This window comes from Silene latifolia, chromosome 7, assembly GCF_048544455.1.
Source record: "Silene latifolia isolate original U9 population chromosome 7, ASM4854445v1, whole genome shotgun sequence".
Lineage (NCBI taxonomy): Eukaryota > Viridiplantae > Streptophyta > Magnoliopsida > Caryophyllales > Caryophyllaceae > Silene > Silene latifolia.
Window position 1 is genome coordinate 70,532,267 of NC_133532.1, and position 144,179 is coordinate 70,676,445.

At 40.1% G+C, this 144,179-nt stretch overlaps 1 protein-coding gene across 1 annotated transcript; it reads right to left on the reverse strand.

The window, feature by feature from the left end:
* Positions 1-50,022: 50,022 nt before the first annotated feature.
* LOC141590216 (uncharacterized) lies at positions 50,023-51,330 on the reverse strand. The gene has a single exon (XM_074410823.1). The coding sequence runs from the start codon at positions 51,328-51,330 to the stop codon at positions 50,023-50,025; it is 1,308 nt and encodes a 435-aa protein (XP_074266924.1).
* Between the last annotated feature and the right edge of the window lie 92,849 nt (positions 51,331-144,179).

Below are 144,179 nucleotides of genomic sequence, written 5' to 3' on the forward strand. Positions count from 1 at the left end.
CTATCAAAGCTACTAGACTTCGTCGACACGGCGGAAGACTACTAAGCGCCACGTGATGACTCATCCCGGCTATCCCATACGCGTCATACCACACCGCTCAATAAGCGCTCACCACCCCCGAATGGATCACCACGATTTTTAAAACATTTAAACGGGGTCATTACTAATCACACAATTCAATACATATATCAACAATAAGATAAACAGACAATTTTGAACTGTCACACACACAGAACACCAACAACTCACATCGTCTCAATATCGATCCTTTGGACCCGGACTACCGATGGGGGACCGCAGCCGTTCCCACCTAAGCCCCGCTCATCGTACGAGCGATAACCCTGTCCCATTAATGTGCACATCCCCTTTCGTGGCGGGTTCCACGAAGGGCGAAACTAGGGCGTGAGATCACTCCCGCAAGTGACCCCACTCAGCCGAGAACGCATCTCGAGAGCCATAGAAACCAATCACAATCACAATCACAATCACAATTATCATATCAAACAACTAACTACAGCACATCACCAATATCCCATTATGGGACTAATACTGAGTAGGAAATCCTACCTGGAAAGCACAACACGCAGACGGTATCTACAGCTGTATCAAAACGGCTCCTCTACGAATTCTCCTCCTATCATACAAACACATAAAGACTACACATCACAAACTACACACCAAAACCCCCAATTCCTAAATTAGGGTTTAACCAATCTTAACAAAACATTATAAAAACTATATTAAAAGCTTACCATCGACGCAAGGAATCCAACGACACGAAAAACGACAAGAACCGACCGTCTGAACTCCGGGAATTGCTAAGAATGCGATTAGGAAGATGAAGTGGCTGCTTTCTCTCTTAAACAGGGTTTTAGGTTTTGTAAAAGTGAATTAAAACAATGACGAATATGTTTAAATACCTTAATCGCATAATTAACAAAACCCGAGAAAACTCCCCGTAAAACCGGACACTCGATCGAGTACCCAAGGTACTCGATCGAGTACCCCTTACTCGATCGAGTACCCCTTACTCGATCGAGTACCCAACAGTCGAAACTATTTTAAAACGCAACTTACCCTTACTCGACAGAGTAAGGCCTACTCGATAGAGTACCCAAAGACTCATAAATACGGAGTATTACAGTCTTCCCTCCTTAAAAAGAACTTCGTCCCCGAAGTTCAACCCATACATAAAAAAAACAACCATACTGACTCGACTAAGACACAACAACTTAGCTAAGGACTCAAGAACTCGACCGAACATAGAACATGAACTCTTAACACCCACTCCACCAACTACGTTTACTTCCACAACATGACTCACTATACCGTATCTACCACATATATATCTCTCACGATACCAACTCCATACATAACCAACTACCATCCTCTAATGCTGCTAGCTCCATAATATCATCAATTATCAAATCCAATACCAAGACACTCATAGACATCAAACGGGATGTTACATTCTACCACCCTTAAAAGGAACTTCGTCCTCGAAGTTTACTCACACTCGTAACCTCATCATCCAACTGTCAACACTAGCGAAATATTCTCACACTCCTAAACATCACGCTACTACAAGCACGGTCATGACCTTTAATAAAATCACCCACAACACGAATCGATCTTTTATTCTACATCAAGACTCAACTTCCGAATATATTACCATATGTACAACCATCAAAATCTGTTTTATCGCATCCTACTCCTCTTAAGACAAATGTTACGTCCTCGTAACTCACTAATACCAAACCATATCTATATCTCATTACCCTCTGTACCACCACATGTCAAAGATAACCGTCTATAAACCAAACACTCACCATTCTTATATCCAAGGCTCCCATACATAAACATTTCCCATTCCTCAACTCATTCGGGCAAAACAAGCACCTAACCTATACTATAAACTCGTAGCAAATCACCATAACCACTCTTCATTATTACTGCCAAACAACATATCTCTCTACGTAAGGCACTTATCTCCCAGAAGTATAACTCACGATGCGCACTCGTTACGTACACGCACACTAGATCCTCAAGTTCTTTCTTTCATTACCGCAAAATTCATACACAACTTAACATGACACTAATTTCCCCAACACCCTACACTCACTGTCTCAACAAAAGATTATGAACTACCTGCCGCTTTCAGCTCATTACAACACATGTTCCACGAATCATTTTCCATTACCATGTCTACCGATGTCTCATTTGAAAACAAGATCAAAATTACCGTAACAACCTCTCACAACCGTGTCCCATCAACAGATTATCACTATCCCATGACAACAACGAAACATATACAACTTTATTTCACATCATACTCTACCTCATTCCCAACTTAACCTGGTAAAGAAAACATGAATAAGCAAGACAACTGTCTATCAGCACAAACTGACACTCGCAGAGAGCAACATCAAACAAAACAACAATCTATGTATAACTGGTATATACTTTCGAAACCCGAATCATAATCATCCCGCCTACTCCACCACAACCGGTGACGGCATCACCACACCGCCACCAATGACCACACCGTAGTGCGAAAATACCCGCATCACAAAGACTATGTACCGTGCCCGGATCACCACCCGAGGCACCACAACCACACCGATAGACATCACAACTGCATACAATTCCCATAAATACCGACTTAGCATAACTTCTCAGACAAGAAAAACTTACTCAAATCCACTTTATTAAATCACCACGCAACATATTATATGGATAAACAGATAAGCATCTCATGAACATCCTCTCTGCCATTTCCCGGAGTACACATGTGTTATCAATACACATAAAATTATAACTAGCCATGTCAAATCAATCAAGTTATTACCTTTTTGGATATCATTCAATTAAATTACCGTACTTGACATATATATATTACCGAACATACAAAAAAACAATTTTATAATTATCATACCATACCACTTCTTGTGAGGTCAGAACCTCACATAAACATTTACACAAATCACAGACCCGTAACCACAACCAACTAGTCAATCCTGACCACGTAAGTCACCACTCGAAAAAGGTTACCTGCCGCCCGAGTTTAACTCATATGCCCCTCATAACATATTCCCCCATTCGCACAACCATCACTTCCTGCCAAATATAACCATACCTTCACTATTCAACTAATAGCGTCCGCCTCACCTAACCACATCTTATACCCTCTCACAATCATACACAACAATCAGGTCCCTACCAAATCAACCTCTTTAGAATTGTTACCTTTCTAATATTCCATCACTCTTAACCATTAGTGATAACACCACAATGCCACCGCTGCTCGTATATAAAATCTCTTACACTCATATCAAAATAACATGGTTTTTCTCCTATTTTTGGTTAATATTGCAAATAACGAACATCAAACCCATCCACAAAATTACCTCAACATTATTCCCAAAGCTAACTTATTTGTATTGTCATCCAACTCTCCACCAAATATCTCGTATCGTGCCAATGCTCCACCAACTTCTTACTCCCTTAATTCCTCGAAACTCATTACCAATCATGTTGTCCTGAAACTCCTATATAACCTTTAGCTAACATCCTCGTGATACCATCACACACTTCGATGATTCCTTATCTTTATATCACATAGCTTCGGTGAACATTTTCCTCGGCTTACTTTTATCCTTCTTTTCTCTTTACACTCAATAATACCAATTAATAGTTCAACTCCTTATTCCTTCTAGCTAACTCTTTAGAAATCGGGTCACCCCTTCGTTGCTCCAAAACTTAGTTCCATTATTTTCTACCGACATCATCTCACTCTTTCTTCCCATGGATCTTCTCTTATTATGCTATCACTCATACTTGCCACTAATCTATCCATAGAACCAACGTTTAATGTTCAAACAATTGCATCTCCCTTTTTACATCTCTAGAAATCAGAATTCATTTAATACCGTTAATTACCCAAGGAACTCACACAGTAGTTTCATCTTTTAATAAACCTCCCAAACTCACTCACACTGTCTATAAATACACCTCGCGACATGTCTCCACAAAGTTCACTATATATTACTCTTCCCAACCCCTTTAAACGAACTTTCACTACATAAATCCATAACCCACACGACTCCTAACCATTTCCTTCCATAACTCTTTACACATCTCAGCCGCCACTATCCACATTCTTACTTTCAATCTTTTCATCCTCACGTTCATTATACTCACATCATCCCTTGCCTATATTCACTTATTTTTACATTACTCAACACACAATCATATCACTCATCCCGTCTCGCAAAACGTGCGCCATGCCTCAATAGACTATACCAATCTTCCTTTTCTTTTTCCACCATCTATCATAATCACATATAACTCATGTCCTCCCCACCGAACTCATACTCATCATAGTGCCACTCTTTACATCATAAGATTGGGTAACTTACGCTCCAGGACCAACACATACGTAAAACAATGCATAAAGAAGTAATACAACACCTTTGAATTAAACGTAATATGCAACGAATGTCAAAAGACAAACATATGACCCGAAATACGCATATGACTGCACAGACCCCACTCGATCGAGTACCTTAACCTACTCGATCGAGTTGAGGCTACTCGATCGAGTGCCCAACATACTCGATCGAGTGCCCCGACTCTTAACCCAAACAGACCTTCCGATCTCGATTTTACTCGACCGAGTAGCCCGGCTACTCGATCGAGTGACCCCATACTCGATCGAGTGCCCGAGGTACTCGATCGAGTGCCCAAAACACGATTCTGGTCAAAATAACGACAAGTACCCACTCGATCGAATCAAACCCACTCGATCGAGTCATGCAGACTCGTGAATACTACCCGCATGTTATCTCACATACCCCAACGTACTATGCATTCATTATTATTTCAACATTATGATTACAACTACGCATTCAAATATGCGCGACTCCTCATACAATCAACAAAATAATCTACTTCGTGTTATTAAGTGCCACGTTATAAACAGCCATCATGCTTTTCATCCAATTCGTTATACAAAACACATATCATTGAACCTCTATTCTTCATGTTACTACTCACCAAAAGCCAAACATTACCATCTATCATGCTCATATAACATTCAACTTTCAATCATGTATTACTCGCATGTTTTAAATTTTCATAACTTTTCATAACACAAACCACACCCATACACTACAAATCCTATTTCCATGTTGCTAATAAAACAACATTACAAATTCACTTCATCACACATCATCATATACGAACTACTTTCTTTTTCTACCATATCATTCATCATTCTCATATACTTTCCCAACGATTCCAACCAACATGTCAACCAACTATCATGCAACATGCTTTCAACAAACCATATACAAAGACAATTAACATACACGTCGCACATATACACACGGACTCCACGTTCCCATACCATGTGTCTGGCTTAAGTATCATGGGGCCAAGATTTTGAAGTGAGGGCGCCTACTCACCCAAAACCTAGCATCGGTAGGGCTCCCATTACACATACACCAGGTTCATTTTATTAGACTCCTACGTTCATTATGTTCATTTGTTACAGGTTCCAAAATCGTCGCTCAGATACCATTTGTAACACCCCATACTCCAAGTGCCTTACCAGGACCACTCGGGTATAAGGATACTACCATCTCGGTTGCCCGAGGTACCGAATATCATAAGACAATAAAGAAACGTACTTTTAAAGTAATTATAGATTAAGTGATTACATGTTCAAACCAAAACTAATAAAAGGAATTACAAGGTTCTCATACGGTCTCTGACTAAAACTATCAAAGCTACTAGACTTCGTCGACACAAATGGAAGACTACTAACCGCCACGTGATGACTCATCCCCTATCCCATACGCGTCATACCACACTCGCTCAATAATCGCTCACCACCCCGAATGGATCACCACAGTTTTAAAACATTTAAACGGGTCGTACTAATCACACAATTCAATACATATATCAACAATAAGATAAACAGACAATTTGTTGTCACACACACACACAGACACCAACAACTCCCATCGTCTCAATCGACCGGCCCTTTGGACCAGCCCGCTGCGATGGGGGACCGCAGCCGTTCCCACCTAAGCCCCGCTCATCGTACGAGCGATAACCCCGTCCCATTAATGTGCACATCCCCTTTCGTGGCGGGTTCCACGAAGGGCGAAACTAGGGCGTGAGATCACTCCCGCAAGTGACCCCACTCACCGAGAACGATCTCGAGAGCCATAGAAACCAATCACAATCACAATCACAATCACAATTATCATATCAAACAACTAACTACAAAGACATCACCAATATCCCATTATGGGACTAATACTGAGTAGGAAATCCTACCCGGAAAGCACAACACGCAGACGGTATCTACAATTTGTATCAAAACGGCTCCTCTACGAATTCTCCTCCTATCATACAAACACATAAAGACTACACATCACAAACTACACACCAAAACCCCAATTCCTAAATTAGGGTTTAACCAATCTTAACAAAACATTATAAAAACTATATTAAAAGCTTACCCTCGACGCAAGGAATCCAACGACACGAAAAACGACAAGAACCGACCGTCGAACTCCCGGAATTGCTAAGAATGCGATTAGGAAGATGAAGTGGTCTGCTTTCTCTCTTAAACAGGGTTTTAGGTTTTGTAAAAGTGAATTAAAACAATGACGAATATGTTTAAATACCTTAATCGCATAATTAACAAAACCCGAGAAAACTCCCCCAGAAAATAGGACACTCGATCGAGTACCCAAGGTACTCGATCGAGTACCCCTTACTCGATCGAGTACCCTAGCTACTCGATCGAGTACCCAACAGGTCAGAAACTATTTTAAAACGCAACTTACCCTTACTCGACAGAGTAAGGCCTACTCGATAGAGTACCCAAAGACTCATAAATACGGAGTATTACAACCAAGGAGTTGGTTTCCGATGTGTAATAATTTTAGTTAATTAGATTAACTAGGTGGCCATATTAGGTCTTGTTTGTTTTAATTCTTTTATGCATTCATGCCAAATCGTCACTACATGTTTTATTTTTTTTTGTTGTTATCGATTTAATCGTCTAGTATTCACTAATTTTGTTCACTTAAAAGTGATAGACAATTAAATTGATAAGATCTCTCACATTTTGTTTAAAATTGAGATTAAGCCTTACCAAATAATAGCACCTATGAATCCCTTCTTCATTAGAGGTAGGTTCGGATCACCGAGGTACACTCTTTTTACGTTGGGTAAGTAGGGTAATAAAAGTTATTACGCGTGAAAATTGGTTGGACTCAACGGGATAAATATGGGTTGAATCGGTCCACCGTGCCCATATTTATTCTGGGGCTAAAAGATAGATTTTAAGAAAAATCCGTTAACAAAGAGTTCTAGTAGTAGAATCAGTCAAAATGTTGACTCACCAAATTTATATAAATATGGGTTGAATCGGTCCACCGTGCCCGTGTTTATATAAAATTGGATCTTGGAATCATTTATATAATTCAGTGGGAGATCATTATATAAATGGGAACTTGTTAAATAGTTTCACAAGTTAAATATTTCTAGACGATAAATGTTAATCTTTCATTTATTTCCTTTGTAGTAATCACGATGACTTCTACTAGTGAAACCGCCACCATAGCTAGAGATTCATGGCTACGTTCTTTTATGGACAAATATGTATTAAAAGCCGACAGTAGTAATTTTAAATATTGGGAAGAACAACTTCGATTAGCTGCCGCAGGTGATGGCAAATTACGCTACCTTGTCGATCCCTCTCCCCCTTCGCCTAGTACTAGGGCCACTGCCGATTTAAGGGAGGCTTTTTCAAATTATCAAAAAGAATCCGCTGCAATAAAAAATGTTTTGATTTTTTCAATGGATCCTGCTTTACAAAGGCAATGTGTCAAGTTTCGTGATGCACATGATGTATTCTCGAGGCTTTCCACTATGTTTTCTCAAGCCCCGAGAATAATTCAGTATGACACCACTGTTCGTTTCTTTGAGGCCAACCTCAAAGATGGTCAACCAGTAAGTTCACACGTACTTAAAATGATTGAGTACGTGGAAACTTTAGAGTGGTTGGGATGCAAGATCCCCGACGAACTTGTGGTGGACCGAGTGCTCCACTGTCTCTTGCACGTCAAGGGATTTACCCAATTTAGGGTAAATTACAATATGACAAACATGAGAAAGAGTTTACATGAGCTCCATTCTCTGGTTGTGCAAGTAGAGAAGGACATGGGATTGAGTGGGAGTACAAGGAAAGATGTGCTTGCGATTAACGTGAAGGGGAAGAAGCAGTTTAAGAGGAACGCAGGTAAGAAGCCCGTTCAGGTGGAGGGCAAAGGTAAAGCAATTGCGAATTGCTCTACCAAGCAAAAACCTATAAAGGGTAATCCTCCTAAAGATACTTGTAATTATTGTAATAACAAGGGACATTGGAGACGTAATTGTACAAACTACCTGGATGACATAAAAGCTGGCATTGTGAAGCCGACATGTAATTTCTCAACTGAATCTTTTATGATAGACATAAATTATGCTTCAAATACAACTTGGTATTAGATACTGGTTGTGGTTCTCGCCTGTGTAATCATTTGCAGGGCCTAAAAAGCTTAAGAAAGCTAAACAAGGGTGATGTCGATCTCCGAATGGGAAACGGGTCTAAAGTAGCTGCCGTCTCTGTAGGAAATTATTTACTTAGTTTAGCTTCGGGGTCGGAGTTACATCTTAATAATTGTTATTTTGTACCAACGCTATCTAGAAATATAATATCCGTATCTGTGTTAGACACAGAAGGGTTTTCCTTTGTAATTAAAGACAAGTGTTGTACTTTTTCCCTTAATGGGATTGTATATAGTCAAGCTATTTCAATCAATGGTATTTATATTCTAGATACTTGCAACGATGTTTATCATTTAGATAATAAAAGACTTAAAACAGGTGATCCTGATCTATGTTATTTATGGCATTGTCGATTAGGACACATCAACGAGAAACACATTAAAAGACTAGTGTCGACTGGTGTAATTTAACCTTTTGATTTCGAATCATTTGGTACATGCGAATCTTGGCTTCTTGGCAAGATGACTCGTTCACCTTTTCTAGGAAAAGGATCTCGAGCTAGTGAGTTATTGGGTTTAATACATACCGATGTTTGTGGCCCAATGACGATCCTTTGCTAGAGGTAATTATGACTATTTCATTACTTTTACCGATGACATGAGTAGATATGGGTATATCTACTTAATGAGGTATAAAAGTGAAGCTTTTGATAAGTTCAAAGAGTTTCAGAATGAAGTAGAAAACCAATTAAATAAGAAGATTAAAGCATTACGATCAGATCGTGGGGATGAATATTTAAGCAATGACTTTAAAGATCACCTTATAACTGTGGTATTGTATCTCAGTTAACTCCTCCTGGCACACCACAATTAAATGGTGTGGCTGAAAGGATGAATCGAACTTTATTAGATATGGTTCGATCGATGATGAGTCAAACAGAGATACCTAAGTCATTCTGGGGTTTTGCCATTTTATCTGCTGTACAATCACTTAATAAAATTCCCACTAAAGCAACTGACAAAACTCCATATGAGATATGGAAAGGGAAAGTCCCGAATCTGCAATACATAAAAGTATGGGGTTGTGATGCTTATGTCAAGAGCAAGTCTGACGATAAGCTTGCACCTCGTTCTAAAAAGTGTATTTTTGTAAGCTACCCTAAGGAAACTTGTGGATATTACTTCTACAATAGTAACGAGAACAAAGTGTTTGTGGCTCGTGAAGCTGTCTTTCTAGAAAAAGAATTTATTTCTAGAAGACAGAGTGGGAGAAAATTTGAACTTGACGAAGTTCAAGAGCCACAAAGCCCTGGCCCGATACGACAATACAGGAAGATGTTCCTTCACTGTCTGAATCGGTTATTTTTCCTTCTGAACCTAGGAGGTCATAAAGGGTTAGTCGCCAGCCTGATAGATACCTTGGTATTGTCGAGGAAGATGATGACTATGAGGTTTTACTTTTAGAAAGTGATGAACCCAAGACCTATAAAGCAGCTATTATGAGTTCTGACTCTAAGCTATGGCTCGAAGCCATGCAATCCGAAATGGATTCCATGTACGATAATCAGGTATGGGACCTGGTTGACTTACCTAAAGATGCTCGACCTCTTCAGTTTAAGTGGATATTCAAGATTAAAATCGGCATGGATGGACATAAAGATGTCTACAAAGCTAGATTGGTTGCAAAAGGTTTCACTCAGGTTCATGGTTTACACTATGATGAAACTTTTGCACCAGTTGCTATGCTTAGATCTGTTCGGATAATGTTAGCGATTGCTGCATTTCATAATTATGAGATATGGCAAATGCATGTCAAAACCGCTTTCTTGAACGGGTTTCTGGAAGAGGAAGTGTTATGAAAGCGGTTTTGACATCCATTTGCCATATCTCATAATTATGAAATGCAGCAATCGCTAACTTTATCTGAACAGATCTAAGCATAGCAACTGGTGCAAAAGTTTCATCATAGTGTAAACCATGAACCTGAGTGAAACCTTTTGCAACCAATCTAGCTTTGTAGACATATTTATGTCCATCCATGCCGATTTTAATCTTGAATATCCACTTACACTGAAGAGGTCGAGCATCTTTAGGTAAGTCAACCAGGTCCCATACCTGATTATCGTACTTGGAATCCATTTCGGATTGCATGGCTTTGAGCCATAGCTTAGAGTCAGAACTCATAATAGCTGCTTTATAGGTCTTGGGTTCATCACTTTCTAAAAGTAAAACCTCATAGTCACCATCTTCCTCGATAATACCAAGGTATCTATCAGGCTGGCGACCAACCTTTTCCGACCTCCTAGATTCAGAAGGAACAATAACCGATTCAGACGTAGAAGGAACATCTTCCTGTATTGTCATATCAGTTTGTGGCTCTTGAACTTCGTCAAGTTCAAATTTTTGTAAGTGGTCTAAATAAAACTTCAGGTGAGAGTCATATGGAGTTTTAAATTAATTTGTAATTTTAATATCATAAGATGAGTATTAATATGGTCTAAATAAAACATGTAGGACTTGTTTGTTTTAATTCTTCTATGCATTCATGCCAAATCGTCACTACATGTTTTATCTTTTTTTGTTGTTATCGATTTAATCGTCTAGTATTCACTAATTTTGTTCACTTAAAAGTGATAGACAATTAAATTGATAAGATCTCTCACATTTTGTTTAAAATTGAGATTAAGCCTTACCAAATAATAGCACCTATGAATCCCTTCTTCATTAGAGGTATGTTCGGATCACCGAGGTACACTCTTTTTACGTTGGGTAAGTAGGGTAATAAAAAATATTACGCGTGAAAATTGGTAAGAAGGAAGGAGTCCTTGGGTTGTGCCCAAAACTTGCCTTATACAAAGTAAGGAACTTTTGTCTTAAGATGGTTTAATACCATCTTTTATACTTTTATTTGCATGCATGTAGATTTAGACCATTTTAAATTAATTTGTAATTTTAATATCATAAGATGAGTATTAATATGGTCTAAATAACTAACATTTGGTATCAGAGCATTGTTAAATACATGCATGTTGTCTTAAGACGATTTTAGTAATTTATGAGATAAATTAATAAAATTGATATTATGTAACTAAAATTCGTTTTATCACATAATATAGTCTTGCATGTAAATAACCTGGTATTAGGATGATATGGGACGAAAATTTATTTTTATGTTAAATTTTTCCACTTTTTATAACTTAAATTGGCATAAAATTGAGTAAAAATGCATTAAAATTAATTAAGAGTTAATTAAAATTGATTGCATGTTAATTTTATGCATATTTATTTATAAATAACCATATGCATGTTTTATTTATGAGATAAGTAGATACTTTAGGTTAATGTGATTAATTTAGGTAGTTTATTGATTTTTATTTGATAAAAATGGGTAAATAATGGTTATTTTGTAAATAAATATTGATTTATTTTTAGGAATTGAAATTTCTGAATTTTTAGCTCCTGGAAATTGTTCCAAAATGTACAAAATTTTATTTTAAGTCATTTCAATTTTTATGGTTTGATTTAGAATTAAATCGTAAAAATTGTCGCTTTACCGATTAAATTGTGAATTCGTTTTAAATAAATTTTAAAATCAAAAATTTTCACTTGCATGGCATTTTTGGTGTAAGACCAGAATGTTCATGGTTTTGAAATTTATTTTTCCATAAATTTTTATATTAAATGGAATTTTTGTATGATAATTGTGAATTATTATATTTTTTTTGTCACAATTGTGTTTTAATTCCCATATAAATTCAAGATAATTGTTGAGAAAAATTATTTTGATATTAGACCAGATTAGTATGATAAGTAAGTCTTAAAAGTATTTCAAGTATTGATTATGAATTTTTATTGGTAAAAATTCCGTCAAGGCAAGCTGATGCTGTCGTTTCTACACCAAAAATAAATACCTAAGTACAACTAACTAATAGCTAGTAGTAAGTAGGGTCGATCTCCACAGGGAGGCTAAGTTGCTATTTATCTGTCTAATTCGGTCTGTCAGGGTGTCACAGAAATGGGGGTTTTGAATTGATTGTGAACAAACTAAAGGCAAGAGAAGGGAATAAAGGAAATTAAAAATAAGAGAAAGGAAGTATGCTAGGAGTCGGTCTACCGTGGCAGCTATCAGATTTTATACTATCGGGAATACTAAGGCAATTAGACTATTGATAAGAAGAGCTATGGTCGTCACCTTTCGGTCCTTAAACCGCCCTAGAGCGTAAACAGCTTAACTTTCGCCCTCACTGCAATACCCTATTGTAATTAAGCAAGCCTTCCCTTCCAATCTTTCGATCTAGGTTGGGATTAACTAAATTTATGGTCTCCTGCATGCATTCATTCGACCGGATAACAATTAAATTGCCTAATACAATTCCTATCGCAAGACTAATCTATATAAGTCAATTAAAACATCGCTACCACGACTTCCCTAATCCTAACATACTACGGGGAACTAGCTATGCATAATTAAAGGGAGAACAAGAAATAAAGGAGAAACAATAAATAACATTAAGAAATTAAGGAGAAAAAGGGAGAGAAATTACTGAATTAAATAGTCCGGAAATGGAAGAACAAAGTAACAGTGTAAAAGTAACAGTCTGAGAGAGAAGAGAAGAGAGGAAGAAGTAACGTGTTAACTGGATGATCAAAAGCCTCCATAAACTGACGACCTCACTCCTATTTATAAGAAATTAGGAGTTTAATTAAACCTAATGACGGAAAATAACTAAAAAGCCCAGCCCGTCAGCAAAATCCACTCGATCGAGTAACTAAATCACTCGATCGAGCAAAGGAATAAAAGGAACTGGTCGATCGAAAGGAAAAATAGTCGATCGAGTACTTATTCATCCTAAAACCACTCGATCGAGAAGAAGTGGCTCTCGATCGAGCAAATGGGCTCTCGATCGAATAGAAATAGTTCTCGATCGAGCACTTCTCAGCGCGTAATTCCTGCTTCGCGCACTGAACTTCAAACGGCTGCCATTTCTTCGTTACTTGGACAAATAGGGCGTGGTTGGTGGCGTTGGAAAGCTAAGAGGATAAGCTTTCACCTCCAACTGGAATCACCTTAATAACTGTTGTAGAACTCGAGATATGGCTCTTACAAGCAGGAACTAGCAAACTGAAGCACTCTCTTGGCTCGCCTAACTTCCTTACTCCAATGCGCATCTCAAAATAGTACTTTCCAAGCTCCGACTCAACTCATCTCCTAAATGCATGCTAAATGGACGGTAAAAGGCTTAATTTCACTACTTTATGGTTCATTCCTGCAAATAAGACAAAATACACCAAAGTAGCATATTCGGGGCATTTCGTAGCATAAAACCACGATAAAAGCATAAAGATACGCGCATAAATTAGGCTAAAAGGACTATATAAAATGCACGTATCAAATCTCCCCAAACCAAACCTTTACTCATCCCCGAGTAAACTAAAATGCAACTAATGGAACGGAAAAAGAGAACTCAGAGCCAGCTACAAATGCCCACTTAAGCCAATTTAATGCAAGCAAACTAACACTTATAGCAGAACAGTCAGATGCAAACGAGTTATAGGATGTTTATAATAAAGCTGAACCGTCGACCTTGCAAGACCTTTAATAATGGACTCTCACGGGTCACTCTTCTCTCATGAAGCAATGGGTGAACATATATATGTAAGAGAGAAAGAAAAATAGTCGCTCACCTAAACTACGACCCACATAAACATGCATGCAACTAATATGATAGACAATTCTAGCTACCAAACATACATTCCAACCAAACAAGGTCCTGTCACAGCCGAGGGCTTACAAAAAATATGGTAAAGTGAGGCAATGGGTAAGAAAAGGCAAAACAATTATGGGAATGTGGAGGTATAGGTGATCAAGCTAGTACCTAAACAAAACCATATATCAACATCCGATTCTTAAGCAATTATGGGATTAAGCACATGCCCTTCAATTGGCATAAATCTCACCAAACCAAACTGATAATACTCCTCAAATGATATAAGATAGAACATAGGAGCAGAAACCGTCAACCAAACAACATTTTTTTTTCGAACTTTCTTCTTTTTTTTTTTTTTTTTTTATTTTTTTTCGGTTTCTTCTTGTTGTTTTTTTTTTTCATTTTTCCGATTTTTTTCTCTTTTTCACGTCTTTTTTCATCATCCTCCTTTTCTTCATAAATTACCAACTCCGAATCAACAGAATATGCGCCAAAATTTGATACAATAGACAATATACCGCAGAACAATCTAAACTAGCTTGACAAGGCAGGCTAAATTTGGAATGTAGCTAAAGGTCAACTGGCAAATTTGGCTAATGTGGAGTTTATGGGTAAAAACGAAAGAAAAGGGAATGTAAGCACCTCCCTGCATGTGACATCAACCACTAACCCGAATGTATGACGGCAAAAAAAAACAATTGAATTTCATATACGTGCAAATTAATGATACATGATATGCAAGGAGTAACTACTCACAATCCTACATGAAACTGGTCATAAATGACACCAGTTTATAAGGCTCTAAATCTTAGAAATTATAAGTAGGTTGCCAAAATTTCAGGTCAAGTCTATATGTTCAGCTAAATTAAACATTAACTCGTAGATATGCAATAAGACAATGCTAATAGATAACAGTTTTAATGCAAGGCTTAAGCAAAAAGACAATCGCAGTGCAATATCATCATTGAAATCTACCGTTCCGACTCAACCTATATGCAAAAGAAAACGTGAAATTTTTTTGAATTTGTGAAATTTTTTTCAATTTTTATGGAATTTTTGAATTTTTAACAAGAATAAACAACAATGCAAACATAAATTAAACGTGATAATAGAAATGCAATAAAAACAACATGCAGACACAGATATGGATGCATAACCTCCCCAAACCAAACCGTACAATACCCCCATTGTACCAAAACATGGAAAGGAAATGCAAACTAAAGGAGAAAAGAGAGTAAAAGCGGAAAAACTCACAAAATGCGCGAATAAAGGGACCTCCCCAAACCGACCATGAAATGGGAGGTTGCTAAGGGTCCGGAAAACCGTCTCAGGAAGCTAATCCAAGTCAATAACACTCGATCAAGAGGGATAGTGTCTGATCGAGTAACATGGGCGTCTAAAACTGCTCGATCGAGTAAAATAGCAGTCGATCGAGTAGTTCCTCATCTTGCAGGTGGTCGATCGAGAGGAAGGTCTGCTCGATCGAAGGAAATTGCCGGCAAAAGTGCTCGATCGAGTAGAAAAGCTACTCGATCGAGTGATCCTTGGTGTAATTCCTGCAAAACACAATAAAAACAGCCCGCAACTAACAAAGACAAGCTTAACTGAGACCGTCTATGGTATAAAAACCATTTATTACAACTGAAAGTAAATAAAAAGCAAAATAAAATTGCCGGGTTGCCTCTCGGGTAGCGCTAGCTTCAGTCAGGTCCCAGCTCGACCTTCTTTTTCTTCAAGCCTCTCTAATCAAATACAATCAAAACAGCTCAAAGCGCGCAGCAACCTGTCAAATAGCTGCGCATGTGCTACACAACAGCATAAGTAGCACCAAAGTGGAATACAGAAATAGGAAATAAAAATATGTAAGCATTTAAGTCTAACAAATTTCCTATGTGAGCTCCTAAATTTATCCACAAAATAAAGGAGCGCGGGAGCAATTGTCAATAAAGTAGGGTATCGTTTCAGATTAACAGTTTTGAAATGATGAGGACGGTGAAAAACCTTTAAATTATGCGTCCACATATGAGAGGGTGTAGCATTAAAAGAAGGAGCACAAATTAAACGAGGCAACATACTGTTAAAACAAACAATAATGAAATTATCGCTTACTACCTCGGGTTGGTTGCTCTCAACGACGGAATCACTGACAAAGGAATGCATTACCTCATCCGTGCTAGGAGCAATTACCGTCTCAGCTGCTTCTTCATCAATCTCCTCAGTGGAATTCAGCCCATAAATCTCAGCTTCAAGTGTATCCGACTCAGCCTTGAATAAGGGGGATTCACCGTAATCGTCATCATCGTCAAAATCGTCATCTAAAATGAACCCAAGTGACGAATTAAAGCTCCCAATGGCCAAGTCAGTCGATCGAGCAGAATAATCACTCAATCGACCACTTTCCTCCCGCATCTCACTCGATCGAGTAACAAAATCACTCGATCGAGAACTATCCTCCTGCATGTCACTCGATCGAGAAGAGATATTACTCGATCGAGGACTTTCTTCTGTCTGGCGATATCCTCGCATACACTCTGGAAATACGATAGAAATTCGTCATCCGAAATATAGAAATCATTTTCAGCATTGGGCAACGCGGGTTCTTCATGGGAAGAACTGCTCTTGGTCAAGTACACCTTTTCTGGTTGCCGATTATCCAACCCAGATTTTAACCGAGCAATTTCAGACTGCAGCTCAGTGACTTGAGCACCCATATATCTATCATATTCTAGAATTAAGGATTTCAGCTCCGCGATTTCTTTTTTCTGTATATCACGAGGATCTTGTTGCGGTGGCCATTGATGGGGTGGATGTGGCGGCACAACTACAAATGCATTGCGCTCAAGAAGACCACATCCCAAGATTTCTTCCTTTCCCAACTAGCAGGTTTCTCAGCTTGGGCTTCAAACTGAGCAATCAGTCGGGAGACAGATGTCATCTTGGCAAGAGGGATCGAAGGTACTCAAGCCTTCCCTTCGATAATCTCCCTCAGTAGCCTGTTTAATACACCTGTAGGCCTATCAAAACAGTACTAACGAAAAAGATAAGACGGCCTCAAGGTGCTTAGTCTTCCCTTAAGGCGAAAGGACAAACAAAAATAAAACAGATAAAAAGCGTCGCCTCCCCGGCAACGGCGCCAAAATTTGATGCTGTCGTTTCTACACCAAAAATAAATACCTAAGTACAACTAACTAATAGCTAGTAGTAAGTAGGGTCGATCTCCACAGGGAGGCTAAGTTGCTATTTATCTGTCTAATTCGGTCCGTCGGGTGTCACGAAATGGGGTTTTGAATTGATTGTGAACAAACTAAAGGCAAGAGAAGGGAATAAAGGAAATTAAAAATAAGAGAAAGGAAGTATGCTAGGAGTCGGTCTACCGTGGCAGCTATCAGATTTTATACTATCGGGAATACTAAGGCAATTAGACTATTGATAAGAAGAGCTATGGTCGTCACCTTTCGGTCCTTAAACCGCCCTAGAGCGTAAAACGACTTAACTTTCGCCCCTCACCGCAATACCCTATTGTAATTAAGCAAGCCTTCCCTTCCAATCTTTCGATCTAGGTTGGGATTAACTAAATTTATGGTCTCCTGCATGCATTCATTCGACCGGATAACAATTAAATTGCCTAATACAATTCCTATCGCAAGACTAATCTATATAAGTCAATTAAAACATCGCTACCACGGCTTCCCTAATCCTAACATACTACGGGAATTAGCTATGCATAATTAAAGGGAGAACAAGAAATAAAGGAGAAACAATAAATAACATTAAGAAATTAAGGAGAAAAAGGAGAGAAATTATTGAATTAAATAGTCCAGGAAATGGAAGAACAAAGTAACAAAGTGTAAAAGTGATCGAGAGAGAAGAGAAGAGAGGAAGAAGTAACGTGTTAACTGGATGATCAAAAGCCTCCATAAATCGACGACCTCACTCCTATTTATAAGAAATTAGGAGTTTAATTAAACCTAATGACGGAAAATAACTAAAAAGCCCACCGTCAATAGCCAAAATCCACTCGATCGAGTAACTAAATCACTCGATCGAGCAAAGGAATAAAAGGAACTGGTCGATCGAAAGGAAAAATAGTCGATCGAGTACTTATTCATCCTAAAACCACTCGATCGAGAAGAAGTGGCTCTCGATCGAGCAAATGGGCTCTCGATCGAATAGAAATAGTTCTCGATCGAGCACTTCTCAGCGCGTAATTCCTGCTTCGCGCACTGAACTTCAAACGGCTGCCATTTCTTCGTTACTTGGACAAATAGGGCGTGGTTGGTGGCGTTGGAAAGCTAAGAGGATAAGCTTTCACCTCCAACTGGAATCACCTTAATAACTGTTGTAGAACTCGAGATATGGCTCTTACAAGCAGGAACTAGCAAACTGAAGCACTCTCTTGGCTCGCCTAACTTCCTTACTCCAATGCGCATCTCAAAATAGTACTTTCCAAGCTCCGACTCAACTCATCTCCTAAATGCATGCTAAATGGACGGTAAAAGGCTTAATTTCACTACTTTATGGTTCATTCCTGCAAATAAGACAAAATACACCAAAGTAGCATATTCGGGGCATTTCGTAGCATAAAACCACGGTAAAAGCATAAAGATACGCGCATAAATTAGGCTAAAAGGACTATATAAAATGCACGTATCACAAGCTCAAATGATCGTTGTTGGTAAGTTAGACGATTTGGCATGTCATTTTCCATAATGCATTTTATTATTCATTTAGATGAATGTTTTTTTTTAGAATTATTGTTATGTAATTTTTCCTAATATGGCCATAGGTAGAAGTTGGTATTTCCCGAAATGCAAGGGAATATCGACTTGTTTTGTAATTAATTGCGATTTCGCATCGCCTAATTTGTAATTAATTAATAGTTTTATCTTAATTTTATTACAAATTGTATAATAGGGTATTGTTATGTAATTTAATTATTAGTAATTAGATGAAGCTTCTAAAGACGGAGTTTTCATGAAGACGGTGTTTTCGGAAAGGCGTTCCGAAATCCTAAAGAAGGAGGCCAATTTATGAAGACTCAAGGGACCAAGGAGTTGGTTTCCGAAGTGTAATTACTTTAGTTAATTAGATTAACTAGGTGGCCATATTAGGACTTGTTTGTTTTAATTCTTCTATGCATTCATGCCAAATCGTCACTACATGTTTTTTTTTTTTTTTTTTTTGTTGTTATCGATTTAATCGTCTAGCATTCACTAATTTTGTTCACTTAAAAGTGATAGACAATTAAATTGATAAAATCTCTCACATTTGTTTAAAATTGAGATTAAGCCTTACCAAATAATAGCACCTATGAATCCCTTCTTCATTAGAGGTAGGTTCGGATCACCGAGGTACACTCTTTTTACGTTGGGTAAGTAGGGTAATAAAAGTTATTACGCGTGAAAATTGGTTGGACTCAACGGGATAAATATGGGTTGAATCGGTCCACCGTGCCCATATTTATTCTGGGGCTAAAAGATAGATTTTAAGAAAATCCGTCAACCAAGAGTTCTAGTAGAAGAATCAGTCAAAACGTTGACTCACCAAATTTATATAAATATGGGTTGAATCGGTGCACCGTGCCCGTGTTTATATAAAATTGGATCTTGGAATCATTTATATAATTCAGTGGGAGATCATTATATAAATGGGAACTTGTTAAATAGTTTCACAAGTTAAATATTTCTAGACGATAAATGTTAATCTTTCCTTTATTTCCTTTGTAGTAATCACGATGACTTCTACTAGTGAAACCGCCACCATAGGTAGAGATTCATGGCTACGTTCTTTTATGGACAAATATGTATTAAAAGCCGACGGTAGTAATTTTAAAGATTGGGAAGAACAACTTCGATTAGCTGCCGCAGGTGATGGCAAATTACACTACCTTGTCGATCCCTCTCCCCCTTCGCCTAGTACTAGGGCCACTGCCGACGTGAGGGAGGCTATTTCAAATTATCAAAAAGAATCCACTGTAAAAAAAAATGTTTTGATTTTTTCAATGGATCCTGCTTTACAAAGGCAATGTGTCAAGTTTCGTGATGCACATGAAGTATTCCCGAGGCTTTCTACTATGTTTTCTCAAGCCTCGAGAATAATTCAGTATGACACCGCTGTTCGTTTCTTTGAGGCTAACCTCAAAGATGGTCAACCTGTAAGTTCACACGTACTTAAAATGATTGAGTACGTGGAAACTTTAGAGGGGTTGGGATGCAAGATCCCCGACGCACTTGTGGTGGACCGAGTGCTCCACTCTCTCTCGCGCGTCAAGGGATTTACCCAATTTAGGGTAAATTACAATATGACAAACATGCGAAATAGTTTACATGAGCTCCATTCACTGCTTGTGCAAGCAGAGAAGGACATAGGATTGAGTGGGAGTACGAGGAAAGATGTGCTTGCGATTAACGTGAAGGAGAAGAAGCAGTTTAAGAGGAACGCAGGTAAGAAGCCCGTTCAGGTGGAGGGCAAAGGTAAAGCAATTGCGAATTGCTCTACCAAACAAAAACCTATAAAGGGTAATCCTCTTAAAGATACTTGTAATTATTGTAATAACAAGGGACATTGGAGACGTAATTGTACAAAGTACCTGGATGATATAAAAGCTGGCATTGTGAAGCCGACATGTAATTTCTCAACTGAATCTTTTATGATAGACATAAATTATGCTTCAAATACAACTTGGGTATTAGATACTGGTTGTGGTTCTCACTTGTGTAATCATTTGCAGGGCCTAAAAAGCATAAGAAAGCTAAACAAGGGTGATGTCGATCTCCGAATGGGAAACGGGTCTAAAGTAGCTGCCGTCTCTGTAGGAACTTATGTACTTAGTTTAGCTTCGGGGTTGGAGTTACATCTTAATAATTGTTATTTTGTACCAACGCTATCTAGAAATATAATATCCGTATCTGTGTTAGACACAGAAGGGTTTTCCTTTGTAATTAAAGACAAGTGTTGTACTTTTTCCCTTAATGGGATTGTATTTAGTCAAGCTATTTCAATCAATGGTATTTATATTCTAGATACTTGCAACGATGTTTATCATTTATATAATAAAAGACTCAAAACAGGTGATCCCGATCAATCTTATTTATGGCATTGTCGCTTAGGACACATTAACGAGAAGCGCATTAAAAGACTAGTGTCGACTGGTGTAATTAAACCTTTTGATTTCGAATCATTTGGTACATGTGAATCTTATCTTCTTAGCAAAATGATTCGTTCACCTTTTCTAGGAAAAGGATCTCGAGCTAGTGAGTTATTGGGTCTACTACATACCGATGTTTGTGGCCCAATGACAATCACTGCTAGAGGTAATTATGACTATTTCATTACCTTTACCGATGACGTGAGTAGATATGGGTATATCTACTTAATGAGGTATAAAAGTGAAGCTTTTGATAAGTTCAAAGAGTTTCAGAATGAAGTAGAAAACCAATTAAATAAGAAGATTAAAGCATTACGATCAGATCGTGGTGGGGAATATTTAAGCAATGACTTTAAAGATCACCTTATAAATTGCGGTATTGTATCTCGTTAACTCCTCCGGCACACCACAATTAAATGGTGTGGTGAAAGGAGGAATCGAACTTTATTAGATATGGTTCGATCGATGATGAGTCAAACAGAGTTACCTAAGTCATTCTGGGGTTTTGCCATTTTATCTGCTGTACAATCACTTAATAAAAGTCCCACTAAAGCAACTGACAAAACTCCATATGAGATATGGAAAGGAAAAGTCCCGAATATACGATACATGAAAGTATGGGGTTGTGATGCTTATGTCAAGAGTAAGTCTGACGATAAGCTTGCACCTCGTTCTGAAAAGTGTATTTTTGTAGGCTACCCTAAGGAAACTTGTGGATATTACTTCTACAATAGTAACGAGGACAAAGTTTTTGTGGCTCGTGAAGCTGTCTTTCTAGAAAAAGAATTTATTTCTAGAAGACAGAGTGGGAGAAAATTTAAACTTGACGAAGTTCAAGAGCCATAAACTGATATGACAATACAGGAAGATGTTCCTTCTACGTCTGAATCGGTTATTGTTCCTTCTGAACCTAGGAGGTCAGAAAGGGTTAGTCGCCAGCCTGATAGACACCTTGGTATTATCGAGGAAGATGGTGACTATGAGGTTTTACTTTTAGAAAGTGATGAACCCAAGACCTATAAAGCAGCTATTATGAGATAGGATTTAAAGGATCCACAAAACCCTCAGGTTGTGTCATGAACACTTTCTCATACTCATCTTATGATATTAAAATTAAAAATTAATTTAAAATGGTCTAAATCTACATGCATGCAAATAAAAGTATAAAAGATGGTATTAAACCATCTTAAGACAAAAATTCCTTACTTTGTAAAAGGCAAGTTTTGGGCACAACTCAAGGACTCCTTCCTTGACGTTGTTCTTTAGCTATGAAAATGGATGATCCTCCAAGACAACAAACCACCAAAAAGATGGTCTCCTAAGGATACACCCAAGAATCAACCCAAAATACTACTACAATACTTTTTATAACTTAAATTGGCTGAAAGGAGGAATCGAACTTTATTAGATATGGTTCGATCGATGATGAGTCAAACAGAGTTACCTAAGTCATTCTGGGGTTTTGCCATTTTATCTGCTGTACAATCTCTTAATAAAAGTCCCACTAAAGCAACTGACAAAACTCCATATGAGATATGGAAAGGGAAAGTCCCGAATCTGCGATACATAAAAGTATGGGGTTGTGATGCTTATGTCAAGAGCCAGTCTGACGATAAGCTTGCACCTCGTTCTGAAAAGTGTATTTTTGTAGGCTACCCTAAGGAAACTTGTGGATATTACTTCTACAATAGTAACGAGAACAAAGTGTTTGTGGCTCGTGAAGCTGTCTTTCTAGAAAAATAATTTATTTCTAGAAGACAGAGTGGGAGAAAATTTGAACTTGACGAAGTTCAAGAGACACAAACTGATATGACAATACAGGAAGATGTTCCTTCTACGTCTGAATTTTGTCCAAAAAAGAACGTAGCGATGAATCTCTAGCTATGGTGGCGGTTTCACTAGTAGAAGTCATCGTGATTACTACAAAGGAAATAAAGGAAAGATTAACATTTATCGTCTAGAAATATTTAACTTGTGAAACTATTTAACAAGTTCCCATTTATATAATGATCTCCCACTGAATTATATAAATGATTCCAAGATCCAATTTTATATAAACACGGGCACGGTGGACCGATTCAACCCATATTTATATAAATTTGGTGAGTCAACAACTTTGACTGATTCTACTACTAGAACTCTTGGTTGACGGATTTTCTTAAAATCTATCTTTTAGCCCCAGAATAAATATGGGCACGGTGGACCGATTCAACCCATATTTATCCCATTGAAACCAACCAATTTTCACGTGTAATAACTTTTATTACCCTACTTACCCAACGTAAAAAGAGTGTACCTCGGTGATCCGAACCTACCTCTAATGAAGAAGGGATTCATAGGTGCTATTATTTGGTAAGGCTTAATCTCAATTTTAAACAAATGTGAGAGATCTTATCAATTTAATTGTCTATCAATTTTAAGTGAACTAAATTAGTGAATGCTAGACGATTAAATCGATAACAAAAAAAAAACATGTAGTGACGATTTGGCATGAATGCATAGAAGAATTAAAACAAACAAGTCCTAATATGGCCACCTAGTTAATCTAATTAACTAAAATTATTACACTTCGGAAACCAACTCCTTGGTCCCTTGAGTCTTCATAAATTGGCCTCCTTCTTTAGGATTTCGGAACGCCTTTCCGAAAACACCGTCTTCATGAAAACTCCGTCTTTAGAAGCTTCATCTAATTACTAATAATTAAATGACATAGCAATACCCTATTATACAATTTTTAATAAAATTAAAATAAAACTATTAATTAATTACAAATTAGGCGATGCGAAATCACAATTAATTACAAAACAAGTCGATATTCCCTTACATTTCGGAAAATACCAACTTCTACCTATGGCCATATTAGGAAAAATTACATAACAATAATTCTAAAAAAAAACATTCATCTAAATGAATAATAAAATGCATTATGGAAAATGACATGCCAAATCGTCTAACTTACCAACAACGATCATTTGAGCTTGCCTTGACGGAATTTTTACCAATAAAAATTCATAATCAATTCTTAAAACACTTTTAAGACTTACTTATCATACTAATCAGGTCTAATATCAAAATAATTATTCTCAACAATTATCTTGAATTTATATGGGAATTAAAACACAATTATGACAAAAAAATATAATAATTCACAATTATCATACAAAAATTCCATTTAATATAAAAGTTTATGGAAAAATAAATTTCAAAACCATGAACATTCTGGTCTTACACCAAAAATGCCATGCAAGTGAAAATTTTTGATTTTAAAATTTATTTAAAACGATTTAACAATTTAATCGGTAAAGCGACAATTTTTACGATTTAATTCTAAATCAAACCATAAAAATTGAAATGACTTAAAATAAATTTTTGTACAATTTGGAACAATTTCCAGGAGCTAAAAATTCAGAAATTTCGAGCCCTAAAGTTAAATCAATATTTATATACAAAATAACCATTATTTACCCATTTTTATCAAATAAAAATCAATAAACTACCCAAATTAACCTAAAGTATCTACTTATCTCATAAATAGGACATGCATGTGGTTATTTATAAATAAATATGCATAAAGTTAACTTGCAATCAATTTTAATTAACTCTTAATTAATTTTTTTGCATTTTTACTCAATTTTATGCCAATTTAAGTTATAAAAAGTGGAAAAATTTACCAAAAAAACAAATTTTCATCCCATATCATCCTAAGACCAGATTATTTACATGCAAGACTATATTATGTGATAAAACGAATTTTAGTAACATAATATCAATTTTATTAATTTATCTCATAAATTACTAAAATCGTCTTAAGACAACATGCATGTATTTAACAATGCTCTGATACGACTTGTTAGTTATTTAGACCATATTAATACTCATCTTATGATATTAAAATTACAAATTAATTTAAAATGGTCTAAATCTACATGCATGCAAATAAAAGTATAAAAGATGGTATTAAACCATCTTAAGACAAAAGTTCCTTACTTTGTATAAGGCAAGTTTTGGGCACAACTCAAGGACTCCTTCCTTGATGTTGTTCTTGAGCTATGAAAATGGATGATCCTCCAAGACAACAAACCACCAAAAAGATGGTCTCCTAAGGATACACCCAAGAATCAACCCAAAATACTACTACAATACTAACTAGATATATGTAGTAGTAAACCTTTTTTAATTGTATATATGATGTACTAATAAATATTATTACTTTGATAATATTATTAGTTAATATATATATATATATATATATATATATATATATATATATATATATATATATATATATATATATGTTTTTGATATAAAAGATGAACAAAATAAGAAGAAAAATTTGGTCTTTAGGTAGTGTATATGAACCTAGACCAATTTTTCTTCAAATTTTTCCAACTAGAGAAATGGTGGAGTTTCAATGGTATTTATAGGCAATTTGAGGGGACAATTATAAGTGGAAAAATCCACATAAAAGACACTTGTGATGTCCTCAAAAAACCAGTATATGTGGACTACTTTTGGTCCATTTCGGTTTTCGATATTTGCCCCACAAATGCTTCTAAGTCGTATATTTAATTATCTTACATAATTAAATATTAATTTAATTTATTTAATACTTAAATAATATAAATTAACTACCAATGACTACTTAAATATTAAGTAATCATAAGACCATTTTATCAACATACAATGTGTCAATATTAACCATTTAGCTAATTTTACAACCTCTTGTAAAATTTAATAGCTAATTAATTCCACCTCAAAAACATATACACATATCGTATAAAATTAATTAATTAACAATTAATTAATAAATTCAAATCATTTATTATTTAAATATCTCATAATTAAATAATAAATCTCTCTGTCCCGAGTTCGTAACCCGTCATCAAATAATACATTTATGTGACTAACTAAGAGTCAAATAATACAAGGAATTAATTATCTCGTATCTCACACAAACAATTAATTTATTCTATTTGGGCATCATCCTATAGGTGTGACCTAAAGGGATCAGCTGATCACCGCCGTCACACGACAGTAATGTCAAACTCTAGTCAGCCAATCATTACCGATTAACGACGATCAGCTGGCAAATAAATAAATAAATCCCTGATATTCCTTTTACGAGATTTAATATGTAAACGCACTTATTGTGGAGGACACTACTGTGGGAAATAATCTGTATACTTCCCTTTAACATGAAGGATTATAACGATATAATAAAGATGATCTATGGTCATAAAATAAAATACATAAGCATAAGTAAAAAGATTTAGAATTAACCTCGGGTCCTTGCAAAATTGGCCTAAGAACAATATCAAAATTGATATTCGCCTATTAGTTGCACCCAAGACGATCTAAGATATACCTTTTGATTATGCTAGAAATCAATCTAAAATTTTCTGTAAAATTTTATTGTCTTTGTGTTTTTTTTGTGATGAGAAAGAGGAGGCTAGGTCAGAAAAAGAATTAGGTTAGAAATAATTCTCCACCTTTCTTTTTATATAGACCGAAATCCGAAATCAATTAGGAAAGATTTATATCTCCTAATTTCGGCCAATGTGATCCGAAATAAGGAATTAAATTTCCTTATTTTTGGTCTTTCCAAAAATATATAAAGTGTGTTAAATTGTCATCTAGTGAGGATCGAACCCATGACCTCTTGGCTTGTGTACCCTCACTATTACCACTATGACATATTCAACTTGTTGATATTAAATACAATCGATTATATTTAATTACGAATTAATGATTAATTCTTTCAAACTAACCTTATATATATTTAATTAAATATAACTTATTATATTTAATTTACTTAATTGATGATTAATTGTCTCAACTTAATATTATTTAATTTTCATTAAATAATTATCTCATCAACACATTGACTAACTTTTTAGTCATTTTGGGCATCAATGTAATTATATTTCTATAACCACATTTCTCAAATACGTCCTATAGGTGTGACCTTTAGGGACCAGTTGATCACCGCATCTGTATGATAATAACGTCAAACTTTCTAGCAAGCCAGCCGTTATTAGGTAAACATTAATCAAGCGATTAAATATACGAAGTATACCCTTGTGAACCTGTAAGAGATTTACAAATGTTATCACACTAATTTGTGGAGGACACCAGCTCCAACAAACTCCCACTTGTCCTCACAAGTGTATGAGCGATAACCGATTCTCATATCTTTAAAATTTCCCCCACTCAATGTAAAACAATTTGCAAATCCGAATTCACAAAGGTCGTATTTTACAAGCGATCAGTATCAAGAGTGGTTTTCCCGACTAGAGAGTAACTTAACTGATAAACGAATCAACATTCGAGCATGGCCATGCATTTGAGTTACAACTCCTCGAGTGGCCCTGAGAAATAACTATACCGATAAGGGATGGATAATTTCCTCAACTCAAATCTTGCAGTGTAAGCACAGATGAAATGACCGGAAAAAATCTACTTAGCCCCAGTTACGGTAGACCGTGAGAAAAAAACCAAAGTCACCCAAAAACTTCCTTAATCTCAAGAGACAGTTGATAGTCAAAAGAATCGACTCTAGGTACACAATAGATGTCCTATCCACGACCTGGCACCGAATGTTATAGAACATTTAGGACTCCATTACGTTGTTACAAATAAAAATTGTCCTACGAGGTATCGTCATAATCTCGTATCTGTGATCGATTAGTCAACCGTTTAACTTATGGCTCGTTGAACCCACCATCAATCGACTGCACAATATAATAGCCGGAGTTATCAGCTCACATTTGGCGATTACGGACAAAAACAAATATAATGTAATTCAGTTCACTTTGTGGCGTTCAATGTTGTCAGTACAATCCACATGAAAAACAAAATATTATATATATAAAACGATGAAGTTATAAATAACATATGAAAAAGATAATGTATCAAATCCATAATCAAGTACTACAACTTAGGAACATGTTTAATTCCCATGGAATTAACATGCCCTACATGCTTATCATGATTCAACGGTTTGGTGGGAGGATCTGCGATGTTATCATCCGTCGCAATCTTGTCAATCACTATCTCTTCTTGCTCCACGTAATCACGGATCAGGTGAGCCTTCCGTAGTACATGTTTAGATTTGTTGCTAGACTTTGGCTCCTTAGCCTGGAAGATGGCACCTCTATTGTCACAATAGATGGTGATCGGGTCATTCGAACTAGGAACTACCGAAAGCCCTTGTAAGAATTGACCATCCATATCGCTTCCTTTTCTTTGCCTCCGGCGGCATAGTACTCGGATTGATAGTAGAATCCGCTACAACACTGTTTGGAACTCTTCCGGTGACCGCAACACCATTAAGAGTGAAGACGAACCCGGACTGAGATTTTGAATCGTCTCGATCCGTTTGGAAGCTAGCATCTGCAGAATCGGTTGCGCATAGCTTAGTATCGCCTCCATAAGTCAATACCCAATCCTTAGTCCTCCGTAGGTACTTCAGGATATTTTTGACTGCTATCCAGTGTGTTTCACTTGGAGTCTTTTGGTACCGACTCGTCATACTCAATGCATATGCCACGTCTGGACGTGTGCATATCATGGCATACATGATCGATCCTATTGCAGATGCATAAGGAACACGACTCATGCGCTCAATACCTTCAGGCGTCGTGGGTGACTGAGACTTGCTCAACTGCATCCCAGTCGTCATAGGAAGGTTCCCCTTCTTGGAGTTGGTCATGCTGAACCTCTCAAGAACCTTATCTAGATAAGACTCCTGACTAAGTGATAACGTCCGTCGTGATCTATCTCGGTAGATACGGATTCCCAAAATACGCTGTGCCTCACCCAGATCTTTCATCTGGAAATGGTTCTTCAACCATTCTTTAACCGAAGAAAGGAGAGGAATGTCATTCCCAATCAAATGTCATCGACATACAATATCAAGAATACAATCTTGCTCCCACTCGACTTGATATATAAGCATGGTTCTTCGACCGATCGAGTGAAACCATACTCTTTTATCACTTGGTCGAAACGATGGTTCCAACTCCGAGAAACTTGCTTAAGTCCATAAATGGAACGCTTAAGCTTGCATACTTTTTTAGGATGTTTAGGATCTATTAAACCTTCGGGTTGCACCATGTACAACTCTTCCTCCAAATAACCGTTTAAGAAGGCGGTTTTCACATCCATTTGCCAAATCTCATAATCATGAAATACGGCAATCGCTAAGATTATCCGAATGGAACGTAGCATGACTACAGGTGCAAAAATCTCATCATAATGCTATCCTTGCACTTGAGTGAAACCTTTTGCCACAAGTCGTGCCTTATAGATATCTGGTTGCGCGTCTACAGAACGCTTTATTTTGTAAAGCCATTTGCATTGTAGAGGTTTTACCTTATTAGGTAAATCAACTAGATCCCATACGTTATTCTCATACATGGAGTCCATCTCGGATTGCATGGCTTCGAGCTATAGCTTTGAGTCGGAACAGGCCATAACACCTTTATAGGTTGCGGGTTCATTACTTTCTAGAAGTAAAACATCATTCTCCTCGACCATACCAATGTATCTGTCCGGAGGATGAGAGTCTCTACCCGACCTCCTAGGTTCCTCAGGAATATTAACCGTATCATCAGTTGGAGGTACAACTTCCTCCATCTGTTCCTCGGTTGTTGGTTCCGGGAATCTCCGATACTCGAAGGTTCTATTACTCGACTTGTTCTCGAGAAATTCTTTCTCTAAGAACGTCGCACTAGCCGCAACAAATACTCGATGTTCGGTTGGCGAATAGAAGTAATGACCAAATGTTCCTTTTGGATAACCTATAAAGTATGTCTTGACCGATCGCGGGCCGAGCTTATCCTCGTGTCTCCACTTGACATAAGCCTCGCAGCCCCAAACCCGAATAAAGGACAAGTTAGGTACCGTTCCCTTCCACATTTCATATGGAGTCTTGTCGACAGCTTTAGACGAACTTCGGTTAAGTATAAGAGCAGCTGACAAAAGAGCATAACCCCATAATGAATCAGACACTACCGTGTGACTCCTCATGGATCGAACCATATCAAGTAAGGTTCGATTTCTCCGTTCGGACACACCATTTAATTGAGGTGTTCCAGGTTGAGTTAATTGTAGAGCGATTCCACAGTCTTTCAGGTGTTGATCAAACTCATTTGAAAGATATTCGCCACCCCGATCTGAACGGAGTGCTTTAATCTTTCTACCCAGTTGGTTCTGTACCCTATTTTGGTATTCCTTGAATTTCTCAAAGGACTCACTTTTATGCTTCATTAAGTAGACATATCCGTATCTACTCAAATCGTCCGTGAAAGTGATAAAATATCTATAGCCATCTCTAGCGGTAATTGACATAGGTCCACATACGTCCGTATGTATGAGTCCTAATAGGTCACTAGCGCGCATTCCAACACCTTTGAAGGAAATTCGAGTCATCTTGCCAATGAGACATGATTCACACGTGCCATATGCAGAAAATCCGAATGAGGGAATAGTCCCATTATCGACGAGTTTCTTTACGCGTTTCTCATTTATGTGTCCCATTCGACAATGCCATAGATAGGTTTGATCTTTGTCACCAACCTTTAATTTCTTATTATTCATGTGTAATACTTCTGTGGTTTGATCTAAGATATATATTCCATTCATGGAAACTGCTTTGCCATAAATCATTTCATTAAAAGAGAAAATGCAACTATTATCCTTTATTGAAAATGTAAAACCGTCTTTAGCAAGTACGGAAACAGAAATAATGTTCTTAGATAAACTGGGTACATAGTAATAGTTATTTAATGATAACTCAAAACCACTAGGGAGTTGGATTACATATGTTCCCTTCGAGGCGACTACTCGTGCTCCATTCCCACTCGCAGGTCCACATCACCTTTTTCGAGAGGTATGATATTCTTTAGGCCCTGCAAATGATTACACAGATGAGAACCACAACCAGTATCTAGTACCCAAGTTCCGAAACTTGCATGGTTAATCTCAAATCATATGAATATAAGATGACATACCAACAGGAGCGACACGGCCTGCTTTGATGTCCTCACGGTAGACGGGACAGTTCCTCCTCCAATGTCCAGTCTTGTGACAATGGTGGCACTCTATGTCACCGCCCTTGCTCTTTATCTTGCCCTGTGAGCCACTAGTATCACCGGGCGCACTCTTACCGTTTCCTGGCTTTTTAAACTTTGGCTTACCTACAGCTAGGTCGCCATGACCCTTGCCCTTACCTTTACTCTTGTTGTGAATCGTGAGAACATCCTGCTTCATGCTCTCACTCAATTTCATATCCTTCTCGGTCTGTACGAGAAGGGAGTGTAGCTCATGAGGACTCTTTTTCAAGTCATTCATGTAGTAGTTCGCCCTGAAAAGGGCAAAACCATCGTGAAGAGAATGAAGCATTCGGTCAATGACAATGCTCTCACTGATTCTACAATTCAGTGACTCCAGTTTCTCGACATTCTCAATCATGTGAAGAATGTGTGGGCTAACTGGTTGGCCCTTCTGGAGTTTCGCATCAAAGAAGCGACAGGTATGCTCATATGTGATGATTCTCGGTGCTTTTGAGAACTCATTAGTGAGCGTGGTGAAAATCTTGTTTGCACCTTGGGCAATGAAGCGTCTCTGCAAATTGGTTTCTATTGCAAAGATGAGTACGTTCTTTATCGCACCCGCTTCCATAACGAAATCACTATAAGCGAGTGACTCGTTGGCTCCTGCATTTGGGCCTGGTTGACCGGTATTGGCTCGATTAAATACCCGAGCTTACCGTCGCAGATGGCGACATTCCGTAGTGCCGCCTCCCGATCCGCAAAATTGGACCCATCATTCTTGATCGAGTGGTGATTCATTTGGTCCATGAACATTTTAAGCCAGACGAACGATCTAGTGTGGCACTAGGCATTGGGATTGCGTTATTTCCGCCATTTGTTGTGATATTATTGATAATTAGCGTGTTCTACACTGCGAAAGAAGAATAAAATAATAAGCATGCATCGTTTTTATTTTAAGTCTAATGAACTAATGTCATAACGCGAAGACTCAAAGACATTTATACAATTGACCTCCCTCAAGAATTATATAAATGACCCCAAGACTCAATTCTCTGTAAATTGATAAGTTAACCTTTTAGCTAATTCTACCGTTAGAATTCTTGGTCGATAAATTTCTGTAAATTCTATCTATAGTCCATCATAATCACGAGAAACTCTTCGGACTATGATGTTGAGGTAAACTAAGTCAACACAACTACTTACCCAACGTAGAAGGGGTCATATTAGGCCTACCAACGAAGAAGGGACTCATAGATGTTTGCCCTTATAAAGACTAATCTCAATTTCCGTTTTAGAGGAAGATCCCATCAACTTTTTAATTCATTTTAAGTCAACTATAATCTAGCATGCGAGAATGATTTAAACTAAGGTGATGGCTTAAAGACTGTGACATCTGCATGTCCATGAAAACTAACATACAACCTATATGAGTCAATTTTCATGCATTTTAGTAGTAGGTGGTTTGGTTTTAGGCGGAATATGATGCAATTACTAGCATGTGAATGAAAAGCAATAAAATGAAAAACGTAAAAAAACAGTAAAAGTCCTAGTGTGGCCTATCCTATCAAAATGAACAATAAATACAAGTTTGGAATCCATTCTTGGACCCGAGAAGCTTGTCTTGATGTTCCATCTTGATCCATGTAGCGGGAGTGAGCTTGAATTTCATCTTTAGTCTTCTTTGAAATTACAATAATTAAAATTACATAATTGACCTATTAATTACATTCTAATTTCAAAACCCAAAACTAAAATAAAGGAGATTCGAGATCTCATAATTACATAAAAATTATGTTTCCTTCATTACGAAAACATAATTGACTAAGGCCACACTAAGTATTACAAATTACAACCGATTGCAAAATTAAATACGTAAATAAAATTCATTCATTCGATTCATTCAACATAATTAAAAGCATCAACTAAAAATAAATTAAACATACATAATACAATAAATAAATTATGTTGATTAATTTATCCAAACCACCTATTTAAATTGAATTAAGTGACAATTCCGCAATTTAATCACATTAATTTCATACTTAATCCATATTATACTTGTAATATGAATTCTATCCGTCAAAAATTTTAAACTGCTTTAAAATAACTCGGTATCATTAAATTGTGAACCGATTCACAATAACTAATTGGCCAAAAAAACGAAAAGTCTTTTTTTTTTTTTTTTTATTTGACACGGCTGAAAAAATAAAAAAAAACAACTCCTTTCCTATTCTAATTAGGTAAATAGGAAAAACAAGGGAAAAAAAACTTTCCAAAAAAAATTTCTCTTTTTTTTTCGGCAAAAGGCAAAAAAAACTTTCCTAATTTTTTTTTTTTTTTCACTGTTTACCAAAAATAAAATTAACAAAATTTTTTTTTCTTTTCTTTTCGGTAAACCCTTAAAAAAAAAACAACCTCCTTTTTTTTTTCTTTTGCGGCAATTATGCCCTAAAACAAGATTTGATGATCAATTGTTTACCTTTGCTATTAGAACATGATTAGCATATGAAATAATAAACATGATTAATTTATATGCCAAAAACAATCTTTTAATCATAAACATGACTATTCGATTTGATTTTAACTTAATCTGCATTAAATCAAAAACTACCAATTCTTCATATGATAATTTTAACTGATTATAAACTATAATATGAAAAATAAAATGGAAAAACTATCATCAAACAGGAAAAAAAACGGCACAACAAAACGGCATAAAAAATTTCGATCCAAAAAAAATCGAAACCCTAATTTTTTTTTTCTTCTCGAAAATCTGATCGCTTACATACAAATTTTATGAAAATCATCAAAATTAAAATCGTAGCCAAAGGCTCTGATACCACTTGTGGGAAATAATCTGTATACTTCCCTTTAACATGAAGGATTATAACGATATAATAAAGATAATCTATGGTCATAAAATAAAATACATAAGCATAAGTAAAAAGATTTAGAATTAACCTCGGGTCCTTGCAAAATTGTCCTAAGAACAATATCAAAATTGATATTCGCCTATTAGTTGCACCCAAGACGATCTAAGATATACCCTTTGATTATGCTAGAAATCAATCTAAAATTTTCTGTAAAATTTTATTGTCTTTGTGTTTTTTTTGTGATGAGAAAGAGGAGGCTAGGTCAGAAAAAGAATTAGGTTAGAAATAATTCTCCACCTTTCTTTTTATATAGACCGAAATCCGAAATCAATTAGGAAAGATTTATATCTCTTAATTTCGGCCAATGTGATCCGAAATAAGGAATTAAATTTCCTTATTTTTGGTCTTTCCAAAAATATATAAAGTGTGTTAAATTGTCATCTAGTGAGGATCGAACCCATGACCTCTTGGCTTGTGTACCCTCACTATTACCACTATGACATATTCAACTTGTTGATATTAAATACAACTGATTATATTTAGTTACGAATTAATGATTAATTCTTTCAAACTAACCTTATATATATTTAATTAAATATAACTTATTATATTTAATTTACGAATTGTGATTAATTCGTCTCAACTTAATATTATTTAATTTTCATTAAATAATTATCTCATCAACACATTGACTAACTTTTTAGTCATTTTGGGCATCAATGTAATTATATTTCTATAACCACATTTCTCAAATACGTCCTATAGGTGTGACCTTTAGGGACCAGTTGATCACCGCCATCTGTATGATAATAACGTCAAACTTTTTAGCAAGCCGACCGTTATTAGGTAAACGTTAATCAACTGATTAAATATACGAAGTATACCCTTGTGAACCTGTAAGAGATTTACAAATGGTATCACACTAATTTGTGGAGGACACCAGCTCCAACAACTACTCCAACAAACTCCCACTTGTCTGACACAAGTGTGCGTTACCAATTCTCTTGTCCAATAAAATCTCCCACTCAATGCAAGATGTCTTTAAGGTCGTTCTTGCACGTGATCATATCATAAAGTGGTTTCCTCGATCAGGAGAATGACGGTCTGACTGGATAATCTACTATAGATCTCATCCGAGCGTGGCCACGCATTCACAGTCATCTCTCCTCGAGTGGCCTTGAGATAAAATATGACTTAAAAGGACAATCCTGTTGACCTATTTTCTTCATTCGATACAGATCACAATGACCCAGTAAATGCTCATCGACCTTCTTTTACGGTGCGACCTAGAACAAAAACCAAAGCCACCGGAAAACCTTACCAACTCGGACAAATAGTCACCAGTCTAAAGAATTGACTCGAAGGAATAAATAGAAATCCTCGCCACGACCAAGCAACAAAAGGACTCTATAAACGGTCACTGTCCGACGAATTGTCTCACAATATGCCTATGTAATCGACCAGTCGTCACTATGACCATATGACAGCCGAACCTGTCATCTTTCGCCTTACAATCTAGTCACTCCGAGACGTCACCTCATTAAGTAACTAGGGACAAAATACAATGTTAATCCAGTTCACTTAATAGGGTTCGACATTGTCTTTTCAACCTATTTGGAGAAAACAAAGTATATAAATTCAGACATAAAACTGAATATAACGATAAATGTAACTTATCATATTAATACTCATCTTATGATATTAAAATTACAAATTAATTTAAAATAGTCTAAATATACATGCATGCAAATAAAAGTATAAAAGATGGTATTTAACCATCTTAAGACAAAAGTTCCTTACTTTGTATAAGGCAAGTTTTGGGCACAACTCAAGGACTCCTTCCTTGATGTTGTTCTTGAGCTATGAAAATGGATGATCCTCAAAGACAACAACAAACCACCAAAAAGATGGTCTCCTAAGGATACACCCAAGAATCAACCCAAAATACTACTACAATACTAACTAGATATATGTAATAGTAAACCTTGTTTAATTGTATATATGATGTACTAATAAATATTATTACTTTGATAATATTATTAGTTAATATATATATATATATATATATATATATATATATATATATATATATATATATATATATATATGTTTTTGATATAAAAGATGAACAAAATAAGAAGAAAAATTTGGTCTTTAGGTAGTGTATATGAACCTAGACCAATTTTTCTTCAAATGTTTCCAACTAAAGAAAAGGTGGATTTTCAATGGTATTTATAGTCAATTTAAGGGGACAATTATAAGTGGAAAAATCAACCTAAAAGACACTTGTGATGTCCTCAAAAAACCAGTATATGTGGACTACTTTTGGTCCATTTCGGTTTTCGGTATTTGCCCCACAAATGCTTATAAGTCGTATATTTAATTATCTTACATAATTAAATATTAATTTAATTTATTTAACACTTAAATAATATAAATTAACTACCAATGACTACTTAACTATTAAGTAATCATAAGACCATTTTATCAACATATAATGTGTCAATATTAACCCATTTAACTAATTTTACAACCTCTTGTAAAATTTAATAGTTAAATGATTCTACCTCAACACATATACACATATCGTATAAAATTAATTAATTAACAATTAATTAATAAATTCAAATCATTTATTATTTAAATATCTCATAATTAAATAATAAATCTCTTTGTCCGGAGTTCGTAACCCGTCATCAAATAATACATTTATGTGACTAACTAAGAGTCAAATAATACAAGGAATTAATTATCTCGTATCTCATACAAACAATTAATTTATTCTATTTGGGCGTCATCCTATAGGTGTGACCTAAAGGGATTAGCTGATCACCACCGTCACACGACAGTAATGTCAAACTCTAGTCAGCCAATCATTACCGATTAACGATGACCAGCTGACAAATAAATAAAATAAATCCCCGATATTCCTTTTACGAGATTTAATATGTAAACGCACTCGTTGTGGAGGACATTACTCCAAGAATCTCCCACTTGTCTGACAGAAGTGTGCGTTACCAATTCTCTTGTCCAATAATATCTCCCACTCAATGCAAGATGTCTTTAAGGTCGTTCTTGCACGTGATCATATCATAAAGTGGTTTCCTCGATCAGGAGAATGACTGTCTGACCGGATAATCTACTATAGATCGCATCCGAGCGTGGCCACGCATTCACAGTCATCTCTCCTCGAGTGGCCTTGAGATAAAATATGACTTAAAAGGACAATCCTGTTGACCTATTTTCTTCGTTCGATACAGATCACAATGACCCAGTAAATGCTCATTGGCCTCCTTTTACGGTGCGACCTAGAACAAAAACCAAAGCCACCAGAAAACCGTACCAACTCAGACAAATAGTCACCAGTCTAAAGAATTGACTCGAAGGAAAAATAGAAGTCCTCGCCATGACCTAGAAACAAAAGGACTCTATAAACGGTCACTGTCCGACAAATTGTCTCACAATATGCCTATGTAATCGACCAGTCATCACTATGACCATATGACAGTCGAACCTGTCATCTATCCCCTTAAAATCTATTCACTCCGAGACGTCACCTCATTAAGTAACTAGGGACAAAATACAATGTTAATCCAGTTCACTTAATAGGGTTCGACATTGTCTTTACAACCTATTTGGAGAAAACAAAGTATATAAATTCAGACATAAAACTGAATATAACGATAAATGCAACTTATCATATATGAAATAATAAATACAATATTTTGATTATTACATATCATATAATTTACAACAGTTCTGGCATTCGTCTCAACCCCATCGAAACTACATGACTATCATGTTTAGCTTGAGACATTGACTTGGTTAAATGATCAGCGATGTTGTCAGCTGTCCCAACCTTACAAACTGTAATTTCTTTCCTTTCGATTAAATCTCTAATTACATGAAATTTCCTAAGTATATGCCTAGACTTGTTACTAGACTTGGGCTCTTTTGCTTGAAAAATAGCCCCACTCTTATCACAATACAAAGTGATAGGATCCTCATGATCGAACTACTTTCGGTCCCTCTAAAAATTGCCTAATCCAAACAACTTCCTTTGCGGCTTTAGAGGCGCAATGTACTCGACTTCCGTTGTAGAATCGGCGATCCTGAGACTCTTTGAAACTTCTCCAGCAAACCGCCCCTCCGTTCAGCAAAAAGACAAAACCAACCTGGGATTTCAAATCATCCCTATCGGTTTGGAAACTGGCATCCGTATAACCTCTTATACGTAATTCAGATTCTCCTCCAAACACTAAGAATGAATCTTTAGTCCTTCTCAAGTACTTCAGAATATTCTTGACGGCTATCCAGTGACTCTCACCTGGAGTTTTCTGAAAACGACTCGTCATACTCAAAGCATACGAGATATCAGGAGGAGAACACATCATAGCATACATGATCGATCCAACAGCGGAAGCATAGGGAATCGATTTCATGCGTTCAATATCCTTAGGCTCAGTAGGACACTATGACTTACTCAAAGTGATCCCACTGCCCATAGGTAGAAAACCTCTCTTGGAGTTTTTCATATTGAATCGGTCAAGAATCTTATCGATATAGGCTTCTTGAGTCAATGCTAATATCCTTTTGGATCTATCCCTATAGATCCGGATACTCAAGATGCGCTGAGCTTCTCCCAAATCTTTCATTTGGAAGTGATTTACCAACCACTTCTTAACAGAAGCAAGCATATCAACATCATTCCCAATGAGTAATATGTCGTCCACATAAAGAAGTAAGAAAACAACTTTACTCCCACTAAACTTCATGTATAAACATGGTTCCTCAACACTTCGAGAAAAACCATTCTGTTTAATAACATGATCAAAACGATGATTCCAACTCCTTGATGCTTGCTTAAGACCATAAATGGATCTCTTAAGTTTGCATACTTTGTTAGGATTTTTAGGATCCACAAAACCCTCAGGTTGTGTCATGAACACTTCCTCTTCCAGAAACCCGTTCAGGAAAGCGGTTTTGACATCCATTTGCCATATCTCATAATTATGAAATGCAGCAATCGCTAACATTATCCGAACAGATCTAAGCATAGCAACTGGTGCAAAAGTTTCATCATTGTGTAAACCATGAACCTGAGTGAAACCTTTTGCAACCAATCTAGCTTTGTAGACATCTTTATGTCCATCCATGCCGATTTTAATCTTGAATATCCACTTACACTGAAGAGGTCGAACATCTTTAGGTAAGTCAACTAGGTCCCATACCTGATTATCGTACATGGAATCCATTTCGGATTGCATGGCTTCGAGCCATAGTTTAGAGTCAGAACTCATAATAGCTGCTTTATAGGTCTTGGGTTCATCACTTTCTAAAAGTAAAACCTCATAGTCACCATCTTCCTCGATAATACCAAGGTATCTATCAGGCTGGCGACTAACCCTTTCTGACCTCCTAGGTTCAGAAGGAACAATAACCGATTCAGATGTAGAAGGAACATCGTCCGGTATTGTCATATCAGTTTGTGGCTCTTGAACTTCGTCAAGTTCAAATTTTCTCCCACTCTGTCTTCTAGAAATAAATTCTCTTTCTAGAAAGACAGCTTCACGAGCCACAAACACTTTGTTCTCGTTATTATTGTAGAAGTAATATCCGCAAGTTTCCTTAGGGTACCCTACAAAAATAAACTTTTCAGAACGAGGTGCAAGCTTATCGTCAGACTTGCTCTTGACTTAAGAATCACAACCCCATACTTTTATGTATCGCAGATTCGGGACTTTCCCTTTCCATGTCTCATATGGAGTTTTGTCAGTTGCTTTAATGAGACTTTTATTAAGTGATTGTACAGCAGATAAAATGGCAAAACCCCAGAATGACTTAGGTAACTCTGTTTGACTCATCATCGATCAAACCATATCTAATAAAGTTCGATTCCTCCTTTCAGCCACACCATTTAATTGTGGCGTGCCGGGGAGGAGTTAAGCGAGATACAATACCACAGTTTATAAGGTGATCTTTAAAGTCATTGCTTAAATATTCCCCACCACGATCTGATCGTAATGCTTTAATCTTCTTATTTAATTGGTTTTCTACTTCATTCTGAAACTCTTTTAACTTATCAAAAGCTTCACTTTTATACCTCATTAAGTAGATATACCCAAATCTACTCATGTCATCGGTAAAAGTAATGAAATAGTCATAATTACCTCTAGCAGTGACTGTCATTGGGCCACAAACATCAGTATGGATTAAACCCAATAACTCACTAGCTCGAGATCCTTTTCCTAGAAAAAGTGAACGAGTCATCTTGCCAAGAAGACAAGATTCGCATGTACCAAATGATTCGAAATCAAAAGGTTTAATTACACCAGTCGACACTAGTCTTTTAATGCGTTTCTCGTTGATGTGTCCTAATCGACAATGCCATAAATAAGATAGATCACGATCACCTGTTTTGAGTCTTTTATTATCTAAATGATAAACATCATTGCCAGTATCTAGAATATAAATACCATTGATTGAAATAGCTTGAATATATACAATCCCATTAAGGGAAAAAGTACAACACTTGTCTTTAATTACAAAGGAAAACCCTTATGTGTGTAACACAGATACAGATATTGTATTTTTAGATAGCATTGGTACAAAATAACAATTATTAAGATGTAACTCCAACCCCGAAGCTAAACTAAGTACATAAGTTCCTACAGAGACGGCAGCTACTTTAGACCCGTTTCCCATTCGGAGATCGACATCACCCTTGTTTAGCTTTCTTAAGCTTTTTAGGCCCTGCAAATGATTACACAGGCGAGAACCACAACCAGTATCTAATACCAAGTTGTATTTGAAGCATAATTTATGTCTATCATAAAAGATTCAGTTGAGAAATTACATGTCGGCTTCACAATGCCAGCTTTTATGTCATCCAGGTACTTTGTACAATTACGTCTCCAATGTCCCTTGTTATTACAATAATTACAAGTATCTTTAAGAGGATTACCCTTTATAGGTTTTTGCTTGGTAGATAAATTCACAATTGCTTTACCTTTGCCCTCCACCTGAATGGGCTTCTTACCTGCGTTCCTCTTAAACTACTTCTTCCCCTTCACGTTAATCGCAAGCACATCTTTCCTCGTACTCCCACTCAATCCCATGTCCTGCTCTGCTTGCACAAGTAGAGAATGGAGCTCATGTAAACTTTTTCTCATGTTTGTCATATTGTAATTTACCCTAAATTGGGTAAATCCCTTGACGTGCGAGAGAGAGTGGAGCACTCGGTCCACCACAAGTTCGCCGGGGATCTTGCATCCCAAGCCCTCTAAAGTTTCCACGTACTCAATCATTTTAAGTACGTGTGAACTTACAGGTTGACCATCTTTGAGGTTAGCCTCAAAGAAACGAACAGCGGTGTCATACTGAATTATTCTCGGGGCTTGAGAAAACATAGTGGAAAGCCTCGAGAATACTTCATGTGCATCACGAAACTTGACACATTGCCTTTGTAAAGCAGAATCCATTGAAAAAATCAAAACATTTTTTATTGCAGCGGATTCTTTTTGATAATTTGAAAAAGCCTCCCTTACATCGGCAGTGGCCCTAGTACTAGGCGAAGGGGGAGAGGGATCGACAAGGTAGCGTAATTTGCCATCACCTGCGGCAGCTAATCGAAGTTGTTCTTCCCAATCTTTAAAATTACTATCGTCGGGTTTTAATACATATTTGTCCATAAAAGAACGTAGCCATGAATCTCTAGCTATGGTGGCGGTTTCACTAGTAGAAGTCATCGTGATTACTACAAAGGAAATAAAGGAAAGATTAACATTTATCGTCTAGAAATATTTAACTTGTGAAACTATTTAACAAGTTCCCATTTATATAATGATCTCCCACTGAATTATATAAATGATTCCAAGATCCAATTTTATATAGACACGGGCACGGTGGACCGATTCAACCCATATTTATATAAATTTGGTGAGTCAACATTTTGACTGATTCTACTACTAGAACTCTTGGTTGACGGATTTTTCTTAAAATCTATCTTTTAGCCCCAGAATAAATATGGGCACGGTGGACCGATTCAACCCATATTTATCCCGTTGAGTCCAACCAATTTTCACGCGTAATAACTTTTATTACCCTACTTACCCAACGTACAAAGAGTGTACCTCGGTGATCCGAACCTACCTCTAATGAAGAAAGGATTCATAGGTGCAATTATTTGGTAAGGCTTAATCTCAATTTTAAACAAAATGTGAGAGATCTTATCAATTTAATTGTCTATCACTTTTAAGTGAACAAAATTAGTGAATAATAGACGATTAAATCGATAACAACAAAAGAAATAAAACATGTAGTGACGATTTGACATGAATGCATAAAAGAATTAAAACAAACTAGTCCTAATATGGCCACCTAGTTAATCTAATTAACTAAAATTATTACACTTCGGAAACCAACTCCTTGGTCCCTTTAGTCTTCATAAATTGACCTCCTTCTTTAGGATTTCGGAACGCCTTTCCGAAAACACCGTCTTCATGAAAACTTCGTCTTTAGTAGCTTCATATTAATTACTAATAATTAAATTACATAACAATACCCTATTATACAATTTGTAATAAAATTAAAATAAAACTAATAATTAATTACAAATTAGGCGATGCGAAATCGCAATTAATTACAAAACAAGTCGATATTCCCTTACATTTCGGGAAATACCAACTTCTACCTATGGACATATCAGGAAAAATTACATAACAATAATTCTAAAAACCATTCATCTAAATGAATAATAAAATGCATTATGGAAAATGACATGCCAAATCGTCTAACTTACCAACAACGATCATTTGAGCTTGCCTTGACGGAATTTTTACCAATAAAAATTCATAATCAATTCTTAAAACACTTTTAAGACTTACTTATCATACTAATCTGGTCTAATATCAAAATAATTATTCTCAACAATTATCTTGAATTTATATGGGAATTAAAAAACAATTGTGACAAAAAAAATATAATAATTCACAATTATCATACAAAAATTCCATTTAATATATAAATTTATGAGAAAAAAATTTCAAAACCATGAACATTCTGGTCTTACACCAAAAATGCCATGCAAGTGAAAATTTTTGTTTTTTAAAATTTATTTAAAAAGATTTCACAATTTAATCGGTGAAGCGATAATTTTTACGATTTAATTCTAAATCAATCCATAAAAATTGAAATGACTTAAAATAAATTTTTTTACATTTTAGAACAATTTCCAGGAGCTACAAATTCAGAAATTTCGAGCCCTAAAGTTAAATTAATATTTATTTACAAAATAACCATTATTTACCCATTTTTATCAAATAAAAATCAATAAACTACCTAAATTAATCACATTAACCTAAAGTATCTACTTATCTCATAAATAGAAAATGCATGTGGTTATTTATAAATAAATATGCATAAAATTAACATGCAACCCAATTTAATTAACTCTTAATTAATTTTAATGCATTTTTACTCAATTTTCCGCCAATTTAAGTTATAAAAAGTGGAAAAATTTAACAAAAAAAAACAAATTTTCGTCCCATATCATCCTAAGACCATATTATTTACATGCAAGACTATATTATGTGATAAAATGAATTTTAGTAACATAATATCAATTTTATTAATTTATCTCATAAATTCCAAAAATCGTGTTAAGACAACATGCATGTATTTAACAATGCTCTGATACCACTTGTTAGTTATTTAAACCATATTAATACTCATCTTATGATATTAAAATTACAAATTAATTTAAAATGGTCTAAATCTACATGCATGCAAATAAAAGTATAAAAGATGGTATTAAACCTTCTTAAGACAAAAGTTCCTTACTTTGTATAAGGCAAGTTTTGGGCACAACTCAAGGACTCCTTCCTTGATGTTGTTCTTGAGCTATGAAAATGGATGATCCTCCAAGACAACAAACCACCAAAAAGATGGTCTCCTAAGGATACACCCAAGAATCAACCCAAAATACTACTACAATACTAACTAGATATATGTAGTAGTAAACCTTGTTTAATTGTATATATGATGTACTAATAAATATTATTACTTTGATAATATTATTAGTTAATATATATATATATATATATATATATATATATATATATATATATATATATATATATATATATATATGTTTTTGATATAAAAGATGAACAAAATAAGAAGAAAAATGTGGTCTTTAGGTAGTGTATATGAACCTAGACCAATTTTTCTTCAAATTTTTCCAACTAGAGAAAAGGTGGAGTTTCAATGGTATTTATAGGCAATTTGAGGGGACAATTATAAGTGGAAAAATCCACCTAAAACACACTTGTGATGTCCTCAAAAAACCAGTATATGTGGACTACTTTTGGTCCATTTCGGTTTTCGATATTTGCCCCACAAATGCTTATAAGTCGTATATTTAATTATCTTACGTAATTAAATATTAATTTAATTTATTTAACACTTAAATAATATAAATTAACTACCAATGACTACTTAACTATTAAGTAATCATAAGACCATTTTATCAACATACAATGTGTCAATATTAACCCATTTAGCTAATTTTACAACCTCTTGTAAAATTTAATAGCTAAATGATTCTACCTCAAAACATATACACATATCGTATAAAATTAATGAATTAACAATTAATTAATAAATTCTAATCATTTATTATTTAAATATCTCATAATTAAATAATAAATCTCTTTGTCCCGAGTTCGTAACCCGTCATCAAATAATACATTTATGTGACTAACTAAGAGTCAAATAATACAAGGAATTAATTATCTCGTATCTCATACAAACAATTAATTTATTCTATTTGGGCGTCATCCTATAGGTGTGACCTAAAGGGATCAGCTGATCACCGCCATCACACGACAGTAATGTCAAACTCTAGTCAGCCAATCATTACCGATTTACGATGACCAGCTGACAAATAAATAAAATAAATCCCCGATATTCCTTTTACGAGATTTAATATGTAAACGCACTCATTGTGGAGGACACTACTCCAACAAGGGTGTCCTCCACAATAAGTTCGTTTACATATTAAATCTCGTAAAAGGAATATCAGGGATTTATTTATTTATTTATTTGTCAGCTGATCGTCGTTAATCGGTAATGATTGGTCGACTAGAGTTTGATATTATTCTTGTCGTGTGGCGGTGATCGGTGATCCCTTTAGGTCACACCTATAGGATGATGCCCAACTAGAATAAATTAATTGTTTGTATGAGATACGAGATAATTAATTCCTTGTATTATTTGACTCTTAGTTAGTCACATAAATGTATTATTTGATAACGAGTTTCTTACCTGCGTTCCTCTTAAACTGCTTCTTCCCCTTCACGTTAATCGCAAGCACATCTTTCCTCGTACTCCCACTCAATCCCATGTCCTTCTCTGCTTGCACAAGCAGAGAATGGAGCTCATGTAAACTCTTTCTCATGTTTGTCATATTGTAATTTACCCTAAATTGGGTAAATCCCTTGACGTGCGAGAGAGAGTGGAGCACTCGGTCCACCACAAGTTCGTCGGGGATCTTGCATCCCAACCCCTCTAAAGTTTCCACGTACTCAATCATTTTAAGTACGTGTGAACTTTTGAGTTGACCATCTTTGAGGTTACCCTCAAAGAAACGAACAAGCGGTGTGTCATCTTTGAATTATTCTCGGGGCTTGAGAAAACATAGTGGAAAGCCTCGAGAATACTTCATGTGCATCACGAAACTTGACACATTGCCTTTGTAAAGCAGGATCCATTGAAAAAATCAAAACATTTTTTATTACAGCGGATTCTATTTGATAATTTGAAAAAGCCTCCCTTACATCGGCAGTGGCCCTAGTACTAGGCGAAGGGGGAGAGGGATCGACAAGGTAGCGTAATTTGCCATCACCTGCGGCAGCTAATCGAAGTTGTTCTTCCCAATCTTTAAAATTACTACCGTCGGCTTTAAATACATATTTGTCCATAAAAGAAAGTAGCCATGAATCTCTAGCTATGGTGGCGGTTTCACTAGTAGAAGTCATCGTGATTACTACAAAGGAAATAAAGGAAAGATTAACATTTATCGTCTAGAAATATTTAACTTGTGAAACTATTTAACAAGTTCCCATTTATATAATGATCTCCCACTAAATTATATAAATGATTCCAAGATCCAATTTTATTTAAACACGGGCACGGTGGACCGATTCAACCCATATTTATATAAATTTGGTGAGTCAACGTTTTGACTGATTATACTACTAGAACTCTTGGTTGACGGATTTTGTTAAAATCTATCTTTTAGCCCCAGAATAAATATGGGCACGGTGGACCGATTCAACCCATATTTATCCCGTTGAGTCCAACCAATTTTCACGCGTAATAACTTTTATTACCCTACTTACCCAACGTAAAAAGAGTGTACCTCGGTGATCCGAACTTACCTCTAATGAAGAAGGGATTCATAGGTGCTATTATTTGGTAAGGTTAATCTCAATTTTAAACAAATGTTAGAGATCTTATCAATTTAATTGTCTATCACTTTTAAGTAAACAAAATTAGTGAATGCTAGACGATTAAATCGATAACAAAAAAAAAAAAAAACATGTAGTGACGATTTGGCATGAATGCATAGAAGAATTAAAACAAACAAGTCCTAATATTGCCACCTAGTTAATCTAATTAACTAAAATTATTACACTTCGGAAACCAACTCCTTGGTCCCTTGAGTCTTCATAAATTGGCCTCCTTCTTTAGGATTTCGGAACGCCTTTCCGAAAACACCGTCTTCATGAAACTCCGTCTTTAGAAGCTTCATCTAATTACTAATAATTAAATTACATAACAATACCCTATTATACAATTTTTAATTAAATTAAAATAAAACTATTAATTAATTACAAATTAGGCGATGCGAAATCGCAATTAATTACAAAACAAATCGATATTCCCTTACATTTCGGGAAATACCAACTTCTACGTATGGCCATATTAGGAAAAATTACATAACAATAATTCTAAAAAAAACATTCATCTAAATGAATAATAAAATGCATTATGGAAAATGACATGCCAAATCGTCTAACTTACCAACAACGATCATTTGAGCTTACCTTGACGGAATTTTTACCAATAAAAATTCATAATCAATTCTTAAAACACTTTTAAGACTTACTTATCATACTAATCTGGTCTAATATCAAAATAATTATTCTCAACAATTATCTTGAATTTATATGGGAATTAAAACACAATTGTGACATAAAAAAAATAATAATTCACAATTATCATACAAAAATTCCATTTAATATAAAAATTTATGGAAAAATAAATTTCAAAACCATGAACATTCTGGTCTTACACCAAAAATGCCATGCAAGTGAAAATTTTTGATTTTAAAATTTATTTAAAGTCATTTCAATTTTTATGGTTTGATTTAGAATTAAATCGTAAAAATTGTCGCTTTACCGATTAATTTTTTTTTTTTTGCAAAAAATTCTCATTTCATTTCAATAAGGAATGAAATTACAATTGCAAAAAACTAACCACTAGACTGCCTAAACAACTAAAGAGACAAAACACACTAAAAGAAAACAACTAAGGAGCTAGGTGAGTGAGTACAGGACTAAGTAAGGACTGAGAAAACTTGATAGACAGTCTGGCCAAAACTAAACACTCGATCTTGCGTAGAATCCCAGCTGCATCAGTAGTCTTATGGCAAAACAGTCGTTGGTTTCGTTCCCACCATAGCTGATTAACAGCAGCAGCAAGAGAAGTATAAAAACAGTGAGTTTTCCAGTTGTGTTTAATGCTACCAAATGGACAGGCAGCAAGAAGATGAAGAAGAGAAGAAGAAAACTGAGGGAGGCTCATCCAATTCAGGATAGAGCTCCAAACCTGAGCAGTGAAAGGACATGAAAAAAACAAATGGTCATGATCTTCTTCACTATCTAGACAAAAGTAGCACCTGTTTGCAAACTGATAACCCCGCTTTTTAATATTATCCTGAGTGGCAAGATGACCCTGAGCAGCCATAGAACAAGTAATACGATGACTAGGGGCAATGGACGAATAAGAAAGACCCTTAGTCCAGTTCCCTTGAGCAGGAGGAGCCCTAAAAAAATCATAAGCAAGATGAAGATGGAAATGAGAACCCTGAACCCAGGATTGAAGTAGATCTTGAGCAGTCTGAATAGAACCAGCTGACTCAACAAGGAGATCTCGTACTAGCAGGATCCCCTTCATACTAGTAGAGAAAGAGTCCTTAGTTTGCAAACACCAGATATCAATTCCTTTTAACACATAAGCATGCTGCCATTTTGCCCAAAGACTAGAAGAAGGAGCAAGAAGAAGAGCAAGCCATTTGACAAGAAGAGATCTATTCCAAGAAGAAAGATCCTTAATGTTAAACCCACCACCAGACCAGGGAGAGCAAATACTTTTCCAGCTCTTGAAGACCATTTTTCTGCCAGAATCAGGTATGCCCCAAAAAAATTGTCTGCAGAGTTGTTCAACTCGTTTGGTAACAGCACCAGGGAGAAGGAGACTAGCTCCCCAATAATTGTCAAGTCCAAAAACCACAGAGCTTATTAGCTGAAGTTTACCAGCATAAGACAAAGCATGGGTAGACCAATGAAAAACTTTTTTCTGAATTTTAGTTATAAGAGGATCAAACATATTCACAGAGATTCTGGAGGTGGATAATGGAATACCTAGGTATTTGAAGGGAAACTGCCCCTTAGAGAAGCCAGTAGCATGGATGATTTCAGAAACTAGTTCAGGAGAAACACCCCTAAAATAGATGTTGGTTTTGTCCACATTAGCATGGAGACCAGAAAGGGAAGCAAACTTTACAAGGGAGTCTTTAACTGCCACAACTGAGGGGACATCTCCCCTAACAAAGATCATCAAGTCATCAGCAAAAATAAGGTGATTGAGATTAAGCTTGCTACATTTGGGATGGTAGGAGACATTCTTTTGATCACAAAGAATTCTTAGGTATCTGGAAATAATCTCCATACTGAGGACAAAAAGATATGGAGATAAGGGATCACCTTGCCTTATTCCACTCTTGCCAGGGAAGAAACCAGCAATACCTCCATTGATCTTAAAAGAATACCAAGTGTTGGTGATACAGCCCATAATCCATTTAGAAAAAATAGGAGGGAAACCCAGACTAGTAAGCATTTGGGATAAAAAATCCCATTGAATAGAATCAAAAGCCTTCTTGATATCAACTTTAATAAGACACCTTGGAGAGAGAGCCTTCCTTGCATAACCTTTAATCAGAGATTGTGAAAGCATAATGTTCTCAAAGATATTCCTGCCCTTAACAAAAGCAGCTTGCTCCTCACCAATAAGATAAGGCAGGAGAGGTTGAATCCTATTAGAAAGGAACTTACTAACTGTTTTGTAGAAAACAGTACAGCAGGAAATGGGTTGATAGTCAAGAACTGAAGTTGCAGTAGCTTTTTTAGGAATTAGGGAAATTAAAGTTGAGTTAGCTTGTTTAGCCATACGACCAGACCTAAAAAAACTTTGAACAGCAGCACAGAAATCACCTTTGATGATATCCCAAGAGGACTTAAAAAAACCAGAAGAAAATCCATCAACCCCAAGACTGCTGTTGGAATCTATGCTAAACAAAGCTGCTTTGATTTCAGAAGAGGTAATATCTTAAACCAGTCTGATTTTATCTTCTTCAGTAACACAAGGTCCCTGACCAATAAACTGGGCATCAAGATTATGGACAGGAGCAGTCTGACCCAACAACTGAGTGTAGTAATCTTGGAAAGCAAGACTAACATTATCTGCCCCCTGATGAAGCAACCCATTATGATCAACAATATTAACAATATTTTGCTGATGCTTTCTTTCAGCAATTTTGGCAAAAAAATATTTGGAACTAATATCAGAGGATTGAATATGTGTCAATTTAGCTCTCTGAGTAAGCATGGCCAATTCAGCTTTCTTGAGAGAAGAATAGTTAGCCAAGCAACCTCTTTCAGTATCAATAAGAAAAGAAGAAAAAGGATCCTGCAAAAGCTGCTGCTGGCAGTCCTTGAGCTGTTCTTTAGCAGCTTTAACACGACCAGATAGGTCACTATAGTTCTCTCTATGGAAGCAGGTAAGAGCATGTTTGACCTTCTTAAGTTTAGTAAAAAGTCTGAACATAGGATTACCAGCAATAGGGGGAGCCCAGGCATCTCTAACAATAGAAGCATAATTAGGATGCTGGATCCAGCTATTCAGAAAATTAAAACGTTTATGAATTTTAATATCCTCCTGAACCTGAACCACCACAGGAGAATGGTCAGAGAGACCAGACTCCAGGAAGAGAGCATGAGAAGTAGGAAAAGAGGTAATCCATTGTTGATTGACAAGGGCTCGATCCAATTTATACCAAACTCTAGTCAAGGAATCTTGCTTATTAGTCCAAGTCATGTCAGCTCCAGTACCAGCAATGTCATCTAGTTTGCATGAAATCAAACAAGAATTAAAGTCCATCATCTCATGAAGAATAGGAGGATGAGGGCCTAACTTCTCAGCTGGGCATCTGACAACATTGAAGTCCCCAATCACCAACCAAGGATTAGAAGTACTAGCAGCTTGAAGGCCTGTCCAAAGGGCATTTCTTTCAGCTGCATCATTGCTACCATACACCACAGTAAGATTAAGAGAGGTAGAGGAAACTTTATGAAGCACACTACAACTGATCCATTGATCACCAATAGACTGCACATTAACAGTAACATTAAAGGGATTATAGAGAAGCCAGATCCTCCCATTGTAGTGATGATCATAATTGCAAATAGAGTCCCAATGCCTAAAACTGGTACTGAGAATGCGAGAAGCATTACCAATTTTCACTCTGGTTTCCAAGAGAGCCACTACATCAAGGTGATTTTGAATAAGGAAATCCCTGACAACAGTCTGTTTAAGAGGACAATTTAAGCCACGCACATTCCAAGAGGCAATCTTCATTTGGAATTGGATTGTGGGGAAACAAAGCCATGAATATCCACTAAAACAGTTGAAGAACTGCTAGACTGTAACACAGACTAACCTAATTCAGGGACAGTCAAAGAAGCTTGCTCACTACCATGGTTGGTAGGGACTAACCCTAGAGAAACAGAACCACCAGGATCAGGTGAGTCTATCAAACCAGGGGAAGGAATAGGACATTCTTGATGCATTTCAGAATCCAAAACAGATGAGAGGGGTAAGTGAGAAGAGGATCTCTGGCCTAGCTGAGAGCTTAATGAGCCTACATTCCTCCCCTCAACTAACCCATCATTCTGAATGGAAACCAAGGTACCACCTAGTCCAGATTTGCCTTTCAGGCAAGAAATAGATTTAGTTACACCCTGAGATTTAGTTTTAGATGTCTTTTTACCCTTGGATTTAGTTGAGCTTCCTGAGTGCATTTCTGAAACTTTCTGAGGAGGAATAGGCTCAGCAAGAGAGGATCTCTGACCTAGCATAGAGCATTCTGAGTCTACATTCCTCTCTACTGAACCCACTACAACCCCAGAAGCTGCTGAGGTACCACCTAGCTCAACTTGATCAACTTCAGGATTCTCTCCTAAAATTTGGAAAGAATTGGGATAGACTAAGATATCAGTAACCAAAGGGTCCGAGGGAACAAGCTCAGTGGGCATACCTTTTTGAGGAGACTGAACATGCTTTTACTGAGAAGCTGGTCCAGAAGGAGCAAACCCAGAAGAAGAAGCCTCAGTCTTATTCCTTTTACAGTTCACAGAGGTGTGACCCAACTTGCCACAACATTTACAATAGTAGGGCAGCCATTCATATACAACTTTTTGAGAATACTGACCTAGATGGGGGGTGTTAATAACCACATGAGAAGGAAGCTCCTGGGATACATCTACTTCAACAAACACCCTAGCAAAAGACAGTTTTTCCTTAGAAGTAGTAGCTGGATCTGCAAAAAGTGGCTTGCCTACTTTGCTAGCCATCTTACTCAGAACCTTATCAGTCCATAAGAAAGGGTCAAGGCCATGGAAAAGGATCCAAATGGGAACCATAGCAACTCTGTCCATCTCCAAAGAAAAGGAAGGACTCCATTGTTTCAAGATCAGGGTATTATGACCCACCTTCCAAGGGCCTTGCTTCAGAACATTGTTCAATGCAACACCAGAATCAAATCTAAAAGTGAACCACCCTTGTTTGAAATACTGAACTGTGGGAGATGCAATGTTGGCCCAATTCTTAGTAACAAACTCCTGTACTGTTTTCAGGGTAGGTCGTCCACCAAGAACATTACCCATTAGAGTATTTGACCACAATTTTAGTTCATCAGCATAATCAGAGGCATCAATATCAACCTCAGAAGATTTAGCACTTGTTTCACAAAAAAAGAGATTCATGCCTAATTTGGCAGGAGTATTGAGAGCTTTACACCAGTTCCCACCCACTACGGCAGTTTTGGGGGCAGATTTTCCAACAGTAGTTACTTCAGAAACAATAGGGATTTCTCCTATAACCAGTTTATTTGTATCTATACTAGTATGATTATTCACAGTAGTATTCACAAGAACAGTTTCAGGTCTTAATTCGACATTTTCAGAAGGAATTATGGGAATAACAGTTCCAGAATTCACAATTGTATTAGAAACAACAATAGGAGTATTATCCGTAAGAGAAATGGTGGGAGAAGAACGAGAAGAACTCACGACACCAGAAGTAAATCCAAGATTCGCAATACGAGAAGGAGCAGGAGTAATAACCGGTTTCTTCACCGTAGAACCTTTACCAACAATGGCGGATTGAATAAGAGCATTCACAGTACTCTTTCTCGGCGCCTGGGTATGTAAAATTTCATCCAATTCTTCATCATTTTCCACAAAATTGGTACCAGAAGATTTCTGAGTGTCCACGGAAGCCATGGACGGCTTTGATTGAAGCTGCCGAGCACGCGTACGGGCCATGAAAAGAATCAGAAGTAAGGAGAAAACAGAGTTTTTGGAAAAACGGTTTTCATGAAAGAAGAAAAAGAAAGGAAAATTGTTCTCATCTTATGATATTAAAATTACTTGAGAAGGACTAAAGATTCATTCTTAGTGTGACTTACTCAAAGTGATCCCACTACCCAATATCCTTTTGGATCACTTTGAGTAAGTCAACTTCGTCAAGTGGCATTGAGTGGCTCTTGAACAGATCTAAGCATAGCAACTGGTGCAAAAATCTTATCGATATATAGGGTAATAACTATGGTCAAGAATCTGTTCAAGCGCTGAACATGCATGTGGTTTTTTCAAAATAAATATGCATAAAACTGGTGTAATTACTTGATGTTGTTCGTGAGCTATGAAAATGGATGATTCTCCAAGACAACTAACCACCAAAAAGATGGTCTCCTAAGGATACACCCAAGAATCAACCCAAAAACTACTATATTACTAACTAGGTAAAATTAGTACTAATCCTTGTTTGTAATATATTTTGTACTAATAAATATTATTACTTTGATAATATTATTAGTTTATATTTATATATATTTTTGATATAAAAGATGAAGAAAATAATACTCATCTTATGATAATATTATTACTTTGATAATATTATTAGATACCACTTGTTAGTAATTTAGACCATGTTAATACTCATCTTATGATATTAAAATTACAAATTAATTTAAAGTGGTCTAAATCTACATGCATGCAAAAGAATGTATAAAAGAGATGGTATAAAACCATCTTAAGACAAAAATTCCTTACATTGTTATAAGGCAAAATGGGCACAACTCAAGGACTCCTTCCTTGATGTTGTTCTTGTGCTAATGCAATAAGGATGATCCTCCAACACCTTAATTACCAAAGTTGGTAATCTCCTAAGTTGGCACCCAAGATTAACCGAAAATACTACTAAAAATACTAACTAGGTAAATGTAGTAGTAACCTTGTTTTTGTATATTTGATGTAATAGATAATATTATTACTTTGATAATATTATTATTTGATAAATATATGTGTTTTTTGGATGTTTTAAGATGGAAAAATAAGAAAGAAAATTGGTCCCTTACAAGAAATGTCAATCGGTTTTTATAAGCTAAAGATGGACCAATTTTTTTCTCAATTTTTCAACTACACAAAATGAGGTGAATAGTAGGGTATATATATAGCAAAATATGGGGAACAAATCTTAGTGGAAAATCCATTTAATACACAACCTGAGGGTTTTGTGGATCCTAAAAATCCTAACAAAGTATGCAACATTTATGGTCTTAAGCAAGCGTCAAGGAGTTGGAATCATCGTTTTGATCATGTTATTAAACAGAATGGTTTTTCTCGAAGTGTTGAGGAACCATGTTTATACATGAAGTTTAGTGGGAGTAAACTTGTTTTCTTACTTCTTTATGTGGACAACATATTACTCATTGGGAATGATGTTGATATGCTTGCTTCTGTTAAGAAGTGGTTGGGAAATCACTTCCAAATGAAAGATTTGGGAGAAGCTCAGCGCATCTTGGGTATCCGGATCTATAGGGATAGATCCAAAAGGATATTAGCATTGAGTCAAGAAGCCTATATCGATAAGATTCTTGACCGATTCAATATGAAAAATTCCAAGAGAGGTTTTCTACCTATGGGCAGTGGGATCACTTTGAGTAAGTCACGGTGTCCCTCGAGCCTAAGGATATTGAACGCATGAAATCGATTCCTATAGCCTCTTTGTTGGATCGATCATGTATGCTATGATGTGTTCTCGTCCTGATGTCTCGTATGCTTTGAGTATGACGAGTCGTTTTCAGAAAACTCCAGGTGAGAGTCACTGGATAGCCGTCAAGAATATTCTGAAGTACTTGAGAAGGACTAAAGATTCATTCTTAGTGTTTGGAGGAGAATCTGAAGTACGTATAAGAGGTTATACCGATAGGGATGATTTGAAATCCCAGGTTGGTTTTGTCTTTTTGTTGAACGGAGGGGCGGTTTGCTGGAGAAGTTTCAAAGAGTCTGTGACTGCTGATTCTACAACGGAAGCTGAGTACATTGCAGCCTCTGAAGCTGCAAAGGAAGCTGTTTGGATTAGGCAATTTTTAGAGGGACTGAAAGTAGTTCCGACCGCCGAGGATCCTATCACTTTGTATTGTGATAACAGTGGGGCTATTTTTCAAGCAAAAGAGCCCAAGTCTAGTAACAAGTCTAGGCATGTACTCAGGAAATTTCATGTAATTAGAGATTTAATCGAAAGAAAAGAAATTACAGTTCGTAAGGTTGGGACAGCTGACAACATCGCTGATCCTTAAACGAAGCCATTGTCTCAAGCTAAACATGATAGTCATGTAGTTTTGATGGGGTTGAGACGAATGCCAGAACTGTTGTAAATTATATGATATGTAATAATCAAAATATTGTATTTATTATTTCATATATGATAAGTTGCATTTATCGTTATATTCAGTTTTATGTCTGAATTTATATACTTTGTTTTCTCCAAATAGGTTGTAAAGACAATGTCGAACCCTATTAAGTGAACTGGATTAACATTATATTTTGTCCCTAGTTACTTAATGAGGTGACGTCTCAGAGTGACTAGATTGTAAGGTGATAGATGACAGGTTCGACTGTCATATGGTCATAGTGATGACTGGTCGATTAAATAGGCATATTGTGAGACAATTTGTCGGACAGTGATCGTTTATAGAGTCCTTTTGTTGCTAGGTCGTGGCGAGGACTTCTATTTATTCCTTCGAGTCAATTCTTTAGACTGGTGACTATTTGTCTGAGTTGGTACGGTTTTCCGGTGGCTTTGGTTTTTGTTCTAGGTCGCACCGTAAAAGGAGGCCAATGAGCATTTACTGGGTCATTGTGATCTGTATCGAACGAAGAAAATATGTCAACAAGATTGTCCTTTTAAGTCATATTTTATCTCAAGGCCACTCGAGGAAAGATGACTGTGAATGCGTGGCCACGCTCGGATGCGATCTATAGTAGATTATCCGGTCAGACAGTCAATCTCCTGATCGAGGAAACCACTTTATGATATGATCACGTGCAAGAACGACCTTAAAGACATCTTCCATTGAGTGGGAGATATTATTGGACAAGAGAATTGGTAATGCACACTTGTGTTAGACAAGTGGGAGATTGTTGGAGTAGTGCCCTCCACAATGAGTGCGTTTACATATTAAATCTCGTAAAAGGAATATCGGGGATTTATTTTATTTATTTGTCAGCTGGTCATCGTTAATCGGTAATGATTTGTTGACTAGAGTTTGACATTACTGTCGTGTGACGACGGTGATCAGCTGATCCCTTTAGGTCACACCTATAGGATGACGCCCAAATAGAATAAATTAATTGTTTGTATGAGATACGAGATATTTAATTCCTTGTATTATTTGACTCTTAGTTAGTAACATAAATGTATTAATTGATGACGGGTTACGAACTCGGGACAAAGAGATTTATTATTTAATTATGAGATATTTAAATAATAAATGATTAGAATTTATTAATTAATTAATTAATTTTATACGGTATGTGTATATGTTTTGAGGTAGAATCAATTAGCTATTAAATTTTACAAGAGGTTGTAAAATTAGCTAAATGGGTTAATATTGACACATTGTATGTTGATAAAATGGTCTTATGATTACTTAATGGTTAAGTAGTTATTGGTAGTTAATTTATATTATTTAAGTGTTAAATAATTAAATTAATATTTAATTATGTAAGATAATTAAATATAAGACTTATAAGCATTTGTGGGGCAAATGTCGAAAACCAAAATGGACCAAATACAGTCCAATTGTTCCGGTTTTTTGAGGGCATACATGTGTCCATTTAAGTGGATTTTCCACTAAGATTTGTTCCCCATATTTTGCTATATATATACCCTACTATTCACCTCATTTTGTGTAGTTGAAAAATTGAGAAAAAAATTGGTCCATCTTTAGCTTATAAAAACCGATTGGCATTTCTTGTAAGGGACCAATTTTCTTTCTAATTTTTCCATCTTAAAACATCCAAAAAAACAAATATATTTATCAAATAATAATATTGTCAAAGTAATAATATTATCTATTACATCAAATATACAAAAACAAGGTTACTACTACATTTACCTAGTTAGTATTTTTAGTAGTATTTTGGGTTAATCTTGGGTGCCACCTTAGGAGATTACCAACTTTGGTAATTAAGGTGTTGGAGGATCATCCTTATTGCATTAGCACAAGAACAACATCAAGGAAGGAGTCCTTGAGTTGTGCCCATTTTGCCTTATAACAATGTAAGGAATTTTTGTCTTAAGATGGTTTTATACCATCTCTTTTATACATTCTTTTGCATGCATGTAGATTTAGACCACTTTAAATTAATTTGTAATTTTAATATCATAAGATGAGTATGAACATGGTCTAAATTACTAACAGGTTTGTGGTCTATATGGCGAGGAGTGGTGATGCTTGATTTTGTATTTGGCTAGCAATTGTTCAGTCCCAGCTTGGAAATGTGATCCATTGTCACTGATGATCTCATGTGGGCAACCATATCGACAGATAATATTGGTTTGTATGAACTTTGCCACGTTCTTGGCTGTAAGACTGGTGTAGGAAGCCGCTTCTGTGAAATAATCGATTGCTACTAGGATGAAACAATGACCTCCTGTTCCGGCTGGAGTGATCTTGCCGATGATGTCAATTCCCCAAACAGAAAATGGCCAGGGAGATGTCATGGTGTAAAGCAATGAACAAGGGACATGTTGCACATTTCCGAAGATTTGGCAATTATGGCAATGTCTTACATATTTGATGCAATCAGATTCCATCGTGGTCCAATAATACCCTAAACGTGTGATTTTCGTTGCCATCATGGGTCCACTCATGTGAGGGCCACATTCTCCATCATTGACTTCTTCCATCACTTTTCGTGCCTGTGAATGATCAAGACAACGTAGGATTACACTAAGAGGTGTTCTTTTGTATAGCTCTCCTTGCATGAGAACGTATTGGGAAGCTAGCAAGCGGATAGCACGTTGTCCCCTTTTGTCCATTTCGGGTGGATATGTACCATTGAGCTTGAAGTTTAGGATGGCTTGGAACCAGGGTTCCTCCGTAATTTCCTCTTCATCGGTGATTTGGTGCACATAAGCTGGCTCTGATCGTCGTTCGATGCATAAAGGCATTTCTACCATGGTATCCGACATATTAATCAAAGATGCAAGTTTTGCAAGAGCATCTGCATATTGATTTTCTTCTCGAGGTAGATGCAGGTAGGTCACTTGATCGAAGAATTGGGCTACTTGGTCTATTCTGGCTTGATAAGGTGCTAAGCTTTCGCTTCGGATTTTCCAATATCCCGTGATTTGATTGATGATCAAAGATGAATCCCCATGTACGCGAAGATTCTTGATGCCTAAACTTACTGCCGCTTGCAATTCGATGAGACAGGCTTCGTATTCTGCAGCGTTATTTGTCACCTCGAAGTCGAATTTAACAGAGATTGGTGTATGCTCGCCTTCCGGAGAAATGAGCAACACTCCTATTCCAAATCCTCTTAAATTAGACGCCCCATCAAAATAGAGGTCCCGGGAGTCTACATCCGTTTGGAGTATATCCTCATCCCGAAACGACCAGGTGTCTATCGTTTGTGTATCATTGATGGGATTTTCTGCGAAGAATTCGGCAACGGCGCGCCCCTTTATAACTTTCAAAGGTACATACTTGAGATCAAACTCTGAGAGCATCAAAGTCCATCTTGCTAAACGTCCATTGAGAACGGGTTTCTCGAAGAGGTATTTGACAGGATCCATTTTGGAGTATATTTTGACGGAGTAGCTAAGCATGTAATGGCGTAGCTTCTTAGTTGCCTACACAAGATCGAGGCATGTCTTCTCGAGTGGTGTTTATTTTCACTCGTACTCCAAGAACTTCTTACTAAGGTAGTAGATGGCTCTTTCTTCTTTTCCTACAGTTTGAGCTAGCATGGCGCCCATGGTCGTTTCAGTTACCGTGAGATATAAACCAAGAGGTTGATCTCGTTGAGGTGGCATGAGCACTGGTGGTTTGGCTAGTATCTCCTTGATTCGTTCGAAAGCCTTCTGACAGTTATCATCCCACATGGTGTGATCTGTTTTCTTTAACTTCTTGAAGATAGGTTCGCAGATCATGGTGAGTTTTGATATGAATCGACTTATGTATTGCACCTTGCCTAGGAATCCTCTAACTTCTTTCTCTATTTGAGGTTGCGACATTTCGATTAGAGCTTTTATCTTGGAAGGGTCTATTTCTATACCTCGTTGGCTAACAACGTATCCCAGGAGTTTGCCAGATGTCACTCCGAATGCGCACTTCTGAGGATTGAGCCTCATGTTGTACTTCCGTAGCCTTGAGAAGAATTTGCGAAGGTTCGCAATGTGTCCCTCTCTTTCCTTGGACTTGACAATCATGTCATCTACGTATACCTCAACTTCTTTATGCATCATGTCATGTAAGAGCGTAGTTACGGTACATTGGTATGTAGCTCCGGCATTGATTAACCCAAATGGCATAACCGTGTAGCAATAGGTTCCCCATTGAGTGACGAAGGCGGTCTTATGCATGTCTTCTATGGCCATTTTGATCTGGTTATATCCTGCGTATCCGTCCATGAAGGATAGCAACGCGTGATCCACCGTATTATCCAGTAATATGTCAATATGTGGTAGAGGAAAGTCATCCTTAGGACTCACTTTGTTTAAGTCTCTAAAATCAACACAAACGCGGATTCTCCCATCCTTTTTGGGTACGGTTACTATGTTAGCTACCCAGTCTGAATACTCGAAAACTTTGATGAACCCGACTTTGAATTGTTTATCGACTTCTTTTTTGATTTTGAGAGCCCATTCCGTCCTCATTCGACGAAGCTTCTGTTTCAGGGGTTTGAAACCTGGTTTGATTGGGATTCTATGCTCTGCGATGTCCCTGTCGATCTCTGACATGACTTTGTAGGACAAAGCAAAAACGTCTTTGAACTCGTCCAGGAGGTCTATGAAATTGGCCCTTTCGGTGGGGCTCAAGGTTGTCTCTATCCTAAGTTCTTGGGGTTCTAGTTCAGTTCCTACGTTGATGGGTTCATTATTTTCTATCACTGGTCCCCCTTCCCCCTCTTGTAGTATTTCTTTGGCTATGTAGGGAGGTATTTCGATTGAGTCTAGGTCTGGGCCATTCTCATTATCATCGTAAACAGAATTGCATTTAAGATAACACGAAGAATAAGTAGAACCTGATTTATTCATATTAAGATTTGAGAAAAGTTGAAACAAAGAAGCCATCTGATCTGTATTCAGTGGCGGCAAAGGGACAACGGTTGTTACATTTCCCGAACTACTGTTGCTATTTGACACTAAGCTAAGAGAAACGAGGGGAGTGGGAATGACGACAGGAGGAGACTCTCTAGGAACTTCTCTAGGCTCCGACTCTGACTCCGACTCTAACTCTGACTCGAATTCATCATCTTATGGTTCTCCTTTGAACATCTCTCCTTCTCTAGTGGTGAGCTTGAAGAGTCTTCCTTGATTATTTGTCCACTTGATCGATTTTCTCCATCCTTTGTGCTGATGGGTGTTCGTTTCTGTGATTAAAGAGGTAGGGTTGAAGTGATCGTCTTGAAGTATCATGGTAATGATCTCATCCTACGCGGCTCTAACAAATCAATCTTCTCCAAATAGTAGACTCACGACTTGTTCGTCTAGGCAAGGCGCTTGACGAGTCTTGACGGTAGGAACCGTTTCTGGAGGAATGAAGTAGCAGTCGTGAAAGATCACAATTCCGGCTAGCTTCCTTTCGAGATAGTGCCAAGGCTCAGGAAATCCGTGAAAGATATCTCGACTTCCTTCCCTAATGAAGTATCCATTTAGAGTAGGGAGGTAGGGTCGCATTTAGATTCCCACGTTCTTACGGTTTTGCAGTTGAGCGAGCATCTCGAGAACTTCCTCTTTAGTGGGTTTGTATCCTAGTCCAAGGGGTATTCTTTGTGAGTTACCCTCTTTGTAGGGTGCAAAGGTGTTTCTTCGGATAGGATTCAAAGGCATTCTCGGGAAGTATCCCTGGGTTTTGAGTATGGGGTTGACCACTAAGTTAGAGTAGGGATTGAAGTATAAGGGTGCCAACTCACTTATGATATGGAAGCCCCCAAGTTCATGTACTGGATCTGCAAGGACTTGATTGCTTGACTTCTTTTCGATTACTGCCTTGATGGGCGACGAAGTGTTTGTCACCACCTTATCATTTAGTGGGATTTTGATTTTATGGTGGAGTGTTGATGTAACCGCTTTGGAAGCGTGAATCCAGGGTCTTCCCAGAAGTATGTTAAAGGATGCCTCAATGTCCACTATTTGGAAGTTGACATTTTGCTCAATCGGCCCTGTGGCTATGGTTAGGTTACGAGTCCTACTACCTTTCGCCGTGTACCATCATATGCGCGAACACCTTGGTTGGTAGGGGTCCAATCCGACTCTTTCATGCCCAATTTGTATGCCGTTTTCAAGGATATGACGTTGACTGCAGAGCCATCATCTACCAATGTCATTGGCACATTCTTCTCTAAGCAAATGACAGTGATATAAAGAGCCAAGTTATGACTAGCACCAAAGGGTGGCAAATCTTCATCCGAGAAAGTAATAGGATTACTTAGTTTTGGTGATTCTTGGAAGACCAAGTTGACCACATCGTCGGGTGTGGAGTTATGTGCCACATTTAGTTTGGCCAAGGCTTGCAGTAAAGCTTGGCGATGTGGGAATGAGGTTGCCACTAGTTGCCAGACTGAAAGATCAGCCTTTGTCTTCTGTAGTTGCTTTAGCAAGTGGTCGGTAGAGCCTTCTTCATTATCATTTGGTATGACCACATTGGTTGGACCGTTCGCTATGGGACCATTTTGAGAAGTGTTTTGGTATGGGCGTCCTGAACGAGTGAGGTGGTCTACATCTTGATCTTCACAATTTTGGACTATTTCCTCACTGACTTTGACTAAGTAGTGTTCAGTGAGATACTCGTCTTCATCATCATCGGCCCATATTCCATTGCAGTAGCAAGTTCCCTTATTCTCATGATTTCAGCCTCTAATTGGATAATTTGGTCGACTAGTTCATCAACCATGGCTACTACTTCTTGCATTGTAGTGTTTTGAGAGAAGACTAGTGGTGCACGTTCTTTAGGTGTTGTGTTGGGATCATGTAGGGTTGCCACTGCACTCTCTAGTTCCATGACTTGCCTATTCACAATTTTTGCCCATGCAATGAAATCAGTGATGGTTGGAGAAATGGTAGAGTAGTTCCCTTCATTTTCTATTGCATGAATTTCATCTTCAACTGGAGAAATGAGGTGCACTACTACAGATACAGCCTATAACAACGGGTAAAAACCGTTGTAAAATAAAAAAGCGGACGTTGTTAAAGCGGCCGTTGTAGAAGGTATTTACAACGGTTTGCTTATTTAGTGAAACCGTTGTCTAAAGTATTCACCACGGTTAAAAGCCGTTGTTGTTGGGTGTTCTCCGTTGTGGAAAGTGTCTCAAAATTTTGGAGGGAATAATATAACAACGGTTGTCGTATGTATAACCGTTGTTGTAACTTTCCCTCCAAAATTATGAAGTCTTTTGACAACGGGTTTATGTTACATACCCGTTGTTGAAATTGTTAGTAACAACGGTTCTTTGTTTAATACCCGTTGTTGTAATTTTACCTCCAAAATTGTGAATACTTTTAACAACGGTTCTTCGATTAAAACCTGTTGTTGAATATTATGCGCGGGTATTTGTGAATGTCATTCACAACGGTGTTATTTTTATTAACCGTTGTTAAAGGTATTCACAACGGTTTTTTTTAGTAACCGTTTTTATTACAAACGCCTAATGTTTTGAAAAAATAAATTGGTTTCATGCCATTCAAAAACCCGCATATGTCGGAAGACACCATATACCAAAGACAAAGATAAATCACAATTTGGGTTCATCGAACTCAATAGATTCAATTCAACCACAACAAAGAAATTTGCATCATATATATATATACTTACAAGGAGTTGAATTTACATGAACTAATCATTCCCTAACTTCAACAAAAAATTTACTAATAAGTTGATCTAAACTATGAGTATCATGCATTTCTATATTCTAAGACGTAGTTGCCCCACATGTCTCTTACCTCGTCTATATCTATATTTGAGTCTTGCTCAACTGTTCGACGGGTTGATTGCATACTGCGGAAAAAACAAAGAGAAGACATTATGGTATATATAGCAACAAGCAAGACAACATAGCAACATCATGGCATATATAGCGCAAGCAAGACAACATTAGCTCTAATTTAAAAAAAGTAATAAACACATTATTAAATTACTAACCTTTGGAGGAATAATGATATATCTTCGCCTAATAATCTCCAACATGAACCGACAAGCGTAGTATCCACATTGTATGCTATCTGGCTGGCGAGGGGCCTATTATTACATAAAAACAAACAGACGAGAGAAGGCTTACATCAGAATCTTGAACTTTAGGTATTGTATTAGTATTAAACACAGATTTTGCACTTAATGTTATTGTATTTGAGCACGTACCCCTGTTATCGTAATAAAATCAGGGCCAACATCAGAATCTTTCGTGGGTTGATCTTGCTCGTTTGCTCTTTTCTTCTCAAAGGCCCTTTTTTTTTAAAAATAAAAAAGGAGGCAGAAACTCATTTTTTTAGGGGCAAAAATGAGCTTTTTTCTATAAATAAAAATTGAAACTTAATGTTATTATAAATAAATCAGTATTATAAACTTACATATTAATCAAGCGCTTAAAAGTCTCGCTTGGTTGGTGATGTAAAGAGTCCAACCAGAAAACCTTTTTCTTTGTCGGCATGATGGCTGCTAGCACCCAATGAGTCCTACATCAAGAGACATCATCATTATTAACAAGTACATATATTAGTTATGAAAATGCAATTGTAGGGGGAAACGTAATATTAATTTGTTTATTACCCTTTTTCATTATAAGCGCCAAAAATCGGCTTCTTGGTTGTCGTCAATTCTTTGAGCAATATAATCTACCCGTTGTTCGAACGAGAAATCCGGAATAAATAAAGATAAAACATAGGGGCACAGAATCCGTAATGATCGGATGGAATATTCTTCTCGGGGATCACTCTCAATTGCAATATCCTACATTATTACGGTATTAATTCCGGTATTTAAAACACTATCTACCTAGTAGTCAGAATATTAGACTATGAAATTATTTATTAAGAAACTTACTTCATCCAAACAAATATGTGTGCTATATCAATCTGGTCTAGTCCAGCCCATACGGCTAGCAGATCCCATGATATAAGCGCTTGGCGCTCAGCCCCTAGAATATCCTCCTCGAGCGGAATAATTATCAGTTGCTCGGAGGCTATGCGATGGCCAGCCTCCTCATACAGTCTCATCATCGTCCCCGTTCTTACTTTTTGAATGTAATCCTTCCCTTTATATTGTGTGGAGTTTATACTCCTAACTTTCACTACGGGGAAAGAATGAGTCTTTGATGTGGTGCTACTACCACCGGCTACACATGTAGTATAGATAATTAAAATAATAAAAAATCCAAAGGTAACATATCCTAGTTGGAGTAATAAAAATAAAAGCGTACTTAATTAAATACATACCTCATCAAGTTGTTGTGAAGTCGAGGTCGTTGGCATGTCTGTGGACTTAGGCTTATCCGCCAAAGCCGCCTTTTTTGTTCCCTACAAAAAAAAAAATAACATATAAATTTAACATATAAAAACATTCAACAATTAAAAATGTAACACATATATATATATATATAAAGGTATTTCTTCTAACCCCAACTGCTTTCATTTGCTCGGGCAAAGTGAGGCGGCGGAGATATCTTCGCCAAGTAGATGTGAGTATCAGGCCATTGGATGAAACTTCCAAGCGCATCTCCCAGAATGATAATGTCGTCACGAACGGGACGGCGGTGGAAATTTTTCATGGCCTGGATTATTTGTAGTTATCTCTACTATTCTATGATTCGGCAAAAGTTTTTCGCCATGAACTACGATTTCATTGCTGCAGATTTGTTTTCTACGAGACCCGGCCAACACGCACATGTGGCTTTTCGATTCTATTAGGGTCAAGCAAGAATAACGGCCTCTTGTTTACGGCCTGAAGAATATACACATACATACATTATTATTATATCTTTGCAAAAACGCTTCAAACATTCAAAGATTTTGCAAAAACGCTTTCTGTCTCGGGCCGATTTTTGCACAAACTTCAGCATTCATATAAATTTAACTAATTAAACACTTCATGCATACCTTCCTGAAAACAGGGAACTGACTTGAAGGGGATGTATCTTTGTTTTCCATCACCGTCTTCTCATCAAGTTGCATCTCCTTTTCGGACCCATTATTTACCTAATAAAATTAACCAATTCAATGGCACCATGTCGAAGTTGGCGGTGAACACACCCCCGATCTTACCCAAAAAAAAAAAAAGAAAAATAAGGAAGTATATTAGGTACCTGATCGGCTTTAGTTGTTACAACTTAAGAAGCATTATTAGGTACACGATCTTTCGAATCTCGTTGACCGATACTTCCTTCTCATGTATTGCCAAGGTAGTAGCGGCCTCTTCACCAATCTGTTGTACCTTATTATTACCCCCTTTAGAAATGACATCCTCCATCATCTTCACTTCTTCTTCGGAAAGCTTACCTCCAAAGCATTCGGCTTTAGTAGTACGGATGCCATTAATCAAGTCGCTTGCCAAGAATGTAATGTGTCGCAATTTTTATCCCAACAATAACATGTGAATTGAACTTAAATGAAAATAATAGAATAAATGTTACCATGTCGGCGTTCCGAGACTTAGTCTTCCTTTTCTTCTTTATCGGGCAGTTTTCCCATAATATTTCGTTACTCCAACCCGTAACGGGACGCCCCTCAAACGACCTGGATGTTCGGGTCGGCCGATCGCTCTAGCAAGAACGTCATTACGACCCCTGGGAGTGAATTTCCCTTCTTCTACCTCTTTCAATACGTTATCCTATAATATATTAAATAAACTTCAAATTATATTTGTGACTAAAATAATAAAGTTAGTAATGAACTCGTCTTAATAAAATAATGCTTACTATGTTGGCCAAAACTTCCTCATCGTATTTGTCATGCGACAATAGGGATCCTTTAGGCGTGTGCCCATGTTTATAAGTTACATGCCGATCCACCTCTTTCACTCCCTTTGCCACCTACACATTAACATGGTAACATTTATACACGTAAATGTGTATCAATGCAAGTCCAAGTGTGATTAAAAAAATAAAGTCTCACAGGGGAATAATGCATGCTACTTACGAGGTCCTCTTCTATCTTTTCAGAACCGCCTCGAGAACCATAGAATTTCCCCTTCTTGCATGAAATGTTAGCACGATTTCTTTTGCTAACGGCCTTCAAATAATTATATAAAAGCGCAAGTAGATGAGATAATAAAAAGATTATATAAAGGACTCATTAATTAAAAAAATGATAGGTAAATCGTTAAAAGGCGAGGACATTTAACCCGAAACTTCTCACTAGTTCTCATCTTTTTGAAAAGATCCCATTCTTCCTGCTTGATGGTGGGACACTTGTTTTCCGGTGGGCTCTTACGCATCTCCCCGTTGCCTTGTCCACATACAACCAATCCCTAGCAACGCCACACTTCCACCTTTGTGGACATCCCCGCCTTATGCATTAAATACTCATCATGGCTTATATCGGGTATAATAAAGCCTTCCTTTATACGAGCCAAGTATAACTCCGCCAATTTTGGATTCAAAGTTCTAACATCATCTAAATGGATAGGCACAAACTGTCTTGTGCAAGCACCAATCCAATTGGAGAAAAGACCCACATTTGGACCAGAGAGGGAAACCCTTCTCACTCCATGTTATTTCGACAGTGTTTAGCGGCTATAGCTGCAAGGACTCTCTTGCACTTCGTAGCACCCCTCTCACCAGGTTTATTATCACCAGGCTCATTATTCTTTTGACTTCTTTTACGTTTTTCACCCATGATAATCCTAAAACCCAAATATGAATGATATAGTAAATGAACAACTTAACAACGTACATGCAGAGTATTATCTAAAACCCTAAACCCTAATAGGAATGAAAATTTAAAACAACACATTGAGCTTCTAAAATCCTAAACCCTGATAAGAGGAGTAAAGTAGATGATGCGGGATGATAAAGACAACAAAGAAAACGAAAAACAAACAGATGCATGAAAAAGAAACAAGATGATCGTCTTAAAACCCTAATGACGAAACACAAAATTAAAGTGAACATACCTGTTGATGATGATGATAAAGAGAACGAGCAGGATGATAAGGGAAGGCAACGGAATCGGGCGGAAAGCGGGCGGGCGGCGACGAGAATGTAAAAAGCGAGGAAGAGAGAAGAATTAACACAGGATACCAACGGTTGGAGTAATAATGTTGCGTGTGTTTGTGTATGGCATCTTTGGATGGGTTTCTATATTAGTTTTTTATTAAGACAAACTATTGACAACGGGTGCTCAAAACAAAACCGTTGTTGTATGTTAATAACAACGGGTCAATAAACGTCAACCGTTGTCAAAAGTTTATTACAACGGGTAAAATATACCCGTTGTAATATATGTTCACCAAATTTGCGCCAAAATGAAATATGTCAAAAAAAATAATTGACAACGGGTAGAGGTACTACACCCGTTGTTGAAAGTATTAACAACGGGTAATTTAAATATAACCGTTGTTATTGTTGAACCTCTTTTTTTTTAAAAAATTACTGTAATTCCATTACAGTCCAAACCTGTAACAATACATACTGCAACATTATTCAGCAATTTCAACACCAGCATCCACATCTAATAATAAGATCAAGAAAATAAGACAACTTACACCAGCATGCATGCATACTGTACATGTCCTGATGAACTATCTCAGGATCGGGGACGTTTCTTGGATGTCATAGTTTCTTCGTTAACCCAAATACCTTCACCATGGTCATCACGCATATAGATGCTTTCAGTGTCCTCATGATCAGTGTCAACATCGTCGAAATAAGATACAGTGGTAGACTGATCCATTCCCTCAAAAACGACATCCTGATCATCATCATCATTATCGGATGGACTACTCCTTCTTTTCCTTATAGACAGTACAACAGACCACTTCTTATCCATAGGATCGGTGACATAGAACACTTGTTTAGCTTGGGATGCCATTATGAAAGGATCATCCTTATTATTGCCAACCTTACCCAGATTGACCAACGTAAATCCCATCTTATCCTTTCGGACACAATGGATGTTGTTATCAACCCAGTTACATCGAAACAAAGGCATTGTGAAATCAATGTAATCTAGTACCAATATTTCTTGAATAACACCATAATAAAGGCATTTTCCCCAAATAGGCTTTTTATCTTTTGAAGTAGCAAAGTGCATTGCCTCAAATTCAGAACTCACACCACTATTTTGCATTGTGCTCACCTCATCTTGCTCGCGGGTGTAAAATGTATATCCATTAATGGCAAAACTGTTGTAAAAGGTGACCCTGGCATTTGGACCTAAACCAAGACGTAGTAACCTAGGAGAGATGTCATCACCAGTTTGATCAAGTAATCTTTGTAAGACAATATTCCTAAACCACTCGGGAAACGTCTTCGTATGCTCGTTCGCAATCCACTTCTCGGTCTTGTTTTGGTGATCGTATTTGAGCTCATCTTTGTGTTGTTGAATATAAGGTTGCACCTCATCTTCGTTGTTTAGCACATACATGTGTGCTAAATGCAACATTTCACGTGTCACAATTTTATCAACCCGGCCCCTAATACCTTTTCCGGTCATCCAGTCACTATGACGATTCTTAGGAACGCCAATCAACTCCTCAGGGGAGAGATGAGCGTAACAATATGAAAGAGCTTCGTCTAAAATAGCGCGTTCAGCAATACAACCTTCCGGACGATACCGATTAGATGTATAGTCCTTGTAGACTTTCATCAATCTTTCGAAAGGATACTGGTATCTCAAGTACACGGGCCCAAGGTACAAAATCTCCCTAACCAAGTGAATGGTCAGATGAATCATGATAGTGAAGAAAGAGGGTGGAAAATACATTTCCAACTGACAAAGAGAGGTTACAACGAGGTCCTGCAATGAATCCGCGTCATCGGGATCGATGACTTTCTCACATATGGACTGGAAGAAGAGACAGAATCTAGTTATAGCATATCTTACCTTTTCAGGTAAAATGGAACGAATAGCCACAGGTAGTAATTGTTGCATCAAAGTGTGACAATCATGTGACTTTAACCCGGTGAGTTTTAGGTCTTGCATCGACACTAGGCTTTTGATGTTGGACGAATAACCATGTGGCACTTTAATTCCATTCAAGCATGCACAGAACTCTTTTCTCTCATTCCGTGAAAGGGTAAAAGCTGCTGGCGGTAAAAATGTACGATTACCTCTCTTCTGTGGTGCCAACTCTAGCCTAATACCCATCATTTTCATATCTTCCCTAGCTGCGGCGTTATCCTTTGTTTTACCAGGAACATTGAGAAGGGTATTGATAATATTATCACAGACATTTTTCTCAATGTGCATGAAATCGAGGCAATGCGACCTCCAGTCGGCCAATATGGAAGTTTATCAAAAAATATGGATCTTTTCTTATACCCACGAGTAGACAATTTAGAGCCGCTCTTCTTCCCATAATCTATCTCAATATGCTTTACTTTCGATAAACTTCATGCCTACTCAAAATTCTAGGAGGTTGACGAAGATCTTGTCTTCCATTGAATGCTTTTCGCATCTTGCGATAACAATGGTCATGAGACAAGAACCTCCTATTTCCCATATACACATACTTACGAGAAGACTTCAAGTATTCGGACTCGATATCCTCCCCACACAATGGACAAGCCTCTTTCCCATGAACTGTGTGCCCAGAAAGGTCGCCATAAGCGGATAGTCAGTTATTGTACACAATAACATCGCTCTCAAATTGAAAGTTTCGTTCTTATATGCATCAAATACTTCTATCCCACTATCCCACAACAATCGCAAATCATCTAGAAGAGGTTCCAAATATACATCTATATCATTTCCAGGTTGTTTAGGGCCGGAAATTAACAACGACAACATCAAATACTTTCTTTTCATGCACACATATGGAGGTAAGTTATAAATAGCCAACACTACGGCCAAGTACTATGTTGGCTACTCATGTTTCCGTGTGGGTTCATTCCATCATGGACAGCGCTAGACGTAAGTTTCTAGGTTCATTGCCGAACTCGGGATACTTAGCGTCGAACGATTTCCATTGCTTACCATCTGCCGGGTGTCTTAGCTTTCCATCATTTATTCTTCTGGTTTCATGCCAAGTTAACATTTTTGCATCATCGGGATTCGCATAAATCCTTATGACTCTTGGTATCAATGGAAAATACCACAACACCTTAGCGGGGATCCCTTCCTTATCCTTATAACGCCACTCCAAACATTTAGGGCAATTGGTTAAGTTTTGATATAATTTCCGATACAATATGCAATCATTTGGACATGCATGTATTTTCTCATATTTCATACCCACTCCTCTTATTAGTTTTTTCGCCTCATATGTCTTAACGGGTAGAACATTACCATCAGAAAGCAACTCCTTTATCAAGGCTAAAAAACTAGTGAAACACGTGTCACTCACCCCATTTGCCCCCTTGATATTATACAACTTCACCACAGCCGACATTTTTGTGAACTTACAACCAGGATAAAGAGGTGCTTCAGACTCACACAACTTCTCATACATGTTGTTAAGGTCATCCCAATTACTAGTGTCATCACCTACATCTTCAAAAGCAATGGACTCATCATCATTCTCTTCATTATCTATAGACCCAACATTCAACTTCTCTACTTCCAACTCTTCCAACTCAAAAAACTCGGCAAACTCAGGATCATCAGTTAGCCTTTCGTGTACCTCAACATCATCTTCTTCAGAGTTATTCTCTTCCTCTAATGATTCCCCATGAAAAATCCAAAGTGTATAGGATCGACTAAATCTCCACTTTTCTAGGTGTATTTTAACGTCCGGAAAAGCCATATAGCTAATATTACCACATCTTTCACAAGGACATGCAATACTAGAAGAACCTTTCAAATTGTTCAAAACGAATTCATAAAATTCAGCTAAACCATCCTTGTAGGTGCGGTCACTCATATTTGCATCAATCATCCAAGTTCGAGTCATTATTCTACATTCGTAATAATAGGCAACTAATTCAGAAAATACAATAATAGGCAAACAAATAAACGAAATTCAGGAAAGCAATTAAGCTAAATTATCAACAAATTAGATAATAACCCAAAAAATCCTATATCTAGTTATAATAAGCGTTGCTAAGAAACATATATATACCTGATTGATAAACACGCGCGATGAGGGAGAGAAGACGTGACAACAGTGACGGAGATGAAGACAGAGAGACGATCAGGGAGGAATGAAGGATGATATAGTAGCAGTATTAGCTTGTGTTTGTGTTTGTAGCGTATAGCAGAATAAAGCAATATGTTGTTCTTAAGATTTTCATAATATTAATAACAACGGTTATTGAGTCTACAACCGTTGTTAAAACGTATTAAAAACGGGTTCTAATATAACCGTTGTGATTACTTTTCACTAATTTGGCGCCAAACCATTAACAACGGTTAAAATTTAACCGTTGTTATTAGTTTTTTCATTAACAACGGTTGTTTAAGTATGACCCGTTGTTAAAACCAATAACAACGGTTAACAACACAGAACCGTTGTAATTAAGTTTGGTAAAATTCGCGGAATCAATTCTACAACGTGTTTTGATGATTTTCGTGAATAAGCGTTGTTAAAGGGCCGTTGTGGTTGCCTGTATTTGTAGTAGTGGTGTGAACAATCTATGGTAGATTCTTCACTTGTAATCACTAGAATTCCAAGAGGATTCTGAGTGTTGTAAGGCTTACCTCCAGGTAGTATTAGTAGGCGACCGTCTTCAGTATCATGTCCCTTACCTCTATGGTATTCGTAGTACGAATTCTCATCTCAGAACTTGGATTTGTTTTCTGGTTTGGGTGTAGGGCCTACGGGTTGAAGTTTACCCAACTTCATCAACCTTTTCAGAGCGTTGGAATATGTGTCCCCTAGATTTGTGAATTTCCTTGGAGGGGTACTCTTCTTAGATGGCTCGAGGAGATTAACTTCATCAGTTTTGCTAGTAGAGCCGTAAGAATGACTTGTTGAGCCTTGATATCCACGACCTATCGTTTTGGACAAGAGCCCTTTACGGATGTCATCTTCGATCCTCGTCCCTAGTACGGTTAAATCCTTAAAGGTCTTGATGTTTTGATACCTCAAATTATTTGCATAAATGGGATTTAGGTTGTCCACGAATTTCTCCACGAGGGTGGCTTCATCCGGACGTTCAACAAGTTGAGTACTAGTCTTCCTCCACCGACTTATGAAGTCGGTGAAACCTTCTTTTTCATTTTGGGTAAGAACCTCTAAAGTGCGCATGTTGACTTGGATTTCAGCATTATCCGCATATTGTTTAGCAAACTCGATTGCGGCATCATCCCAGGTAGCGATTTTCTTGTGCTCTAGCGAATAGAACCATTGTTTTGGGATGGTGTCAAGAGATGAAGGAAAGATCCTTAAGAACATCTCGGGTTTAATGCTTTTGATAGACATGTAATCCTTGAAAGCACGGATATGGTTCAAAGGGTTTTCATACCCCTTGAATTTAGGGATATCCGTCATGTTGAAGTTGGTTGGCAACTTGGAACTCACGGCCTCATATTTGCGATTGTTCTCCCTATAAATGTCATCCCCTTTGAGATACATCAGTTGCACCTCCAAGTTTTGGAGTCGTTTCTCAGTTGCAGTCATACCTATGGGAGGGTTTTCGTCCCCGAAGTTGTTCACAAATTCATCAGACACTTCACTTTCTTGAGGTGGCATTCTCGTTTCTACGGCATATATTCGGCCCTCAATGGTGTCAAGGCGATCATACACTTGATCTTGAGTAACTTGGAGACGAGCTAGCGTGGCTAGGATTTGATCATTACCATTCCGGAGTTGGTTGAAGTTCACGTCGCTTGTTTCAGGCATCTTGGAAACTGAATAAGAGATCGACGACGAATCAAAACACGATCGACCATTCTAGCACACTTACTCGAAAAGAAATGTTTTGACTCGTGAAGTGGGAGTGTGCCACTTGTGTCAAGTGAGTTTTGAGGAAATGACAATGTTTGGAAAATGTTGGTCCTAGTCAACTTTAGTGTAGTTTGGAAAATGACTCGAAGTGAGGTTTTGAAATGGGTTTTGAGGCCCGAATTTTGACTCGACAATTGGACAAAGTTTTGACTAATTTTGCGCTAATATTAGGCCCAAGTTTCGAAATTTTTACATTTTAAAGAAGGATTTTGATTTTACAAAAATCGTCATGGTTTGTTTTAGAAATGGTGATCACATATGGTACAAACAAGCATTATAACGGGATGCTGAGTGCATTTAAAAGGGTTTTAGTTTAAAGGGTGGGTTGCCATACCGAACAATCAAACCCGAAGTCGGTGGAGAGGCTCGTACCAAACAAGAGTAAGGCCGATTCCTAGTCCATTTCCTCAAGTAGTGAAAGTCCTTGATACAAACAAGAGTAAGTACCATGGTATGGATGACGTCAATTGCTATCCATCATTAGGCCCAAATAAGAATTAGGACCGTTTAGACGGGACGATTGGTCGAATTGGTTGGGTTGGGCCTAGGAAGGCCGAATAAACGATCTAGGAAGACTGGGTTATGAGAACCGACAATTGTCTTGTACAAACTATTCCCTAACCTTGTTCAAGTTTCACCCTTTTGGCTACACGTAAGTGTATTATTCCCCTGCGGAGTCGCCAAACTGTGGACGCGGGCCCACGGGGGCGATTGGGAAACAAGCGTTTGCATTTGTGGAGTCGCCACCAATTTATTGCGAAAAATTTGAAACCGTTCGAATACCTCGTGCCATGTCAAGACACAAAGTAGTGACCTGAACACCAAGAACTCGTTACCCTTAGCATTCTATGTCTAGAATGACTCTCGTGGATGCCAATGAACACGGATGTTCACAGAGATCTGGAGTAAGGGGTGAGGGTACGTATTAGGAAGCTCTTTTGATCGAACACCTAATCCCGTCCGCCTCGATAGCGGCCTATACTAATGATTAGGGAAATTATCTATACTCGATAAATTGTCAATTTATATGCATGCAATGCAACATCCATTGTTTTGATCCTAAAATGTGAAGAATTAGACTAAGTCGGTTATCACGTAATTTAACATGCAATTGAGTCAAAGTAGAAATTTAAGGTTGATTACATGGGAGAGCATACAAGCAATACGATAAAAGAAATACAATAAAAATACAATGAAGAAAATTACAATAATTACATTGGATTAATTGATTTATGTCGAAAATACATTTAAAATGGATAATTTGGGAAAAGAAAGAATAAATAAATAAACAAACAAATTAGGTGATAATACGAATAATAGTAAATTAAATACCTAATTAATAAACTAGTTCAAAGCAAAACGGAAGTTCAGAGACAGAAATCAACCAGGAACAGGCTTAGCAGAGCTGCGTCCCTTGGAAGAGGCGCATCGGTTGCTGCGTCTGTTCCTTGGCTTAGTTCTGGCTGTGAAGCCGGAATTGCAAGTTGTTAATGTTCGTTAGTGAATTTAATGATCGATTATGAATAATTGACTCGGATGAAAGTGATTAGCAGGTTATTTACATGTGATTAAGGTGATAAAACAGGAAGAAAATTAATTAGAACGAATTATTACAAGATTAAAAAGATTATTTACAAATATAAACAAACTCATTAAATTAAACAAGTTACTAATGATGAATTAATGATGGTGACGATAAACAAAAGGTGAAAAATATATCAATGACGAATTCCAGAGACTCAATATTGATGAATCGAACCTCTAAACCCGAATTTGATTTTAATGACGAAAACCAACAAATATGAATTACTTGGGATTTAAGTCGGGATATTAATAATGAATTAAATACTAATGACGATGTCAGATTATTATGCTTAAGTTATTGTGTCAAAGAAACAACGAACGATTGAAAACAAAAGGAAAGCAAACAAATTAACAAAAGACAAAGGAAGAAGAGAGGAAGCAGGAACTGCGGCAGCCTCACGAAGAGGCGCAGCAGTTGCTGCGTCCTTTCTTGACGGTTGTCTCCTGATAATCCGTAAAAAGGGTTTTAAAACATGGTTTTACAAATCGGTTTTAAGTGTGTTTTCGACATAAATCTTAAATTAATGATACAAAAATAAAGAACAATAATAAAATAGGGATTTACACCCTCAGACTTACATGTTTGACGAAACGAGATGAACTAAGTTAACGTTTAGTGATGCTCGACTCGAATGTAGACGAAAGTGCCCTCGTAAGAGGAAATTAAACAGGTTGATTAAGTTGATTATTGTGGAGTTGGTCAAATTGGTCGGTCATGCAAAACGAGACTGGTACTCAGAAGGATCCAAGCTTACGTGGTCGAAAGTTCAAGCACGTAGACGCCAAAAAGGACGACCTGGTCTAGAATGAAAAGGGAGATTAGAAGGGCGGACACTCGCGTGAGAAATATGTGAGACCGAAGGTCTCTATTTATACTAATCACACGGAGGAAATTAGGGTTTTCGAAGAAACTTTGGAAGTGAATCTCGAAAAGATATGAAAAGATACGAAAAATACGCAGAAAAGGACTTGGGAAGAGGCGCAACAGGCACGGCGTCTCTTGGAAGAGGCGCAGCACCTGCTGCGTCCTTTCCCAAGTGGTTTCCTCCCGCGGAAGAAATATTTCCGTGTTTTGGTTATGGAATAACGGATTAATCTTGTTTTCCTTAATATTTTGTGTGAATATTACGGGAAATTCTTTGCCAAAGATTAAAAGATTGCGAAATATGGAATAGAAATATCCGGAACATTCCAGAACATTCTGACTCGGTTTTAGAAAATGAAGACGATTTTTTGACCCAGACTCTAAATGTACTCTAATTACTGCCAAAATGACCGTATCGGCACGTAGATGACAATTAAGAGGTAGACACAAGTGTTTGAACAATCACTTGACGATAAAATTACAAACTGTCATAAATCGTTCCGCGTACCAAACTTGCGGCCCAATCTTCACCGGGTGGTTTGCGGGAGGTGCAGAAATGAGGTATCTACAGAGGGAACGACAAATGTTAAGAAATGTCGTATTGACTTGCTGATTCAAAAATATAACCTCTTTACAATGGAGAACAATGAATCTCTTGATAGCATGTCTGCGCGATTTTGTAGCATTGTTAATGAACTAAAAAATCTTCGCAGAAAGTTCGAAGCCGAGGACATTGTCAGAAAAGTCCTTAGGAGTCTTACCAAAAAGTGGCATCCTAAGGTCACTGCAATGGAGGAAGCTAGAGACCTTACTACTCTCTCTTATCAAGCGCTTATAGGAGCTCTTGTAATACCCGCCCTTTTAGAGACCCTTTGACCAGCGTTGATTGACCTTGGGAGCGGTAATAGTCCTTAGAAGTGCGTGCCAAAGTTACCTTGGGTTGTGAGTTATGTGTGGTACTCGATAGAGTAGAGGATACTCGATCGAGTAGCTTGGATACTCGATCGAGTAGGGGACACTCGATCGAGTATGTGGGCCACTCGATCGAGTAACGGGTTTTCAGCGAGGGTTTATAATCACGTTTTATTAAATCCGCAAATCATTTCCGCCTCATTTCTTCAGATCGTTAGGTCGCCTATTTCCCTTCCCTTCACCTTATAACCTCCATGGAAGAATTTGAAGGTTCTTGTGCCTTAGGAGAGCATAGCTTGAGTCGGGTAGCGGTCTTTTGCCTGGTTTCTTCTTGTAGGTATGTTGTCATCATCATCCGTATCCTTGTCTTTACAGTTAGGGTTTGCTTGGTAGTGATAGATGATTGTGTTGTGGATATAGGTGTTGCTTGATTACTGGATATTTCGTATGTTGGCATGGAGTGGTTGCAGTTGCTTAAAGGTAGGTTCGCTTACTCAGTTTCTGTGGATAGTCTAGTGCGTCGGTTGTCGTGTCTGGGTGTGGGATTGCGGTTGTTTTTGTGTGGCAGCGTATATGCAGTAGTGGGTTGGTGTATACAGTTTGTTGGTTGTTATGTATTGCAACTATCTGTGATTGTATGTCTCTGGTCCTCGAGGTGCGTCCTCGGCTGAGTGTAGTCACTTGTGGGAGTGGCTTCACGCCCTAGTTTCGCCCTCCGTGGAACCCGCCACGGGAGGGGATGTGCACATTAATTTGACAGGGTTATCGCTCGGTATGATGAGCGGGGATTTGGTGGGTACGCCTACGGTCCCCCACTGGTAGGGCTGGTCTAGTGGACAGTCGGTGACGGAGATTGGTTGGAGTGGGTGTGTTTGTGTGTGTGACTGATTATGTTGTGTTGTGTTGATAGATGTTGTTGGCTTTGTCATGTCTTATCTTAGTACTGACCTTGTGTGGTTGTCTTGTTGTTTCTATGTGTCTGCCGTGATCCCTTATGGTGAGCAGTCGGTCTTAGCAGGTGTTGATGTTGTTGATAGCTGGAGTCCTGGCGGGAGGAGTTCTCACGAGTTTCGATATAGATAGTGTGTAGCTCACGATGTGGATATGGCCCACCTGCGTATGCCCAGCCGATCTGTGGACAATGGCAGCGGTCTTTTTTGAAAGCCACGCTCGGCGGCGTAAAAATGGCTTCGACCGGATCATTTTAGATCGGTCGGTTTCGTCTCGGTAAGGGTCTCGAAACGATTAGAGATGTTCGGAGTCGCCACCAAGCATTTGTGGGATGCCTGGAACCCGTTCGAATTCCACTTTATACCTCGGTTAAATCGAAGCACAAAGCAGCGTTTTGACATAGGTACTAAAGATAAAGAAATCGTCCCTCTTTAGCATCCTATCTCTAGAATGACTCTCGTACGCCCTGGATAAGGTCGTCCACTATCCAAAGTTTCTGAGTAAGAGGTGAAGGTATGTATTGGGAAGCCCTTTAATCAGACACCCAATCCCGCACGCATTTAGCGGCCTCTACTGATCGATCTTGGTTGGTTGAATGCAAAAGTTGATAACACGGTTTAAATGCATGAATGCGCATCCAATAATTTAAACCTAACATGTGAGAGCTTTCTAAGTTGGTTGATTTAATCCAAGTATCAAGTATAAGATGTCGAGTTGGATTAATGATTGATTTGCATGCAAGACGGAAATTAAACATCCATTCACCGTATTAGGTTTAGGGTGCATAACATGATCCATTTGTCTTAGTAAGGCATTTTGCAAATGTGGTTTGAATAGTCATCTGATCCTTCCTATATCCGGGTTAACCGGAGTCGGGATCGTCCTAGACTAATGCTGGAAGGGAACAGGCCCTGTACCAGACGGCTATAAGAGGTGCGAGCCAGCCGGCGGTGTAAGGAGCCTCCCTCTGGTTTTGAAAATGAGAAAGAAAAGGCCTGCTTGAGGCGCGGGTTAGCCAACGGTTGTATGCCGTGTTCTGAATGTTTAGAAAACGTTATAAAACGTGTTGAAAATGGGTGTTTGAACCCGGTTTGATTTTAAAAGGGTCGTTTAGACCGCATTTTTTAATTTGAAGAACTAGACTCGAATAATCATCATTATTTGATAATATTCGGTGTCGGGTTCGATTTGACAAGCTTGACATGAATAGTTTTGAAAATGATTATGGACTAATTGTTTTAAGTCCATTTTGATTATAATTAGTCGGTACTCATTATCGTACCCGGGTTGAAATCCGGCATGGTATGTAGAACCAAGGATGACTTTGTGTTGGTGACTAATATGTTTGTTTGAAAAATGTGAAGAAAAGAAATAAAAGGCTTTAAAATACCTTTTAAATGTCATTAACCAAATATTATCACCGAAACACGGATTTAACCGTCATGGTATGAAGAACTAAGGGTGAAAAATGTTTTATGGTTAAAACATGTGAAATGAAACAAAAAGGTTTCGAAAATACTTGAAATGGTAAAACCGATTACAAATATGAAAAATGGATTGAGGGAAATGACGAGAACAAACACGGTTGATCTCTGGTCTGAGTACCCCATTTAGGCGTGAGCCATTTGGCGACCTAAGGGGCTTCTGCCTCAGACCAAAAATCAGTTTTGGCTCGTTTATTCCATGTTTCGGTTCATGTTATGCATGTTTTAACATGTTAGAGTCATGAAACAAATGAAAACATAATAAAAGAGGATTTTTACACCCTCATACTTACATGTTTGGTTATGGCGAGTGACTGACGTAAGTGTAACAACTTGTTTGATCGGAAAAAAACTCGGTTTAAAATCGTTTTGGTAAATAAAAAGAGTGTTTTTAAAAGTTTAGTGATGGTGTAGTGGTCGAAGTGGTAGGTCAAGTGGTTTAATGCACGATGACGGTACCAAACAATGTGTAAGGCTCGTGTTTACGATCGGTAGGTCGTAAACACGTGTCGGATTGTGACTTTAGAAGTCGAGTCGAGAATTTTAAGGGAGAAAAGAGGGGGCGGACACTCGCGTAACTCTCAAATGGGCGACATTTGAGGGGTATTTATAGGAGAATGGGTAGTTGTGTGAGTTTTGAGCGACGTGGCCACCTGGGCTGCTCAAAGAGGCGCGAGCCACGTCGCGGGTCTTCGAGTTGTGTTGTCGCTTTCACAACAAACGCAATCATGATTTGTTCTATCCTAGGTTTTGTAGTCACATGTTTGGTGCTTGACCATTCATGAATCCGGGAAAACTTAGTATAGAAGGCTTGAAGATATTTTGTTTTTGTGGTTGACTCGGTTTGACTCGTTGTTGGAGTCGGGATTTGAATTTTTGAGTCGGTTTTTGGTCCGGCGTCGGTTTTGACTCTAGTTAGTGTCATCGCGACCCCGTCGCTGTGCATTAAACACTCCAGGTATTTTTGAAATGTTTTGAAATATTTTGTTTTCGAAATCGTTTTAAGTTTTCCGATGTAAAGTTGTACACAAACTGTCGATCAAACACTGCGATCCCAAAACATGTTGTATTCTGATAATCATCGAGTGTTTGTTAGAGTCTCAGCAGATACTGGGTATCTACAGAGCCCCCACTTTGACTGAGGCTTGGACAGGGCGAAAGTCAAAGTAGAGTCCCCAGGTCAATCGAAGATTACAACCTGAAGACCCAAGCGACGTCGAGGCGGCTCGAAAGGATTCGGGCCAAGGACCTGCCGTCGGGAAGGGCGACGCCGAGGCGACTCGAGGGTACGAGTCAAGGACCTGTCGTCGGGAACAGTTTAGAGTCTTTCGACTGTCCGTGCGGGTCGTTTAAAGTTTGTTAGACTACGTACAAAGACTCGCCAGCCATAAGAAGGAGTCATACCTGAGGCATCTTCGGATATTTCCTTGCAAGGTTGCGGATAAATGCTCGCCAGCCATGGTGCGTACGTGAGGAGGGCTCGCCAGCCGCGGTGCATTTTTTTGGTCGCCAGCTGCGGTGCGTATGTGAGGAGGGCTTGCCAACCGCAGTGCGTTGTAAGGCTCGCCAGCCGCGGTGCGTATGTGAGGAGGGCTCGCCAGCCGCGGTGCGTTGTAAGGCTCGCCTGCCACGGTGCGTATGTGAGGAGGGCTCGCCAGCCGCGGTGCGTTGTAAGGCTCGCCAGCCAAGACAAGGAAATGTACCCGAGGCATCTTCGGGATGTATCCTTGAAAAGGTAAGGAAGTGTACCCGAGGCCTCTTCGGGATGTATCCTTGAAAAGGTAAGGAAATGTACCCGAGGCATCTTCGGGATGTATCCTTGAATAGGTAAGGAACTATACCCGAGGCATCTTCGGGATGTATCCTTGAAAAGGTAAGGAAATGTACCCGAGGCATCTTCGGGATGTATCCTTGAAAAGGGTTGCGGACAAATGCTCGCCAGCTGCGGTGCGTACGTGAGGAGGGCTCGCCAGCCGCAGTGCGTTGTAAGGCTCGCCAGCCACGGTGCGTATGTGAGGAGGGCTCGCCAGCTGCGGTGCGTTGTAAGGCTCACCAGCCACGGTGCGTTGTAAGGCTCGCCAGCCAAGACAAGGAAATGTACCCGAGGCATCTTCGGGATGTATCCTTGAAAAGGTAAGGAAGTGTACCCGAGGCATCTTCGGGATGTATCCTTGAAAAGGTAAGGAAATGTACCCGAGGCATCTTCGGGATGTATCCTTGAAAAGGTAAGGAAATGTACCCGAGGCATCTTCGGGATGTATCCTTGAAAAGGGTGCGGACAAAGGCTCGCCAGCCGCGGTATGGTCGGTTAAAGGTCCATGGGAGTAGCCGCGTCGAATGGGCTTGTTTCGTGAATAGCGAACTCATGATGTCGCTGGGAAAATAGTGAGTATGGGTTCTCACTATCACTATTTTTGGAATGAGCGGGTTTCGCGAGGAAGCCCCCTGCTGGTATTTGAGGGAATAGTGAATTTGGAACTTTCACCATTCGGTTTGAATTTGCAGTGGCGGTTTTGATCGACGTTTGTTCTAATTTTGAAGGAAAATAGCAAATTTGAGTTTGCTATAGCGTTTGAAGCGACGGTTTATGTGCCGCCGTTGACGTTTGAAAGAAATAGTGAATTTGGAATCTTCACTATTGATTGAAGTGACGGTTTATGTGCCGCCGTTGACATTTGAAAGAAATAGTGAATTTGGAATCTTCACTATTGATTGAAGTGACGGTTTATGTGCCGCCGTTGACATTTTGAAAGAAATAGTGATTTGGAATCTTCACTATTGATTGAAGTGACGTTTATGTGCCGCCGTTGACATTTTGAAAGAAATAGTGAATTTGGAATCTTCACCATCGATTGAAGTGACGGTTTATGTGCCGCCGTTGACATTTTGAAAGAAATAGTGAATTTGGAATCTTCACCATTGATTGAAGTGACGGTTTATGTGCCGCCGTTGACATTTAAAAGAAATAGTGAATTTGGAATCTTCACTATTGATTGAAGTGACGGTTTATGTGCCGCCGTTGCTTGAAAAATAGCTGTTTTTGAATTTCTCGCCATTATTTTGGAAAATTTGAAGAAAAATGGCGGATTTTGATTTCGCCATCATTTGAAATTGGCGGTTTTGATCGCCGTTTGCTCGAAATTTGGAGAAAAATAGCAAATTTGAGTTTTGCTATTATTTTTTGAAGTTGGCGGTTTTGATCGCCGTTTGCTTGAAAATAGCGAGTTTTAAATTTTCGCTATTTGTTTTGTTTGTTTTTCGAGGAAACGACGACATTCAATATCGTCAACGAAAATTTTGAAGTTTGTTGTGGGAAATTTCGCTGAAAAGCAAAAGGGAGGCCTGGTTTAGGCGCGAGCCACCTGGCGATGCAAGCCGGCTTCCCTATTTTCTGTTAAAAAGACGCGAGGTTGAGCTGCGGATGAATATTCATCTTCAACCTCAAAATCCCGCAAAATCGCCATTAAAGGACCTTCAAGCTTTATTTCACTCATGCCATTGCCAACAAATGTCATCTCAAGGTAAGTATTTCCTCTTGAATCATTTCAAATTTGTCGATTTTAGCTTGATTAAATTAGGGCGAAATTTTGCCCTAAAAATCGAATTGGGCGTTTTTGATTGAGCCAATTTCGAGTGAAATTGATGTTTGCATTAGGTTAGAAACCTGTTTAGGAGTATAGGGGTGCTTTTAGTTTGCATTTTGGTCCCCGTTCCCGCTCCCTATGCTCGAAAAACGTGAATGAGGCGAGAAACCGTCTCATTTCACAATGGCAAGTTTATTTGCTTGGATAGTGGGTCCCACTAGGTTGCATTGTGGTTGGGAAAACCGTGTTTGCCATCTAAGGACCTTCGTTGGATGTTTGTGGGCAAAATTGGATTTTTGCCTTTTGCGACGGTCTTACGTCTGACAAAATAAGCGCTTGTTTGGGCTTGAATTGAGTCAGTTTGCCTTGACATGGACCTTATTGGTATTTTAGGTCACCCTGAGGCGTGATAAAATCACGTTTGCCTTTTTATGGTCGTTTTTAAATTTTTGACCGGTTTGGGCTCAAATTAGCGTATGAATTGCCTTTTTGAGCCGTAGAAAAATACCTCATTCTGTCGGGAATGTATTTTGGGTTGTTGGCGGACCTTGTGTGGGCCTTAAAACACCTGTTTTTGTGATTTTGACTCGTCTTTTGCTTGAAAAGAGGGGCGAGTCATTTTGTGTGTTTTTTTGTGAATGGTTTGGGGCGGGATTGCCCCTTGTTTTTGTATTGCAGGTTGTTTTTGTTGTTTTTGGATTTATCCATTTCATGCCGTCGTAATGCCGAAATTTCAGCTGACGTTTTTTGTTTGTAGCAGAGTGTTCGGAGCAGGCCAGGTTCATGGCTGCGACTTTTGAGGAGTTGTTCGGGCCGGGCCCCGTTAGTACCCCGGTTAGCACGCCCGCCGTGGTCGTGGAGGACGTTACCGAGGAGGAGAGACCTCCTGAGCAGACTGCTGGGGCCTCGGGGGCCGTTGAGGAGCGTGAGGAGCCCGTTGTTGGGGCTGTTAGTGCCGGTAGAAATCAGACTGGGGCTGAGGCGGGTACCTCCGAGAGGAGGGTTTCTTCGAGGGAGCGACGTCCTCGGGGGACTAGGCGGACGTTGCGGGACGTCAACAGGGTCGTTGACTTGGGCCCTGTCCACCACGTTGAGTCTCGCGGTCATAAGAGGCGGAGAGCAGAGACAGCCCAGGATGATGCTGACGTCGCTGATTTAAAAGCCAGGCGAGTTACGGCCCCGTGGGGGTTGCTTTTACGGGCGGCGCCAGAGTGGGCTGAGGGTTTTGACGGTAGCCAGTTGTTGCTTCGACTGGACCGACACCTTTCCTACCGTGCTCACGAGGGCATGGTGAGTCGCGTTCCCCGGTTGAAATTTTTCATTCATTTTTGAAGTGTCGAGCCTAAATAGGCATTCTGACGTTGCCTGTTTTTCATTTCAGGAGATTGGCACCATGAGGACTTTCTCTGGCTACTCTACCTGTTTGGGCCTCTACGACGTTCTTCGAGCCGGGTCGAGGGCGTTGATAGAGAGGTCGGCGTTTGGGCCGTTGGTGGCCGCTTGGCGGGACATTCACATGTCCTCGATTAGGTCGAACCTGTGTTTTATCCGCGCCATGTAGGACCGGTACTGGGACACGACGTCGTCGTTCCACATGGAGTTTGGGGAGGTTGGCGTGACTCTGGAGGACTTTGCCATGGTGTCCGGCCTTCCCTGTGGTGAGCTGCCCATTGAGTTTACCGCGACTCCGGAGAGAGCGTCCTCTCCTGCGGTCATTGCTTTGATTGGTACTGCTTTGCCAGAGCCTTCCGACGTCACTCCGTACATGATTGCGAGTTCCTACGTGAAGGACCACTTCAGTGAGAGGGTGTCAGGTGTTGTTCCGGTGCCGTTGGCGAGCTCGGAGGCAGAGGTTGAGGCCGACGCTAAGGAGGCGCGGCTGTGGTTGTGGTACTTCTTGGGTGCCACGTACTTTGGCGACAAGGGAGAGCGCTTGTCGACCAAGGTGCTTCCTCTTCTTGCCGACCTTGACGCTTTGGGTCGGTTTGACTGGGTTACGCCGGCTTTGGCGAGTTTTACCCGGTATTTGCACACGGCGGTGAGTCCGGAGACCGTGGGAGCGGGTAGTGCTCCTGCTCTGGTTGGTCCCGGCCTCATGTTCGAGGTACGAGTGTGTTTTTTTTGGTAGTTTTTTTAATTTTGATTTTGGCAATTTTTGAGAAATTGGCTAATTTGTGTTTGCTGTGTTTGATTATATCCTTGGTTGTATGCTTACTTCACTCCTCTGCGTCCGGGGACTACAGACGGTGTTCCCTTGGCTTACCCTGCTGTGAGGGGTTGGACGGTAGCTCGGAAGAAGTCGACTAAGTCGACTTACGAGGGCTGTAGGCGTCGCGTGAAGAAGCTTTGGGTTGCTGATGTAAGTTTCCGCTTTCTTTCCCCTCTCCTTTATAGAGATAAACAGAGATAGGATGATTAGGTAGCTCATGAAGCCCCCAGTTAGCTGAGTAGCTTTGTTTTGAATGTAGTTTGTTGGGCGGCCTTGGGAGCACTACACGGGTGTGCCGGCTGCCATCAGGGAGCGTTTGCGGCCTCGTAGCTCCCTGCGTCTGTACTTGGAGACGGCGATTGAGCCAGTTTGGTACTTGGGCGAGCGTTTAGTTCGCCAGTGCTTTACCGAGACTTTCGTCGTGCTGGTTGACCCGCCTAGGGTGTTGTTCCAGGAGTCGACACCTGATGAGGTTGAGGAGCACCTTCACGGTCGGGGCGGTGAGGAGCTATTGCTGCGGGACGCCGACTACGACACCTTCCGATTGTCGAGGCTTGCTTGGTACCCGATCGAGGTATGTTTTCCTCTTTTCTTTTGTTTTCATTGCCTCTCTTGATAGGAGGGTTTGTCATCTTTGATGTGGATCCAAATGGCAGGGAGTCGACTTGCTGATGAGGACTCAGCCCCCAGCTTTCCCGACGTAGACCACTTTTCAGGGGCCGGGTGGCGAGGTGCTTCAGTTGCGCTTACTGGAGCCCGCGGTGGCCGATACCGGTATGGAGTGGAGGTTGGCTGTTCTGAGGGTGAGTTCCTGACTTGAACACTTTCTCCAATTATACTTTGCCTTACATTGTATTGAAGGACATTTTTGTTTTGCGGTGACGGTGTTAGTCACCGAGAACTTGTGGCGGATGGCTAACCGCCGGAGGGCGGCGGCTAGTGACCGGCTACGAGGGAGGCTCGGCTTTCTCAGGTACGTTTTGTGTGTTGTTTTTGTATATTTGGTGTTGTATTTCACGTTTTTAGATCTTGAGGATCTGTTATTGTGTTTGGCAGGGCACAGCGGATCCGGTGGAGCTTGCTCGGGTCCGTGCTGAGTTGGAGGCAGCCAGGTCGGCGATCGTAGGCATGGAGCTGGGGATCATCCGTCGGGACCAGGACTTGAGGCGTCATGAGGACGCGTTGCGGAGCTGAGACGCGAAGATTGCCTCTCTGAAGGCTCAGTTGGCTGCAGCGGAGGAGCTTCACGTCGAGATGGAGCGTGAGACGCTGGAGAGTTCTCCGGAGAGGGAGCCTGAGCAGGTGGTGGTGTCTACATTGGCGGCGACTCCTAGTGAGACCAGGACTGGTCCGACGGGAGACGTCGAGTAGTTGTTGTAGTTTGTCCGTGTCATGGACTCTTGTTTGTACATATTTACATTTTGCGTGAGGCGGTTTGTATATATGTGTTTTTGGATTGTTGTTTATTTTGTAATTTTGGCTTTTTTGTGTTGTGTTTCGGAGGAGCGCTGTCGGCTGTTGATTCTCCTTTTTCTTTGCACCAGTTCCTGCATCGTTAGCTGTAGAAAACAGGCGACAGATAGCACATATGCAAAAAAAACGTAAACACGTAGAAGCATTTGGTTGAAAACACGTAAAGCGTTTGTTTGAAAATCAAAATTAGCCAAGATGACTTGAAGTTAAAATTGAAATTTTGAAATGAATTTTGAAAATTCCGTGACATGTCGTCACGTTCGGAATTCAAAAGGAAATGATTTGAAAATTTGAGCAATTAACTCGTGTCGTGAATTAAATTGCGTCGAAATTATTGAAATTGACTCGAAAAATTCAAACTCAAACCGTCCGGAAAGAAATTTGGAAAAGGATTTTTGCGAGTATATTCGTTTTTTTGTGGTCAAGACTCGAATTTGTGAGTGCTTGAATTTTGAGGAAAATTGATGTCGTATCAATTCTCGATTTTGATTTTTGATTTTCGAAAAAAGCGAGAAATTTTCAGAATTTCGACTGACATGGAAACGATCCGTCGCGGATCGGGGCGACTAGCCCTTCCCCCCTTAAAAAAAGAAAGAAAAATCGGTATGTTAAAAGTTGCGTCATGGAAACCGTGTCGGATTTCGTAAAACGCGAAAAATAAGGAAATGTGAGTGTGAAGAAACACAAAATTTCCCGGATCATCCCGAAGAGGCGCGAGGTTCCTGGCGGGAGGTTTGAGGTGTCAGGAGAAAACACATGTTGACTGTGACAAGTCAACAGCGGGAATCCTGGAGGAGTATGCCGATGGAGCTACCCCCGATGTGATGAGACCACCGAAAAAGAGGAGTTACGGCCCCAAGAATATGGTGGGCCGTGCATCCGCTCGTCTTGGGTCGAATATGGGGTCTTGTGCTAGACCGGAGGCCGTCGCCGTCTTAGATCCGTTGAGGATCCGTTCCGAGGAGGAAGTCCATGCTAGGTGATACCCGTCGTTGTGAGTACCAAAGATAAAATTTATAATCTCCTATTAAGACTAACCTAGGCTAGTGGTAACAGGGTCGAACCACAAGGAGGCAGTTGTAAACTTTAGTTGATTTATGTTGATCACGAGGTAACTATTATGGGGGTTGATTTGAGTTGGTCTATAGCTAATAACAATAAAAAGAAAATAAACTAAAAATACGATTTAAACAGATAAAAGAAGGGTACTAGGATGGTCGGGTCATTATAGCTTCGGCGGCTGCAAACTAAGTCGGTCTGAATCAAACACAGGTAAGGCGGGAAATAAGAGGTCCTCTCGGTCCATTCCTAACAAATAGCATCTCTCGATCTCGCTATAGGTCCCTAATGTCACTAACACTAACTTTCGTCCTGAAAAGTGACTAATGGTCTAAACTATACCTATCTTTCGATCTTAGCACAGTTTAGTCGATTTAATTGACGGTCAAATAACCTTCCCTATCTTTCGATCTAATGGGTCGGTCACAAAATAGGTATTTAACTGGTCGCATGCATTCGATTTGCTAAATACAAGATTAAGAACAATTAAAACGAAGGGTAACCTTACAAGGTCAGTCGATCGACCAACAATGTCAGTCGATCGACTGACACGCGGGTTCAGTCCGTGTTCAATCTAGTGCCGCCTATGCCATAAATCGCCTACATCCTAGCACTATAGATTTAGCTACTCATGCTAAGGGCAGAAACAACAACATGAACGATAAAACTAGCTACTGAATTCATGCTCAAAACAGGAAAGGAAACAATTAACATGCAATAATCAAGACGGTTTCGGGAATCTACTAGCAATTCTAATCTATTAGCAAAATAAATAAACTGAAAGTAGACAGGAGAAAATACCGAATTGCAGGGGAAAGATTGATTATTAAGAACCGAAATTCCGATGCTCACAATAATCCCAAACCCTAACTATTCGTTAAAGAACTTGAATGAAAACTTAATGTAAAACTTGATATGTAATTCGATAAAAGCTAGATGCCTATTCTGATGTTTCTAGGTTACGTTATATAGCAAACTAACGTAACAATTATTTCCTAAACCTAAACTTCACGGGCTTCAAGTTTCTCAATCTTTTAATTTTTAAATCAAGCGATGTGGTCGATCGACTAAGCGAGGGAAGTCGATCGACCGGATCTCAAAGAATGAGCTTCGGATCCCGATAGTTGGTCGATCGACTGATGGGTCTAGTCGATCGACTGGCTGAGCTGCTAATTGACTTCTTAAAATACGTGGACTTGCCCTTTGGGCCTTGGATTGCGCACCAAGCTCGTTCCTTAAGCAGTTCCTTTACGTCATTTGCAATGCAGATTACTCGGGGGCGGATTTGGCTCGATTTCCCGTTGAATTCTTCACATTTCTGCAATAAAGTACAAAATACGGAAGTAGACGGAAATAGGGAGAAACGTAGCATAAGCTAAACAAATGAGCTCTGAAATGCGTGTAAAAAGAGATGTAAAACATCATATAAATGACACGCATCAAATCTCCCCAAACCAAACCTTGCTTGTCCCCAAGCAAGAACTAGACTCGATCTAATGACCTAATGGAACGAGTTCAATCTCAGAGCGAATTGACAACTGTAAAGCCTAAACCAATTTAATGCACAACCAACAATCACTTAGTAATGTGAATCATGCAAACGAATTATAAAGTCGTTAAAAATATTGCTGAACCGTTGACTATAGAGACTTATCAAATTGGACTCTCGCGGGTCGCTCAAATCACTCAAGTGAGCACAGGTGATATATATGTAAGATAGGAAGAATTAATTTGTAGAGACTCTCACCTAACTACGACCTATGAAGACATGCCAGCAATAAATTATGAAGATGACCTCTATGACCGTACATATGCATTCCAACCAAACAGATGACCAAAAACACATGCCGAGCTAAATATGGGATATGTGAGGTATGGGTAAGAAGGGGCAAAACATTTTATGGTGAAGTGGAGGTACAGGTGATCAAGCTAGTACCAGAACGGAACCAAATGGCAACATCGAACTTCTTGCTCATAGGCAAACAACACGGTGCTATAGCAAGCACAAACTCACAATCTCCAGATGTAAAAGTAATCAACTAACTCCCCATAAAATAAGAATAAAACATGGGAGCAAAAATCGCCAAAAGATAAGGTATAAGGTATGCGAATTGATTCTCTTCTTGCACGAACTTCAGTCGATCGACCTAAAGGAGCAGTCGATCGACTGCTCTGAACAGTACAGGACATTTTTTCTTTTCTTTTTCCGAAACATTTTTCTTCATCTTTTTCTTTTCTTTTTATTTCTTTCTTTCCTTCTTTTCATCTTCCCAACTTCATCTCAAAAGAGCAATGGCTACCAAAAACGAGTAACAATCCCAAAAACCAGACTACTAGCTTGACAGAGGTAGGCTATATGTAGGATGTAGCAAATGGGACAAAAAAGGATATTTTTGGCAGTGTGGAGCTTATGGGCAAAATGAGAAAAGGAAACCTCTACCACATGTGTCGACAAACCACAAACCGAATGCATACAGGTATTAAGTAGATCAAATTCATAATTATGCAAATTAAGGAAACATGTCTCATAAGGAGTACTACTCACATTCCTAGATGAACTGGTCATGAGTGTCACCAGTTATAGGCTCTAAATCTCAGATATATGATGTAGCTTGCCAATAATCAAAGTCAAGTCTAAAGTTCAGCAAATAAATCAACGAAAACTCGTAGATATGCATTTACGATTCTACTAATAACATGTTAATCTAGCAAGGCTCAGGCAAAACAGGTGCAAATGCAAAATCATCATGGAAATACTACCGTTCCGACTCGACCTATATGCTAAAATAAACGTGCATTTTATGGAAATTTTTTGAAATTTTTTTTTTTTCAAATTTGTTTGAATTTTTGTATTTTATAGGAAATAAACAAGCAATGCAAAACTGAAATGTAAACGTGAATGCAAGCAAATGAAATGCAACGCAAAACCCTTCCCCAAACCAAATCGCACAATGTCCCCATTGTGCAAAATCATGTAATGAAGAAAAGAGAAACGGGAATTTGCGAGAAATTAAATAAGCAAGACGTAAAGGAAAGATATGGAACTCACAAGACTTTATGCGCAGCAAGGGAAACCTCCCCAAACCAGCGTGAGCTAGGAGGTTTCAGTAGCCAGCAGTGCTACCAATAAGAGTGTCTGAAAGACAATCAAAACCACGCATAAGACTGAGAAAACAATTTTGAAACGTAGAAATTGTGCATAAATGAGACAATAGAAGAAATAGATAATTTAACGGAAAGTAAAGTGGAGTAAAAGACTCCCTTAAATCCGCATATCGACCAAACACAGCAAGGGAGAGGTCGTGGATGAAAATAGCAGCAGCAGTGGTCGATCGACCACTAAGGTCAGTCGATCGACCAAGTGGACGTGAACAGTAGCTCCTGTAAACCTGCAATTCAGTCGATCGACCACTGGTACCAGTCGATCGACTGAAAACACTGCTGCAGTGTCGTATTTCTTCGTAATTGCTCAATGATTTGAGCAAAGAAGCCCTAAATACCTGCAAAAGCACAATAATACGCGCCAAAAATTGCGCCAAACCCAGAACGAAGTCTAAAGTGCATAAAAATCCCAAGCAAAAAAAAAAAAAAAAGAATAAAAGCGAAGTTTTTGCGCACACAAAAGCAATAACAAGTAGTTCGAAAGCAAATAAAATGTTTGTAGAGCTTTTGATCAACTAGTAGTTGATCAAGAAAGGCCAAGGTATGGCCCACTTCGTCGGCTTCTGGCTACTAGAGGTAGCCTCAATGGTGCTCATCTTATCAGCTGCACCCTTTTTAGCTTCGACAGCCGGAGAGCTCAGCTGACAACTCCGTCACCTCCCGAATCAAGGACTTCCTTGGGATCGTCAGACTCCAAATCAGACCATCTCACCTTGGCTGGCTCATCTTCCACTTCCTCATCGGTCCCATAGCTTAGGCATCCAAGACCTCCTCTTTGAATGATAGGCTTTGTCGCATGGTGGAGCATCCAACGACTCTTCCTTCCCCAAACCAGCTCTGCATTATTTAAAACAACAAATTCTTCCTCCTTCTTGCTCCCAATCCGGGGCGGAGGGGTTAACACAGCAGTAGTAATAGGGACGGAGTAATTCGGGGAGCACAAGTACGATCTCTTTTCGAGACCGTATTACAAGTAATGAGCCACATGGCGTCCTTCTTTTTAGCCGGTTGGGCAAAGACAATAGAATGTTTCCCAACTTTGAAGGTCAAGGTTCCTAAACCGAGCGTCAATAATCGCACCAAAGAAGCGGTGTGCGAAACGGCCTACCTAAGATGATCGGTATATGGTCATCCTCAGGCATGTCAAGGACAACAAAGTCAACAGGGAAGAAAAACTTCCCTATCTGGACGGGTATGTCCTCTAGGACTCCTATGGGCTCGACCGCAGATCGGTCAGCCATCTGGACTGTCATCTCAGTTATTGCAAACCTGGTCAACTTAAGCCTCCTAGCTAGACTCAAAGGCATGACGCTTATGCTAGCTCCTAAATCACATAAAGCCTTTTCGATGGAAAAGGTACCTATGCTGCAAGGAACTGAAAAACTTCCCGGGTCTTCTAACTTATGGGGCGCAGTGTGAGACAAGTAGGAGCAAGACTCTTTAGTTAACGCAACAGTATGAACATGTTCAAGCGATTTTTTCTTTGACAATAATTGTTTCATAAACTTAGTGTATCTTTGGCACTTGGTTAACTAACTCAAGGAAAGGGACTTGTACATTTAGACTACGGATAACTTTCTCAAACTTACTGAAAGATACCTATTCCTTGGTTGGCACGAGTCTCTCCGGATATGGGGCTGTAAGGAGTACCTTAGCCCTCTCCTCTAATTCGCGCGCGCCGGCGTCCTTGGACTTAGGCTGAAAGTCCGTCACCTTTTCTTTGTTGAAGCTAGACCCTTCCTCAGACCGTCTCAAATGAGACCCATTAACCGTCATTGGATCGAACTTCGGAGCGGGGATCGACCCATCAAAGCACTCGGGTCGCCCCCAAAATTTTCGGGACGGTGGTTCCCGAAACAAGTGGTCTCGTAGATTATTTGGCATTAAAGGACGAAATTCTTCAACATCAGTAGTGATATTGGTCGATCGACCACCCTCCTCGATCGATCGATCAAGGTTACAGCCGATTCGAAGCTCAGTAACCCATAATTGGGATCGATCGACTAGGTACGTCGATCGATCGATCAAATACGGCAGTACATTTTTTTTTGATTTATTCGTTCTGACTTTGTTTGGACTCGGATCTGCCTCATTCTTTTCAACAGCTTTCTCGACCATGGCAGGACCCTCAAGTGTGGACCCGCTCCTCAAGGTGATGGCATGTAGGGTCTTCTTTTGTTCGGGTTGAGTGGGCAAGTGCCCGGGAGCTCGAGTGTTACTTTTGCTAGCCAACTGAGCTATTTGGCTCTCTAGTAACTTCATCCCGGCCTCTCTTGCTTGGGACTCCTTCAGCAACAGATTCTTCAGCTCGGAAAATTCAGAATTTTGTGTTTGTTCTTCTTGCTGCGGCACATAAGGAGGCTTTTGATATTCTTTGTTGCTTTTGATGCGGAGGCACATATGGTCTTCTTTGTGGGGAGGTTGAGTTGGGTTCAAAACATTCTGACTTCTCCAACTCAAGTTTGGATGCTGTGGCTCGTAGTAGGTGTTGTTCTGCCTGTAGTGTTGAAAGGCAGCACAAGATTCAAAGGGACTAGGTGTAACACCCCCATACTCCGAGTGCCTTACCAGGACCACTCAGGTATGAAGACATCACCATCTCGGTCGCCCGAGGTATGATAATCAAATAGACAAAACGGAAACAATATTTATTATAAATAGTTTAATGATAAATACAATCCTCAAAACCAAACCAAAGTACAATACATTATTCCAAACTATCTGTTCTCAACTGAAATGTAAATAAATGCTAAACTACAGCGGAAGACTCTATCGTCATGTCGTGGCCATCCCAGCTATCCCAGTACTCATCTCTATACCTGTTCAATATCTGCTCACCATCCCCGAATGGATCACCGCAGGTTTTACAAAACAACACCGGGGTCAGTACTAATCACACAATCAATATAAATAACAATAATAAGACAAACATACAGCTGAACTGTCACACACACATACACACACCACCAACTCCCATCATCTCAATATCGACTGTCCTTTGGACCACCGCCGATGGGGGACCGCAACCGTTCCCACCTAAGCCCCGCTCATCGTACGAGCGATAACCCTGTCCATTAATGTGCACATCCCCTTTCGTGGCGGGTTCCACGAAGGGCAAAACTAGGGCGTGAGATCACTCCCGCAAGTGACCCCACTCAGCCGAGAACGCATCTCGAGAACCATCAACAAACACAACCACAATCACAATCACAATCACAATCATCATATCAAACAACTAACTACAGCACATCACCAATATCCCATTATGGGACTAATACTGAGTAGGAAATCCTACCTGGAAAGCACAACAAGCAGACGGTATCTACAATTTGTATCAAAACGGCTCCTCTACGAATTCTCCTCCTACCATACAACACATAGATGCTACCATTCAAATACTACTCATAAAAACCCCCAATTCCTAAATTAGGGTTTCATCAATCTTAACAAAACATTATAGAAATTATATTAAAAGCTTACCCTCGACGCAAGGAATCCAACGACACGAACTACGATACGAACCGACCGTCGTCGAACTCGGGAATTGTCAAGAACGCGATTAGGAAGAAGAACTAGTTGCTTTCTCTCTTAAACAGGTTTTAGGTTTTGTAAAAAGTGATTTAAAACAATTACGAATATGTTTAAATACCTTAATCGCGTAATTAACAAAACCCGAGAAAACTCCCCGTAAACTTGGGACACTCGATCGAGTACCCAAGGCACTCGATCGAGTACCCCCTACTCGATCGAGTGCCCTGACTACTCGATCGAGTACCCAACAGTCGAAACTATTTTATTCCGCAACTTGCCCATACTCGACAGAGTAAGGGCTACTCGATAGAGTACCCCAAGACATATAAATACGGAGTATTACCGTCTTCCCTCCTTAAAAGGAACTTCGTCCCCGAAGTTCAAACCACTACTAAAACAAAGGTACTCCAAAACATTCCCGACTCAACAACCAAAACAAAACTCAATATAAAACACGCTACTTACCCAACTCATCCCGACAACCTACCGACGCAACATATAAAAAGGTGTATAAAACTCTTAGAAACTGCTCGCGATCATCTCCTACCCCCCTAAAAGAAACAAGGTTACGTCCCCGTAACCATACATACCTGATCAAAAAGGAAGGGGTAACGCTCTTTCATGATATCCTCTGCCTCCCATGTAGCTTCCTCGGTCTCGTGGTTAGACCAAAGGATCTTGAGCAAAACTGTCTCACCACCCCTAGTCTTTCTAACCTTTCGGTCTAGGATCTGCTTAGGTACCTCAAGATATGATAAAGACTCATCAAGCTCTAAGTTCTCGGCCTCTAACACATGTGAAGGGTCGCTCACATACTTCCGCAGCTGCGATACATGAAACACATTATGTACTCTCTCTAACGCAGCTGGTAAAGCCAGACGATAAGCAACTTCCCCAACTCGCTCTAAGATCTCATAAGGCCCTATAAACTTCTGGCTTAGCTTGCCTTTCTTCCCAAATCTCATAACCCCGCGCATAGGAGACACTTTCAGAAGAACCTTGTCCCCAACCTGAAACTCTATGTCCCGACGATGTAGATCTGCATAACTCTTTTGTCGATCCTGAGCTGCTCTCATCCTTTCTGATACGTGCCTAATGTATAGTCTTTTTGGCCTATTTCAGCACGTATTTCTATGCATTTCTATACTGTTTTTATAGTATTTTGCCCCGAATTGGCTACTTTGGTGTATTTTGTCCTTTTTGTAGGAATGATCGCGGAAGTAGCGGAACCATACTCCTTTTCGTCCCTTTTGCATGCATTTAGAGGAGACGGGATTATCCCAGAGTGAGATGTTGCACTTAGAAGTGTCGTTGCACGCATTATGAGGCATTTGGGTGAAGACGGAAGCTGAATTGAAGACCCAAGTGGTCTATCGAGCTGATTGGTGGTCGATCGAGTGGTCCCTAAGCTCCCCAAGGCTCGATCGAGCTATTCCTTACTCGATCGAGTAAGCTGCATTCGACCAAGCCCTCGATCGAGTACCACGATGGTCGATCGAGGGACTCTTTGAGACATTGGTCGATCGAGTGGTTTTGCCTACTCGATCGAGAGGTTTTCGACATTGTGGGCTTAATCAGTCCATGTTTTATTTCCGCATAAACACTTAGGGGTTTTGGCTATTTAACCTATGTTTTACTAGGTTATTAGTCATTCCTTTTTACTATCTCTTTTACGATCATCCACATTAGAACTACTGCTACTTTTCCTACGTTACTTTTCTCCTTCTACTGTTGCTTGCATTTTGGGATTATTTCACTCGGATTTCGTGTCTTTACGCCGGAATTTGCTTGGATTGTAATCTTCTCTCCTCTTTAATAATAATTAACCTTCTGTTGCTTTTAATTCTTGTTATTGTTATCATTCTTCCTGCCCTAGTTTATTTATTATTGAATTTTATTATTATTCCATTATGTCATCTCTTTGGGAAATTATCTCTTTGTTAGATTAATTATGAGTATGAGTAGCTAAACCCTTTCATGTTGGGATTAGGGGATCTGCGGTAGAATAATGACGACGTAGTGAATGAATTAGATGAACCGATAAGAGACTCTGTCACTATAGCAATATAACTGTAATTCTCGACTTAGTTGAGTGCACGCTTCTATGTCACCCATTAATCTGGCTACAATTAATCTTGGATCGAAAGATTGGACTAAATAGGCCTGATATAAACAGTAGACTACCCTAATGAGGACGATAGTTAAGTTAGTGGTATTTTAGGGTGGGAAGTGGACCGAAAGGACCTTCTAATATCCGTCTCACATCGGTTAAATCCGAGTCATTTACTGCTAAGTTGTTGAACTACCGTAGTGAACCGAATTCCCGACATATCCCCCTCTTATTGATAGTTTTAATTCACTTCCTGCTTTACTGCTCTTTGTTTATTTCTCTTCCTTTCAACTCCGTAGTTTAGAACCAAAAATTTAATCAACACCAATTGTTACCATAGATTAGAAATAGACAGCTGTAGTTGCATTACCTCCCTGAGGATTCGATACTCGACTGCCTCTACTACATTTCTAGTTGAGACCGTTAGGTTTTATTTTTTGACAGTGCGCGACGGACGTGTCAAATTTTGGCGCCGTTGCCGGGGAGGCAATTGTTCAATTTACTAGCTGTTTTATTTTTAATTCTTCTTTTAGTTTAAGGAACATCGTTCCTTAGACTATTCTCATATCTTGTCTTTAGTTTCTTCTTATGCGCAGGTCGCAAGGTGGGCCACTACTACCTTTTGATCCCGAGATTGAGAGATCTCTGCACGTAAAAAGGAGACTATTTCAAGAGCAACAGGCAGAGGAAGAGCCTAGTTCTCGTGGTAGCTTTTACGAGAACGAGCTTTTCGAAGACAATCCACCGTCTTCTCCAGTTTCCAATTCATCAGTTGAATCTATTACTTTTCCAGAATTTCCCGAAATGGCTGAGGAAGCAACCATTGCTAGTCACTCCGAGCCCACGGCTGACAATCTCTATAAAGGGTTCGAACTGCCGGGAGATGCTAGGAAGTTCGAGCCAAAGCCTGCATACATCAATATGGTCGAGAAAAATCGTTGGGAGCGCAATCGAAGACGCACTCGGCAAAGATATGGAGACCTTCATTGATTACTGCTGCTCCATACCTCCTCCCACTGGCGTGACAGCTGATCAGATCAAAGAAACTATGTTCATCTTCTCACTCCGCGATGCTGCAAGGGAGTGGTATAGGGATTTAGACCGAGCTGCTCACGGCATAACAGATTGGAATACGCTAGCATTAGCGTTCTATAAAAAGTATTTCTCTGCTTCGAGAACCATCGCCATTAGAGCTCAGATAACAAGTTTCAAACAAGGGCCTGACGAGAACTTCCACGAGGCATGGCTTCGATTTAAGAAACTGGTGCGGACCATACCGCACCACGGTTTCGAAAAATGGAGCTTATGCAACCATTTTTACAATGGTTTATATGATGATCAGAGGGCTATATTAGATGCTGCAGCCAATGGTCAATTTGCTGACAACTTGGGAGCGACCAAGGGATGGAAGATTATAGATGATTTAGCCACTCACAGGGCTGAATATGGGAATTCAAGAGGAAACCAAAGGAGAGCCGTTGAATCCTCTTCAGTGGCCGCATTAGAAGCCCTTACCGCGAGGTTCGATAAGTATGAACTAGGGGGAGCTCTCAAGGGAGGAATGTACCATGTTAAAGCTATGACAGACGGTCCCTTCGTCTGTACAAGGTGTGGGGTAGATGGACATGTCGCTGATTATTGTCCTAGCCCTTATGAGCAATGTGCTGCCTTTCAACATTACAGGCAAAACAACACTCATTACGAGCCGAATATCCACCCCAATTTGAGGTGGAGTAACCAGAACGTACTCAACCCCACCGCTCCTCCAAATCGGCAGCAGACCCTATATTCCTCCACACCGGAAGCAACAAGGCTATCGAAGCCTCCGTCTTTCAACCCTCCTAACCAAGGTGCTTCGTCATCTAGTGGGGTGAGTGAGATAGGTGAGTTAAAGTCCATGATGCAGTCCATTGCAAAGCAATTACAACAAAAGGACACGGCATTCAAGGCACTTGAGACTCAAGTTGCCCAACTGGCCGAAAATCAATCCTCAAGGAAGCCCGGTCATTTGCCAACTCAAAATGACAAGAACCCAAATGAGACGGTGCATCTGATAGAGTTGAGAAGCGGTCTCTCTTATGAAGGACCGAAAGTACGAAATCGGACCGAGGGAAGTCAGAATCGATGATGAACAGTGTTCTGTTAAGAGAAAGGGACTCACGACACAAGAGTTACTCGATCGACTGAAGACTGGTACTCGATCGAGTGGAATTGGTGAGGAAAGCCCTCGATCGAGTAGTCTTTCTGCTCGATCGAGTGAACTGGAAGCTGAAGATGGTCGATCGAGTGGGAATGTTGCTCGATCGACTGAAGTTGCTGAAGAAGGTGCTCGATCGAGTGACCACATTGCTCGATCGAGTGATATTGATGACGGGAAGCTTATTCGAGAGCCTGCTAGTGCTCGTCTAAGTAAGGAATTACCAGAAAGGCCTCGTTCGAGAGGTAAGAAGCGTCCAAAGGATACCGAACTTGCTCCGGAAGACACTTTGGAAGCGAGAAACAAGGGACTCGAGATTCCAATCACGGTTCCCTTCCCGAGGCGGCTGCAGAATACAAAGATTAATCAACAGTTTAGCAAATTTGTTGAGCTTTTGAAGAGTTTGGAAGTTTCCGTGCCATTCACTGAATTGCTGACCAAGGTACCCTCTTATTCAAAATTTATGAAAGAAATTTTAGCACGTAAGAGGACTATAAATGATAATGAGACCGTAGCTTTGACTGAGGTGGGGTCAGCCCTATCTCAAAATAAGCTACCTCCTAAGCAATCAGACCCGGGTAGTTTTTCGATCCCTTGTCACATCGGTATGCGATTGATTGATAATGCGCTATGCGATTTAGGCGCTAGCGTAAGTGTTTTACCTTTGTCTCTAGCTAAGAGACTTGGTGTGACAAAGCTGAGTTGCACCAACATGACTGTCCAGATGGCCGACCGTAGTTTATCACGGCCACTAGGTGTGTAGAAGAAGACGACTGTTCGGATCGGGAAGTTCTTTATTCCCGTTGATTTTGTCGTCTTAGATATCCCCGAAGATGTGCACACCCCTATCATTTTAGGGAGACCATTTTTGTCCACTGCCCGTGCAGTAATAGACGTCGGGGGGAAGACTTTGACCTTTCAGGTAGGGGACGAGGAGCTGACTTTCCATCAGTCCAAGTTCCGGAGGGCTCCCATGCAAGCTCAGCCTTGCAATGCCCTCTCTTCTGTTGACCCTATTATTGACACTCCAGATGAAAATCTAGAGAATATTGCTGTTATTGCTAACCCTCCGCCTCATACTGAGAGCAAAAAGGAGGAAAGTTCGTCTGTTTTCCTTACTGCAGGTACAGATGAAGGCAAGAAAGGAGCTGTCAAGGGACAGGGTGCAACCATTATCAATCAAACTGGAGCCAAGGATGCAAAAGAAGATGATAGAGGGGCTAGAACGAAGACAGTTCGAACCTACATAGATGGGAACTACATTCCTCCTACTGTCACAAACAGTAATTCAAGCTCATGGAAATCAAAGAGGACGGTCAGCATCGCTGAAGTGACGTCCTCCAGTCAGAAGCCCACGAAGGGGCTACTGAAAGCTGATGGGAATTAAACGGGGAAATGCCCCGTGTAACAAATTGTAATAGATATTTGGTTGAATTTCTTTTGAATTTATTTATTATGCTTTTAATTAGGACAATTAGTTTAGACATTTCTTTAGCTTAGACTGAGACTATAGACTGTGTTTTCTGCGTTTTTGGTATTTTGGGATGTGTTTGGATATGTTTTACGCAGGTTTGGGGAAGATGCACGCATTTCGAGGAAGTAAAGACAGAAATTCAAAGAAGTCTACACGAGAAGCCCTCGATCGAGTACTTTTTGTACTCGATCGAATGGCAATTGGGTCGATCGAACTGGCGAGTTACTCGATCGAGAAAGGCCACAGAGGAAATGGTCGATCGAGAGGTCTATTACTCGATCGAGCAAAGGGGACAGCAAAAGCCCTCGATCGAGTGATTAAAACCACTCGATCGAGTGAAATGAACAGGGACCGCGGGAGTTTTCTTTCTTAAACTCTTTATTTCCCTAATCTTATTTCATTTCACTTATAATTTCCGTCTAACCTCTCCCTAATGTGCGATTGATTTTCCCCCAAATCCCCATTTCTTGCCCAATATTATCAAATCCGCCACCTACAATCCCTTCATAGCTATTAATCTTCAATAACCCCTTATTTTCCCCCTCTTTTATGCTCATTTTCGCGGTTTTTAAAGGGGATTAGGGTTTGCGGTTTTTCAATCGAAAATCCGCCTTGGTTGATTGTTTTTTGAAGTTTAATTGCATATTGTAGGTTAATCATCATCAAGTAAGTGTTTTCTTTCACACTCTTTGCATTCTCTCTTCAATTAATTCGAATTTCTTTGAGGTGATTGAATTAGGGTTCGAAAATTCCATGTCTAGTCGATTTGTTTCGATTAAATTGTGTTCATTTGCCCTTGATTAGCTTGTTGATGATAGTTTCGCAATTCCTCGCTGTTTCTATATGATTAATTCGAATTTTGCGCGATTTCCGCGATTAGGGTTCCTGTAAGTCGAATATGTCGACTATCAGACGGTCATTCTGTTGCCTTGCTTGCTTAACTTCAGTCCATGCTTACTTATCATCTTTGTTAATCGCCGTTACCGTCCCCTATCGCCATTACTTGATGTGAATTGTTGGGAAATCCCGTGCTGTGAGTAGCAATCTTCGACTGCTAGGAGTCATACATGCTCCCATATTTGGTTTTCCTGCTGCTTTCGCCTTTAGCGGTCACTATTTTAGCATATTATCACCACTCACATGCTGCTCTTCGAAATTTTTGAGGAATTGTTTGATCTTGATTGCTGTACGTCGATTATTTCGACCAATAGGGCCATTCTTTTTCTTTGTCACATGTTGGTTAGCGGTTGTTTTAACCACGGTTAGCAGCATATTTTCTTATCATGCCCTTTGATACCTTGCAGGATGGACGCGAGTTCTTTACCTTCTATTAGTACGTCCTCCAGCTCGTCCGTGAGCGAGTCAGTGGTCCCTGCTGTTGCCACTAGCTCCGCCTTGGTCACCACTGCGGACAGATTCTACTTGTCTCCTGCAGGGACAGTGTACGCCGCGACTAGCTCGGCCCGGGAGCTCGGTTCAGCTACACCAGCCCACTACTCCTACCGGGCCTTTCTCCTTGGCCGGATCGCGGACGCACTCCTCGTCTCCCGCAGCTGGTATGTCGCCACCGAGGCCACATCAGCAAAGGCTAGCCGATTAGCCATCACTTCCAGCCCTTCCGAGGTCGTTGTTACGGAGAGGGCGCTCTCACACCTTTACCGAAGTCGCCCACGACGTTTCACTTCGCAGGCTCACCGGAAACGGTTAGTTGCTCTACTTCGTTGCCCTCTCTCCCCCACCCGTTTCCTTGCGCGGACTGACCTAGAGACCTTAGGCATTTATGAGGAGGTCTGTAGTTTGTTGAACGGGACGGGTATGTCGGGTCTGATTACCATGCAGGAGGCTACTATTCGTACCCTTACATAAGAGTTCTTTAGCTCCTATTCCTTTGACACCGAGTCTTATGATGCTGACCACTCCAGCTCTTGCATTCACTTTCGACTCCGCAACGAGTCACACCGCTGGACTTTGCCCAAGTTTGGGCAGGTTTTAGGCCTAGTCAGTGACGGTCCCACCGCCCCACCTCGAGACCTCCTTCAGCCACTTTGGGCTGCGCTTACCCACACTCCCTTCCCCTCACGGAAGGGAGCTCATGTTCACTTACCTGCGCCCCGTTACTACTTGCGTCTGTTAGGAGAGACCATTTTTGGGCGCCCTGAGTCCAATAACGTGACCAACACCGAGCTAGCGATTCTCGCGGGGTACCTCAACATTGACTACGGTACCCCGTTTGTTCTAAACATTGCCTATCTGGTAGCTTAGCATTGGAACGGAATTGGGACTCGGGTCAAGACCGCTATTGTCTGCGGCGGGCTAGTTACTCGGATTGCCCGCCACCTTTACCCCACTGACCCCAGGCTCACTGCATCTGATGAGATGGCTTACCTTAACCTGGGAGCCATGACTGACTTTGCCTGGTTCCCAAAGGCGAAGGGGAGTGCGAGGACGTGGAAGATCTGTGGTTCCACGTCTGTTACCTTGCCGTGCTCTACCCTTCCGCCACTTCTGTCGCTCCCTACTGCTGCTGAGGGAGCGAGGCCACCTCCACCTACCTACCACCTTACCTTCACCCCTCCTTCTTCTTCTAGGAAGAGGAAGCGGGAGGCCGGAGCATCTTCTAGCTCTCAGGCTCAGACTCAGGCCCAGGCCCGGGCTGGACCGACCCCCACGCCTCAGCCTACACTCACTCCACCTCCCTCTGACCCGGCCTTTCCGGCCAACTTTGTCTGCCCTCCTGTTTTAGAGGCGCCCGAGGTCATGGACCAAGGGCGTCGTGATGCCGTGCTTTCGGATATGTGCAGGTACATTACTGAGATGAGACGGGATATGGCTTTGGCCGTATTCCCGCTCTACGAGTTCCATATCCGAGCCCGGCGACCGATTCCAGAGGGGTGGCCGCATCCTTCTTTCTACCGATACCCAGCGGACGGGTACCCTCCACTTTCTTCGACTCGAGGAGGAGCGGAGGAGGCAAGGTAGCACGAGAGGTGCGATTCTGGCCGAGCGGGCGGCACACCGGGCTGCCAGAGAGGAGGAGAGTGATCCTCCGTTCGTACCCGGTCCGGAGGATCAGCCTGGAGATGACGACTGAGTCTCCCCCTTGTTTGTTGCTGGTTTGGGGAGACCGTTTTGTTGAGTCGGAGTACCTAGGAGACGGCGGTGCCGACGACGAGTAGTAGCTCTTGGTCTACTCACTTCCCGGTTTTCGTTTGGTTTGGGGAAGTTCGTGTTTTGTATGTTCTCTTACTCTTTTTATTTCGTCTCCTTTATTTTCTTTTATTGGTTGTATACTCCCATCCCCCATTTTTCTGCTGGTGTATGCTGGAGGACAACGAGGGCGTTGTCCGTTTTGGTTTGGGGAGGGTATTGCATCCTTTTGAGTCTGCATCTGCATTTGTTTTGCATTCACGTTTAATTTTCAGTTTGCATTTGTTGTTTATTTTCATAGAAAAATCAAAAATCCAAAAAAATTAGAAAATGTTACAATTCAAAAAAATTTTCACGTTTATTTTTGCATATAGGTTGAGTCGGAACGGTAGATTCCCGTGATGAAATTGCACTATAGCCTGTCATATTACTTGAGCCTTGCACTTGTATTGATAGTTTTTAGCCTTGTCATACGCATAATCTACGAATTTCTGTTCAAATAATAGCTGACTGTTTAGACTAGACCTAATAAACTGGCAAACTACTTAAAAATTCTGAGTTTTAGAGCTATAACTGGTGACATTCATGACCAGTTCATTAGGAATTTTGAGAGTAGTACTCCCTGCATAGCATGTTTGTCTCATTTGCACATTTATGACATTCAATTTCTCGTCAAATGCACATATTCGGGTTTGTGGTTGGTGTCACATGCAGGGAGGGTCTTGCAATTTCCCCTTTCTTACATCTTTCACCCATTTAGCTCCACTTTAGCCAAACTTGCCTTTTTGACCCATTAGCTACATTCCAAACTAAGCCTGCCTAGTCAAGCTAGTTAGTTTGTCCTCTTGTGGTATGTTTCCATTGCAGTTTGGTCTGTCATTCTTGTTGGAGTAGGTGTCTGTATCAAGGAAGGAGAAAGAAAAAAAAAGAAAAAAAAAAAAGAGAAAAAAGTATTGAAAAAGAAAAAAGGAGAAACGTGAAAGAAGAAGAAAGAAAAAAAAAAGAAAAGAAAATGAAAAGAAAAAAAAAAGATGAGATTCACGTATACAATGAACAAAAAGAAAAAAAAAAGTTGTGAAAAAGTTGGACCCTCTTGTCAGAGTTGAGAAGATGTTCGAAGATGTACAATCGACAAGAGGGTTGGTTGTTTTGATTAGCTTTGCATTTCAGACGATGTGTTTAAAAAAGGGAACTTTGTGACCGTCTGACTCCTCCACTCTTATTCTATATTTTTTGAGGAGATTGTGCTTTGAGTCTAGTGAGTTTTGTGCCAAGTGAAGGGCACCCGTGTTTAGCCTTTCAGTCAGTTTGAGATCCGGATGGTTTATTATGGTCCTGTTAGGAACTAGCTTGACGCTTCTACCTCCACATTTCCATAACTTGTTTTGCCTTTTCTCACCTGAACCTCACTATTCCCATATTATTTGCAAATCCTCGGCTGTGACGGACATTATTTGGTTGGAGTGTGTGCATTAGTACTTGAATTGTCTTTCATTTTTGTTGCATGCATGCTATGTAGGTCGCAGATAGGCGAGTGACTGTCTTTTCTTCTCTCTTTTACATATAACATTTGCCCTTTGCTTCATGAGAGAAGAGTGACCACGTGAGAGTCCAGTTTTGTTGGTCTTGCAAGGTCGATAGGTCGACTTTATTTCGAATGACTTATAATTCGTTTGCGTATTGACCGCTTGGCTTAATCGTTGATTTTTGTTGCATTAAATTGGTTCAAGTAGACAAGTTAAGCTAGCTCTGAGTTATCATTTCCGTTCCATTAGTTTAGTTTTGAGTTTACTCGAGGGCGAGTAAAGGTTTGGTTTGGGGAGATTTGATACGTGCCTAATGTATAGTCTTTTTGGCCTATTTCAAAGACGTATTTCTATGCATTTCTATCTTGTTTTTATAGTATTTTGCCCGAATTGGCTACTTTGGTGTATTTTGTCCTTTTTGTAGGAATGATCGCGGAAGTAGCGGAACCATACTCCTTTTCGTCCCTTTTGCATGCATTTAGAGGAGACGGGATTATCCCAGAGTGAGATGTTGCACTTAGAAGTGTCGTTGCACGCATTATGAGGCATTTGGGTGAAGACGGAAGCTGAATTGAAGACCCAAGTGGTCTATCGAGCTGATTGGTGGTCGATCGAGTGGTCCCTAAGCTCCCCAAGGCTCGATCGAGCTATTCCTTACTCGATCGAGTAAGCTGCATTCGACCAAGCCCTCGATCGAGTACCCTGATGGTCGATCGAGGGACTTCTGCTGAGACATTGGTCGATCGAGTGGTTTTGCCTACTCGATCGAGAGGTTTTCGACATTGTGGGCTTAATCAGTCCATGTTTTATTTCCGCATAAACACTTAGGGGTTTTGGCTATTTAACCTATGTTTTACTAGGTTATTAGTCATTCCTTTTTACTATCTCTTTTACGATCATCCACATTAGAACTACTGCTACTTTTCCTACTTTACTTTTCTCCTTCTACTGTTGCTTGCATTTTGGGATTATTTCACTCGGATTTCGTGTCTTTACGCCGGAATTTGCTTGGATTGTAATCTTCTCTCCTCTTTAATAATAATTAACCTTCTGTTGCTTTTAATTCTTGTTATTGTTATCATTCTTCCTGCCCTAGTTTATTTATTATTGAATTTTATTATTATTCCATTATGTCATCTGCTGGGAAATTATCTGCTGTTAGATTAATTATGAGTATGAGTAGCTAAACCCTTTCATGTTGGGATTAGGGGATCTGCGGTAGAATAATGACGACGTAGTGAATGAATTAGATGAGTGCACGCTTCTATGTCACCCATTAATCTGGCTACAATTAATCTTGGATCGAAAGATTGGACTAAATAGGCCTGCTATAAACAGTAGACTACCCTAATGAGGACGAAAGTTAAGTTAGTGGTATTTTAGGGTGGGAAGTGGACCGAAAGGACCTTCTAATATCCGTCTCACATCAGTTCGTCTGAGTCATTTACTGCTAAGTTGTTGAACTACCGTAGTGAACCGAATTCCCGACATGTCCCCCTCTTATTGATAGTTTTAATTCACTTCCTGCTTTACTGCTCTTTGTTTATTTCTCTTCCTTTCAACTCCGTAGTTTAGAACCAAAAATTTAATCAACACCAATTGTTACCATAGATTAGAAATAGACAGCTGTAGTTGCATTACCTCCCTGAGGATTCGATACTCGACTGCCTCTACTACATTTTTAGTTGAGACCGTTAGGTTTTATTTTTGACAGGTACGCGACAGACGTGTCACTTTCCCTGATCATCTTAATCTGTTCCACCATTTCATGCACCATCTCTGGTCCTAAGACCACTGCCTCAGCACTATCGTCCCAACAGATTGGACTCCTACATCTCCTCCCATACAAAGCCTCAAACGGTGCCATACCAATACTAGTGTGATAGCTGTTATTGTAAGAAAATTCTATCAAGTCCAACCTCTGCTCCCAGCTACCACCAAAATCCATCACACAAGCTCGCAACATATCCTCAAGAGTCTTGATTGTTCTCTCGATCTGCCGTCTGTCCTGTCGCAGGATGAAAAGCTGTACTCATCTTCAGATTTGTCTCTAACGATTCCTGCAACTCCTTCCAAAACCTCGAAATAAATCTCGCATCTCTGTCAGACACTATGTCCTTAGGGACTCCATGTAACTTCAGCACGTTCTTTTGATAGGCCATAGCCAATTGTGCCTTAGTCCATGTATCTTTCATTGGAACAAAGTGAGCTGACTTGGTCAGACGATCCACTATCACCCAAATCATATTGTAGATACCCGTATCCGTCGATATTGGAATTTATAGAGAACCCGACAAACACCCGATGATGATAGGACACATGTATTCTTTAGTTGTCATTGTCATTATTTGGAGCTCGTTTTACGAGGTAGAATGGGCGTCGTCGATGAAGTATTTTATTAATTTAAATGATATTTAAATTAACGTTTTTAGTGAATTCATTCTGTTAATTTAAATGATATTTGAATTAATGTTTTTAGTGGGTTCATTTTGTTATTTTAAATGATATTTAAAATTAATGTGTTTTTTGAGTGAATTCATTTTTATTTAGTTTAAATGATATTTAAATTAAAGCTTTATTTTGAATTTATTTTCTTAAGTTATTTTATTGAAAATAAAATAAATATTTGATTTGAAAAATCATTTTATAAGTATATTTGATTTGAAAAGTCATTTATTTCAATTTGTTAATTGGTTTGAAAAATCAATTTTAAAAGCGAAAAACTCGTTTTGCATCTTGTTTTGAGCTCGATTTTAGCTCGGTTTTTTAAGCCCGTTTCCTTTGCGAATTGGCACGAATCTCGAGTACACTAACCCACCTATACCAATACCCATCAACCCATGTTCGAACCCCCGTACCATGGCCCAAATTCTCGTTCAAAACCAACCACAAGCAGCCCGCACCCAAACCGCAAACAGTCCCCTGTTTTGCGAGCCAATTCCCGAGCCCAAACCCGCTTCAAACACTACCAAGACCCGTACCCATTAACCCTAACCCATACCCTAGTATCCTACCCATATTATCCTAGCTTGATCACCAAGAAACCCCCCAAAACGAACCCTAGAAACCCCTCCCAAAACCGATGGACAGCAGCTATGTTCATTGAGCCCGATTTGCCTCTCCTCCTTTTTAACCTATTTTAAACCCTTATAAATACCACCCCTTCACCATCCATTCATTCCTCTAAGTTCTCCATACATCCAACCATCACCCACAAGGTTTAAACCTCAGAAACAAACCCTAAACATCCTTCAAAAACCCTAAACAAAACCGACACACAAACTGAAACTGTTTGTGTGTCCTCTTCGAAAACCCATTCGTTCCTCCATCAAACCTCCATCAAAACTCGATTTTCTTGTTCCTAATTAACCACATAACATCCATCTACATATTAGACAAAGAATTACGAGCCAAATTGCCCTTGAGAGTACACGAGATCCCTCGAAAAACAGAGTGAAATAACACTCTGTTTTCGCGGTTTACTCTTGTCTGTCCAGTTCTGTTTGCGCTCGTTTTTCGTGCCCAATAACCCAAAACGAGCCGGGGTTGCTTTAAGATCCTTGTTCTCCTCTCTTTCTAGTTTCCAAAACATCTTTCGGATCGAATTTTCGTCGTGAAACGAGGGAGATATCACTGTTTTAAAATCGCTGTCCAGAAACTTTCCAAAACCCGTGTTTGCTTTGTTCTTCGTCGACGACGGCCTCTCGAGATAAAATCTACCATTGATTACGACCCAAGACGGTGTCAACGATACATGTAGGTTGAGGGTGCATCAAATCCCCTCCTCTTTCCTCTTTTTATTTCGTTTTTTTTATGCTTTTTTTATAGTTTGTTTTTTGTTTGTTTTCGTTTTGTTTATCGCTTGTTTTAATTAACTACGAAACTAGTTAGTCCGAGTATGAGTTAAAGTACCACTATGAACACCCGCGTTGACTTGAGATGGGAAAAGAAACCGCTACATCGTCGGTCGTACACCCCCGTCTCATTTACATATCCTCGTGTTCAAAGTAGGGCATAAATAAAACGAGTTGTCTAACTTTCATCGCTTTCGACCCCTTTCTTTTTTTGCCAAATCGACATACCCTAGGACCCGTTGTATGTTAGTTTAACCTCTGATTGTTAACCTATGGCGCATTTAGATGACTTTAATTTAATTTAATAACCTAATTAGACACGATAGGTGGCTTCGACGTAAGTTATAAAATCAATCGACGATTCTGTAAATAATTGAATGCATCTCTCTCTTTCACCTAATTTCTCGCTAGTATAAGAGTGCGTGATTAACACCTTCTTATTGACACTCGATGAGTTAATTTAATTAGCGAATTTGACCTAATTAGACCCTTTAGGCCGTGTAGAATGCACCCTCATGCAACAATCAATCAACATCGTTTTTAACTCGTTTTCTAACTTGTTTCCTATCCCTTTTCGCAATCATTCGATCTAACCAATGAATCTAACTTAGGAACTAGGTTGGCCTCGTCTTGGCCGTGAGGGTGGCCGTCGGTTTGGGCCGTGAGGTGGCCGTTTTCTTTACCTTTCTCGTTTTGTTTTTGTACCGTTTGTTTTCTCGTTGTTTCATTGTTTGTAATTTATCGTTGGTTTATCGAGTTGTAATCTTTCAAGTTTGTTTTCTTTTTATCGAGTCAAATGATTTCTAAAAACCTTAGTCTTGTTTGGTTAGACGGTTGTTCCCCAATGCTTGTAGGAGCGTAGTAAACCGCATGTTGTTTAAAGCAACATGGCCGGTTTATGCTAATGCATGCTTTGGTGCGTAGCCCTATGTCTAATTCGATGAGATTAAGCGCGAGCACGCACTACGAGGAGTGACCCAAGGACCGTGGGTCATGTGAGCCGTGGGCCACCCCTCATGTGCACGGTTTTCAAGGCCAAACGGCCGTGTGTTTTGTGTCGTGTACGGTTGTATGTAGCAAGTGTATTTAGATCGAGTTGTATCTTTAATTCGTTGTTGCGTCGGCATGAAATGCCTGGGTTGTAATAGGTAGATCCCAACGGCTCCCCCATTCCCCCTGAGCCTTGTTTGTTTGCTTTACATGTTGTTAGATTAATCAACCCACATGCTAAATTACAACTTTGACAAAGTTAGTTTAGTTGCATCTAAAACGACATAGAAATTGTTGTCACATGATAGGGTTAAAACAACGTTTGCATTTCATATATCGTAGTAGCTATGACCTTGTTTGAAATCCGACACTTGACTTAGTAGAGGCCGTTATCGACGGGCGGGGTTGGGTGTCCTTATGGGCTTCCCAACACGTACCCTCACCCCTTACTCAAGATCTATGGTTTGTGGATCCGTCTAAATACCATTGGATTACGAGAGTCATTTAAATCGAGTGATATAGGGTACAAGTCTTTATCTTTAATCACTCGTAGTCGATTGGCTTTATGCTTTTCGATGAAAGGTGTAAAGTTGACTTGAACGGTTCCAAGTTCCCAAAAAACTTGGTGGCGACTCTAATTTGTCTTAATTCGATTCGAAAGAACCTCGAGTCGATTATGCCTAGTGTGGATCCCGCGGACGCAGTTCCCGAGGGCCTTGTCCACAGTTTGGCGACTCTGCTGGGGAAAGAGGACTAGTTACACTGTGTTTCTAGGGTCTTTTCCTCCGAGGTGAAACTTGAAAAGAAAGTGTTGGAAAGTAAAACATTACTCATAGTGCTACGATTCATGCATAAACCCTTAAGGACTTGCCCGGGCCGTCCCAGCGTTTCTTCGTGATGCGTGGGGGGCGACGTCCCACTATGCCGGGAAGCTGCACATTGCTCGCTTCCACTTCGCCTCGCGTGGTTCTTGATGGTGGGGACGATCTTCTAGGTACTTTACCTTAAGACACCTTGCTGTATAAGACCGCAAAAGGATGGAGGGCATAGACCTTCTTATAGAAGACTTGCCGAGACTTAGAGATGTCTAGGAGCATACATCCTTATAACATGAGAATGACAATGTGCAATGTGTTTTCCCGAGTCCTTTTTTCGAAAATTCCAAGTCCTTTTCAAAACCGAACTTTTGAACAACTTACTTTCAAACCTAGCATGATTTTCAAAACGCGGAATGCTGCCCAAATAGGACTAGAATTTCGGCCCAAAACAAGCTTTTATAGCCGGCATGCTGCCCATTTCAAATCTCATTTTTTCAAATCGATCATTCGTTTTTCAAAATCAATCCAAAATGTTTCTCGAACCTCAACCAAGCATGAAATGCGTCGAGTCGTGTCCGGGTCATGGCCGTGTTAGGCCGGGTTTGTTTCAAGAGTCTAGAACACGACCTTGTTGGGTCACCCAAACTCACCTCTTGGGCTTTGAGTCATGTTGGTCGACCTTTTGGTCAAGAATAGTCCACAAAAAAAACGTCCAAGCTAGGCCTTATGGACGTTTCACTCGAACCCATGGGCTATGTTTAGCCCAATCACGGGTTTAGTCACACCAAGTCCAGTTTAGAATCGAGTTATGACAGTTTGAGTCATGTCGTTTTGTCGAGTCTAAAATGAACCGATGTCTAAATCAAACCGTGAGTTGAACCTTTGGTTAGTCAATCTCAAGTCGAGTCTTTGTTCAAGTCAAGTTAGGGTCGTGTCCTTAAGTGTGCAGGGGCTCTTACTTTAAATATTGACTCGAGACGGGGTTTTCTTGTAGAAAGGCCGCCCAAAACCCGACGTCAAGCAATGGAAGATGCTATCAACAAGCTCACGGAGGCCGCGAACCTCATGATGACCCGAATGGATGTGATCGAGTCTAAGTTGGTTGAAGATTCCTCTTCGTCTACTCCACCTCGATCGATTTGGAGAAACGGTTCAAGTTCATCGAGGACCGTTTGAAGCTCTCCCAAGGGAAGAATATCCACTATGAGAATGCTAGGGCCTATGCCCCGATTCAGACAAGTTGCCCACGAACATGGTACTCACCGACATCCCAAAGTTCAAGGGCACCGAAGATCCGATCCACCATGTTAAGGCCTATAAAGGGTACTTAGCATCGAAGGGAGTACCTGCTGATATGCTCTACGAAATTTTCGCCCAATCTGCGGGAGAACACCCGAAGGCGTGGTTCTACAATCTCGACCTTAAGAACTTCCCCACTTTCGAAGATATTACGGTGGAGTTCGTAAGCACTATCGACAATGTTGAGATTCAAACCAACATAAGAACTTTGGAGGTTATGACACAAAAGGAGAAAGAGGGCTTTATTGAATTCCTCGCAAGATGGCGCGCTGAAAGCGTGAAGTTAGCTAAGAAGCCCGATGAAGTTGAAATGGTAGATAAGTTCGTGAAGAATTTACGACCTGTTTACCGTAATGCTCGAAATACAGAATTTTGGTTCTTTCAAAGAATTGATAAGAATCGGGATAAAGGTAGAGGACGATGTCCGAATGGTCAAGCCGAGAAGCCAAAAGGATACCAAGGGGCCTCGTCATCTAAAGCAAAAGCACCAAAGAACGACCCATTTGGATGAAGCCATCAATCTCTTAGAAGGGCAATCGAAGAATTCGCAGCGCCAAACACCTAGGGCATTCACCGATATCGGATGCACTTATACATATGCTCTCCAAAGGCTCATAGCCCAAGGAAAGTGAAGCCTATTGGTCCAACTCCGGACCCTCCTGGCGATCAACAAGGTAAATGGTATAAACCAAATGCCTCTGTGCCTTTCATCAAGGGAAAGGCCATGATATGAAAGGTGCTATCGATGAAGCACGAAATTCAAGACATGATTGAGAACGGAACGCTCCCGATCCCATTTTGTTAAACCTAATAACATCACCAATCCATTTGGCGATCACTCCAACTTTGTTTCGTCGAAGAAGACAATGTCGATTATTCCCATCTTATACGCCCATGTCACTTGAAAGGGGTGTTCATCGGGAAGATATTTGTGGATTGCTTTGAATTCTTGCCAAACCCGAAGAATGAAATTCAAGTCGGGAGTCTTGCTCAAGAATGTTCTCCTCTCATTAACGAAGTTAATAAAGGACAATTCGATTCACCAACCTTCATCATTGGCGTAGATCCTCGGATGACTACCTCGGATGGAGGCAGACCATCAAAGGGATCAAGAACAAAAGCCGAGCATCTAAGGCGACACGGTTGAACAAGAGAAAGCTCAAGACCAGATTTGAAAATTATGAGTCGGGATTCGTTTTCTTATCTTAGTTGAGTCGAGTCTAGGACTTTCTTTTCCTGAAGTTGAGTCGTTTGTTCCGCGATGACCTAGGGTGTGTCCTAGGAATCGTTTCTTCGAGTCTGTTAAGCTTTTGTCTTTCCAATAAAAAGTTCCGGTTTCGTTTCCAAATTTGTCTTGTTTTCAACCCCCAATCATTCTGAAAGCATGATAAAACGCACAACACACTCAAAGGAATCCCTGGGGTAGAAATATGTCCCATTTCGAAATTTAAGGTACATTAAAATCCCGTGTTTGATTCCTTTACCTATTCCATGTCCGGTGGTAGAAAACCTCCATCTGAACCAGTGCTTATGACAAGATTTTAGATGATTCTATGACAAACCCGGACTAGCTCCTTGTTTCCCCTATCGATGATGGAAGGCAAACTTTTTCCCCAACAAAATCATCCCATCTCGAAGAGAGAAGATATCAACCCGTTCTAACAAGGAATTGTTAGTTCTTACCCAAATTAGTTGGCGAAGCCCAGTTTTCGAGGTGTATCCATTTATGACTAAGAGAATGAATAGAAGATCATTTTCAAAGAGAGAAAAAAGATGAAAAAGAATGAAAGAATGAGAAAAAGAGAAGAATGGGAAAAATAAAAAAAATGAAAAAAAAAGAAAAGAAGAAGGAAAAAAGTGATGAAAGAAAAAGAAAAAAGAAAAAAAAGATGTTGAAGTTATTGCAAAAGGTTTTTGGTTGAATGTTGAAGTTACAGAAGCCAGAAGTCAAGTCAAGTACCCATAGTTGAAGTTCAATGGGCGAAGCCCAAAAGCTTAAGTAGTAACCTCTTTACCCCTAAGTCCTTTCGAGACGATTCAAGGGGATAGTCGGGAATTTTGAGAATCATTCCGCTTGTGTTGTTATACCTAGCCTTTAGGGTCCAGACATGGAGATTTGAACCCACATTGTTTTCCAACCCATTTGCACTCGGGTTTCATCAAACCCGAGACACCCATTCCAACCACATCAGCAGCCATAGCCCTTGGCCTTAGCACCACAAAACAAACCTTCAGAATGATGGTTAACCATTCCAACTTGTTATTACCAAGCTCCACATCCTAAAAGATCCAAGCCTTTTACACCTAACCCCAAACACGGGATTTAACGGTACTTTACAGGCTAGAATGGGATACGACATGATACCTTAGGTGAAACCTTTGAGTGTGTACACACAATAAAAATGCCATGTTTATGCACCTTGATCGAACTACGTCGGATTTGATTTCGCTCCACGCGAATACGTAGGCAGTCCTTCAGAATAAGGGATTCAATCCACTCATCAACCAAGTTGTCATCTTGTCAGTTTCTTACGGGTCTTAACCAAGTCCAAATGAAGCCACCTTTGTTTGAGTCGGTCTTAGCACTTGATGTAGGTTAGGATGAGGATATAGGTTCGGATGAATAGTACCGAGTCTCAGAATGAGCTTTATCTAATGGTTTAGGCAAAGATGCTGAGTCACATAGATGTGGGTTTGCGTTGGGAACAGAAAATATGAAAAACCCATTTGAAAAGAAAGAAGGCGTGGAAGAAAAATAGTAAAAAGCCCGCTGAAAAGAAAGAAGGCGGTGGCAAGAAATGATGAAAACTCGCTGAAAAGAAAGGAGGCGAGGAGAAGAGTGACAAAATGTTCCCAACAAGAGTGATGTGTGATGTCTAAGTGCTTTCATAAAATCAGTCTGTGTTTACCGTCTGGGCGAAGCCAACGTTGTTTCCGTGAGTTTAATCCACCTTGTCAATGCCAAGTGATCTTGATTCCCATGTGCCCTTGGGAGCACGCCCATGCCATACGATATCTGTGTCTCAAGTCCGATGGCCTTGTGATTCCCATTTGCCATCTTTTGGCGCCAGAATGGCCAATTTACATTTCTACCCTCAGCGAGTCAATAATTGAATTAAAACCCGTACACACTTAGGGTTTTATTTTCCTTTTTTGTTTTACGGTAGCGGGCTACGCCCACGTGGTTTACGAATCATATAGTATGTCTGAGTCGCATTTCATGCTCACCCATCAATCAAAAGCTTCAACATTCAAAATTTCAAAATTTCAAAATTTCAAAATTTCAAAATTTCAAAAACTTTTTGGGTCGACGACCCAACATCCAAGTGATTCATTTCAAATTCAAAATTGTCAACATGTTCAAATTTCGGGTCGATGACCCAGTCTTTCAAATTCAATTTTCAGGTCGATGACCCAATCATTCAAAATTTTCAAATTCAATTTTCGGGTCGATGACCCAGTACTTCAAAATGATCCAATTCCAAGATCGATGATCCCAATGTGCTTATGTGATGATTATTGCTAGTACATTTTCTATGTTTCAAATGTAGCAGGATATGCTTCAGCTGGGGGCTCTAAAGTCTTCGACTTTAGAGCCATTTAAATAGGGGCTCTGGCCGTTGGCTTGAGAGACCATTATCAAGATGAAATAGATGACATCCACTCAGAATTCAATTCAATTACAAGAGTATGAAATGGAAGAATTCCTTAGCTGAAAGCAAATGATGAAAGCGACGGCAACCTCCTCGGAAAGTCCCGTCCCATTTAGACAAGTGCCAGCAGATGATAAATCTTGGGCCAATGTCAGTAGATGATGAATTTTGGACATACGCCCCAGATGATAAACTTTGGGCATGTGTCGGCAGGTTGCCGAACTACGACGCGGGTTTGATTAAAGTCGAGAAACGGATACGTAGGCGCCTAAGGATAAGGCTCAACCCACCTTTTTATGCAGTTCATGGGTCGATGACCAACAATGATAATTCGACGCAACAGAAGCAAGAGTTAATCCCCAACGAAGTTTCAGGTATGATCTCTTCTTATGGCTGGCGAGCTTATATACGCAAGTCTAATGGACTATAAACGACCGAAGAATCCTCGGTCGAAAGGGACTGGGGTATACTTTGACTTTCGCCTTGTCCAAGCCTCGGTCAAAGTGGGGGCTCTGTAGATACCCGTATCCGTCGATATTGGAATTTATAGAGAACCCGACAAACACCCGATGATGATAGGACACATGTATTCTTTAGTTGTCATTGTCATTATTTGGAGCTCGTTTTACGAGGTAGAATGGGCGTCGTCGATGAAGTATTTTATTAATTTAAATGATATTTAAATTAACGTTTTTAGTGAATTCATTCTGTTAATTTAAATGATATTTGAATTAATGTTTTTAGTGGGTTCATTTTGTTATTTTAAATGATATTTAAAATTAATGTGTTTTTTGAGTGAATTCATTTTTATTTAGTTTAAATGATATTTAAATTAAAGCTTTATTTTGAATTTATTTTCTTAAGTTATTTTATTGAAAATAAAATAAATATTTGATTTGAAAAATCATTTTATAAGTATATTTGATTTGAAAAGTCATTTATTTCAATTTGTTAATTGGTTTGAAAAATCAATTTTAAAAGCGAAAAACTCGTTTTGCATCTTGTTTTGAGCTCGATTTTAGCTCGGTTTTTTAAGCCCGTTTCCTTTGCGAATTGGCACGAATCTCGAGTACACTAACCCACCTATACCAATACCCATCAACCCATGTTCGAACCCCCGTACCATGGCCCAAATTCTCGTTCAAAACCAACCACAAGCAGCCCGCACCCAAACCGCAAACAGTCCCCTGTTTTGCGAGCCAATTCCCGAGCCCAAACCCGCTTCAAACACTACCAAGACCCGTACCCATTAACCCTAACCCATACCCTAGTATCCTACCCATATTATCCTAGCTTGATCACCAAGAAACCTCCCAAAACGAACCCTAGAAACCCCTCCCAAAACCGATGGACAGCAGCTATGTTCATTGAGCCCGATTTGCCTCTCCTCCTTTTTAACCTATTTTAAACCCTTATAAATACCACCCCTTCACCATCCATTCATTCCTCTAAGTTCTCCATACATCCAACCATCACCCACAAGGTTTAAACCTCAGAAACAAACCCTAAACATCCTTCAAAAACCCTAAACAAAACCGACACACAAACTGAAACTGTTTGTGTGTCCTCTTCGAAAACCCATTCGTTCCTCCATCAAACCTCCATCAAAACTCGATTTTCTTGTTCCTAATTAACCACATAACATCCATCTACATATTAGACAAAGAATTACGAGCCAAATTGCCCTTGAGAGTACACGAGATCCCTCGAAAAACAGAGTGAAATAACACTCTGTTTTCGCGGTTTACTCTTGTCTGTCCAGTTCTGTTTGCGCTCGTTTTTCGTGCCCAATAACCCAAAACGAGCCGGGGTTGCTTTAAGATCCTTGTTCTCCTCTCTTTCTAGTTTCCAAAACATCTTTCGGATCGAATTTTCGTCGTGAAACGAGGGAGATATCACTGTTTTAAAATCGCTGTCCAGAAACTTTCCAAAACCCGTGTTTGCTTTGTTCTTCGTCGACGACGGCCTCTCGAGATAAAATCTACCATCGATTACGACCCAAGACGGTGTCAACGATACATGTAGGTTGAGGGTGCATCAAATCCCCTCCTCTTTCCTCTTTTTATTTCGTTTTTTTATGCTTTTTTTATAGTTTGTTTTTTGTTTGTTTTCGTTTTGTTTATCGCTTGTTTTAATTAACTACGAAACTAGTTAGTCCGAGTATGAGTTAAAGTACCACTATGAACACCCGCGTTGACTTGAGATGGGAAAAGAAACCGCTACATCTGTCGGTCGTACACCCCCGTCTCATTTACATATCCTCGTGTTCAAAGTAGGGCATAAATAAAACGAGTTGTCTAACTTTCATCGCTTTCGACCCCTTTACTGTTTCGGCCAAATCGACATACCCTAGGACCCGTTGTATGTTAGTTTAACCTCTGATTGTTAACCTATGGCGCATTTAGATGACTTTAATTTAATTTAATAACCTAATTAGACACGATAGGTGGCTTCGACGTAAGTTATAAAATCAATCGACGATTCTGTAAATAATTGAATGCATCTCTCTCTTTCACCTAATTTCTCGCTAGTATAAGAGTGCGTGATTAGCACCTTCTTATTGACACTCGATGAGTTAATTTAATTAGCGAATTTGACCTAATTAGACCCTTTAGGCCGTGTAGAATGCACCCTCATGCAACAATCAATCAACATCGTTTTTAACTCGTTTTCTAACTTGTTTCCTATCCCTTTTCGCAATCATTCGATCTAACCAATGAATCTAACTTAGGAACTAGGTTGGCCTCGTCTTGGCCGTGAGGGTGGCCGTCGGTTTGGGCCGTGAGGTGGCCGTTTTCTTTACCTTTCTCGTTTTGTTTTTGTACCGTTTGTTTTCTCGTTGTTTCATTGTTTGTAATTTATCGTTGGTTTATCGAGTTGTAATCTTTCAAGTTTGTTTCTTTTTATCGAGTCAAAATGATTTCTAAAAACCTTAGTCTTGTTTGGTTAGACGGTTGTTCCCCAATGCTTGTAGGAGCGTAGTAAACCGCATGTTGTTTAAAGCAACATGGCCCGGTTTATGCTAATGCATGCTTTGGTGCGTAGCCCTATGTCTAATTCGATGAGATTAAGCGCGAGCACGCACTACGAGGAGTGACCCAAGGACCGTGGGTCATGTGAGCCGTGGGTCACCCCTCATGTGCACGGTTTTCAAGGCCAAACGGCCGTGTGTTTTGTGTCGTGTACGGTTGTATGTAGCAAGTGTATTTAGATCGAGTTGTATCTTTAATTCGTTGTTGCGTCGGCATGAAATGCCTGGGTTGTAATAGGTAGATCCCAACGGCTCCCCATTCCCCCTGAGCCTTGTTTGTTTGCTTTACATGTTGTTAGATTAATCAACCCACATGCTAAATTACAACTTTGACAAAGTTAGTTTAGTTGCATCTAAAACGACATAGAAATTGTTGTCACATGATAGGGTTAAAACAACGTTTGCATTTCATATATCGTAGTAGCTATGACCTTGTTTGAAATCCGACACTTGACTTAGTAGAGGCCGTTATCGACGGGCGGGGTTGGGTGTCCTTATGGGCTTCCCAACACGTACCCTCACCCCTTACTCAAGATCTATGGTTTGTGGATCCGTCTAAATACCATTGGATTACGAGAGTCATTTAAATCGAGTGATATAGGGTACAAGTCTTTATCTTTAATCACTCGTAGTCGATTGGCTTTATGCTTTTCGATGAAAGGTGTAAAGTTGACTTGAACGGTTCCAAGTTCCCAAAAAACTTGGTGGCGACTCTAATTTGTCTTAATTCGATTCGAAAGAACCTCGAGTCGATTATGCCTAGTGTGGATCCCGCGGACGCAGTTCCCGAGGGCCTTGTCCACACATATTGTTACCTTGTTGACTCTTAGGCAAACCCACAATGAAATCCATGGAAATGGATTCCCACTTCCACTCAGGCACCTCCAAAGACTGAACCTTACCTTGTGGTCTTCTCTGTTCCCCTTTAACTCTCTGGCATGTCAAACAACGGGACACAAACTCAATTTGTCTCTTTCTTCATCCCAGGCCACCAAAACGTTTTCTTCAAATCTTTGTAAAGCTTGTCTCCACCCGGATGCACTGAATATGGTGTGCAATGTGCCTCTGTCATGATAGTCTTTTTCAACTCCTCGTCATTAGGAACACACCACCTACCATCAAACCTCAAACTACCATCTGTATGAATAGAAAACCGGGACACTGTCCCTTCCTCTACCCCGGCTCTCCACTCCACTATCTTAGGATCCAAAGCCTGCTTATCCCGAATATCATCATAAAACTCAAGTTTTGTCTTTGTCATATCACCCATGGCATCTCCTTTCGCATCATATGTATCCCGAACCTCGCTACCTCATCTCTCAGCCTCATCAAAGATAGAGCTGTACACAAAGAATGTACACTCTTCCTACTCAAAGCATCAGCTACAACATTGGCTTTCCCTTCATGGTAGATGATTTCCATGTCATAATCGCCAATCAACTCCATCCACCTCCTCTGTCTCATGTTCAACTCCTTCTACGTGAAGATGTACTTGAGACTCTTGTGATCAGAAAATACCTTAAAGATTGCTCCATAAAGGTAATGTCTCCAAATCTTGAGAGCAAACACCACTGCACCCAACTCCAGATCATGAGTAGGGTAATTCTCCTCATAAGGCTTCAATCGCCTAGAAGCATAGGCAATCACTTTACCATTCTGCATCAACACACATCCTAGCCCATTCTTGAAGCATCGTATAAACCTCAAAATTCTCGCTCCCTTCAGCAATGCTAAGACAGGAGGCGTGGTCAAACGCTCCTTTAATGTTTGGAACGCCGTCTCACAACTCTCATCCCAACGAAACCTGTTCTCTTTCCTCATCAACGCTGTCATCGGTCTAGCTATCTTGGAGAAATCTTTCACGAACCGTCGTAGTATCCGGCTAAACCCAAGAAACTCCTAACCTCAAAGAACATTCTTCGGTGCTTCCCACTTTGTCTGACCTCAATCTTTGCCGGATCCACTGACTACCCCATCTTTAGAGATTACATGCCCCAGGAAAAGCAACTTTCTCTAACCAGAACTCACACTTAGATAGCTTAACATACAACTCATGATCTCTCAAAGTCTGCAACACGATCCTCAGATGCTCCTCATGCTCCTCCTTAGTCTTAGAGTAGACTAAGATATCATCGATAAACACCACCACGAACTGGTCCAAGAGCGTCTCGAAGATCCTATTCATCAAATCCATAAACACCGGGCGCATTAGACAACCCAAATGGCATCACCACATATTCATAATGGCCATACCTTGACGTGAAAGCTGTCTTCGGTATGTCCACATCTCTAATCTTCACCTGATGGTACCCTGACCTCAAATCAATCTTAGAAAAGACTGTTGCATCACTCAACTGATCAAACAGGTCATCTATCCTTGGCAAAGGATACTTGTTCTTTATCGTCACTCGGTTCAGCTCCCTGTAATCTATGCACAGCCTCAAGCTCCCATCTTTCTTCTTCACAAACAGAACTGGTGCTCCCCAAGGCGATACACTTGGTCTAATGTATCCCTTCTCTATCAGATCATCCAACTGCTTCCTAAGTTCCTCCATCTCCTTAGGACCCATACGGTACGGTGCCTTAGAGATTGGCCTCGTCCCTGGCTTCAACTCTACGGTGAAATCTATCTCCCTCTTCGGTGGCAACCCCGGAATCTCCTCTGGAAAAACATCTGCAAATTCTCCCACCACTGGTATCTCATCAACTGTCGGACTCTCTATCCGGTCATCTCTCACATGGCACAAGATCAGAGGACATCCCTTCCTCAGATAAGACTTCAAGGTAACAGCTGCAATCAACTTAACTTTGGGTTTGACTAGAAACCCACGATAAGACACACTTACACCCTTTGGACCCCTTAAGGACACTTTCTTTTGATGACAGTCTATCTTGGCTTTATACTTTCCTAACCAATCCATCCCAACTATCATCTCAAAACCATTAAAAGGAAACTCTAGCAAGTCTACAGGGAAGTCGACTTGCCCAACTATCAAAGATACATCTCTAAACAACCTCCCACACGATACAGACTCACCCGAAGGTATGAAAACTTGCTCCCTAACAGACTCATATACTCTCAAACCCAACTGTTTTACATGACTCGAAGACACAAACGACTGAGAAGCCCCCGAATCAAACAAAACAAACGTAGGAATACCATTAACAAGGAATGTACCGGTGATAACGTGCGCATCCTCCTCAGCTGCCTTCTTGTCCATCATGAACAACTTGCCACATCGGTCTTCGCCCACCTCCTGGACAAGATCTTGGGCTGATGCGGTCGGCTTAGCACCCGACCCTTGATTGTTGTTGTTGTTGTTCATCGGTGTCCTCTGATAAGAATTACCGCCGTTGCGGTTGCCTCCACTCTGGTAGCTCTGACCTCCCCGGTTTGGCCATGATCCAGCTGGTCTGTTGCTCGCAAAGCTCTGTGCAGGTCTCTGAACAGATCCCGGTGCACTCGTGCACTCATGTCTCTTGTGGCCTACACCACCACAACCAAAGCAGGTCACTCCCCAACTATTACTCACACTCCCTCGGCCTCGCCCAAAGGAAGTCCCAGCACTAAACCCAGACCCAGAAGAAAATCCTTTAGACTGATTGTAGTTGCCTTTCTTGAAATTAGATTGGCCACCACCCTCGCTCTCAGACTTCCTCTTCTCTCCACCTGACCTCTCCTGAGCCATCTCCACTAGTCTCTCAGCTCTCCCAGCCCTCTCATACGCTTCCTTTACATCAGTAAGGACTCCCACGGGTAACTTATCCATAATTTTCGTGGTTAGCCCTCTCTCAAACCTCAAAGCCAGATTCTCCTCACTCAAACCCATATCCTCAGCATATCTAGATTTCTCATTGAACTGCCTGTAGTACTCAGCCACAGACATCTCAGCAGTCATCTTAAACTTATCGAACTCCTCTCTCAACTTACTCCTCACATGTTCTGGTACGAACTCCTTCCTCACAGCCCTACGGAACTCCTCCCAAGGTATAGCAGGTAACCCTTGGTTGGTATATATCTCCTTGGCACTCACTTTCACCGAATCCCACCACTTGCCATTTTGCCTGCCTCCCTCGGATAGAATGCAGCCTGATCCACTCTCATCTCATCGGGACAAAGTGAACTAAATCTAGTTTGTTCGCCATCTCCCTCAGCCAACTATCAAGAAGGTTAGGCTCCTCAACTCCCTTGTACTCCTTCGGGTTAAACCTCGCAATATAGAGGCTGACTTTAGCATGGTCAACCTCCTTCTCCTTATCCTTATTCTTGTCCTCATTCACTTTCTTTAGGGTCTCGGTGAGAGCATCTTGGTGTTCTAACATCTTTACGATGTCATCCATGGTCATAAGCTCGCCTCGCGTACAAAGCATTTCTCTTTGGCGGCATCTTGAAACTATACATATATAAGAAAGGGTAGATATGAACATACGTACTAAACTTCAAAACACGAAAACACGCTGCCCAGAACCTACTCGATCGAGTATCCAAACCCACTCGATCGAGTAACGGGCTACTCGATCGAGTGCCCCCATGTACTCGATCGAGTACCCAAACTCCAGAACCAAACAGACCTTCTGATCTCTAACCCACTCGATCGAGTATCTAGGCTACTCGATCGAGTGACCCCCTACTCGATCGAGTACCCCTAGTTACTCGATCGAGTGCCCCAAAACGCGATTCTGGACTCAAAATCGCCAAAAACCCACCCGATCGAGTCAGCCCCACTCGATCGAGTATCACCAATACGTAAAAGCTACCCGCATGTTACGCCATATGCTACATGCTAACCTTATAAAATCACATGCTATCAGAATAAATATGCTACGCATCTATTCTACTATCAACAAGATCAATTCATCATGCTATTAAAGCCACATTGTAAATCATTCAACATGTTATCATCTCATTAACATGTTCCACATATCATTTCCTTTCACTTGCTCAACTTCCTATTTCAACACCAAACAATCAACACACTTCATCACTTTGTTGCACACGTCAATCAAACATACAGATGACTCGACAAACACTTTCCCCATGTGACCAGTTCAAAATTGTAGGGCGACCCCCGCGACTTTAAGACGTCTCCCAAGCCTTTGCACTAGCTCCTACAACTTTTACCCCGGGTTCATTTTAATTGACTCCCTATGTTCGTTAAGTTCATTGGTTACAGGTTTCAGGATCGTCGCTCTGATACCATTTGTAACACCCCCATACTCCGAGTGCCTTACCAGGACCACTCAGGTATGAAGACATCACCATCTCGGTCGCCCGAGGTATGATAATCAAATAGACAAAACGGAAACAATATTTATTATAAATAGTTTAATGATAAATACAATCCTCAAAACCAAACCAAAGTACAATACATTATTCCAAACTATACATTTCTCAATGAAATGTAAATAAATGCTAAACTACGGAAGACTCTATCGTCATGTCGTGGCCATCCCGCCTATCCCAGTACTCATCTCTATACTGTTCAATATCTGCTCACCATCCCCGAATGGATCACCGCGGGTTTTACAAAACAACACCGGGTCAAGTACTAATCACACAATCAATATAAATAACAATAATAAGACAAACATACAAACTGAATCACACACACATACACACACCACCAACTCCCATCATCTCAAATCGATCGTCCACCGGACCAGCCACCGCGATGGGGGACGCAGCCGTTCCCACCTAAGCCCCGCTCATCGTACGAGCGATAACCCTGTCCATTAATGTGCACATCCCCTTTCGTGGCGGGTTCCACGAAGGGCGAAACTAGGGCGTGAGATCGCTCCCGCAAGTGACCCCACTCCCGGTAGAACGCATCTCGAGAACCATCAACAAACACAACCACAATCACAATCACAATCACAATCATCATATCAAACAACTAACTACAACACATCACCAATATCCCATTATGGGACTAATGCTGAGTAGGAAATCCTACCTGGAAAGCACAACACGCAGACAAGTATCTACAATTTGTATCAAAACGGCTCCTCTACGAATTCTTCTCCTACCATACAACACATAGATGCTACCATTCAAATACTACTCATAAAAACCCCAATTCCTAAATTAGGGTTTCATCAATCTTAACAAAACATTATATAAATTATATTAAAAGCTTACCCTCGACGCAAGGAATCCAACGACACGAACTACGATACGAACCGACCGTCGAACTCCGGAATTGTCAAGAACGCGATTAGGAAGAAGAACTAGTTGCTTTCTCTCTTAAACAGGTTTTAGGTTTTGTAAAAAGTGATTTAAAACAATTACGAATATGTTTAAATACCTTAATCGCGTAATTAACAAAACCCGAGAAAACTCCCCCGTAAAACCGGACACTCGATCGAGTACCCAAGGCACTCGATCGAGTACCCCCCTACTCGATCGAGTGCCCCAGCTACTCGATCGAGTACCCAACAGGTCAGAAACTATTTTATTCCGCAACTTGCTCATACTCGACAGAGTAAGGGCTACTCGATAGAGTACCCCCAAGACATATAAATACGGAGTATTACACTAGGGCAGTTCTTCGAGACATGGCCTTCAACTCCACACCTTTCACAAAGGAAGGGACCGTCTGACACAGCATTGACTTGGTATATCCCACCCTTAGAGGCTCCTCCTAGCTCATACTTGTCAAATCTCGCGGTGAGAGCCTCAAGTGCAGCAACAGAGGAAGATTCAGCAGCTCTCCTCTGGTTCCCTCTCGAATTCCCATATTCGGCCTTGTGGGTAGCTAGATCATCAATGATCTTCCACCCCTTGGTTGCTCCCAGATTTTCAGCGAATCTTCCATTGGCAAAAAGACATCCAAAATGGCCCTCGATCGTCGTACAACCCATTGTAGAAATGATTGCACAAACTCCACTTTTCGAACCCATGGTGCGGTATGGTTCGCACCAACTTCTTGAATCGGACCCATGCCTCGTGGAAATTCTCATCTGGCCCTTGTTTAAAGCCCGTGATTTGAGCTCTAATAGCGATCGTCCTTGAAGCAGAGAAGTACTTCTTGTAGAACGCCAAGGCCAATGTATTCCAATCAGTGATGTCTTGAGCGGTCCGGTCCAAATCTCTATACCACTCCCTTGCAGCATCACGAAGGGAGAAGATGAACATGGTCTCTTTGATTTGATCCTGGGTCACGCCAGCTGGTGGGGGTATGGAGCAGCAGTAGTCAATAAAGGTCTCCATATGCCTTGCTGCATCTTCATTTGCAGCTCCCCCAAACTGATTTCTCTCGACCATAGTAATGTAAGCAGGCTTTGGTTCGAATTTCCGGCATCTCCGTAATTCGAACCCCTTGTATAAATTGTCGGCTGTCGGCTCGGAAAAACTAGCTATACTTGCTTCCTCGGCCATGACTGGAATTTTCGGAGAAGTAACTGTCTCGGCTGAAGAAGTGGAAACGGTGAAGATCGTGGGTCTTCTTGAACAGATCGTTCTCGTGATAGCTTGACAGAGTACTCAGCTTTTCCTCTGTCGGTAATACTCTTCGTGTTCGCCTCAACTTGCGCAAGGATCTCTCAAGCTCAGGGTTCAACGGTACTAATTCTCCACCCTGTGACCTGCGCATAAGAAGAAACTACAAAAGAATATAAGACAAGTTTAAGGAACGGATGTCCCTTAAACTAAGAAAGACTAAAAATAAAAACAACTAAAGTTAGGACTATTGCCTCCCCGGAAACGGCGCCAAAATTTGATACCCGTCGTTGTGAGTACCAAAGATAAAATTTATAATCTCCTATTAAGACTAACCTAGGCTAGTGGTAACAGGGTCGAACCACAAGGAGGCGGTTGTAAACTTTAGTTGATTTATGTTGATCCGAGGTAACTATTATGGGGGTTGATTTGAGTTGGTCTATAGCTAATAACAATAAAAAGAAAATAAACTAAAAATACGATTTAAACAGATAAAAGAAGGGTACTAGGATGGTCGGTTTATTATAGCTTCGGCAAGACAAACTAAGTCGGTCTGAATCAAAACACGGGTAAGGCGGGAAATAAGAGGTCCTCTCGGTCCATTCCTAACAAATAGCATCTCTCGATCTCGCTATAGGTCCCTAATGTCACTAACACTAACTTTCGTCCTGAAAAGTGACTAATGGTCTAAACTATACCTATCTTTCGATCTTAGCACAGTTTAGTCGATTTAATTGACGGTCAAATAACCTTCCCTATCTTTCGATCTAATGGGCCGGTCACAAAATAGGTATTTAACTGGTCGCATGCATTCGATTTGCTAAATACAAGATTAAGAACAATTAAAACGAAGGGTAACCTTACAAGGTCAGTCGATCGACCAACAATGTCAGTCGATCGACTGACACGCGGGTTCAGTCCGTGTTCAATCTAGTGCCACCTATGCCATAAATCGCCTACATCCTAGCACTATAGATTTAGCTACTCATGCTAAGGGCAGAAACAACAACATGAACGATAAAACTAGCTACTGAATTCATGCTCAAAACAGGAAAGGAAACGATTAACATGCAATAATCAAGACGGTTTCGGGAATCTACTAGCAATTCTAATCTATTAGCAAAATAAATAAACTGAAAGTAAACAGGAGAAAATACCGAATTGCAGGGGAAAGATTGATTATTAAGAACCGAAATTCCGATGCTCACAATAATCCCAAACCCTAACTATTCGTTAAAGAACTTGAATGAAAACTTAATGTAAAACTTGATATGTAATTTGATAAAAGCTAGATGCCTATTCTGATGTTTCTAGGTTACGTTATATAGCAAACTAACGTAACAATTATTTCCTAAACCTAAACTTCACGGGCTTCAAGTTTCTCAATCTTTTAATTTTCGTCTGAAGCAGCGATGTGGTCGATCGACTAAGCGGAAGTCGATCGATGGATCTCAAAGAACATTAGCTTCTGGATCCCGATAGTTGGTCGATCGACTGATGGGTCTAGTCGATCGACTGGCTGAGCTGCTAATTGACTTCTTAAAATACGTGGACTTGCCCTTTGGACCTTGGATTGCGCACCAAGCTCATTCCTTAAGCAGTTCCTTTACGTCATTTGCAATGCAGATTACTCGGGGGCGGATTTGGCTCGATTTCCCGTTGAATTCTTCACATTTCTGCAATAAAGTACAAAATACGGAAGTAGACGGAAATAGGGAGAAACGTAGCATAAGCTAAACAAATGAGCTCTGAAATGCGTGTAAAACATCATATAAATGACACGCATCACTAGGCGGGCCAACAAGAAGAGCAAGGGGATGATGTACCCCGAGGGAAAAGACAAGGGTAGAATGGAAGAATGAAGACCTCCATTACCCGCTTTATTATTATGTTGTATTATTGTTGTGAGTTTTTATTATGTTGTACTAGCTAGTTGTTGTGTGTTTTGTGCTAGTTTTATTATGTGAGGTGTGTTAGTTGACACCTTAGCTTTTGACAAGTTGTAGACTTGTCGAGCTTTATTTGTTGTTGAAATTGTAATCCCTCCCATTATTAATTAAATAAGAGGATTGCCCGTGTCGAAAATTGTGAACGCTTGTTTCTTCCATCCATTTGGTGAAGGCAATTCAATTTGAATCGTCCTAAACAATTGCACTTGGGAAAGTGGTATTTTGTTGAAAGGGAGAAAGGCTCATTTTTGTATTTTTGTAGGAAAGGGAATGGTTTTCCCTTTCTTTTTTCTTTGATGGGGATGTTTTTTTGATTGTGGGGATGGTTGTATCCTTTCTTGTGTAAGAAAGGACTGCCTACGTATCCATCTGAAGAGGTGAAATCAAACCATGATCGTAGTTCGAAAGGTTTTGTGAATTTGAATTAGGTTTTGTGGTTGTATCCCTCAGGCATAAGAGGGACTGCCTACGTATTCACCTGAAGAGGTGAAATCAAACCATGCTCGTAGTTCAGGGGGTTTGGTTTTTGTAATGAAAATGGACGTTGCCTTTGACGGATCAAAGGACATTCGAAACGGGCAAGGTGCCGCAGCTTAGACTCGATAAAACATGCAATTTCAAATCAAAACGTATTGAGGAACTTGACTTGAAAAGGGTTGAGGTCGATGCTAGTTGCAAAACTAGGCTAGGTTGTTGATTGATAGGGCTCAAGGGTAGTATTTCTTGAATTGGTCTAGGTTGGTCGGGTTTGTAAAGTCCTCCCCGTCTAGGTCACTCAGTGTCACTGCGCCCCCCGAAAGTATTTTCTTGACCAGGTATGGCCCGGCCCAGTTGGGTTTGAATTTTCCCCTCGGATCGACGAGTAATGGTGCTCGAACTGACTTGAGGACCAAGTCTCCCTCCTGGATGTTTCTGGGTTTAACCTTTTTGTTGAATGCCCGTTGTATACGTCGTTGGTATAGCTGGACGTTGTGCAAGGCGTTGAGTCGCCGTTCGTCTAGAAGAGTGAGCTGTTCGTACCTTCGACGGGTCCATTCCGCCTCAGGGACTTGACTCTCCAGTAGGATACGTAGAGATGGGACCTCTAACTCCACCGGTTAAACCGCCTCCATACCGTATGCTAGGTAGAAGGGTGTGGCGCCTGTCGGTGTTCGAATGGAGGTTCGGTATCCCCAGAGTGCGAATGGGAGTTTGCTCGGCCAATCGCGGTAGTTGTCTTGCATTTTCTTGATAATGGTAACAAGAGTTTTGTTCGCTGCCTCCACCACTCCGTTGGTTTGGGGACAGTAGAGGGAAGATCGATGTCATTTGATCTTGTATTTGTCCAGCAATGCTTGAGTTTCCGCCCGGAAGTGAGAGCCTTGATCGCTGATGATCTTTTGGGGTACCCCATATCGGCAGATGATGTTGTTTTGAATGAACTTGGCCACTTGTTTGGTGGTCAAGACTGCATATGACTGCGCTTCCATCCATTTGGTGAAGTAGTCGATGGCGACGAGGACAAAGCAATGCCCCTTGGTGCCTATCGGGTTGACTTTTCCGATGATGTCGATGCCCCAGGTTAAGAAAGGCCAGGGTGACGTCATGGTGTATAAAAGGGATGGTGGTATATGTTGTATATTGGCGAAGATTTGGCAATTGTGGCAATGTTTGACGTAGTTATGGCAATCGGCTTCCATGGTTGTCCAATAGTAACCTAGCCGCATGATTTTCCGTGTAAGCATCATTGCACTCATATGAGGGCCACATTCTCCGTCGTGAACCTCTCCCATGACTTTTTTGGCTTTGTGATGGTCAATGCAAAGGAGGAGAATTCCTTGGGGTGTTCTTTTGTAGAGTTGATTTTGGTTTATCACGAATTATGATGCAAGTAAACGGATGGCTCTTTGTCCTCTTTGATCAGAGTTGGGAGGGAATTCGTTTTTGGTTTTGTAATTGAGGATGGCTTGGTACCAAGGTTCATCATGGTTTTCCTCGTCGTCGATAATGGCACAAATGTGAGCTGGCTCGCTCCGTCTTTCGACACATAGGGGCATCGATGTCATGTCGTCAGGTATGTTGACGAGCGCGGCAAGTTTTGCCAGGGCATCAGCAAATTGATTTTCCTCTCGCGGCAAGTGGAAGTAGTCGACTTGGTCGAAGAACTCGGCCTCTTGACTGATCTTCGCTCGGTGGGGAGCTAAGCTGTCAGATCGGATTTTCCATGATCCGGATACCTGATTGATGATGAGTGAGGAATCGACATGGACCCTCAATCTCTTGATGCCAAGTGTGATGGCTGCTTGTAGGCCGATGAGGCATGCTTCATATTCAGCGGCATTGTTGGTGACGGCGAAGTCTAGCTTGACCGAGATCGGAACATGTTCTCCTTCTGGTGAAATTAGAAGGATTCCTACCCCAAAGCTTTTCAGATTAGATGCACCATCAAAATATAGGTCCCATGCGTCAGAGTCGGCACAAAGGATGTCTTCGTCAGGATGTGACCATGTGTCGGTCGTTGGATCCTCGTTGACGAGATTTTCTACTAGGATATCGGCAACTGCTCTTCCCTTGATAAACTTGAGGGGTACAAACTTGAGATCAAACTCGGACAGTATGAGTGTCCATCTAGACAGCCTTCCGTTTAGTACGGGTTTTTCGAAGATGTATTTGACTCGGTCCATCTTGGAGTAGATGTGGACCGAGTAGCTGAGCATGTAATGTCGCAGCTTCTTTGTTGACCATACTAGGGCAAGGCATGTCTTTTCCAGTTGGGTATACCTCGTCTCGTACTCAATGAACTTTTTGTTGATGTAGTAGATGGCTCGCTCCTCATTGCCAACTGTTTGTGCTAACATCGCTCCCATGGCTGTGTTGGTAACAGTCAGGTACAGGGATAAAGGAATCCCCGGTTGAGGTGGCATGAGGACAGGAGGTTTGGATAGGATTACCTTTATCCTGTCGAAGGCCTTCTGACAGTCGTCATCCCAATCGGTGTGATCGGAGGCGCGAAGCATTTTTAATATTGGTTCACAAATCATAGTGAGTTTGGCGATGAACCGGCTGATGTATTGGACCTGACCGAGAAATCCCCGAATCTCCTTCTCGTTCTTAGGCCGAGGCATTTGTTGAAGGCCTTTGATTTTGGTTGGATCGATCTCAATGCCTCTTTTGCTGACGACATGTCCCAAGAGTTTTCCGGAGGTGACCCCGAATGCACACTTCTGAGGATTTAGTCTCATGTTATATTTCCGCAGACGAGTGAATAATTTCCGGAGGGAACTGATGTGGCCGTCCCGTTCTTTCGATTTGACGATCATGTCATCGACATATACCTCTACCTCCTTGTGCATCGTATCATGTAGGAGAGTGGTAGCGGTTCTCTGATAGGTTGCTCCGGCGTTGATGAGGCCGAAAGGCATGACTGTGTAGCAATACGTACCCCACTGCGTAGTGAACGCAGTCTTGTGCATATCTTCCTCAGCCATTTTAATCTGGTTGTACCCGGCGTACCCGTCCATGAAGGATAGGAGAGCATGTTCGGCAGTGTTGTCCACCAGAATGTCAACATGTGGCAAAGGGAAGTCGTCCTTTGGACTTGCCTTGTTCAGACCCCTGAAGTCGACGCAAACCCGAATTCTTCCGTCTTTCTTCGGTACAGGAACAATGTTGGCCAACCAATCCGAGTATTCATATACTTTGATTAACCCGGCTTTGAACTGTTTGTCCACCTTTTCTTTGATTTTTAAGGCCCCCTCAGGACGCATCAGGCGTAGCTTCTGTTTCACAGGTTTAGCTCCGGGTTTAATGGGTATCCAGTGCTCTGCAATTTCTCTGTCAATCCCAGGCATGTCTCTGTAAGACCAGGCGAATACGTCCTTGTATTCGTGGAGGAGGTCAATGAACTGTTGTCTTTCCGAGGGGTCCAGGGTTGTCCCTATCCTAAGTTCTTGAGGTGTATTGTCGGTTCCTACGTTAATAACCTCGGTTTCCTCAATGATGGGGGTTATGGTTTCCCGTTTGTCAAGTTCTTTGGCTAAGTGAGGTGGGTAGTCACTCAAGTCAAATTCCTCATAATCATTCAGAATCGCATTGCTGTTAAAATGAGATGAGTCATAAGAAAACTTAGCGTTCATTAAGTTGACATGAGCGAAAAGCTCAGAGAGGACATACATCTCGTGGTCAGTCAGAGGCGACACGACAGAAGAAGTGGCCCCTAGAACAGGCTCCAGGTTGTCACCTTTCATGGGAGTGGGGGTGACCTTAGTAGACTCAGCCTCTAAATCAGCCACGATTTTGTGATAAAATAGTGGGAAGGGGACCTTGACTGGGACTTCCGGGGTGTTAGGAGCTATAACAGACTCTGACTCCGACTCAGACTCAGATCCTTCTTCACTTTCCTTCTTGAACATAGGGCCTTCTCCAGTTGTGATCTTGAGAATGCGGCCTTGGCGGTCGGTCCACTTGATGGTTTTCCTCCAGCCCTGGGTGGCTTTCTCCGGGTCAGTATCGGAGATCAAGGCGGTTGGATCAAACTGATTGTCTTTCAGGGCGATGTTGATGATGTCCTCATAGTCGAGGCGTTTGACGTTATCTTCCCCAAAGAGTAGCGTGACAGCTTGTCCGTCGAGGCACGGTGACGGTTTGGACTCAGTTGATCCGGCTTCGATGTTGTCGGGAATAAAGTAGCAGTCCTGGAAGACTTCCACTCTCGGGTATCTAGCCCTGGCCATAGAGTCATAGATTGGCTCCGGAAAGCCGTGGTAAAGTTCAGACTCTCCCTCGGGGACAAAGTATCCGTTGAGGGTTAGGTGGTATGGACGGAGGATGACTCCGTGCTTCTTGCGTTTCCAGACTAGGAGGTTCATCTCCTGGATATCTTCATTGGTAGGTTCGTATCCCAGCCCAAAGGGAATGTTGGGGACCTTAGCCTGTTTCAAGGGAGGCAATGGGTCCTTTAGTGGATTGAGCGGCAAACCCGGGAAATAACCCTGACGCATCATGATACGGTTGATCGTGAGGTTGGCGAGCGGGTCACAATCAAAGGGTGTTGACTCATCAGTTATGGCGTTCACGGCTTGGAAACCTCACATTTCATTGTCGTCCTCCTCAATGGCTTGGGAGGCTACCCCTCTTCTCATGACTGCTTTGATTGGGGAAGCAGGGATCGTGATCGTTTTCCCGTTGAAGGGGACCCTGATCTTTTGGTGGAGAGTTGATGTGACCGCCTTGACGACGTGAATCCGGGTACGTCCCAGGAGCATGTTGAAGGACGCGTCGATGTCGACCACCTGAAAACTGGTTTGTCTTTCTAATGGCCCGGTTGCGACGGTTAAAGTGACTAGCCCAGCGACCTTGCGACGGGTGCCGTCGTAGGCGCGTACTCCTTGATTTGTTGGGATTAAATCAGATTCCTTAATACCCAGCCCGTGGGCAGTTTTGAGAGGAATGACATTCACGGCGGAACCGTCATCCACGAGGACCATTGGTATGTTCGTTTGGAGGCATTGCACGGTGATGTACATGGCCAGGTTATGGTTGGCTCCGAACAGGGGGATATCCTCGTCGGAGAAGACGATCGGGTTACTCAGATCAGGGGCGTCTCTTGTCATGTGTGCCACTATTTCTTCTGGGGAAGAGGTGGAGGGCACGGTTAATTTCCCCAAGGCCTGCAGTAAGGCCTATCGGTGCTCAAAAGACGTTGCGATCAACTGCCAAATTGAGATTTCGGCTTTTGCTTTCTGGAGCTGTTTCAGGATTGAGTTCTCGGGAGCCTTTGGTTGAGTGTCCACCTCTGGGACGATTTGGTCATTCGTTGTTGGAACGGTCGTTGAGTTGCTCGGATTCTGATAGGGACGTCCGGACCGGGTGAGATGTCCAATTTCCTTCGTCCGCTTTTCTTTCCCTGGGATGACATAGACATCCTCAACATCATCCAGCCATATGTCGTTAATTTCAGGGTCTCGAGGATACCTTGGAGGGGTATTCCTCGGTGGGTAATTCTTGTGGGGAATATTTTTGTGAGGGAGATTTTTGTGAGGGTAGTTATTTTTTCAGGGTAATTCTCGTGAAGGTGGTTATTTTGAAGGTGATTTTCGTGGGGTCTATGCCAGAATGGTCGCGGGAGCAATCCATCTTGGGGTGGGTAGTTTTGAATGCTTGGGGAATTCTCCCTCGGATGTGGTGCCGGGGGATTGAAGACGAGTCGACGGTAGGCGTCGTCGAGTCGGGTGATTCTCTCGGAAAGGCTGGCAATGGCCTCCTCAACTTGCGGAAACATAGTGAGCATAGTGGCAGCACTGAACACAAACACTCCGTCTGAAGGGTCCTTTTCCAGAACATTCACCTCGTCGTCAATTGGCAAGATGAGATGAGAGCAGTCTAGGGTTGGCTCATCGTCAGAGATGGCGTGAATTCCCAGAGGATTCGTCATGTTGTTTGGCTTAGTTGGTGGGGGTATAGGCAAATCTCCCTTCTCAATCATGTCTTGAATGAGGTGCTTGAGTTTGAAGCAATTTTCGGTATCATGCCCTTTCCCTCGATGATACTGGCAGTAGGCGTTGGGGTTCCAAAATCGGGACTTCTTGGCATCGGCCGGGTCCGAGGTAGGCCCGATCGGTTGTAGCTTCCCTTGGTCCCTGAGCCTTTTCAGGGCACTTGCATAAGTTGACCCTATGTTGGTGAACACTCTCTGGGGGCGTTCAATTTTCTTGAAAGATGGTTCGACGAGGTTAACCTCATCAATCTTGTTTGTCTGATCGTAAGGGCGAGATCCGGTTGAGGTGGATCCTTGATAACCCCTGCCGGTGGTCTTTTCTAAGACACCCTTTCGGAGGTCGTCCTTAATACGTGTCCTCAGAATCTGAAGATCTTGAAAAGTTTTGATATTCTGATACCTCAACAGGTTGGCATAAACCGGGCGGAGGTTGTTGAAAAATTTTTCCACCAGAGTTGATTCACTCGGCTTACTGACCAATTGAGTACTCACCCTCCTCCAACGGGTTAGGAACTCAGTGAATCTTTCCTTGTCGTTTTGGGTTAACACCTCGAGAGTATGGGTGTTGGCCTGAATCTCGACATTGTCGGCATACTGTTTGGCAAACTCGAATGCGATCTCATCCCAGGTGGTAAGGTTTTTCGGGTCCAAGGGATAGTACCATTGGCGAGGAATCGGCTCCAAAGAGGATGGGAAGATTCTGGTAAAAAGCTCCTGTTTGACCCCCTTGATGGCCATGTAGTCTTTGAAAGCACGGATGTAGTTGAGTGGGTCCTCCACTCCCTTGAACTTAGGCACATCAGTCAGGGTGAAGTTGTCGAATGCTTGGTCCCAACGAGTTCGAACCTTCGGTTATTTTCAAGGTGGATGTTGTTACCCCGAGCTAGGAGTTGTTCTTCCAAGAGTTTCAGCCTCTTCTCAGTCTCAGTCAGAGGTGGGGTATTATGTTCCCCAATTTCCTTGTTCTCCAGGGCGTCGATGCGGGTCTCGACACGATCCAGGGTGACCTTAAGAGCGGTAAGTAGGCTGGCTATCTGATCAGGACTGACATCTCAGTTGTTATAATAGTTGTTGTTGGACGAAGCTGAAGATGGGGCCATGGCTCTGAGGCAGAAAAACGGCTCACATTACAACTCAATCCGACACGGTTCCGAGACTGAACGCAGACAACACAGAGGACGAGACCAAGATCGACTCAACAAGACGGGATGACCGTGTGTGGTACCTCGGTGCCGACTCGATTTATGACGTGACGGTGTTTGACCGAACCTTTGACACGAGTCCAATCGTGACGGCGTGACGCCATTGGACGGGTCTCGTGGTGAGACGACTCATAAGTAAAGACCCGTAAGTACGTTTGCTTTGACTCGATAGACACGAGGCGGAATTGGAATGGTGGACTGAAGTTTTCGAAAATAGAAATTTTCAAAAAGATTCATTTGTCGCTTTAGTGGGCGGCTTCCGAAGATAGAGATCTCCGTAAGTCGATCAGTTGAAAAGGGTTGTCTTAAGTTTATTTGCAAAAGACGGTTTGAGTTTGAGTCGGCTCGGAAAGCAGTGTATTGTTTCCCAAGACGGTTTTGAAATTCAAAATTGTATGTTTTGAAAATCGAGTTTGAAATGTTTGAAGAGGTCTCGGGGACGGTGTATGGTCCTCGGGATCCCGAAAGTGTCTCGAGAAAAGGGTGTGTGCTTTTCTCGGGTTTTGAAAGAGCCATCGTCGGCGCGAAACGGGTTAAAATCCGTGTCTAGACGCGGCGATTATTACGGCGTAAAAAGGTGATTTTGAAATGGTTGTACAAAACCGGGTTTGAAAATTGTCATTATGATGGCCTAGAAAGGCGTGTTGAAATGGTTGTACAAAACCGGGTGTGAAAATTGTCATTACGACGGCCTAGAAAGGCGTGTTGAAATGGTTATACAAAACCGAGATTGAAAATTGTCGTTACGACGGCCTAGAAAGGCGTGCATCGGTCGGCGAAAAAACGAGGTTTGAAATGGCCATTATAACAGCGCAAAATGGTGTTTTTGAAAGTTTGCAAATGACACGGAAGGACTTATGATCAAGTAGCACATAAGCACTCACAGTTTCATTATATTATGCATCATGCTGACACGGGTTTTGGCTTAAAAGGGTGGGTTACACACCAAGCAATCAAACCCCGATTTGCGAGAGGGATACAAATCCAAACAAAATGTGTAGAGAGGGTGCCCTAGCCTCGTGCTCGAAAGCGATGAAAGCTCTTTGACGAAACAGAAATGTGTAACGTCAATGGTATGCTTGACTCAAACGGTATTCGAAACGCGGGGATGAGAAAACTCACGCCGACGGGACGAGCCAATTGGTCGAAAAGGGTTACGTTGTGGGCCCGGACAAGGAAACCCGACCGTGACCGTAACATCAATTAATGCATTCCAACCAAGACCTCGTTCGAGTCTCACCATCTAGGGATCACAAAGACGTAAGTGTCCTAGTTATCCCCAGCGGAGTCGCCAATCTGTGGACATGGCCCACCTGCGTATGCCCAGCCGATCTGTGGACAATGACAGCGGTCTTTTTTGAAAGCCACGCTCGGCGGCGTAAAAATGCCTTTGACCGGATCGTTTTAGATCGGTCGGTTTCGTCTCGGTGAGGGTCTCGAAACGATTAGAGATGTTCGGAGTCACCACCAAGCATTTGTGGGATGCCTGGAACCCGTTCGAATTCCACTTTATACCTCGGTCAAATCGAAGCACAAAGCAGCGTTTTGACATCGGTACTAAAGATAAGGAAATCGTCCCTCTTTAGCATCCTATCTCTAGAATGACTCTCGTACACCTTGGAAAAGGTCGTCCACTATCAAAAGTTTCTGAGTAAGAGGTGAAGGTACGTATTGGGAAGCCCTTTAATCAGACACCCAATCCCCCCGCGTTTAGCGGCCTCTACTGATCGATCTTGGTTGGTTGAATGCAAAAGTTGATAAAACGGTTTAAATGCATGAATGCGCATCCAATAATTTAAACCTAACATGTGAGAGCTTTCTAAGTCGGTTGATTTAATCCAAGTATCAAGTATAAGATGTCGAGTTGGATTAATGATTGATTTGCATGCAAGACGGAAATTAAACATCCATTTACCGTATGAGGTTTAGGGTGCATAACATGATCCATTTGTCTTAGTAAGACATTTTGCAAATGTGGTTTGAATAGTCATCTGATCCTTCCTATATCCGGGTTAACCGGAGTCGGGATCGTCCTAGACTAATCTTTGGAAGGAACAGGCCCTGCACTGCACGGCTATAAGAGGCGCGAGCCACCCCGGCGGTGTAAGGAGCCTCCCTCTGGTTTTGAAAATGAGAAAGAAAAGGCCTGCTTGAGGCGCGGGTTAGTCAACGGTTGTATGCCGTGTTCTGACTGTTTAGAAAACGTTATAAAACGTGTTGAAAATGGGTGTTTGAACCCGGTTTGATTTTGAAAGGGTCGTTTAGACCGCATTTGTTAATTTGAAGAACTAGACTCGAATAATCATCATTATTTGATAATATTCGGTGTCGGGTTCGATTTGACAAGCTTGACATGAATAGTTTTGAAAATGATTATGGACTAATTGTTTTAAGTCCATTTTGAATATAATTAGTCGGTACTCATCATCGTACCCGGGTTGAAATCCGGCATGGTATGTAGAACCAAGGATGACTTTGTGTTGGTGACTAATATGTTTGTTTGAAAAATGTGAAGAAAAGAAATAAAAGGCTTTAAAATACATTTTAAATGTCATTAACCAAATATTATCACCGAAACACGGATTTAACCGTCATGGTATGAAGAACCAAGGGTGAAAAATGTTTTATGGTTAAAACATGTGAAATGAAACAAAAAGGTTTCGAAACTACTTGAAATGGTAAAACCGATTACAAATATGAAAAATGGATTGAGGGAAATGACGAGAACAAACATGGTTGATCTCTGGTCTAAGTACCCCATTTAGGCGCGAGCCATTTGGCGACATAAGGGGCTTCTGCCTCAGACCAAAAATCAGTTTTGGCTCGTTTATTCCATGTTTAGGTTCATGTTATGCATGTTTTAGCATGTTAGAGTCATGAAACAAATGAAAACATAATAAAAGAGGATTTTTACACCCTCATACTTACATGTTTGGTTATGGGGAGTGGCCGACGTAAGTGTAACAACTTGTTTGATCGGAAAAAACTCGGTTTAAAACCGTTTTGGTAAATAAAAAGAGTGTTTTTAAAAGTTTAGTGATGGTGTAGTGGTCGAAGTGGTAGGTCAAGTGGTTTAATGCACGATGACGGTACCAAACAATGTGTAAGGCTCGTGTTTACGATCGGTAGGTCGTAAACACGCGTCGGATTGTGACTTTAGAAGTCGAGTCGAGAATTTTAAGGGAGAAAAGAGGGGGCAGACACTCGCGTAACTATCAAATGGGCGATATTTGAGGGGTATTTATAGGAGAATGAGTGGTTGTGTGAGTTTTGAGCGACGTGGCCACCTGGGCTGCTCAAAGAGGCACGAGCCACGTCACGGGTCTTCGAGTTGTGTTGTCGCTTTCACAACAAACGCAATCATGATTTGTTCTATCCTAGGTTTTGTAGTCACATGTTTGGTACTTGACCATTCATGAATCCGGGAAATCTTAGTATAGAAGGCTTGAAGATATTTTGTTTTTGTGGTTGACTCGGTTTGACTCGTTGTTGGAGTCGGGATTTGAATTTTTGAGTCGGTTTTTGGTCCGGTGTCGGTTTTGACTCTAGTTAGTGTCATCGCGACCCCGTCGCCGTGCATTAAACACGCCAGGTATTTTTGAAATGTTTTGAAATGTTTTGTTTTCGAAATCGTTTTAAGTTTTCAGACGTAAAGTTGTACACAAACTGTCGATCAAACGCTGCGATCCCAAAACATGTTGTAGTCCGATAATCATCGGGTGTTTGTTGGAGTCTCAGTAGATACTGGGTATCTACACACGAGTTGTATCTTTATTCTGTTAAGTTGGTTGTAACGCTTGTAATATAACTATAATTGTTCTTTTATCGAATTTTGATGATTACTTACCTCGGGCAACCGAGATGGTAACGCCCTTATATGCTAAGGAAGGCCTAGTTAAGGCTCCTCTGAATATGGGGGTGTTACAGCTCTTATGGGCCACGAGCTCATTTTAGATGATGATCCGGCCAAACCAAGTAAAAATAAGAGTATGGCTCTGCAGGCCTCAACAGGTGAGAATGGTGGTTCTGACATCGAGGATGAAACGGTTTTGTTTACTAGCAGATTCAAAAAGAAATTATTTAGAAATAAGCAAACAAAATCGTCTTACAATAACAATAAGTCTTTTAACAAGAAAGTAACTGAGTCAAAAACCTTGTTTGCAAATAGAGGATGCTTCAAGTGTGGAGAGACTGATCACAGGATCAAGGACTGTCCCACATGGGAGAAAATTAAGGACAAGAATAAATGAGAAATGACCAAAAATGAGTTCAAACAAGTCATGATGGCGTCATGTTGGGGAGATCTCGACACAGAAGATGACATGGGGTCTGAAAATGAGAAGTTGATAACCTATGTTTAAGCAACGTTAGTCTTGACTTAATTTCTAACAATGATGATAGCATGGATTCAAGTTCAGTGGTGTATCACTTTTATATACACTTTTATGACTTCTTTTTAGTTGGTTTTGATACGGTTTCCGTTCTAAATATGTCATTTATAGGCCTTTTACATAAGAATGTCGATACTGTCGCTACTTTGTGTTAAAATGCAGGAATAATGCATTTATGAGGGAAAACGAGTGAAGTTTGTCCCTAAGCAAAGCAACACATAGTACAAAGAAGCAAACATACAAATGGTGAATGAATAACTCAGTGCTAAAGTCGATGCACATATAAATCCTAAGCTATCTATATCTAAAACAAAGTAATGACTAAAATTGTGCCAATAAAACAATTTCAAAGGCATGGGTAATAGAAGAACGCATCTCAGCTCAAGATGTAAGATGATACCGTAGCTCAGCCAAATACCATTCGATCTTGCAAGACAAATTAGTTGGATTCTCGCGGATTCATTCATGCACTCATAAAGGGTGAGTTATATGTAAGATAGAAAGAATAAAGACACTCACTCAACTTATGAAACATGCATGCATTCTAATGTGGTAGAAATTTCTCCAACTAATACGCATTCACAACAAAGATAAAAGTACATGTATCAACGACAATAGGGTGGCAAATGGGCAAAGGGTATAGAAGTGGTTTGTGCCAAGGCACGTATGAATATGTGAGGCTAAGTGTTAGAAAAATATATCTCTATATTTGACATATTCATATTATGTAGTGATTTTAATTTAGTCATAAAATTAAATGGTGATCTTATGCATGCAAACAAAATGTAAATAAAGAAGAAATCATCATCTCACATTGATATTTCGGTTTATATGGGCACAAGAGAGTTCTCCTACTCTCTTGTTCTTGTGCTCTCCTTAATGGATGAACTAGGATTCAAGTGTAGAATCCCTCCCAAAGTAAAATACCCAAGGCAAACTCTTCATCAAATTAATATTATGATTACTAGAACAATATTAATTTAGTGTAAAATTGACCCAAAATAATATTTTGGTCTCTCTATTATTCGACCAAGAGAGAAGGAAGAGGAAGGTGTTTATCTTTCTAAAACTTCGTATTTTTAGATGAGTTGAATGAATAATAATCACTAGTAAAAATCATAGTGAATATTAGGTAAATAATAGAGCAAAACCCTTGGCTTTTCTCCATCAAAAACCGGGTGGGAGGGGTTTGGTATGGCCAATGCATGGCATTTTCTCTTACCCATAAAAGTAGGCATGTAAGGCTATAAGTTAGGGCTTATGATTATGCCTTCCACTTAAACAATATTAACACAAATATGCCTAATATCCCCTCCTTATTTTCGGCACATATGAAGGTAAAATGGGTTCCATTTTATCTTTGTCAATTTGTCATATGTCACATGTCACATGTCACATGTCACATAAAATTGTTATGTATTTTTAACATATTAAAAATCAAGGTATTAATAAAAATACGTCATATACAAAATTGACTTAGTAATTCATAATTACTTGTACCAAAATATTTTATCAATTATAAATCACAACATCTTGTATTTATAATAATTTATTCATTCAAATGTAATTGTTTCCTTAAACAATAATTTCATCTAAGCAATAAACAATTCGATTACTCAGACCGTATCTTATTTAATCAAATTTCAATAAGACACGTAAATATTACTTCCAAAATCGTCCGTCAATTTTAAATATTTTAATTGACCCGTATCGTCATACGATCAATTAAATGATCAATTAAGAGTGTTGCCCTTTAGGTATGACCTAAGGGGATCAACTGGTCACCACCGTCTCACGACAGTAATGTCAAACTCTAGTCAGCCAATCATTACCGATAGGTGTGGACCAGTTGACAGTAAAATATTACTTCCCAATTGTATTCTATAAAATGAGACTTAAACATGTGATCATCATGATCAACAGTTGTGATCGCATTATTGTCGGAGGACACATATTCCAAAAATCTCCCACTTGTCCTCGACAAATGTGCGTCACCAATTCTCTTGTCCTATTACTATCTCCCACTCAATGCAAGGTTTCTTTCAGGTCGTACTTTCAAGTGATCATATCGAGAGTGGTTTCCTCGATCTGGAGAATAACTGATTGACCGGATTTATCCACCATGGATACATTCCGAGCGTGGCCACGCATTTCCAGTTCATTACTCCTCGAGTGGCCCTGAGATATTGTTATAACCCTGACTAGGGGTTGACAATTCCTATCACAGTCATTCCCTTCGACTAGCCACAACCATCATAAGCCAAAATATGCCCATTTGACCCCATTTACGAAGGTCGTAGTAACACAAATCAAAGTTAATCTGAAACTGTGCCATCTTAGGCGAATAGTCTTTAGTCAAAAGAATCGACTCATTAGAATACTATAGTAGCTCTCGCCACGACCAGGCTATATAAATTTGCCAGAACTCTATAAGCGGTCATAAGGCCCGACATAATGTTCCTAACAGTCTGCCTATGTGATCGACTAGTCATTCTCATATGACTCTATGGCACTTGAACTTGCCATCAATCGCATCACACTCTAGTCACTTCGAGACGTCACCTCATGTAAGTAACTATGGGCAAATACAATGCTAATCCGTGTTCACTATAACGGGGTTCAATTGTCTCTACAACCCGTTTGGATATAACAAAGTATAAGGTGAGTTAATAACAACTCAAACGACAAATGTCGACATTACACTCGGGTGGTCAATACCATATTACAACCTTGTGATGAATATCGTAAGTGTGTAAACACTTGTTAATTGCAATAGAAGTTTAACATATCAAGTGTCCATGTGTTCAAACTTCTTTTTATCGCATTTTCCTTTACGTTCATGTTATCTATCATAGCACGATCCTTACCAAGTACAAATCTAGGTTCACAACCTTGGTTTCGGCTCTTTTCCTTGAAAGAACTTCTTTGTCGATTATCACATAACAAACGAATTTGTGGTGAATGATATAACTTGTACTGATCAAGTATTCTACCCACACACAATGCACTCGGTATATGTTTTGTAGAATCTTGCAACAATTGTCAAGATGATTAGCCTAGCACTTCTCACAAGTCCTAACATATTAGGAAAAATAGTTTTGAGTAACTTCTTATTCAACTGAGTATCTTTCCAAACTCCGTATTTCTCCTTTTAGTTTGAAAAGCTTAGGATTTTCATAAATCCTTACATGTGTTCGAACTGCAATATGTGCAACCTCTTGACACACAACAGAGTCTTCTTGTCAAACACTGAAATCGCTTATCAAATTCTCCTCGAGAATTCATGATGTTTCTTGTATGGCTCGCCAACGATCCATCATGCTTTTATGCATATGAATTATAATTGGACATGGGCATGAATATTCTAATGGCGGAAACATTAGTAACTAATAATTATGAGATCAACGATTCTTAGGTTCAAGGAACGACCATGACTGCTAATGGCAATTCCGTTTTCATTTACATGAATAACCTACGTTTCTCATTGATTTGATGTGTATGTCTCAATACTTATCCAACATCTCATGATGTGATTGGATTCATCATAGTCCATTTTCATCCAGAATTGAAAACTCAAATACTCCTTTGTGAAGGAAGGTATTAGCTCGTCATTCTTCAATGAGTGATGACTTATAAACTTTTACAAGATGATTGCTCCCACTAAATCCCATGTCTTCACATGATAATTTCCAACTCCCACTCAATTCCACATGTTTTGAAATTGACTACTCAATCGAAACATTTCAAGAATTAGAATATATATTGTATTGCAAAGTTATTAAGATAAAACCATATATGTTCCCATCATATCCTTTCAAAATACCTATTTTGAAGTGGTCTCATCTTAACCTTATGGAAAGAGATTTTAATCTCTAACTTATTCATATCATAATGATGTGTAGCAATGTCATTATTCAAATATAAATAATATCTAAAACACGTCCTTCGAAATACCCTTTTGGAAGGAGGTTTAACCACTTCATTTTCATAATGAGGTTAAGTAATGACATTAGCGTGGTTAAAACTTAGCTATTGAAGATATCGGTATATCAATCCTTGCAACCTCTAGTCATAAATCTTGTTTATTTTCTAGGATGTTACTTTGATTCATTTAGGCTCTTAAGTAAATATCAAGGTTGAAACTATTGGTCAAAATTTATCATAAACTAGTCAAAACTCTTGTTAAGACTTTACATTAGTCATTTTTCTTCCAAAACTTTCTTTTG

Excerpts from the sequence above, each read along its gene's own strand:
- LOC141590216 (XM_074410823.1), bottom strand. The coding sequence starts at position 51,330 with ATGAAGATTGCCTCTTGGAATGTGCGTGGCTTAAATTGTCCTCTTAAA.